The sequence below is a fragment of the Hyla sarda genome, chromosome 1, assembly GCF_029499605.1.
Source record: "Hyla sarda isolate aHylSar1 chromosome 1, aHylSar1.hap1, whole genome shotgun sequence".
NCBI lineage: Eukaryota > Metazoa > Chordata > Amphibia > Anura > Hylidae > Hyla > Hyla sarda.
Window position 1 is genome coordinate 31,856,563 of NC_079189.1, and position 144,179 is coordinate 32,000,741.

General features: G+C 45.8%; 1 long non-coding RNA gene across 1 annotated transcript; it reads right to left on the reverse strand.

The window, feature by feature from the left end:
• Positions 1-60,547: 60,547 nt before the first annotated feature.
• Positions 60,548-61,205, reverse strand: LOC130332951 (uncharacterized). Its single transcript, XR_008875387.1, has 2 exons — positions 61,035-61,205; positions 60,548-60,934 (listed from the first exon to the last, which is right to left on the reverse strand). It is a non-coding gene; the product is annotated as an uncharacterized LOC130332951 (long non-coding RNA).
• Positions 61,206-144,179: the final 82,974 nt, after the last annotated feature.

Genomic DNA, 144,179 nt, shown 5'->3' on the forward strand with positions numbered 1-144,179 from the left:
GTTGGACGTAGCAGAAGGTCAGGGCAGGCAGCAATGGATTGTAGTCAGGGGCAACGGAAAGGGTCTGGATACACAGGCTTGGGATACACAAAACGCTTTCTCAGGGCACTAAGGCAACAAGATCCGGCAGAGACAGGAAGGGGTACTGGGTTTTTATATGAATGGGAGTGATTGACACTGATTGGGCCAGGCACCAATTAGTGGTGCACTGGCCCTTTAAATCTTAGAGAGCCGGCGCGCACGCGCAATAGAGAGCGGGACCGCGTGCGCCGGGACGTGACAGCAGGGGGAACGGGACAGGTGAGTGGATTGTGATTCGACCCGCGGACGGGCGCGTACCGCTACGCGGATCGCATCCCCGCCGGCAGCGACAGTGCAGCGCTCCCGGTCAGCGGGGCGCTGCAGACAGGAGACCGCCGCGAGCGCTCCGGGGAGGAGCAGGGACCCGGAGCGCTCGGCGTAACACGTACATCCTCTTATTCTGCTTCGCTTGACTGCTGACATGTAACTATTGTACAATTTTGTCATTTCCTCATGAGATGTAACTAAGAATTGGTAAAAGTAAAGCAGAGTGTTCTTAGACGGTATCCTGTGTGCATGTATTCTTTCCACACCCGATAAGACGCTCTTCTGGCGCCAGTACAAGCCTTAAGCCAAATTGGACCTGGTACCAGGGGTACTGAGTAGACAGAGAACCAATCAGTAACAATCACATGAAATATCACATGGTATAACTCTTAAAGAGATAACACATATTATACATTGGAACATATTTACAATGGGAAACAAGGGCTGGGGACACAGAAGGAGACTGTCTGACAGGACAGCAGGGTACGGGGTAACATATCCCTTACTGGGCTACCACATCGATTTTTATATAAAAAATACCGGCAAGGTGTCTAAAATACCGGCTGTGCCTGTAAAATACTGGCCAGGTGGCAACACTAAGTGTGTGACATGGTTGTAATAATTATTGGGGAGATTTATCAAAACCTGTAAAGAGGAAAAGTTGACCAGTTGCCCATAGCAACCAATTAGATTGCTTCTTTCATTCTTAACAAGACCTCTGAAAAATAAAAGAAGTGATCTGATTGGTTGCTATGGGCAACTGGACAACTTTTCCTCTTCACAGGTTTTGATGAATCCAGAGCTGTATCTAGCTCCTTTTGTGCCCGAGGCAAGAACAGAAGATTGCACCACCACCTCCATTTGGGCTCAGGCAACCCCTCAGAAATGTTTTTGCGGGCCACCCCTACTGAATTATTTATTGTTATGTTTCTCACAAATGACATATTCACTAATCATTTTTCATATACCACTTTAAAAATGAAGAAAGGAATCTGTTGCTATGGGCAAGTCAGCAACCTTTCCTCTGGACGGGTTTTGATAAATCTCCCCCACTGTTTAGAACAACAGGTGCTACATGGAGATCGCTGGGGTCCCAGCAGCAGGACCTCCACGGTCAGACATTTTATCCCCTGTCCTTTAGATAGGAGATAAGATGTCTAGGGACAAAGTATCAATTTAAGGGCCAGTGCACGTAGCCAAAAGTTGATCCGTTCATCAAAAAAAGGCTTGTGCACGGACCTTGCTGGGTGTCCTATGGTTGCCTTGGCAACTGCACCACCCAACACCAGTTGCCTCTCTCGGCACCGCATTGTGCAGATCGAGCAGCTTTAGACACTTAAAAAAAAGAAAGAAAAACTCATGTCATTTACATTTTGCTAACACAATTTTTCACACACAGAAATAAAATAAATGAGTCGAACAAGTTAAAGAACAGTTTAAAAAAAGGGAAACTTTATTTATTATTTATAAAAGTGTTTGTGTAGGGATTTTTTGTAACCTCCCATCACTCACAAAGAGCGTACAGTAACTAACTCAGGACAGGAAAAACCTCCAGAGGGGAGGAAACCTGTAGGGAATCCATGGCTACTGTATTGCCCTTCCTCTGGGCATACTAAAGGAGGTTACCTCTAGAATTTGGGCCAATGTGTCTGTGTATGTTCGTGATTCGAGGGGCTGTGCCTTCATCCAACTTCTTGCTGTAGGTCCGGAAATCTAGGCCTTCATCCAACGTCTTGCTGTAAGTCCGGAAATCTAGGCCATCATCCAACTTCTTGCTGTAGGTCTGGAAATCTAGGCCATCATCCAACTTCTTGCTTTAAGTCCGGAAATGCTACTCCACATGCTGGAAATAATGCATCTAAGATAGGAAAACAAAAGAGAGATTATTTACATGTTTATTATAGAAATGCACATGGAACTGCACTAAAACCTTTTGGACACAACAATGTGGTACTTACCAGTCACAGTCATGTTTTTGACTTCACATTCCCGCGTCCCTACAGTGTCCAGCACCGGCCCCTCACTGATGGAGAATGAGCAGGAGCAGTGTTATATCTGCTCAGTGCTGCTCTCTGGTGGACAATGGTGATGACATCACATGTGTGACACGCTGTTACCTCCTGGGAGTTCTATTTAAGCAGTGCTGCTCTCTGATTGGCTGAAAATCAAAAAAGCTTTCTAATATGTTCTGTATGACTGTTATCTAAGTTATTTTGGGCAATTTTTTATTAAAATGGCGCTGCTCCCTATGGGAGCATTCTGTATATGTAATATAATTTGGTGGCCCCAACAGCCTGGGCCCATAGGTTTCTTACATAGATCAGTGTGGCTCAGGCAGGCTCAATAAGCAGCGCTGGTCGCCAGGATGTCTGACAAGTGACGTCCCTGACGTTGGGGTCTGCAGCGTAGGATGTCACTCGTCAGACGTCTTGGCAGCCATTGATTTAAAGTGGTCGTGGCTCCTGCTGCCAGTTCAAGATCAGACACCATGGCCTTAGATTGACGTACTGCATCAGTGATCCCCTGTGGCTGTCCATCTGTTGCAAAACTACAACTCACAGCATGCCTTCGGCTGTCAGGGCATGCTGGGAGTTGTAGTTTTGCAACACCTGGACAGACATCTGTCAGAAGGGGGGGGGGGGGCGTGCCAAAGATAAAGCAATGTGGGCTCTGTATAACGCCACACATTAATGGTGTTTAATCCCAGCCTAAGCCTAGGAACAGAAACAATTTTTGTTTGAGTTTTTTTGGGGCAAGAAAAAAAAAAAACACCACAAAATCTGCCCCCCCCCCCCCCCCCTCATTTCTTTTCTTCCAAGATGCCATCTTTGTGGACTTTTTACCAAAAACACTGGGGGAGATTTATCAGAACCTGTGCAGAGGAAAAGTGGTTGCCCATAGCAACCAATCAGATTGCTTCTTTCATTCAAGAAGCGATCTGATTGGTTGCTATGGGCAACTGGTCAATTTTCCTCTGCAGAGGTTTTCATACATCTCCCCCAATGTGTATTATTATTATTATTATTATTATAGGCAGTTTTTTGGGGGCTTTTTTTCTCTCGGCATTCCACAGATTTGATACCCTAAAAACTCCCTAAAAGGAAGAAAACACCATTAGTGTCTGGTGTTTCATGTTACCCTATTGATTCCAACCTAACATGTGCCCACAACGAGCATGGTGTTTTTTTATGAGAAACACGCCAAGTGTAATCCCAGCCTAAATGATTGTTTTCACAACAGCTTGGAACAGGCTGCAGGCTGTGCTATATATTTGCATTGCTGCGGCGTACAGCACGTGCCGCATTTATTTGGCGGCTTTCTGATGACAAATATGGCTTTTTGCGCTGGCGAATGCAGCGGGCACTTACTGGGCGTGGTTTCCTAGGTGCACAGTTTACGCACTGATTTATGACTTACAACTTTTGCGTAACAACCACTCCGGCCGCGACCAGACTGACCGAGCTAATGACCAAGATGCCGCAGTGAATGGCTTTCTTTCTGTGACACCCGTCATGCCCATTGAAAGCAACGGGCGCTTTGTTTGCCTGTGTCCTACAGAAGGTGACGGTCACTGACAGAATGCAATGGGATGCCTGCTAAGGTTTTCACCTTTCTTGCAAAAAAAAAAACAAAAACAAAAACAGCCATGCTAATTTGCATAATTAATTATAAATGCGTGAGATCACAGGAAGTGATAGAAGAGATACAATTCATGTGAAGGGGAATGAAATGGCACAGGGGGGATAAAAGGGGCGATTGAGATGGCACAGGGACCCTGCCTGTTCAGCAGCTCGGGCCGCGGCCACCAGAGCTGGTGCAAGGATTTTTGCCACCCTAGGCAAAACCTCATTTTGCCCCGCCCTTTAGTCTCACCCCTTTGCACCGCTCACCTGTTCAACCCCTTAAGGACGGACCCATTTTTTACCTTAATGACCAGGCTCTTTTTTAAAATTTGACATGTGTCCCTTTAAATGGTAATAACTTTAGAATGCTTTTTCTGAGCGGAATGATTCTGACTTTTTTCGTGACATATTGTACTTTATATAAGTGGTGCATTTTTGTTGACACATGCAGAAATGTTTGTGAAAAACTCCAAAATATTGTGAAAACTGGAAAATTTCTGGCATTTTAAAAAAAATTTTTATGGTGTACACTATGCTGTAAAAGTGATGTTATATCTATTCTGTGGGTCAGTACGATTGTGGCGATACCCAGTTTATATAGCTTTCTATGTTCTTTTTCCTTTTCTGAGCAAAATTATTTTTCTGCCATTCATTTTCCAACAGCTGTAACTTTTTAATTTTTCGTCCGACGCCATTGAGTAAGGGCTTATTGCGGGATGAGCTGTACTTTTCATTGGTATCATTTTTGCGATACGTGCTACCTTTTGATCCTTTTTATTCCACTATTTGTACCAAAATTGGCAAATGTGCTTTTTTGTAGTTTTTTTTACAGGGTTCAGTGTACAGGATAATTCACATTATAGTTTTATAGTATAGTTACGGATGTGACGATATCTATTATGTATATGATTTGTGTTTTTGATATTTTTTGGTGATAATACAGGGCTTTTATTGGGAAAGGGGCATTTTTTTTTTTTACACTTCATACTTTTATTGAAGAACTTTTGATTTTATTTTTTACACATTTTACAGGTTATGCTATGCTGCAATACATTTGTACTGCAGCATAGTATGGCCCGATCAGCTGCACACTGTACAGCCTGTGCGATCCAGTCTGTGGCTGGATCTCACAGGCTTCCATAGCAGGCAGACAGGAGGTCATGATCTGACCTCCTGCTGCCATAGCAACCAACGGCGACCTGCAATCATATTGCGGCGCCGCTGTTGGTGAACAGGGGTTGATCACGGCATCTATGGGGTTAATGCATCGCGGTCCCAGCAGCTGCAGTGGGACTCCGGCCGTGATTGACAGCCAGGTCCCGCCACCGATCTACTGTGCTGCCCGCGGCAGATCGGCAGAGCGGAGATCGCTAGGACGTATTCATACGTCCCAGTGCGCGAACATGTCGGATGCTGGGACGTATGCATATGTCCGGTAGCGGGAAGGGGTTAGTGATTGTTAAGCTATGTTAACACGGCAGGATTTCCATTCAGAATTTCGCAGGAATATTCCGCACGGAAATTCTGCTGCAGCAGAGGAAATATCTGGCACAGAAATTCAAATATTGGGTCTGCAGAAAGAATAGACATGTCTGTTCCTCCTGCGTATTCTGCTCAGAAATACGTTGCCGTCTATGAGACGGCGAATTTCCGAGCGGTCCTAGTGTTGGCATTAGAGATGAGCGAATCGAAGTTGACGAACCCGAATTTGTTATGAATTTCATGAAAAATTCGATTTGCAACAAATGCGAATATCGCCGCGATTCGATTAAACTCCATTTTACAGCGTTCCAGGCTATTGGAGACCCAAGATGGCGGATCCACATGTGAGTACATGGGGCAGGGGATTATGGGAGGGTGGGAAACAGCGGCGGGAATGAAGGTAGGCGGGCTGACCCTGAATCACATGTGAGATGCAGATCAGTGTTCAATGACCCCTGTGATGTCACAGCCCCTATATAATCGGCGGCCATCTTGTCTCTCTTCATTTCATCTATGCACTCAGATGGAGAGGACGGGACTGTGTGTGTGTGAATAGCTCATACCACAGCGTTACACTGCAACTGCTAGTCACATCAGCATTAGGGAAAGGCAGGAGTGCAGATTGCTGTGCTGTTACTCTGAGAAGGATCATTGATTGCTAAACCTCCTATTCACGTTATTGAGCATTGCAGCAGAGAGGGGCAGATAGCTGTCAGCTGCCTCATACAGATCTCCAAGCTGCCTGAACTTTCTGAAGCATCTTATCTCCTCATTTTTCAGCCCAATTGTTTTTCTTTTCTTTGCTCCACAAATCTTCTGCTGCTCAGAATTGTGTGACAGAGTGCAATTTAGGGTTTAATCCCTGGATTTTTTTGTTTTTTTGTGGTGCTGCACTGTTGGGTCCTGCTGCTGTTCAGAAATACGTGATTGTTCAGTGGACTGTAGTGCATTTGTACCATTTTGTACCTGTTAATCTGTCAAGGGGCTACATACTGTGCAAGTCCAAACAATAGTATTCACCGGCTGTTTAAAAAAAAAAAAAAAAAAAAAGATTTTTTCTGCGTATGGTTACGCATATTACTGCCCTCATCATTGCATACCGCATAGGTACATCCAAGTATTGTACCATTTAGTACCTGTTAATCTGTCAAGGTGCTCCATACCCTCAAAGTCCAAACAATAGTATCCACCGGCTGGTGTTTTACAAAAATACAGAGTTTTTTCTGCGTATAGTTGCACATCTTACTGCCCTCATCAGTGCATACCGCATAGGTACATCCAAGTAGTGTACCATTTAGTACCTGTTAATCTGTAAAGGGCCTACATACTGTGAAAGGACAGCCGTAAGTAATCACCTGCTACTGTTCTAGACAAATACTGTTTAAAGTATATATAAGGTGTAGCTACCTATATAAGTAGCAGGTAGCTACACCTCGGCCCTTTCATTTTCTAGCAGTCTCCCAGTCTGACTGGGAGCACATGTTAAGTGTGCTGTTACACCTTGTTCACACTGGTGTGGTGCTGTGTGGCGTCCGTTGCTGCCGCGGTGCCGTGTCTGTGAGGGCTGCGGCCCAGAGACTGGTTTGGGTGGCACTGGGGCCGCTCTGCCAGTGGGTCGTTCCCCCTGTGGGGACTGGTGTCGTGGCGGTGGTGGGCGCCGCCCTGTGCTACACCATTTTATGCTAGGGACGTTAGGGACCCACTCTCAATAGGTGGCCTTGACGTGGCGAGTGGACCTTGTACCTTTTGATCAAAATGTATATACTAACAACCTGTTAGTTTTTGTAATTATGCTGAGAAGAAATTAGATCATAATACAAAATTGTGGATGTGCGGCCATGTCTGTTTTTTCTACCAGGATTCACTGTTTAAAGAGTAGTGTAGCGTATTGTAATACCCTCATAAATGCACTAAGTATGTCAGGCAGAGATGTGCTAGGACGTGCACAGAGGAGTGGCAGAGGCCTAAATACTTCAGGCAGAGTTGGCAGCAGACTTGGGGCGAGTGGCAGCAGGAGTCGCAGCGAGAGGCCTGAGCTCCCGTTATCAGCCAGCGGTCGTGCCACCACCAGCAACCCATCTGCTGTTGATTGGTTAACACGCTCATCCACATCATCACAAGTGACATCTGACACCCCCAGTCAACAGTCGGTGGGTTCCTCAGACACAACCCTCAGTTGGCATGGCCCGGGAGCAGTCCCTGTCCTCCCATTGTCTTTGTCCTATGCTGTTCCCTCTCCTAAAGAAGTATCTTATGCTGTGGGTTCAGCTCCACTATTTACAGAGGACGATCTAATAGAGGACTGTCAGCAGCTACTGGACAGCCAAGAAGGGGAGGAGACATGCGCTGCTTGCTCCGCTAGGCGGCCAAGTAGTGATGCGGAGAGTGACGTGGGAGGCGGTGTTGCAAGTGTTCAGAGTCCTGAAGCAGACACTGTTGGGGAACCTGAGGAGGACATCAGTGACTGGGAGCCGAGTGCAGAAGGGGTTTCATCATCATCAGGAGAAGAGAGTTGCAGGTTGCCCTTGAGGCAGCAAGGCGGTAGCACGGTTGGCAGTCAGCGTGGTGGCAGTAGTGGAAATTCAGGATCCAAACGTGCTCGGGGGAGACCACCTGCTTAGCGGCAGCCTACCTTTTTGGGAGGTAGTGGAACAGGGGTTCCTGGAGACGGCGCCAGTAGCAGTCAATTAGTGCGGACTGCGGGTGGGAAAATCAGCTACTCGGTGGTGTGGAAGTTTTTCATAAGGCATCCGGAGGAGGTTCACGTAGCCACATGCAAGATCTGTCGGCAGAAGGTGAAGTGTTGCCAAGGTCCCAATGTCGGCACCACGGCCCTGCGTCAACACATGCTTCGCCACCATAAAGCGGCCTGGGAGACCCGTGGCTCCAATGTAGTGGTCCAGCCTGCTGCATCACCCAGTGGCCATCTGCTCCCTTCTTCATCCAGCCAAGGCTCCACCACCTCAGCCGAAGGGCGCTGTGTGTCAAACCCTCCTGTCACTCCTGCTTCTCCCGCTTTTAGTCAGACATTCCGCCAACAATCCGTCGGCGAAGCCATGTCCAAGAGACAACAGTATGCGCCCACTTATCCAACGGCGCAGAAGTTGAATGTGCTCCTGTCCAAGTTGCTGGTGTTGCAGTCCCTCCCTTTTCAAGTGGTGGACTCTGCACCTTTCAGAGAATTGATGGCTTGTGCAGAGCCGAGGTGGAGAGTCCCAAGCAGTCATTTCTTTGCGAAGAAGGCAGTACCAGCCCTGCATACGTTTGTACAAGAGAAGGTGGGCAAGTCCTTGAGCCTGTCGGTGTGTTCAAAAGTGCACGGCAGCGCCGACGTGTGGAGCTGTAACTGCGGGCAGGGACAATACTTGTATATTACGGCTCACTGGGTAAATGTGGTTCCTGCACAGACACAACAGCAACTTGGACAGGTCACACCGCTTCCTCCTCCACGCTCTCGCTCCCAGGCAGTTGGTCCTGTTACAGTGTGCAACGCCGCCTCCTCATCCTCCACCATGTCCTCGGTCTCCACTGCACGTCCAAATCTTGGTGGCCCTTCATCGTATCATGTGTGTAGGGCGCGGCGGTGTCATGCTGTTCTTCACATGGTTTGCCTTGGCACACAGGGGAGGAACTGCTAAAGTTCATTCGTAAAGAAATCCGAGTATGGCTTACTCCACGAAATCTGGAAATGGGAACCATGGTGACCCACAACGGGAAGAACATCGTGTCCGCGCTGCGACAAGGAAGTGTGAAACATGCTCCCTGCATGGCACACGTGTTGAATCTGGTTGTCAAGCACTTCCTCAAGTCTTCACCCCAATTGCAAAACATCCTGAAAATGACAAGGAAACTGTGCATGCACTTCAGCCGCTCATACACCACCAAGCACACCTTCCTTGAGCTGCAGCGTCAGAACGGTATCCCACAACATAGTCTTATTTGTGATGTTGCCATACGTTGGAATTCCACCCTCCATATGTTGGACAGACTATACAAACAAAGAAAAGCCATCACCGATTTTTTGATGATCCATGCAGATAGGAGTACTCCCCTGTGTAACTTCAATGTGAACCAGTGGCAGCTCATACGTGACACCTGCCGTTTGCTGAGGCCCTTTGAGGAAGCCACATTATTTGTAAGTCACTTGGATTACGCCATGAATGACGTAATTCCACTCCTACATATCCTACAAAAAATTATTGAAACCATGGCTGGTCACGGCAATGGAGACGTTGCGCCTACATCTCAATGCTACATGAGCCCTGTGGGGGCTGAACTGGAGCAGGAGGATGATGAGGGGCAGAGCGGAGCACAGTTTAGTTTGGATGAGATGGCCGGTGTTTCTAGTCATCAGACAGGAGAGGAGGAGCAGGAGCAGCCAGAGGAGCTGGAGGGTTATGAGGAAGGCGAGACAGAGGACCCAGACACACCGTGGCAGTATACAGTGGAGATGGAGGCAGGTAGTCCCTCCGAGTCACTGGCGCAATTGGCACAATGCATGCTCAGTTGCTTGCGTAGTGACCCCCGGATTGTCAAAATTCGTCAGCGGGATGACTTCTGGATCTCCACCTTATTAGACCCTCGCTACCGTCCCAGAATTAGGGCCTTTTTACACCCACTGAGAGGGAGGACAAACTGACCTACTACAGAGAGATTCTACGTAGTCAGTTGGCCGATGCCTATCGGCCACATGGTCCATCCACTCGCAGGTCTGACTCGGGGGGCTCACCTTCCACTGCCATGGCTGCTGGGGAGGGGTGGCAGGAGCAGTACCAGCTCAATCAGCAGCAGCCTGAGTCTACAGTCGCTGATGAGTAGCTTTCTTCATCCGCATAATGAAGCAACTCATCAGCAGTAGGTATACATGGAGCAGGACCTGAACCAGCAGGTGGTGGCATACCTTGACATGACCATGTCAACAACCATTGAAGATCCGCTGGACTTCTGGGCAGCCAAACTTGATTTATGGCCGCAACTAGCAGAGTTTGCCCTGGAAAAGCTGTCCTGCCCGGCCAGTAGTGTGCCATCAGAGCGGGTGTTTAATGCGGCCGGGGCCATAGTCACCCCAAGGCGAACTCGTCTGTCCACTAAAAATGTGGAGAGATATGCTAACCAAATTTACACCTTTTGCTCATCCAGACTCAGAGACCTCTCTCGGGAAGCACCTTCTCATGTTCTAGATGACATAGTGGGGGAGGAACGGAGGAGAACGACCATCTCTGCACTTTATCTTGCATTTCGCGCTAGGTTTACCAAACTTGACCCTGAGAAACTTTTCAACACATGGGGGAGGTGGCTGAGAGATGCTGACATAACGAGCAAAATTCTAAAAGGTTGGGAAGTGGTGCGTAAACAGGTGGTGAAAGAAAGATGGCGAGAAACATACTTTAAGCTAGCCCATGCTGCTCTATATGGATTTAATATTCCCAGATAGAATAACAAAATGTCCTAAATGCCAAACTCCTCTTACCAATCTATATCATGGGGTATGGTACTGCCCATTTACGATGGATTTCTGGAGGCTGGTAACTGCCATCTCCCTTTAGAACCTCAAACTCTGTTATTCCATCAATTACGCCCACCGGAGGGGGGAGGAGGGGAGGAGAGGATCCCCCAATTCATTCATATTGTTCTACTGGTCGCTTTCAGATGTCTCTTTAATAATTGGTTAGATACAAGTACTCCAGCCTTGCCGGCACTCGCCTCGCAATTAAAAGTTTTTATGGGGATTGACAGATTAGATGCTGTACGGCACAGAGACTCGGGCACCAAGAGATTTTTTAAGAAGTGGCGCACGTTTATAGTAACTCACTTTGACTCGCAGGGAATTGCCGAAATTGTCCGCCCGTTCAGACACACAACATGGTATGATACTGAAGACCTGAAAGGTACCCTGGGAGCCCTGCACTTACCGGACGGATGAGTGACTCTTATTTTGGCTGTTCCGTGGAGGCGGCAGTGACCTGTCATCACTTTTTATAGTATTTTTCTTTGCCAAGACTGTGGGAGGGGGGATGACATGTTTTGGGCTTACCTATCATATCATCACTGGGGAAGCAAACTTGTTGTTAGGATATTGTTGACACCTGTCAGTCTGCAAATCCACTCACTATAGAGAGGTTGTTTGGGGGGAGGGGGGGTGGAGGATAAAGTGTTGCTCTTTCTCTTTCCCTGGTTTATTACATTGCTTTTTACCCTTTGACATGTTTGGGAAGGGTTCAACGAATGTAGCGGCACACCCTGCTGGTTTGTACTGTGTTCCTTTACTTGTCATTTTGTACGCGACGGACGACGATATTACTGTATCACCCTTATCCTACTGTTCTGAATGTTATATTTGATTTAAATGTTCAATAAAAATATATTTGAAAAAAAAATGTGGAGAGACTGACGTTTGTCTAGATGAATCAGGGATGGATCAGCCAAAATTTCCAGCCACCAATGCCAGATGCCTCGGAGTAGATTGACCATGCTGCTACACCAACATTTCCCAATTATGGTTGGTTATGAAACCCTCTTGGGTTATCAATTAGGGTTATGAAACCCTCTTGGGTACTACGAATGCCTGCTCCTGACTCATCCTGTGTCTTTCAGGAACTACTTGCCTCACTGACACTTCTGGCCTTGGGCCTTTCATTTTTGGAAGTTTAGCAGTAGCTAATACATGCTTAATGCAAATTTCAACATTGATCTTTAAATGTAAGGGGTTATGAAACCCTCTTGGGTACTGTGAATGCCTGCTCCTGACTCATCCTGTGTCTTTCAGGAACTACTTGCCTCACTGACACTTCTGGCCTTGGGACTTTATTTTTTGGATGTTTAGCAGTAGCTAATACATGCTTAATGCAAATTTCAACAATGATCTTTAACCTGTTAAGGACCCAGGGCGTAAACTTACGCCCTGGCGGTTTCCGGTCCCTGCCGCGCGCCGGGCGGGGATCGGAAGCGGATGCCTGCTGAAATGCTTCAGCAGGCATCCAGGGCAAATGCAGAGGGGGGCCATGTAGGGAAATCGCCCTTGCGATCTGCGACGATACCGGGCTGATCGGGTCTCTGGGACCCGATCGCCCGGTAATTTTGCATGATCCCGGCTGTCACAGACAGCCAGGACCATGCTGAATTATAGGAGCGAGGTGGCAAGCCTGCCACCTCCTCCTATACCCTGGATCCGTTGGTTAGTTAACCGACCAATCGCCGGGGGGGCGGTTACCTCCTCCCGCCCTGCCCGGCCCCTGAAAGTCCGGAGAGGACGGGAGGAAGACCGGAGGACGCGGCGGGGGACGGGGGAGTGCTGGGGCCCGGCCCCGGTACTTACCTCATCCCTGAAGACCCGGATCCCGGCGATGAAGATGGCGGCTACAGCGACAGGTGAGTGGATCTTCAGCCGTGGTCGGGCCCTTTACAGTCGTAAAGCGACATGCATTGCTGTAATGGGACCCTGTAAACTACAACTCCCAGCATGCCCAGACAGCCCTGGGCATGCTGGGACTTGCAGTTTTGCAACATCTGGAGGTTCACTGTTTTGGGACCACTGTGCCCTTCCAGATGTTGCAAAACTACACATCCTCAGCATGCCCTTACTGTCCAGGCATGCTGGGAGTTGTAGTTCTGTAACATCTGGCCCTTCAGATGTTGCAGAACTACAACTCCCAGCATGCCTGGACAGTTTTGGCATACTGGGAGTTGTAGTTTTGCAACATCTGGAAGGGCACAGATTGGGAACCACTGTATTAGTGGTCTGCAAACTGTAGTCCTCCAGATTTTGCAAAACTACAACTCCAAGCATGCTGGGATTTGTAGTTCGGCAACATCTGGCTCTAAAGATGTTGCCGAACTACTACTTCCAGCATGCCTGAGAATGTTTGGGAGTAGTGGTTTTGCAACAACTGGAGGCACACTGGTTGGGAAACATTGTCTGTTTCCTAACTCAGTGTTTCCCAACCCGTGTGCCTCCAGCTGTTTCAAAACTATAACTACCAGCATGCACTGATAGACTGTACATGCTGGGAGTTGTAGTTTTGCAACAGCTGGAGATCCCCCCCTGTGAATGTACAGGGTACATTCACATGGGCAGGGGCTTACAGTGAGTATCAGGCTGCAAGTTTGCGATGCAGCAAATTTTGCGCGGCAGCTCAAACTCGCAGCAGGAAACTCACTGTAATCTCCTGCCCGTGTGACTGTACCCTAAAAACACTACACTACACTAACACAAAATAAAATAAAAAGTAAAAAAACACTACATATACACATACCCCTACACAGCCCCCCTCCCCTCCCCAATAAAAATGAAAAACGTCTGGTACGCCACTGTTTCCAAAATGGAGCCTCCAGCTGTTGCAAAACAACAACTCCCAGTATTGCCGGACAGCCGTTGACTGTCCAAGCATGCTGGGAGTTTTACAACAGCTGGAGGCACCCTGTTTGGGAATCACTGGCGTAGAATACCCCTATGTGCACCCCTATGCAAATCCCTAATTCAGGCCTCAAATGCACATGGCGCTCTCTCACTTCGGAGCCCTGTCCTATTTCAAGGCAACAGTTTAGGGCCACATATGGGGTATCGCCGTACTCGGGAGAAATTGCCTAACAAATTTCGGGGGGCTTTTTCTCCTTTCACCCCTTATGAATAGGTGAAGTTGGGGGTCTACACCAGCATGTTAGTGTAAAAAAATTATTTTTTTACACTAACATGCTGGTGTTGCCCTATACTTTTCATTTTGACAAGAGGTAAAAGGGAAAAATGCCCCCCAAAATTTGTAATGCAATTTCTCCCGAGTACGGAGATACACCATATGTGGGCGCAAAGTGCTCTGGGGGTGCACAACAAGGCCCAGAAGGGAGAGTGCACCATGTACATTTGAGGTGATTTGCACAGGGGTGGCTGATTGTTACAGCGGTTTTGACAAACGCAAAATAAAAAAAAATGTAATGAGGGGTGCAGTGAGAATTTACCCCCCACTGGTGTCTGACAGAGCTTTGGAACAGTGGGCTGTGCAAATAAAAAAATTTGTACAGCCCACTGTTTCAAAGATCTGACAGACACCAGTGGGTTGTAAATGCTCACTGTACCCCTTGTTACGTTCCTCAAGGGGTCTAGTTTCCAAAATGGTATGCCATGGGGGGTTATTTTGCTGTCCTGGCACCATAGGGGCTTCCTAAATGCGACATGCCCCCGAGAAAAATTTGCTCTCAAAAAGCAAAATATCACTCCTTCTCTTCTGAGCATTGTAGTTCGCCCGTAGTGCACTTCAGGTCAACTTATGGGGTACCTCCATACTCAGAAGAGATGGGGTTACAAATTTTGGGGGTATTTTCTACTATTATCCCTTGCAAAAATGTGAAATTTGGGGAGAAACACACATTTTAGTGAAAAAAATTATATATTTTTTCACATATGCAAAAATAGTGAAACACCTGTGGGGTATTAAGGCTCACTTTATTCCTTGTTACGTTCCTCAAGGGGTCTAGTTTCCAAAATGGTATGCCATGTGGGGTTTTTTGCTGTTCTGGCACCATAGGGGCTTCCTAAATGCAACATGCCCCCCAAAAACCATTTCAGAAAAACGTATTCTCCAAAATCCCCTTGTCGCTCCTTCGCTTCTGAGCCCTCTACTGCGCCCGCCGAACACTTTATATAGACATATGAGGTATGTGCTTACTCGAGAGAAATTGGGCTACAAAAATAACAATCCATTTTCTCCTTTTACCCCTTGTAAAAATTCAAAAATTTGGTCTACAAGAACATGCGAGTGTAAAAAATGAAGATTGTGAATTTTCTCCTTCACTTTGCTGCTATTCCTGTGAAACACCTAAAGGGTTAACAAACTTTTTGAAAGTCATTTTGAATACTTTGAGGGGTGCAGTTTTTATAATGGGATAATTTATGCGATATTTCTAATATGAAGTTATAATGGGGTAATTTATGGAGTATTTCTAATATGAAAGCCCTTCAAATCCACTTCAAAACTGAACTGGTCCCTGAAAAATTTAGATTTTGGAAATTTTGTGAAAAATTGCTTCTGAACTTTGAAGCCCTCTGATGTCTTCAAAAAGTAAAAACATGTCAACTTTATGATGCAAACATAAAGTAGACATATTGTATTTGTGAATCAGTATATAATTTATTTGGAATGTCTGTTTTCCTTATAAGCAGAGAGCTACAAAGTTAGAAAAATGCACAATTTTCAATTTTTTCATAAAATTTTGAAATTTTTCACCAAGAAATGATGCAAGTATCGACAAAAATTTACCACTAACATAAAGTAGAATATGTCACAAAAAAACAAACTCGGTATCAGAATGAAAATTAAAAGCATCCCAGAGTTATTAATGCTTAAAGTGACAGTGGTCAGAATTGCAAAAAATTCTCCCGTCCTTAAGGTTATAATGGGCTCCGTCCCCAAGGAGTTACCGTATTTATCGGGGTATACCACGCACCGGCCTATAACACGCACCCTCATTTTACCAAGGATATTTGGGTAAAAAAAGTTTTTTACCCAAGTATCCATGGTAAAATGAGGGTGCGTGTGTGCGCGTGTAAACCCCGATACACCCCCAGGAAAGGCAGGGGGAGAGAGGCCGTCGCTGCCCGCTTCTCTCCCCCTGCCTTTCCTGGGGTCTAGAGCCCTGCTGCCGGCCCTTCTCTCCCCCTGGCTATCGGCACCGCTGCCCGTTCTGTCCCCCTGACTATCGGTGCCGGCGCCCCATTGCTGGTGCCGATAGCCAGGGGGAGAGAAGGGGCAGCGGCACCCATTGCCGGTGCCGCTGCCCCGTTGCCTCCCCCCATCCCCGGTGGCATAATTATCTGTTGCCGGGGTCGGGTCCGCGCTGCTGCAGGCCTCCGGTGTGCATCCCCTGCATCGTTGTTATGCACGGTGCGGCGCACTGACATCATGCGCCGCACCGTGCAGCGCATAGCAATGACGCAGGGGACGCACGCCGGAGGGCTGAAGCAGCGCGGACCCGAACCAGGCAACAGGTATTTATGCCACCGGGGATGGGGGAGGCAACGGGGCAGCGGCGCCGGCAATGGGTGCCGCTGCCCCTTCTCTTCCCCTGGCTGTCGGCGCCGGCAATGGGGCATCGGCACCGATAGTCAGGGGGACAGAACGGGCAGCAGCGCCGATAGCCAGGTGGAGAGAAGGGCCGGCAGCAGGGCTCTAGACCCCAGGAAAGGCAGGGGGAGAGAAGCGGGAAGCAACGGCCTCTCTCCCCCTGCCTTTCCTGGGGGTGTATCGGCGTATAACACGCACATAGACTTCAGGCAAAAAATTTTAGCCTAAAAAGTGCGTGTTATACGCCGATAAATACGGTAATATAGATTCGTTGAGAAAAATTTTGGATCGAATCAAACTTTTTCGGAAAATTAGGCGAATCGGCCTAATCGAATTTTTGAAAAGTTCGCTCATCTCTAGTTGCCACATTCTGCCAAAGCCCCACTACCTGCAGAATATCCGCATGTATATTTTCTGTGTGGATATTCGGCCGTGTGAACATAGCCTTACAGTCATCACTGAGTAGGTGCACCCTACAGACAGGCTGACTCAGCAAGCTGCAGCTCAGATAGAAGATTGCTGCTGTTGGAGCCTATAGGAGACTATGAGAGAGAGGGACTGTCTGTGCCATTGCCAGGCAAGCCTTTTAAACCCTTAAGGACAATGGATGCAAATGTACATACTGATGCGATTGGACGTAACACACCAGGACTTATATTTACATCCTGTACATGATGCGAGTACCGGACTGATGCTAACATCATGCACAGTAGGTCCTGACTGCTATCAGAGGCCATTGACCCACCAGTAATGTTGGACTGATGTCTGTCATTAACCCCTAAGATCACGGCATCTGTGGCAATATGGGCGTTATATTGGATGTTCAGATCACCAGCGGCACTGCGGTTATCCAGTGATCATCCAAAATGGCGGACTCTGCCGCTCTCCTGGGGTCTTCTGCTCTGGTCCGACATCAAGCAGACCAGAGAAGAAGATGCCTATGCATAGCACTGAACAGTATTAGCAATCAAATTATTGCTATAAATAGTCCCCTATGGGCACAAATAAAGTGTAAAAAAAAAAAAAAAAGTTAACAAAATATGAAAAATCTCCCCCTCCCAATAAAAATGTAATTTGCCCCTTTTCCCCATTTTACCTCCAAAAAGCTTAAAAAAATATATCAACATATTTGGTATCGCCGTGGGCATAAATGTCCAAATTATCAAAATAAAATGTTAATGATTCTGTATGGTGAACAACGTAAACGTAAAAAAAATTAAAAAGTCCAAAATTTTGGTCACATCACATTCCCATAAAAATGTATTTGACTAAAAAGTCACATATACACAAAAGTGGTACTAAAAAAATGACAGGTGCAAGAAATGATCCCTCATATAGCCCCATTGTCACGATTCGGCTTACGGGTAGTGGATCCGCTGTGTCAGCGAGGGATTGGCGTGGACCGTGCTAGTGGACCGGTTCTAAGAGGCTACTGGTTTTCACCAGAGCCCACAGCAAAGCGGGATGGTCTTGCTGCGGCAGTAGCAACCAGGTCGTATCCACTAGCAACGGCTCAACCTTGCTGACTGCTGAGAAGGCGTGGGACAGAAGGACTAGGCAGAGGCAAGGTCAGACGTAGCAGAAGGTCGGGGGCAGGCGGCAAGGTTCGTAGTCAGGATGGATAGCAGAAGTTCAGGTACACAGGCTTTGGACACACTAAACGCTTTCACTGGCACAAGGCAACAAGATCCGGCAAGGGAGTGCAAGGGAGGAGATCAGATATAGCCAGGGAGCAGATGGAAGCCAATTAAGCTAATTGGGCCAGGCACCAATCATTGGTGCACTGGCCCTTTAAGTCTCAGAGAGCTGGCGCGCGCGCCCTAGAGAGCAGAGCCGCGCGCGCCAGCACAAGACAGCAGGGGACCGGGACGGGTAAGTGACCTGGGATGTGATTCGCGAGCGGGCGCGTCCCGCTGTGCGAATCGCATCCCCGACGGCCATGACAGTGCAGCGCTCCCGGTCAGCGGGACTGACCGGGGCGCTGCAGGGAGAAAGACGCCGTGAGCGCTCCGGGGAGGAGCGCTAGGCGTAACAGTACCACCCCCTTAGGTCTCCCCTTTTTTTTGTCCGGTAACTGCCTCCCCTGGGATGAGGACACCGGGAAAGAATGGAGGGTTTCCTCAACGGCAGGCAGTACAGCAGGAGTAGGAATGGGGAGGGAGGGCAGAGGGTGAAGCTTGGCACGGGGCAGGGTGACACAAGGACGGGAGCCATGAGGAGGCACAGAGGCTTGCCTGACGGGACTGGGAGGGGGGGAGAGGCACTTCCTAAGGCAGGCAGAGTCCCAGTTCTTGATCTCCCCGGTGGTCCAATCAAGGGTGGGAGAATGAAGCCGGAGCCATGGCAGACCGAGGAGGACCTCAGAGGTACAGTTGGGGAGAACGAAGAGCTCAATCCTTTCGTGGTGGGGTCCAATACACATCAGGAGGGGTTCTGTGCGGTAACGCACGGTGCAATCCAGTCTGACTCCATTGACCGCGGAAATGTAGAGCGGCTTGACGAGACGGGTCACCGGGATGCTGAATTTATTCACAAACGACTCCAAAATAAAATTACCAGAGGCACCAGAGTCCAAGCAGGCCACGGCTGAGAGGGAGGAGTTGGCTGAAGGAGAAATCCGCACGGGCACCGTGAGACGTGGAGAAGCAGACTTGGAACCAAGAGACGCCACACCCACGTGAGCTGGGTGCGTGCGTGCGTTTCCCAGACGTGGAGGACGGATAGGGCAATCCACCAAGAAATGCTCGGTACTGGCACAGTAAAGACACAGATTTTCTTCCCTACGGCGATTCCTCTCTTCCTGGGTCAGGCGAGACCTATCCACTTGCATGGCCTCCTCGGCGGGAGGCCCAGGCGTAGATTGCAACGGATACTGTGGGAGAGGTGCCCAGAGATCTAAGTCTTTTTCCTGGCGGAGCTCTTGGTGTCGCTGAGAAAAACGCATGTCAATGCGGGTAGCCAAATGGATGAGTTCTTGCAGGTTGGCAGGAATCTCTCGTGCGGCCAGCACATCCTTGATGCGACTGGATAGGCATTTTTTAAAGGTCGCGCAGAGAGCCTCGTTATTCCATGATAACTCGGAAGCAAGAGTACGAAATTGGATGGCGTACTCGCCCACTGAAGAATTACCCTGGACCAGGTTCAACAGGGCAGTCTCGGCAGAAGAAGCTCGGGCTGGCTCCTCGAAGACACTCCGGACTTCAGCGAAAAAGGACTGGACTGAGGCTGTGGCAGGATCATTGCGGTCCCAGAGCGGTGTGGCCCAAGACAAGGCCTTTCCTGAAAGAAGGCTTACTACGAACGCCACCTTAGACCGTTCTGTAGGAAACAAGTCCGACAACATCTCCATATGCAGGGAACACTGAGACAAAAATCCACGGCAGAGTTTAGAGTCCCCATCAAATTTGTCCGGCAGGGACAAGCGGAGGCTAGGAGCGGCCACTCGCTGCGGAGGAGGTGCAGGAGCTGGCGGAGGAGATGGTTGCTGCTGTAGCAGAGGCAGAAGTTGCTGTAACATGGCGGTCAACTGCGACAGCTGCTGTCCTTGCTGGGCAATCTGCTGCGATTGCTGAGCGACCACCGTGGGAAGGTCAGCGAGACTTGGCAGCGGCACCTCAGCGGGATCCATGGCCGGATCTACTGTCACGATTCGGCTTACGGGTAGTGGATCCGCTGTGTCAGCGAGGGATTGGCGTGGACCGTGCTAGTGGACCGGTTCTAAGAGGCTACTGGTTTTCACCAGAGCCCGCCGCAAAGCGGGATGGTCTTGCTGCGGCAGTAGCAACCAGGTCGTATCCACTAGCAACGGCTCAACCTCGCTGACTGCTGAGAAGGCGTGGGACAGAAGGACTAGGCAGAGGCAAGGTCAGACGTAGCAGAAGGTCGGGGGCAGGCGGCAAGGTTCGTAGTCAGGATGGGTAGCAGAAGTTCAGGTACACAGGCTTTGGACACACTAAACGCTTTCACTGGCACAAGGCAACAAGATCCGGCAAGGGAGTGCAAGGGAGGAGATCAGATATAGCCAGGGAGCAGATGGAAGCCAATTAAGCTAATTGGGCCAGGCACCAATCATTGGTGCACTGGCCCTTTAAGTCTCAGAGAGCTGGCGCGCGCGCGCCCTAGAGAGCGGAGCCGCGCGCGCCAGCACAAGACAGCAGGGGACCGGGACGGGTAAGTGACCTGGGATGCGATTCGCGAGCGGGCGCGTCCCGCTGTGCGAATCGCATCCCCGACGGCCATGACAGTGCAGCGCTCCCGGTCAGCGGGACTGACCGGGGCGCTGCAGGGAGAAAGACGCCGTGAGCGCTCCGGGGAGGAGCGGGGACCCGGAGCGCTAGGCGTAACACCCATATACAGAAAAATGGAAAAGTTATAGTTGGTCAAAATAGGGCAATTTTAAACATACTGATTTTGTAACAAAAAAACAGTACAATAGTAGAAATGTATGTAAAGATGGGTATCATTTTAATCGCATTGACCCACTGAATAAAGAAACATTTTTACTGTAAAGTGTACAGTGTGAAAACGAGACTCTCCAAAATTTGAAACACTGCAGTTTCCGTAAAAATTTCCTCACACAAATAATTATTTTTGGAGTTCGCCGTACATTTTATGGTAAAATGAGTGATGTTATTACAAAGTACAATTGGTTGTAGTATTGGTTGCACAAAAAACAATCCCTCATATTGGTCTGTGAATGAAAATATGAAAGATAGGGGATAAGGATAGGGGATAAGATGTCTGATTGCTGGGGTCCCGCCGCTGGGGACCCCCGCAATCTCTCCTGCAGCACCCACTTGTCATCAGCTTGGAGCGAAGATCGCTCCGTATCTGAGGAATCAGAATACAGGGGCCAGAGTAACTTGATGTCATGGCCCCGCCCTCTCAATGCAAGTCTATGGGAGGGGGCGTGGATACCGTCACCCCCCCCCCCCTCCCATAGACTTGCATTGAGAGGGCGGGGCCGTGACATCAAGTTACTCCGGCCCCTGTATTCTGATTCCTCAGATACGGAGCAATCTTCACCCCAAGCTGATGACAAGTGGGGGCTGCAGAAGAAATTGCGGGGGTCCCCAGCGGCGGGACCCCAGTGATCAGACCAGGGGCGGATCCAGAGTCTAGTCTCGAGAGGGGCACTATCAGAGTATCATGCGCTGGTCGACAAACCCCCTCCCTTAGACTTGCTTTAAGGGGCGTGACATCAAAAGGGGCGTGGCTATCACATCACAACCCCCGCAGCCTGTACCCAAGGTTTGGAACAAAATGTTCAGAACACTGGGGCAGTGGAGTACTCCTTTAAGTACGCAGCATAGTGCCCCCACACTAGGTAGGCAGCATTGTTCCCCGTTCCCCCACACTAGGTAGGCAGCATAGTTCCCAGTTCCCCCACACTAGGTAGGCAGCATAGTTGCCCCACACTAGGTAGACAGCATACTTCCCGCACATTAGGTTGGCAGTATAGTTCCCCCACATTAGGTTGGCAGTATAGTTCCCCCACATTAGGTTGTAGTTCCCCTACATTAGGTTGGCAGTATAGTTCACCCACATCATGATCCCCTAACATATAATGCCCCCTGTGACGTGCTCCTCACATATAATGCCCCCTGTCCTGCCCCACAGGGGGCATCATATGTGAGGGGTACATGACAGGAGGATTATATCTGAAGGGCACCTGATGATGATGGGGGAATTATATGTTAGGGGCACAGCACAGAGGGCATTATATGTGAGTGGAACATGACAGGGGACCCCCTGTCATGTGCTCTTCACATATATTGCCCCCCCTGTCATGGACACCTCACATTAGATGTATCTTTTTTTGTGCCCCTTAAGTTTTTTAAATTGTCCCCTGACCCCAATGCTATATAGTTATGCCAAACAGTTAAAAAAATATATATATACACTTACTTATATTATGTTTCCCCACTGAGCAGCTCTCTTCTTCTTACTTGCACAGACTGTGCAGACAGGTGAGCGGTGAGCCGCGGTGATGGGATCTTCAGGCGCCGGCGCGATAATGTGACATCCTCACGCCGGCCTGCCATTGATCGCCGATCACAGCTGTGGTGTCCCCCCCGCATCCTATCCGGTACCTGTGTATATAGGTCCCAATAGCCAGAGTCCCTAGGACGTCGGGTCCTTTTTGTCTGGTCTGCCCCTTGTCACCTCTAATAGTGTCACTAATAGTTTATTCAGGATTTATGTAAATATAATAGTACTAATGTATGTAACTAGTTAATTACCTGTCCGGAGCGTAGCAGGACCTGCGGGTCACGTGATCAGGTAAACTCTATGGTTTTTTGCTTAAGGACCTTTGGAGGTCCCTGTGACGTATTGCAACCACCATGCTTTGTGACGGTGAGTGACAGGTATTTGGACCAATCAAAACAACCCCGCCCCTGCCCATATAAGGGAGCGGCGGCCATGATTCTCGCTCTTGTTCCTGTGCAGCCAAGCAGTAAGCATCTCTCTTGTTCCCGGGCTGTCAAACTAGCAGGATCTGAGCAGCTATCTTCCGCAGTGAGTTAGGCCCGAGTCTTGCGGCAACGGCTAATCAATTCAGAATCGTGAGTGTATCAATCCCTAAGCACTCTGCAAGATCACCGGACCTTATCTATCCCCTAAATCTGGACAGATGTTCGCAAATTACCCTAAATTCAGAGACTTGTATTACTATTCAAGGTCCGCAACAACTGTCAGTCACTGAACTATATAGAGACTGTTTGCATGAGACTGTTATTGTGCATTGGATGTGCCGCAAGCCTTTCAGTAAAGTTTATTCAAGTTCAAGTTCAAGTACCTTGTGGACCTTCAGTCATTTTGTGCATGCACCTATCGTTACTGGAAAGGGCGGCAATAGGCCGGAGAATTACCTCAGCATACTAGCCCTCAGCCTGGCGTCACGAACTATAAGGTTAACCTTAACCTCTCATCTACCTAAACAACACCCCAGCTACCATACACCCCCAAAGGGCTACCATAAAGCCTTTTTGGCGTTGCACGAACAGGATTCGGGTGTGTGCTTATTACAGTTGCCACTAGTGAAAGTGTACTCCCCCCCCCCCCCCTCGGTGCCGCGGCGGCCATTTTGTTGGAGTCTAGTGCCGGAAACCAACAAAGAGAGACAGTTCAGTGCGGGAAAAGGTGCAGAGTGCGACAACGGGCTGGAAGCTGTGAGGAGCCGGAACAATATGGGGCTCTGAGACACCAGATTGCCGAATTGAAGTCCTATATAGAGTCGCTTCAGCTGCCGATCAACGCACTCAAATTTCAATTAAAGGCTGTTGAGTTTCAAGTCACCGCTCTCAAATTTGAAATCTACGCTCTCAAGTTCCAGATTAGAGAACAACTGCGTATCTCCTTGGGACCTAGGAATTCAAGATCTATTTAAAGGGCCAGCATACCAAATACAGAGATATCAGAACCTGCAGCCCCACAATCCCCATCTGAACAGCAAGGGGGCGATGCTCCAGTGGCCCCACCAATGGGGTCTCCACCCCAAGTCACAAGGGTGTTGCCGCCTTCACCAACACTTTCTACCTCACAAAGACGTGCTCTACCTGTGATTCCAGCAAGACCTCCATCACAGGCGGAGCAGGACCCAGCAAGTCCACCTTCAGTCTCTCCCTATGTGTTGGGAGCCCCTGTTGCTGCACCTGTCTTCTTGGGTAATCCTGTGCTTCTCACCTACAATGGTGGCCCTACAATGGTCGGCCGCCTATTTTTCCACACTGGATCTGACGAGCGGCTACTGGCAGATGCCAATGGCAGAAGAGGATAGAGAGAAGACCGCATTTGTGACCCCTATGGGTCTTTTCGAGTTCAAAAGTATGGACTGTGCAATGCACCAGCTACTTTCCAATGCCTAATGGAGCGATGCTTGGGGCATCTTAACTTCCAGAGTGTTCTGTTGTATTTAGATGACATCATCGTCTATTCTCGGACATATCAGGAACACCTGGATCACCTGAAAGAAGTTTTCCAAGTCCTTATCCAACATGGAGTCAAGTTTAAACCTTCCAAATGTGACTTGCTAAAGCCACAAGTACACTATCTGGGACATGTCGTCAGTGCTCAAGAAGTCCAGCCTGATCCAGACAAAGTGAGTGCTGTGAAAGAGTGGCCTACACCCAGGACGGTGCGAGATGTCCGAAGCTTCCTGGGATTTGCTGGCGGGTGACGGACCTTAATCTCCCAAAGTCCCTGAAGATCTGTCCACCTGGAAGACACTTCAGGATGAAAGCCGGGTTATCGGGGACCTCCTAGACTATTGCCTCCACAAGAAAGTGCCCACTCGGGTGCGCAAGGCCCTTGGGGACTTCAAACTGAAGCGGTTTTGGTGGCAGAGGATTCGCCTGTTCCAGCACAAGGGGCTGGTCTACTGAAATTCCCTGGACCCAGTTTCTGGAGACCGCATACACCAGATTGTGGTTCCCAGAGGAGATACAGCCATGGTCCTGAATGCCTATCATGATCAATCCGGACACTTCGGGGTCCATAAGACAGAGATCACCGTCAGAAGGAGATTTTACTGGATTGGGATGCTAGGAGACATGGAGAAATGGTGTGCCGAGTGCTCCGTGTGCAACGTGATAAAGAACCCCCGAAGGGACGCAAGAGCCCCTTTGCATCCCATCGGTACAGAAAGGCCAAATCAAATTGTTGCCTTGGATCATGTGAAGCTGGCCCCCTCTCGATCTGGCTATTGTCATGCTCTACCCATGGTGGATCATTATTCCAAGTAGGTGGTCGTGGTCCCTGTCAAGGATCTTACCGCCAAGACTGCTGCTCAACGCTTCTATCGACATTGGATCCAACCTCTGGGGTGTCCCGAATCGGTCCTCACGGATCGGTGAACCGCCTTTGAAGCCCAGTTGTTCCAGGAACTTTGCCGGTTGCATGATTGAAAGAAGCTCCGGACGACGGCCTACCATCCCCAAGGGAATGGGCTCTGCGAGAGGATCAATCAAGTGTTCATCCAAATGCTTAGAGCTGCCTCTGTTTCAAAGCACGAAGAGTGGCCTCAGCTGTTGCCGGAACTCCTAGAAATTTACAAAAACTGCTGCTCTATGGGGTACACACCTTTTTTCCTGATGATGGGCCGACACGGCCAATTGCCAAAGGATCGAACCTTCGGTCTACAGGCACCTTTCAACAATTCTCCTCAGGTTTCCCAAGGTTGGGTGTCAGAGCATCAAAGAAGAATTGAGGAAGCCAAGGACATTGTTGAAAAGAAAATGGGGGAAGTTCATGAACGCCAGCAGAAAGATTATAATCGACATGCTTCGGCTCAGCCCTTACAGCTTGGAGATAATGTGTGGCTCAGAAAATTTCCTAGAGCCCATAAATTGGACTCCTTGTGGGAAACGGAGCCATACACCATTACTGCAGTCCCTTATCCTGAAACGGACGTGTACGAGATACAGAAAGACAGGTTCGAGCCACAGATGGTCCACAGGAATAGGATAAAAATGTGCCTGAAAAAAGATGTGCTTGGCCCATCTCCTCCTACTTCTTCTGCTCCTCCTGCTACGTCTACTCCACCTCCAACAAGGCCATTGAGAGAATATGTGCCGGGAGAAGGAATTCATCCCACTAGGGACGTTCCTTTGTTCCCATCTCAGCAGCCTGCCATGTATTGGGGTATACCGTTCCCAGCTCCATCCAGCCAGCCGCCACTGGTTGCTCCACCCAAACAGTTGCCGATAGCCATTCCGCCTAATCAGTTGCCAGTAGTTGTTGCTCCCTGTTAACCACCATTGGTTGCTACACCCAGCATCAGTCCTTCTCCAGTGACTGCTTTAGGTATTGATGTCACTACTCCACCTGTCTTCAGAGAACCCCCCAGTCCAACCGAAGATATTGCTTCTGTTTCCAGCCCTCCAGCTGGTACCTTGGGGACTGAAGTTCTTGAAGAATCCCCAAGTGAAGGAACTCCTGATGACTCGGAGGTGGTATTGCGGCGGTCTCAAAGGACTGCACAGGGCAAACTACCCGCAAGGTACCAGGACTCACATTTAGTACCTGCACACATAGTACCTTTGATAATCCACTTCAATGCTCTTCATATCACTTTCCAGTACTCTAGATTACTCACTTAAATGTACTACCTCAAGTTTCTCTAGTACATACACCAAAATAAATATCTCACTTAAGAAAACACCCCCGCAATATAGCATGCATCACTCACCTGTATCTGCTTCCGGCAGCGCTGGAGGTTCTGGCTCCCGAGCACGGGAACGGAAGTTCGTGATGTCATGACTCCGCCCCGTGTGACATCACGTCCCGCCCCCTCAATGCAAGTCTATGGGAGGGGGCGTGACAGCCTAATTTATATAGGTTTTGTTTTATTTTACTACTACAAAAAAATCCTAACTACATGCACCAAAATTATTATGTATTTGTCATTTTCTGATCCCTATAACTTTTTTATTTTTCCACATACAGGGCGGTATGAGGGCTCATTTTTATGCACCATGGTCTGTAGTTTTTATCAGTACCATTTTTGTTTTGATGGGATTTTTTTTTTAAATAGAGGGATTTTAAACGCAATAATTTGGTTAAAAGGTTTGAGTTTTTTTTAAAGCGTTACAATAATTGAAAAGTATGTAATCATGGGTATCATTTTAATCGTATAGACCCACAGGATAAAGAATATATGTCATTTTTACTGTAATTTATACAGCATGAAAATAAAACCTTCCAAAATTAGCAAAATTGCGGTTTTATTTTCAATTCCCCCACACAAATAGTATTGGTAACTGGTTGTGCAAAAAACAAGCCCTCGTACTCGTCTGTGGATGAAAATCTAAAAGAGTTATGATTTTTAGAAGGTGAGGAAGAAAAAACAAAAATGCAAAAATAAAATTGGCTGCATCCTTGTAGTGGGGGGAAGAGTTGCCCCAGAACAGTTTCTGCTGAGCCACAGTGTGGTTGAGGTGCGCTGTGTGTAGACGCCTCAAGTGAAGGCCCAGATCAAATGTATTCAATCCGGTCATTCTGCAAGGATCACCCACATGGAGGAAGTTCATGCCCTGGCGGAGAAAGCTACAAGACCTTGACAGAACCCTAGCTACCAGGATCAATCTACCCATCTTTCAATTCAGTATCAATTTATCGGGTGAAATCACCACAAGTCCCAGCAAGGCAACAGGGCTCCCGAGGGGTTACACTGCATCCTCTCACTCAGTGTAATACCATCTGCACCCTGCTCAGTAAAGACCGTTATCCTTAACCTGATGTCTGTGTGTTCCTTTACTCCCCGTGTCTGGCCCAGGAGAAGCTGTCTCCAACCTCGGACCGTGTATAGGCTAACGGTGCCCTGGCGTCACAAAGTGATCAGGTATTTCCCTAGCACCCCCATGGCTACCACATTATTACCCTGGTCAGCCCTGTCTGTGAGATAGATGTAGGGTCCGCCACCTCACCATAAACTGCACTTCGGCTAAGTGCTCACTATGTGGACAGTTTAGCAATGTAAAGGATGACTGTACAGGACCGGTCATCTGTAACCTGTGCTCAGGACCAGGGCATACATTTAGAGGGTGTCCGCATGCAGAGCATAATAAACGTAATGAGACCCTCACAGAGGCCATGGAGGAAGGACATCACCACATGTATGAATACAGCCCCAAAACTGCCCATCCCCCTGCAGATATCCATCAAAGTACCAGTGACCCTGCTGCAGAGCCAGAGCGAATATCTACTGTACTACAAGTACCAGCGGTCAGTGCAGATCCTAATGTAACATCTCTGGATGCTGTGGGAAAAGAATGACCAGCAGATGCAGAGCCCAAAGTACCACTTATGAATAATGAACTACAAATACCAGCAACCAAGTACAATCAACTGGTGCCAGAAAGTTAAACAGATTTGTAAATTACTTCTATTTAAAAATCTCAATCCTTACAGTACTTATCAGCTGCTGAATACTACAGAGGAAATTATTTTCTTTTAAAATTTGCTTTCTGTCTGACCACAGTGCTCTCTGCTGACACTTCTGTCCATGTCAGGAACTGTCCAGAGGTTTGCTATGGGGATTTGCTCCTACTCACAGAGAGCACTGTAAAGAACTAAACATTTCCTTTGCAGTATGCAACAGATGATAAGTACTAGAAGAATTAAGATTTTTAAATAGTAGTAATTTACAAATCTGTTAAACTTTCTGGAAACAGTAGATTTAAAAATAAAATATGTTATTTATAAATGTGGTAGCCTGGGGTTGTAGGGTATATGGGGTGTAGCTGTGCGGTAACTAAAGGGTGTTTGTTTAACGCTTATAACTCGTGACGCCAGGGTGAGGGCTCCATTGCATATGATTGTCCTATCGCCACCTGTCCCAAGAACGATAGGGAGGTATAATAAATGATTGTCCACAACCGGAGGTTTTCATAAAACTGTCGGAACTTTTACTGCAGCTTTTATGCAACATTAAACAGGAACAGTCTTTGTACAAGATTCTATTAAGATCCTGATAGTTGGTTGGGACCTCGTGAGTTCTGAGCTTAGAAAAAGGAATAAGTGCTGTTCCTCTGGATTTAGGGGATTGAGTTTAGGTCCAGCAGTCACACTAGCTTTAGTGGGGATTGATATTGTAAATCACGATTAGATTCAGGCTGAGGCTGGCAGGCTTCAGGCCTAAGCTTGTCTTTGTAAGTTGCACGGATCACTTCTCTCTCTCCACTAGTCTGGAACCCAAGAGAGCGAGGATTGGCTGGCAGCTCCCTTATATGGGCAGGGGCTGGCCTTGAGCTCATTGGTCCATACCATCTGTCATTCACTTTACAAGCAATTATGGTCTAACCATGTGACCACACACGTGACCTAGGAAGGTCCTTCAAGACACCTTACTAGAATTAACATGAGTCATGTGACCTAAGGTCCTGCGACACTATATAATTAAACATACAATTATTTATACATGTAGACATCATAGAATTGAATAAGGAAGAGGCGACTAGGGGCTATCCTACTAGGAGGAGGCTACTGGAACGAAGTAACTCTGACTTTGGGGACCACCACACAAGGTACGGTATACCATACGGTACCGGGACACCACACATGGCAACCAATCAGATCGCATCTTTCACTTTTCAGAGGCCTTTTTAAAAATGAAAGAAACTATCTGATTGGTTGCTATGGGCAACAAGTCCGCTTTTTCTCTTCACAGGTTTTGATAAATCTCCCCACAGTGTTTTTGTCAAAAAAATACCACAAAGATGGCATCTTGGGAGAATTGAAATGAGGGGGGCAGTTTTTTGTGGTGTTTTTTATAAAATTTTTTTGCCCCCCAAAAAATAAAAAAATGGTGTCTGTTCCTAGGCTTAGGCTGGGATTTAACACAATTTTTGTTTGAAGCTTTTCAAAGCCCACATTGCTTTATCTTTGGGGGTTCCCCCTCCCCTCCCCCTTCTGACAGATGCCTGCAAAACTTCAACTCCCAGCATGCCCTGGGAATTTTAGGACAGCTCAGGGCATGCTGGGAGTTGTATTTTTGCAACAGATGGACAGCCACGGGGATCAGTGGTGCAGTATGTCAATCTAGGGCCATGGTGTCTGATCTTGAACTGGCAGCAGGAGCCACGACCACTTTAAATCAATGGCTGCCGGGACGTCTGACGAGTGACATCCTACGCTGCAGACCGCAACGTCAGAGGCGTCACTTGTCAGACATCCTGGCGACCAACGCTGCTTATTGAGCCTGCCGGAGCCGCACTGATCTATGTAAGAAACCTATGGGCCCAGGCTGTTGGGGCCACCAAATTATATTACATATACAGAATGTCTGGTTAGGAGAAACAAATATAACGCACCCACAGGGAGCAGCGCCATTTTAATAAAAAATTCCCCCAAATCCCTTAGATAACAGTCATACAGAATATATTAGAAAGCTTTTTTGATTTTCAGCCAATCAGAGAGCAGCACTGCTCAAATAGAACTCCCAGGAGGTAACAGCGTGTCACACATGTGATGTCATAACCATTGTCCACCAGAGAGCAGCACTGAGCAGATATAACACTGCTCCTGCTCATTCTCCATCAGTGAGGGGCCGGTGCTGGACACTGTAGGGACGCGGGAATGTGAAGTCAAAAACATGACTGTGACTGGTAAGTATCACATTGTTGTGTCCAAAAGGTTTTAGTGCAGTTCCATGTGCATTTCTATAATAAACATGTAAATAATCTCTCTTTTGTTTTCCTATCTTAGATGCATTATTTCCAGCATGTGGAGTAGCATTTCCGGACTTAAAGCAAGAAGTTGGATGATGGCCTAGATTTCCGGACCTACAGCAAGAAGTTGGATGAAGGCCTAGATTTCCGGACCTACAGCAAGAAGTTGGATGAAGGCACAGCCCCTCGAATCACGAACATACACAGACACATTGGCCCAAATTCTAGAGGTAACCTCCTTTAGTATGCCCAGAGGAAGGGCAATACAGTAGCCATGGATTCCCTACAGGTTTCCTCCCCTCTGGAGGTTTTTCCTGTCCTGAGTTAGTTACTGTCCGCTCTTTGTGAGTGATGGGAGGTTACAAAAATTCCCTACACAAACATTTTAATAAATAATAAAGTTTCCCTTTTTTTAAACTGTTCTTTAACTTGTTCGACTCATTTATTTTATTTCTGTGTGTGAAAAATTGTGTTAGTAATGAGGTTTTTTTTAAGTGTCCAAAGCTGCTGTTCTGTGTGATCTGCACAATGCGGTGCGGAGAGAGGCAACTGATGCTGGTAACCGTAGGACACCCAGCAAGGTCTGTGCACAAGCATTTTATAAAGGATACGGTTGTAAAGGATGAACTTTAGGATACATGCACTGGCCCTTAAATTGGTACTTTGTCCCTAGACATCTTATCCCCTATCTAAAGGACAGAGGATAAAATGTCTGATCGTGGAGGTCCTGCTGCTGGGACCCCAGCGATTTCCATGTAGCACCTGTCGTTCTAAACAGTGGGGGAGAGTTATCAAAACCTGTCCAGAGGAAAAGTTGCTGAGTTGCCCATAGCAACCAATCAGATTCCTTCCTTCATTTTTAAAGAGGCCTGTGAAAAATTAACCCCTTAAGGACCCAGCCATTTTACACCTCAGGACCCAGCCATTTTTTGCAAATCTGACCACTGTCACTTTAAACATTAATAACTCTGGAATGCTTTTAGTTATCATTCTGATTCCGAGATTGTTTTTTCGTGACATATTCTACTTTAACATAGTGGTAAATTTTTGTCGATACTTGCATCCTTTCTTGGTGAAAAATCCCAAAATTTGATGAAAAATTTGAAAATTTAGCATTTTTCTAACTTTGAAGCTCTCTGCTTGTAAGGAAAATGGATATTCCAAATAATTTTTTTTTAATTCACATATAAAATATGTCTATTTTATGTTTGCATCATAAAATTGACGTGTTTTTACTTTTGGAAGACACCAGAGGGCTTCAAAGTTCAGCAGCAATTTTCCAATTTTTCACAAAATTTCCAAACTCACAATTTTTCATGGACCAGTTCAGGTTTGAAGTGGATTTGAAGGGTCTTCATATTAAAAATACCCCACAAATGACCCCATTATAAAAACTGCACCCCCCAAAGTATTCAAAATGACATTCAGTCCGCGTTTTAACCCTTTAGGTGTTTCACAGGAATAACAGCAAAGTGAAGGAGAAAATTCACAATCTTCATTTTTTACACTCTCATGTTCTTGTAGACCCAATTTTTGAATTTTTACAAGGGGTAAAAGGAGAAAATGTATACTTATATTTGTAGCCCAATTTCTCTCGAGTAAGCACATACCTCATATGTCTATGTAAAGTGTTCGGCGGGCGCAGTAGAGGGCTCAGAAGGGAAGGAGCGACAAGGGGATTTTGGAGAGTACGTTTTTTTTAAATGGTTTTTGGGGGGCATGTTGCATTTAGGAAGCCCCTTTGGTGCCAGAACAGCAAAAATCCCCCACATGGCATACCATTTTGGAAACTAGACCCCTTGAGGTACGTAACAAGGAATAAAGTGAGCCTTAATACCCCACAGGAGTTTCACGACTTTTGCATATGTAAAAAAATAAAAATAAAATTTCACTAAAATGTGTGTTTCCCCCCCCAAATTTCACATTTTTGCAAGGGTTAATAGCAGAAAATACCCCCAAACATTGTAACCCCATCTCTTCTGAGTATGAAGGTACCCCATAAGTTGACCTGAGGTGTACTATGGGCGAACTACAATGCTCAGAAGAGAAGGAGTCATATTTGGCTTTTTGAGAGCAAATTTTGCTCGGGGGCATGTTGCATTTAGGAAGCCCCTATGGTGCCAGGACAGCAAAAAAAAAACACATGGCATACCATTTTGGAAACTAGACCCCTTGTGGAACGCAACAAGAAATAAAGTGAGCCTTAATACCCCACAGGGGTTTCACGACTTTTGCATACGTAAAAAAATAAATTAAAAAAATCACTAAAAGGTGTGTTTCCCCCCCCAAATTTCTCATTTTTGCAGGGGTTAATAGCAGAAAATACCCCCCAAAATTTGTAACCACATCTCTTCTGAGTATGGAGGTACCCCATAAGTTGACCTGAAGTGCACTACGGGCGAACTACAATGCTCAGAAGAGAAGGAGTCATATTTGGCTTTTTGAGAGCAAATTTTGCTCGGGGGGCATGTCGCATTTAGGAAGCCCATATGGTGCCAGGACAGCAAAATAACCCCCACATGGCATACCATTTTGGAAACTAGACCCCTTGAGGAACGTAAGAAGGCGTAAAGTGAGCATTTACCCCCCACTGGTGTTTGTCATATCTTTGGAACAGTGGGCTGTTCAACATTTTTAATTTGCACAGCCCACTCTTCCAAAGATCTGTCAGACACCTGTGGGGTGTAAATTCTCACTGCACCCCTCATTACATTCCGTGAGGGGTGTAGTTTTCTAAATGGGGTCACATTTGGGTTTTTTTTTTTTTGCATTTGTCAAAACCGCTGTAACAATCAGCCACCCCTGTGCAAATCACCTCAAATGTACATGGCGCACTCTCCCTTCTGGGCCTTGTTGTGCGCCCCCAGAGCAGTTTGCGCCCACATATGGGGTATCTCCGTACTCGGGAGAAATTGAGTTACAAATTTTGGGCGGCTTTTTTCCCCTTTACCTCTTGTCAAAATGAAAAGTATAGGGCAACACCAGCATGTTAGTGTAAAAAGTTTATTTTTTTTACACTAACATGCTGGTGTAGACCCCAACTTCCCCTTTTCATAAGGGGTGAAAGGAGAAAAAGCCCCCAAAATTTGTTAGGCAATTTCTCCCGAGTACGGCGATACCCCATATGTGGCCCTAAACTGTTGCCTTGAAATACGACAGGGCTCCAAAGTGAGAGCGCCATGTGCATTTGAGGCCTGAATTAGGGATTTGCATAGGGGTGGACATAGGGGTATTCTACGCCAGTGATTCCCAAACAGGGTGCCTCCAGCTGTTGCAAAACTCCCAGCATGCCTGGACAGTCAACGGCTGTCCGGCAATACTGGGAGTTGTTTTGCAACAGCTGGAGGCTCCATTTTGGAAAGAGTGGCGTATCAGGCGTTTTTCATTTTTATTGGGGAGGGAGGGGGGCTGTGTAGGGGTATGTGTATATGTAGTGTTTTTTTACTTTTTATTTTATTTTGTGGTAGTGTAGTGTAGTGTAGTGTTTTTAGGGTACAGTCGCACGGGCGGGGGGTTACAGCGAGTTTGAGCTGCCGCGCAAAATTTGCTGCATTGCAAACTTGCAGCCCGATACTCACTGTAAGCCCCCTGCCCATGTGAATGTATCCTGTACATTCACAGGGGGGGGGGACCTCCAGCTGTTGCAAAACTACTACTCCCAGCATGCCTGAGAATGTTTGGGAGTTGTGGTTTTGCAACAGCTGGAGGCACACGGGTTGGGAAACACTGAGTTAGGAAACAATGTTTCCCAACCAGTGTGCCTCCAGCTGTTGCAAAACCACAACTCCCAAACATTCTCAGGCATGCTGGGAGTAGTAGTTTTTTAGAGCCAGATGTTGCCGAACTACAACTCCCAGCATGCTTGGAGTTGTAGTTTTGCAACATCTGGAGGACTACAGTTTGCAGACCACTAATACAGTGGTTCCCAATCTGTGCCCTTCCAGATGTTGCAAAACTACAACCCCCAGTATGCCAAAACTGTCCAGGCATGCTGGGAGTTGTAGTTCTGCAACATCTGAAGGGCCAGATGTTACAGCACTACAACTCCCAGCATGCCTGGACAGTAAGGGCATGCTGAGGATGTGTAGTTTTGCAACATCTGGAAGGGCACAGTGGTCCAAAAACTGTGGACCTCCAGATGTTGCAAAACTGCAACTCCCAGCATGCCCAGACGCCAAGGGCTGTCTGGGCATGCTGGGAGTTGTAGTTTACAGGGTCCTATTACAGCAATGCATGTCGCTTTACGGCGACGTGCATTGCTGTAAAGTGGCCGACCGCGGCTGAAGATCTACTCACCTGTCACCGCCGCCGCCGTCTTCATCACAGGGATCCGGGTCTTCAGGGGCCGGTCCCCAGCACTCCCCCGTCCCCCCGCCGCGTCCTCCGGTCTTCCTCCCGTCCTCTCCGGACTTTCAGGGGCCGGGCAGGACGGGAGGAAGTAACCGCCCCCCCCCCCCCCCCCCTCCTGCGATTGGTCGGTTAACTAACCGACAGATCGCAGGGAATAGGAGGAGGTGGCTGGCTTGCCACCTCGCTCCTATACGTTAGCATGGTCCTGGCTGTCTGTGACAGCTGGGATCATGCGAAATTACCGGGCGGTCGGGTCCCAGAGACCCGATCAGCCCGGTATCTCCGCAGATCGCAAGGGCGATTTCCCTTGCGATTTGCGGCGATTGCCGACATGGGGGGCCTACATGGCCCCCCTCGGCGTTTGCCCTGGATGCCTGCTGAAGGATTTCAGCAGGCATCCGGTTCCGATCTCTGCCCGGCGAGCGGCAGGGACCGGAAAACGCCAGGACGTACGGGGACATCCTGGGTCCTTAAGGCCCAGGGTGCGGGGACGTCCCAGTACGTCCTGGGTCCTTAAGAGGTTAAAGAAGCAATCTGATTGGTTGCTATGGGCAACTCAGCAACTTTTCCTCTGGACAGGTTTTGATGAATCTCCCCCAGTATGTTTAGATTGGTGAGTTCCCATGGCAGGAGTCTATGGGAGGTGGTGTGATGTCACAAGGGGCGTGGTGTGACATCAGGACCCCACTGAGAGAACCCAGCGTTCTGAACATATTGTTAAGAATGACGGGTGCTGCACGGAGATCGCGGAGGGTCCCAGCGACGGGACCCATGTGATCAGACAGGACTCATGGACATAGGCGTGCGCACGGGGTGTGGCGGTATTGCACAGGCACACCCTAATCACTGCGGCCCACTGCTGCAGGACTATTTTTTTTTTCTTCTCACTACTAAACCCCAGCCCCACCGGACATCCCCGACATCACCAACCGCTACTACACACATCCTTACACTGACTGACCTTACATGCCGTCTGGGGCCGCTTTAAGAGCGCGGGGGCTGATGGGTCAGGCGTCAGTGCGCACGGCTGCACATGACATCTAGGTGACTCATGGTGCGCAGTGCCTGGAGCCCGCACGTGCGCACTGTGTCTGGAGAGCCCGCACAGGAGAGGCCCGCTGCCAGGACAGGAGAAGCCCGGGCCCCCAGCTCTGGAGTCTGGGCTGCTGGAGAGGGCGGCTGCTTTTTTTTCTTACTTCGTCCTGACGAGGAGCGCTGCTTCCTCCCCCGAAGTGCCTCTCTCTGCCTCAGCTGCTGCGAAACTGTGTCTTCAAATCAGGGTGAAGGGTCAGTCACAAATATCGGACATTCCTGTCCTCAGAGCCTCAGCCGGACATGGAAGAGACACTGACCTGGTGAGGCTCCTTTCATGTGTGATCTGTCTGCTAAAATGTGTATCTAATCCCCCAGTGTGTGATCTGTCTAATGAGCTGTGTATCTAAACTCCCCATGTGTGATACTGTTTGCTGAGCAGTGTATTGAATCCCCAATGTGTGATCTGTCTGCTAAAATGTGTATCTAATCCCCCATGTGTGATCTGTCTGATAAAATATGTATCTAATCCCCCAGTGTGTGATGTCTAATGAGCTGTGTATCTAATCCCCCCATGTGTGATCTGTCTGATGAGCTGTGTATCTAATCCTCCCATGTGTGATACTGTTTGTTGAGCCCCTATATCTAATTCCCCCATGTGTGATCTGTCTGATGAGCTGTGTATCTAATCCTCCCATGTGTGATCTGTCTGATGAGCAGTGTATCTAATCCTCCCATGTGTGATACTGTTTGCTGAGACCCTGTATCTAATCCCCCCCCCCCCATGTGTGATACTGTTTGCTGAGACCCTGTATCTAATCCCCCCCCATGTGTGATTTGAGCTGTGTATTTAATCCCTTTATGTTTGATATTGTCTGCTGAGCTGTGTATTTAATCCCCCTATGTCTGATACTGGTTGCTGAGCCCCTGTATCTAATCCTATAATGTGTGATACTGTCTCTATCTAATACTGTTACACTGTCTGCTAAACAGTGTGTCACCCCAGTAGTAAGGATATTACATGCATGAGGAGGTTTGTTACAGTGTGTCACCTCAGTAGTAAGGTGATTACATGAGGAGGAGGAGGCTTGTTACAGTGTGTCACCCCACTAGTAAGGAGATTACATGAGGAGGAGGTTTGTTACAGTGTGTCACCCCAGTATTAAGGTGATTACATGAGGAGGAGGTTTATTACAGTGTGTCACTCCAGTAGTAAGGAAATTACATGAGGAGGGGGTTTGTTACAGTGTGTCACCCCAGTAGTAAGGAGATTACATGAGATGGAGGTTTGTTACAATGTGTCACCCCAGTAGTAAGGAGATTACATAAGGAGGAGGTTTGTTACAGTGTGTCACCCCAGTAGTAAGGAGATTACATGAGGAGGGGGTTTGTTACAGTGTGTCACCCCAGTAGTAAGGAGATTACATGAGGAGGAGGTTTGTTACAGTGTGTCACCCAAGTAGTAAAGAGATTACATGAGATGGAGGTTTGTTACAGTTTATCACCCCAGTAGTAAGGAGATTACTTGAGGAGGAGGTTTGTTACAGTGTGTCACCCCAGTAGTAAGGAGATTACATGAGGAGGAGGTTTGTTACAATGTGTCACCCCAGTAGTAAGGAGATTACATGAGGAGGGGGTTTGTTACAGTGTGTCACCCCAGTAGTAAGGTGATTACATGAGGAGGAGGTTTGTTACAGTGTGTCACCACAGTAGTAAGGAGATTACATGAGGAGGAGGTTTGTTGCAGTGTATCACCCCAGTAGTAAGGAGATTACATGAGGAGGAGGTTTATTACAATGTGTCACCCCAGTAGTAAGGAAATTACATGAGGATGAGGTTTGTTACAGTGTGTCACCCCAGTAGTAAGGAGATTACATGAGGAGGAGGTTTATTACAGTGTGTCACCCCAGTAGTAAGGTGATTACATGAGAAGGAGGTTTATTACAGTGTGTCATCCCAGTAGTAAGGTGATTACATGAGAAGGAGGATTGTTACAGTGTGTCACCCTTACTAGTAAGGAGATTACATGAGGAGGAGGTTTGTTACAGTGTGTCACCCCAGTAGTAGGGAAATTACATGAGGATGAGGCTTGTTACAGTGTGTCACCCCAGTAGTAAGGAGATTACATGAGGAGGGGGTTTGTTACAGTGTGTCACCCCAGTAGTAAGGAAATTACATGAGATGGAGGTTTGTTACAGTGTGTCACCCCTGTAGTATGGAGATTACATGAGGAGGGGGTTTGTTACAGTGTGTCAACCCAGTAGTAAGGAGATTACATGAGGAGGAGGTTGGTTACAGTGTGTCACCCCTGTAGTATGGAGATTACATGAGGAGGGGGTTTGTTACAGTGTGTCACCCCAGTAGTAAGGTTGGGCGTGTCAAAGGGTGGAGCCAATGTGTGGGGTCAAGGGGGCAGCAAAATTAGCTTTCACCTAGGGTGCCAAAAGTCGTTGCACCAGCCCTGATCATGTATGATTGTGACTGTCTATTATATGTAGGCTCACAGCTCAGGACTACATCCCCATCATGTATGATTGTGACTGTCTATTATATGTAGGCTCACAGCTAAGGACTACATCCCCATCATGTGTGATTGTCTATTATATGTAGGCTACATATAATAGACAGTTACAATTATACATGATGGGAATGTAGTCCTGAGCTGTGAGCCTACATATAATAGACAGTCACAATCATACATGGCAAAACCTAATTTTGACAACCCTTTGGCTCCGCCCATTGAACCCCTTGGCAAATATAAGATCAGGGGTAGAATTAGTCCCGTAAACCTCATGGTAAATTCTAGACTTGTCCTCCTCCCTACAATTATAACTATACTGCACCTAATGTGGGGGAACTATATTGCACCTAATGTGGGGGAACTGTACTGCACCTAATGTGGGGAACTATATTGCACCTAATGTGGGGGAACTGTACTACTAACCTAATGTGGGGGAACTATACTGCACCTAATGTGGGGGAACTGTACTGCCTACCTAATGTGGGGGAACTATACTGCCAACCTAATGTGGGGGAACTATACTGCCAACCTAATGTGGGGGAACTGTACTACTAACCTAATGTGGGGGAACTATACTACTAACCTAATGTGAATACAAAAATATAAAATTGTACTATTCTGATCCCTATAGCACTTTTATTTTTCTGTATATGGGGATGTATGAGGGTAATTTTTAGCGCTGTGATTTGTAGTTTTTATCGGTACCTTTTTTTTTTTTGCTTTTTAGATATTTTTTATGGTATTTGAAGTGACCAATGTCAAATGTGCTAATCTGATTAGTGCACTATTACGACTTTTGGGACCCCACTTCTGATTTTGCTCAGGGCCATGCTAAGCCTAAAACCGTCCCTGGATCCAATCCTCCTACACTATGCAAGCAGGAGTGTGTGTGTGTGTGTATATACATATCTATATATATACACACACATACATAAACACACACACATGCGTGCGCGGAGTGAGTTTGTGCTTTAGGGTGCACACCCTAATGCAATAGGCTGCGCACGCCTATGCTCATGGAATGAGTACCCCTTTAACCCCTTAAGGACCAAGGATGTATCAGTACGTCCTGGGTCCTTTCCCTTTCTATAACTCGGGGCCACAGCGTGGCCCTACATCATAGCGGGTCGGGCCCGGCCTCTAACAGCGGACCCCTGACTAATAGTGCGTGGCACTGATTGCTGTGCCGTGCACTATTAACCCTTTAGAAGTGGCGTCCAAAGTTGAACTCTGCGTCTAAAGTGAAAGTAAAACGTTGCTGGGTAGCTCAGGGGGATGTTTGGGACCGCTGCAGTTAAATCGCGGCATCCTGAACAGCTCTGGGACACGAGGAGGGTCCCCTTTCCTGCCTCCTGGTGTCCGATCGCCGAATGACTGCTCAGTGCCTGAGATCCAGGCATGAGCAGTCAAGCGGCAGAATCATTGATCAATGGTTTCCTATGAGAAACCATTGATCAATGTAAAAGATCAGTGTGTGCAGTGTTATAGCCCCCTATGGGAGCTATAACATTGCAAAAAAAAGTGAATAAAGATCATTTAACCCCTTCCCTAATAAAAGTTTGAATCACCCCCCTTTTCCCATAAAAAAAAAAAAGTGTAAATAAAAAGAAAAATAAACATATGTGGTATCGCTCCGTGCGGAAATGTCCAAATTATGAAAATATATCATTAATTAAACTGCACGGTCAATGGCGTACGCGCAAAAAAAGTCCAAAATAGTGTATTTTTGGTCACTTTTTATATAATGAAAAAATGAATAAAATGCGATCAAAGTCCGATCAATACAAAAATCGTACTGCTAAAACCTTCCGATCACGGCGCAAAAAATGAGCCCTCATACTGCCCCATATACGCAAAAAAATTAAAAAGGGGTTAGAAGATGACAATTTTAAATTAAATTTTCCTGCATGTAGTTATGATTTTTTCCGGAAGCACAACAAAATCGATTAAAAGGGTCTCATTTTAATCTTATTGACCTATAGAATAAAGATAAGGTGTCATTTTTACTGAAAAATGTACTGTGTAGAAACGTAAGCCCCCAAAATTTACAAAATTTTATTTTTTCTTCTATTTTGTCGCACAATGATTTTTTTCCCGTTTAGTCGTAGATTTTGGGGTAAAATGACTGATGTCATTACAAATTAGAATTGGTGGCGCAAAAAATAAGCCATCATATGGATTTTTAGGTGCAAATTTGAAAGGGTTATGATTTTTTAAAGGCAAGGAGGAAAAAATTAAAGTGGAAAAACCCCTGGTCCTTAAGGGGTTATTAAGGAATTAGGAAGGGAGTGTAGGCAGGCCTTGATAGAGGATAAGATTTCTAGAGGCAGAATACCCCTTTAAGGATTTAGGAAGGGAGTATAGGCATGCCTTACAAGCAGGTAGAAAAAGAGCAGCTGGGAGAAATGCAGAGCAAAGTTTGGCTAGGACAGATTTTGGGTGTGTTTTGGCTGATTGAAGGAGAACTATGGCAAAAATTTACTTTTCCCCCATCCATGGGATAGGGGATAGGTAGCTGGTCCCAGGGGTCTTACCGAGTACAGCACTTGGGCATCATCGGCACTCCCATAGAAATGAATGGAGCACGTGTCGTCTACCTGGGAGATATGGCAAACCTTCTTGCGAGTATGATAAAGATTGGAGCCTATGCTTCCTAACCGGACAGATTGGTATCCCTAAAGTTTATTTGACTCTGTCAAAGTGCTGCTCTTGCCTAAGAGTATAATCCGGTGTGAGGCATTTTCTGAAATGTAGCTGGAAAATACAAGGTCCCGATGCAAAAAAACTTCCCTGTAACCCGTCACTTTCACCCCCTTCCTCCGTGGCCACCACAGATGCCCCCCAGTCTGCTGTCTCTTACAGATTTTTATGGCCAGAAATGGTTGGGTATTCACTTTGTCAGTAGATTCTCATCCTAAATATGAAGACAATCAGGGAGCTTTATCCCGAGCCGGGCCGTAGCACCCATAAGGCTGGAGGCATTTGAGTGAAGCTGGAAACATTGTGCGTTGTAGGAAGGCTGGTGGCATTGTGTTTGGAGGAGGCTGGAGGCATTTGTGGGGGGAAAGGGGAGAATAATGCTGGAAAAGTGAAGAGCCTAATATGTTTGTGTTGTAGGTTCTACCCTGAAGAGTTTTGGCTGGAAGAGATCATCATGATGTCCTGGGCCAGATGGAGAAGAAAAGAAAAAGAGAATGACTCTGATCAGTGAATGTCATTCGTGAGGAACAGAACAAAAAATTATTCAGTAGGGGTGGGCCGCAAAAAAAAATTCTGAGGGGTGCCCTGAGCCCAAATGGAGGTTGTGGCACAATCTTCTGTTCTTACCTTGGGTGGAAAAGGAGCTAGCTACTAGTGTTGCTCGCAAATATTCACAACTCAAATTTTTATCGCGAATATCGCATATTCGCAAATTCACGAATATTGCAAACATAGCACTATATATTAGTAATTACGAATATTCGTATGTTTTTGCATATGCGAAAATTTATGCGCATACGTTCATATTCGGAAATATTGAGTCCTCCCTTATTTAATGGTATAGGGAACTATGACTGGTGCATTAACTCTTTGATTTTTTTGCCCATTGAAAACAATAGGCCCATTGTGCTCTATGGGGATCTCACGGCATGTTAAACAGTAAGATAAGCAGGACCGTCTAGAGTCCCGGCTGGGACAGAGTGTTACAGTGTTTTGGTTAAACTTTCCTTTCCTGGAAAAGCTGCTGAGATGCCCATAGCAACCAATCAGATTGCTTCTTTCATTTTTCACAAGGCCTCTGCAAAATGAAAGAAGCGATCTGATTGGTTACTATGGGCAACCCAGCAGCTTTTCCTGGAAAAGTTTCTGAGTTGCCCATAGCAACCAGATTGCTGCCTTTATTTTTCACTCTGCCCCACCCTGGGACTCGAACCCGTGGTGGTCTCCCATTCCACTCTGCTGATGAGCCAGTCCTGCTTATCTTACTGCTTTACATGCTGTGAGATCCCCAGAGACCACAATGGGCCTATTGGTTTCAATGGGCAAAAAATCAAAGATTTAATGCACTAGTCACAGTTCCCTATACCATTATAGAAGGGAGGGCTCAATATTCGCGAATATGCGCATATATTTTCGCATATGCGCAAAAAAACGAATATAACGAATATGCAAATTTCGCGAATATATGACGAATATTCGTCCATATATTCGCGAAATATAGCGAATTCGAATATGGCCTATGCCGCTCATCACTACTAGCTACAGCTCTGGATTTATCAAAACCTGTGAAAAGGAAAAGTTCACCAGTTTCCCATAGCAACCAATCAGATCACTTCTTTTATTTTTCAGAGGTCTTGTTAAGAATGAAGGAAGCGATCTAATTGGTTGCTATGGGCAACTGGGCAACTTTCCCCTACACAGGTTTTGATAAATCTCAATAATTAATACAACCATGTCATACACTTAGGGTTGCGGATTTTTTTTTTTTACCATTGACTTCTATTGATTTCTGCTAGCGGATTCCACTTGAAGAATGAACATGCTCATTCTTCAAGCGGAACGGAATTCAACGTCGGAATTCCGCTAGCAGAATTTCCGCAGTGTGAACAGGACAGCGGAAATAACATTGAAGTCAGTGGGCAGAGGAGATGTGAAATAATTTAGTGCGGAGAATTCAAGAGGAATTACTCGAAATCCTTGCACCTGCCCTAGTGGCTGCGACCCGAGCTGCTGAACAGGCAGGGTGCCAGTGCCATTTCAGCCCCCCCCCCCTTAAATCCCCCCTGTGCCATTCCAATCCCCCCCCCCCCTCTGATCCCCCCTGTGCCATCTCAATCAGCCTAGTCCCGGCCGGAGTGGTTGTTGTGCAAAACTGTGCGACTTATACAGAAGTTGCAAGTCACAAATCAGAGCGTAAACTGTGCACCTAGGAAAACCACATCCATTTGCCAGCGCAGAAAGCCGTATATGCCATCGGAAAGTCACCGCATAAATGCGCCAAGTGCTGTACACCACAACTATGCAAATATATAGCACAGTCTGCAGCCTTTTCCAATCATCTGTGAATATATATATTTAGGCTGGGATTACACTTGGCATGTTTATTTAACATAGACTTTCGAAAGCAAAAGGAATCCCTATGGAACTCCCAAGTGATACAATTCTGCGTATCCATTTCTTTCATGTGAAAGAAAAAATACTCTTAGCCACAAGGAACAGACCACTGCTACCAGAAATCTCGCGATGTACCCTGACCTGTCCGCAGTCACAATGGCCAGACGCTGGGAGTTTGCACAGGGAACCAGACTGATCAGAGACCATAACATTAATTATAAATGGGGCTTCCTGACATATAGAGGGAAAAACTATGTCGCGGCTACTCCGCACTCCTTAATGGAACTATGTACACAATGGGGCATTAACTCCAATCAGCAAGAGCAGAAGGAAACAGGGAAACCTCTTCTCAATATATCCAGCCAGAATGGACAATAGTGATTTATAAGAAAAAGAGCGCTAAACAATATATGAGCAGCCTAAAATAGGAAGGGACTATATAGCCATTGTAGACAAGCAATCATGGCATAATGCTTAAGAGTACGTTCCCACACGGCGTATTTTGCTGCATATTTGCTGCGTATTTGGTGCTGCGAATTTTCCTACCCATTGACTTCAACAGAGAAAATAAAATACGCAGCAGCAAATACGCCGTGTGGGAATGTACCCTAAAGGGTTATTCCAGGATTTTTTTTATTTGACTATGCTACAGGGGCTGTAAAGTTAGTGTAGTTCATAATATAATGTAAATCCACATATTAGAGAGATGAGTAGAAAAACGCAGCACTCACCGGGTTAGATGCAGATAAAAAAAGCACTTCGTCAGGTATGGCCTGACGAAGTGCTAGGTGCACGATACGGTCCGTCGCCTATCTCCTTCCCCCCTGCACGCCTGTTTACCTGCTCCCCCGCACAAGCCAGCCGCTGTTTGTCTCTTGAATAAAGAAGTTGATTTTATCTGCATCTAACCCGGTGAGTGGGGCGTTTTTCTACACATCTCTCTCATATGTGTATTTGCTTTGCCTTTGACTAGCGCTATTGCACCCGGGATGCAAATGTGCGGCTTGTTGTGCTGTTTCCTTGTATTTCGTTTCCATCAATGCAACACGTGTTATACACCCTTGAGTGGTGTCGGTAGTAATCGCTATAGACTGCATAATATAATGTATATACCTGTGTGTGACGGTTTTCTCACAATTCATATGTGATTTTCACCCCAATATTTATATTTACCAGCATACAAAATGACTGTTGTCTCTGATTTTTCCCAGGTTGCAATGCGGCCAAGACCTGACTCATTAGTCAGCTGATGACAGGGAGTCTGTCTGCTTCAATGAGTGGAGGGATCGCTTGGTGGAAGAGAGAGATCAAACTGCAACTAATGCAACAGCTGTAGGCACCTTGATTTAAAACCACAGGTCTTTTGAATGGATGCAGCTCCTTTATGTTTCAATGGGTGTGGTGGCTGATGTGTGGGAGGGAGAAAAATGGAATTATGGGATTTGTAAGCAAAAAAGGAAAACTCAAACAGGAAATACCAGTTCACAAAAAGCTAGCCACAGTATTATGGTAATCTCATGACATAGCCATTTAGCCCCAAGACAAGCACAGATCGTTCCTAAGCATGTCCATTACTGTCTGACAGGTACGTACTAAAATCACATCATGTCCTCACTTTTTCTGTGTTTTTTTTCTTATCCTTTTTTCCTTTTTCAGTTCTTTCCTGCTGTAATGTTACTGTTATTTTTTCCTGCTGTAATGTTACTGTTATTTTTTCCTGCTGTAATGTTACTGTTATATTTTTCTCTGCTTTCCTTCTTCAGTTAACTTTTGAAATTATTAAAAAGAGTCACCTAGAAAGCACCTGCGACAGTCAGGCTCCTGAATCAACAACAGGTATGACTAGATATCCTGCTGATGCTGAGGAACTTTGACATTAGGGTGGTATTTCTAAACTGTAGGGGATTGAACTCACCCTACAAAAGAAACAAAGTCTGGCAGGAGGCAGAAATCCTACATGCAGATATATTCTGCCTGCAGGAAACCCACTTAAGGGTACGTTCAGACGAGTGGATCCACAGCGTATTTTACGCTGCAGATCCGCCGCTGAAGGACCCCCACAGGATGCCTTTAGATGTGCCTGCTCGGAGCGGCAATATGTCGCTACGAGCAGGCACACTGCTGCGATGTGCGAGTTGCTGCGCATGCGTGGTGTACTCGCACACATCTCGGCCGCTCCCCCTGCTCCCTGAGCTAGGCCGAGAGCAGCCACGATGTGTGAGTATACTGCGCATGCGCGCTGCGACTGGCACATTGCAGTGTGCTTGCTCTTAGCGGCAGATTGCCGCTCCAAGCAGGCACCTGTAAAGGCACCATACAGCGGTCCTTCAGCTGCGGATCCTCAGCATAATATGTGCTAGGGATCCGCTCGTGTGAACGTACCTTTAGGCCCCAGGACGCTTATAGACTGCATAATAAAATGTTTCCCTACATCTATCAGGCCACAGCACCAGGGAAGAAAGGGGAGTAGCATTGTTAATTAACAAGAAAGGGAATTTAACCAATGCCGTAGCTGAAACAGACGAAGAGGGTAGGTTTATAATATGCTCCAAATACTAAACAAAATAAATTCCTTAAAGCAGTTTTGGCAAGAGCTAAACTTTTTTGAGATAGGGAACAGGGGGGGGGGGGGGGGTCATGTTGTGAGATTTTAATCACCCAATATTGCCATTGGAGGACTCTGCCTCAAATAACTCAATTGCTGAACCAACCTCCATATGCCGTACGATTGCTCAACACTCACTGTACGACGTATGGAGAATACAGCACCCCACAGAACTTGACTTTACTTTCTTTTCTAATCTTCACCAGGTTTATACCTGCATTGATTATTTCCTGATTACTAAACTTCTATTAGATGTGGCAATCTCTTCTGAGATTAAAATTATCTCCTGATCTGACCACGCCCCAATAGTTCTAACTCTAAGGCTGGGTTAACACTGTGGAATTTCTGGGCAAGCTGGCGGCACTAGGACTACGCGGCCTGCATTGCCATCCCCATAGATGAGCAGATCTCCCAAAAGAACCACCCAGAAAGGCATTGCCGTCTATAGGGACAGCAATGCAGTTCGTTCGGTCTTAGTGCCGCCAGCTACATCTCCGGCAGAGATTCTGCACAGAGATTCCGTAGTGGGAACCTAGCCTAACAGACGCTTTGGCAACTCCTGGGCAGAGACTCTGGCGAGCAGATCCGCAATTTACTCCAAAGACGGGACTTGAAGAGTGATTTATCCTCACAAATTTCCTCTTTCTTTGAGATCAATAAAAACTTAGTAACCTTGCCAACTACCCTGCGGTGTGCTTTTAGGGCTGCTATACGGGGGCATATAATAAGCCAGGTAGCTTACTATAATAAAATGAACACAACTAAAAGGATAAAGATTACATCTGAATTAGCTGAGATACATAACTAAACAAAAAGAAGTACTGTATGACTCCCAAACTGCAGCCCATATTGCCTCACTAACAGCAGACTTACACACAATGGACCTGCATAAGTTTGACTTAACACGTAAAAAAAAAGAAATTTGAACATTATTGGTCCGCAAATAAACCTGGTGCATATGTTGCCAACCAAATAAAAAAATAAAAAGGCTTACAGAGGAAAATATTTCGTATTTAGACCAACCCTTTGTACACTTCTCATGATGTTATCTCTCTCCTTAAAGGCCTACATACACAACACATGTCAGCACAACGGCTCTCTGGATATGAGGCAATTCTCCTCAGTAATCCATACTTGAAAATGGTGTATGCCTCCCCTACATCTGGCCCTGCTCCAATACTTAACGCACTAGTTGGCCTGAAAATTCATGATGATGTAATGCCGGACATACATGACTACTTGCAAGTCATCCACACTGACGCCTCACCCAGACCAGACCTCTCTTCAGTGCCCATACCTGATGTTCCAGAAGTCTTTGTAGATGGGTCATGCACCCGCCCCAATGACAATGTTTACCATGCCAATTATGCTATTGTCCAATTATCTGACATTGTCCTCAAGGCCCAGTCCATCCCCTATAAGTCCGCACAAGCTGCAGGACTCATCGCCCTCACTAATAAACCTGTCACCATTTACATGCACTTACCCTACCATCACAATTAGTCATCATTAACTGCAGGACACAAACACGTGGGACTGATCACATTTCAAAGGGCAATGCTCTAGCAGACCACACCGCCAAACTGGCTGCTACACAACAACCTGTCTCACTGATGTTACCAGTTCTTACACTTCCTTCCCTCGAAGACACAAAAACTTCTTCTCTCTCTCCAGTCTTCTGTTCCCAAACAAGAGGAATACGATTGGTGTTATCCGGTATTGCAGAAAAATCCTGTAACAGGATTGATCTACAAAGAGGGGAAACCATACATACCCCAACACAGTGCTCCAGTCTTTATTGCTCATTTCCACGGAGTAGGCCACAACAGCATCTCCACCACACACACCCTCCTCTCCCAACATTTTTACATCATGAATTCAAAACAACTGGTAGACGACTACATCAAACATTGCCTCGTATGTCTCAGGAACAACCCCAGTACACACCACTGTGTACAACACCAACACCTGCAGTACCCCACAACATGTTCTCCAGATGGCCTGAAGTATTCCCTACCAAGAGAGAAGATGCAAAAACCACTACACATATACTCACACAACACATCATGATCACATCATCATCAGGGATAGTAGAAAGAATGAATAGAACAGTCAAGGACAAAATAAGAAAGGCCACAGGGGGCACCTTTGAGAAGTGGAAACAAGTCCTTCCCATCATACTCGCAGAAATTAGAATGACCCCCCATAAGACTTTAAAACTCTCCCCTTTTGAGATTCTCATGGGTAGGCCTTTCCCGACTCCATGGGCCCAACAACCACTCATAACAGAAGAAGGGGACCTCGACCAGATAAGGGAACAATATGTCACAGACCTCATCCAAACCCTTGATAAAGTTGCCTGTAATTCTCCTTCTCTCCCACAGGAACCAACACACCAGTTCCAGGAAGGCAACACTGTCCTGGTTAAGACTCTGTCGAAAGGAAAGAAGCCAGGAGACTTCACCTTTGGACCCCCAACCACAGTTGTAGCCGTGACGAGGACGGTAGTCCTCACGGAAGACAGCCCTTCTTGGATCCACGCCTCTCGGATCAAACTCGTCCAACATCACCCAAAGGAGGTAATAACAGGGGCAGACAGCCCTGACCTTGAAAGCCTACCAAAAGATGTACCCGCTAATGCCCTGGCCTTGTTCTGGCAGATGGTTGAAGAAACTAATTCTCACAATGTTTGCATTAATGACTTTATTGACTTTGATTCACCCCACGGTGACTCTGCATAATAAATTAGAGAGACACCCAAACAATAAGTTCCTGAAACACCACATAATGTCAGCACAAAAACTCCCTGCGAAGGATTGTTGGATATGCATCCATGCCCCTGTGTCTGCCCAAAGCATGCCCTACTTTGCTATCTGTCACGATTCGGCTTACGGGTTGTGGATCCGCTGTGTCGGCGAGGGATTGGCGTGGACCGTGCTAGTGGACCGGTTCTAAGCGGCTACTGGTTTTCACCAGAGCCCGCCGCAAAGCGGGATGGTCTTGCTGCGGCAGTAGCAACCAGGTCGTATCCACTAGCAACGGCTCAACCTCGCTGACTGCTGAGAAGGCGTGGGACAGAAGGACTAGGCAGAGGCAAGGTCAGACGTAGCAGAAGGTCGGGGGCAGGCGGCAAGGTACGTAGTCAGGATGGATAGCAGAAGTTCAGGTACACAGGCTTTGGACACACTAAACGCTTTCACTGGCACAAGGCAACAAGATCCGGCAAGGGAGTGCAAGGGAGGAGATCAGATATAGCCAGGGAGCAGATGGAAGCCAATTAAGCTAATTGGGCCAGGCACCAATCATTGGTGCACTGGCCCTTTAAGTCTCAGAGAGCTGGCGCGCGCGCGCCCTAGAGAGCGGAGCCGCGCGCGCCAGCACAAGACAGCAGGGGACCGGGACGGGTAAGTGACCTGGGATGCGATTCGCGAGCGGGCGCGTCCCGCTGTGCGAATCGCATCCCCGACGGCCATGACAGTACAGCGCTCCCGGTCAGCGGGACTGACCGGGCGCTGCAGGGAGAAAGACGCCGTGAGCGCTCCGGGGAGGAGCGGGGACCCGGAGCGCTAGGCGTAACAGTACCCCCCCCCCCTTAGGTCTCCCCTTTTTTTTGTCCGGTAACTGCCTCCCCTGGGATGAGGACACCGGGAAAGAATGGAGGGTTTCCTCAATGGCAGGCAGTGCAGCAGGAGTTGGAATGGGGAGGGAGGGCAGAGGGTGAAGCCTGGCACGGGGCAGGGTGACACAAGGACGGGAGCCATGAGGAGGCACAGAGGCTTGCCTGACGGGACTGGGAGGGGGGGAGAGGCACTTCCTAAGGCAGGCAGAGTCCCAGTTCCTGATCTCCCCGGTGGTCCAATCAAGGGTGGGAGAATGAAGCCGGAGCCATGGCAGACCGAGGAGGACCTCAGAGGTACAGCCGGGGAGAACGAAGAGCTCAATCCTCTCGAGGTGGGGTCCAATAGACATCAGGAGGGGTTCTGTGCGGTAACGCACGGTGCAGTCCAATCTGGCTCCGTTGACCGCGGAAATGTAGAGCGGCTTGACGAGACGGGTCACCGGGATGCTGAATTTATTCACAAAGGACTCCAATATAAAATTTCCAGAGGCACCAGAGTCCAAGCAGGCCACGGCTGAGAGGGAGGAGTTGGCTGAAGGAGAAATCCGCACGGGCACGATGAGACGTGGAGAAGCAGACTTAGAACCAAGAGACGCCACACCCACGTGAGCTGGGTGCGTGTGTGCGTTTCCCAGACGTGGAGGACGGATAGGGCAATCCACCAAGAAATGCTCAGTACTGGCACAGTACAGACAAAGATTTTCTTCTCTACGGCGATTCCTCTCTTCCTGGGTCAGGCGAGACCGATCCACTTGCATGGCCTCCTCGGCGGGAGGCCCAGGCGTAGACTGCAAAGGATGCTGTGGGAGAGGTGCCCAGAGATCTAAGTCTTTTTCCTGGCGGAGTTCTTGGTGTAGCTCAGAAAAACGTATGTCAATGCGGGTAGCCAAATGGATGAGTTCTTGGAGGTTGGCAGGAATCTCTCGTGCGGCCAGCACATCCTTGATGCGACTGGATAGGCCTTTTTTAAAGGTCGCGCAGAGAGCCTCGTTATTCCATGATAACTCGGAAGCAAGAGTACGAAATTGGATGGCGTACTTGCCCACTGAAGAATTACCCTGGACCAGGTTCAACAGGGCAGTCTCGGCAGAAGAAGCTCGGGCTGGCTCCTCGAAGACACTCCGGACTTCAGCGAAGAAGGACTGGACTGTGGCTGTGGCAGGATCATTGCGGTCCCAGAGCGGTGTGGCCCAAGACAAGGCCTTTCCTGAAAGAAGGCTTACTACGAACGCCACCTTAGACCGTTCTGTAGGAAACAAGTCCGACAACATCTCCATATGCAGGGAACACTGAGACAAAAATCCACGGCAGAGTTTAGAGTCCCCATCAAATTTGTCCGGCAGGGACAAGCGTAGGTTAGGAGCGGCCACTCGCTGCGGAGGAGGTGCAGGAGCAGGCGGAGGAGATGGTTGCTGCTGTAGCAGAGGCAGAAGTTGCTGTAACATGGCGGTCAACTGCGACAGCTGCTGTCCTTGTTGGGCAATCTGCTGCGATTGCTGAGCGACCACCGTGGGAAGATCAGCGAGACTTGGCAGCGGCACCTCAGCGGGATCCATGGCCGGATCTACTGTCACGATTCGGCTTACGGGTTGTGGATCCGCTGTGTCAGCGAGGGATTGGCGTGGACCGTGCTAGTGGACCGGTTCTAAGCGGCTACTGGTTTTCACCAGAGCCCGCCGCAAAGCGGGATGGTCTTGCTGCGGCAGTAGCAACCAGGTCGTATCCACTAGCAACGGCTCAACCTCGCTGACTGCTGAGAAGGCGTGGGACAGAAGGACTAGGCAGAGGCAAGGTCAGACGTAGCAGAAGGTCGGGGGCAGGCGGCAAGGTACGTAGTCAGGATGGATAGCAGAAGTTCAGGTACACAGGCTTTGGACACACTAAACGCTTTCACTGGCACAAGGCAACAAGATCCGGCAAGGGAGTGCAAGGGAGGAGATCAGATATAGCCAGGGAGCAGATGGAAGCCAATTAAGCTAATTGGGCCAGGCACCAATCATTGGTGCACTGGCCCTTTAAGTCTCAGAGAGCTGGCGCGCGCGCGCCCTAGAGAGCGGAGCCGCGCGCGCCAGCACAAGACAGCAGGGTACCGGGACGGGTAAGTGACCTGGGATGCGATTCGCGAGCGGGCGCGTCCCGCTGTGCGAATCGCATCCCCGACGGCCATGACAGTACAGCGCTCCCGGTCAGCGGGACTGACCGGGGCGCTGCAGGGACAAAGACGCCGTGAGCGCTCCGGGGAGGAGCGGGGACCCGGAGCGCTAGGCGTAACACTATCCCTGTGCCCTCATATGAATTATTTCATGGAGACTGTTTTGACATGTTTGCTGACAACGAGACACGATATGCAAAGAACTGGAACACCATAGTGGGAATTCCTATAGTAGGATGGGTGGGGCAGCCATGGTGGCAGGGAAACTTAAGCAGCCCAGGCGTAGGACCACAACAAATGTTGGCTTTCAAGGCGGGTTCCTGGGTAACTCGAGTAGTCACACATATACTAGACCTAGGAGCGATCCCCACAGAAGGAATAAAAGTTAGTTTCAACAAGACAACCGCAAGTACTTATATTTTTAAACCCAGCCAGATAGAAAGGTACTTACATGACCCAAGGTGGCCAAATAACACCCTCTTTCCTCAGGCTACACAAGATGAAGACTGCTGTAATATAACAGGACACCAACCATGCAATGACACATTAGAATACCATCTTACTGATCCAACATGTAATAACCCAGATGTGAGCTATTGCGGTAGATTAGGACAAATACCTTCCTGGTGTTACTTAACAAATGCCTAAAGACTTAATGCATAGTTAATAAACTTATCAATCAACATTCCTCTTTCTGGGAGCTCCCACAAGACATCTATTGGGTATGTGGTAAACAAGTCTGCAAGTGGTTGCCGGTAGGGGTCAAAGGCGCATGCACCCTAGCTAGACTTACCCCCTCGACCTTTGTCATATCCAACAACAACATTGACATGAGAGCAGCTCCTAAACACATGTTATACCGAAGAGCAGCAGATAATAAAGAAAGGGAAAACGGTAGGCCACATGTTGTACAAATGGGAATAACCAACAAGCTTTATAGCACCATTTTTATATACCCAATGGTGATGCAAATGTGGGATAAGTTAGTCGAAGCCACTGACTACCTCGATGACCAAATATATGACATTTTAGAAATTACTAATACCTCTGTGTCCGTGCAAAACCAACTGATGATAGTGACTAACCAACACGCAATAGTCCTGGACTATCTCACAGCAGCCCAAGGAGGGATGTGTCAAATCATAGGTCCTACTTGTTGCCATTACATAGACACTTCAGGAACAATTCAGATGCACCACCAGCTTGAGAACGTACAAAAATTGAGGGACAAATATGCCAAAGACAATGAAATCAACAAGGAAAAGTGGTGGGGGGATACCTTTTCAATATTGAATCCCGCTACCTGGCTTAAGGGCATAGGAGGATGGATAGGGGGCGTTCTGCAGCTCATAATACACATTACTGTTATTGCCCTCATAGTATATGTATCAATAAAACTTATTTTCTTATGTATGAAACTCTGCAAGCCAAGACCTGCTGCAGATACTAAAATCCTCCTCTCCATCTAGTCAGACACCCAAGTCCCCCTACTTCACCGTTACTCAGCAGAGGGCTATACTGCCTACATAAAGACTTTTCAAAAGAAAATGGAAAACAAGAAAAACCAAGTTGTCTAAGTGACAACTGGTTTTAAGAGGGGATTGAAGGATGCAAGGATCCTGATAAATTTGTATTTATATACAGATCTTTTTATTCCTTGTATGACATATCATAAGTTCTCCTTTCTAGTAACCGCAAGGCATAAGTTACTCCAATCCATATAAGGGTACAGACCTTAAGTCACGTACTGTCAGGACTGGTATGCAGCGAGGACACTGGTGGTGGATCCTCTGTGTCAGTGAGGTGATGGCGTGGGCCGTACCAGGGGAACGGAATCTAAGGGGTTACTGGTTTTCACCAGAGCCCGCCGCAAAGGGGGATGGACTTGCAGCGGCAGGTAACCCCAAGGTCGTTCCACCAGATAGCGACTCAACCCCACTGACAGCTGAGACAGGTGCGGTACACAGGGACAAGGCAAGAGCAAGGTCGGACGTAGCAGAAGGTCAGGGCAGGCAGCAATGGATCGTAGTCAGGGGCAACGGCAAGGGTCTGGATACACAGGCTTGGGATACACAAAACCCTTTCTCAGGGCACTAAGGCAACAAGATCCGGCAGGGACAGGAAGGGGAAGTGGGTTTTTATATGAATGGGAGTGATTGACACTGATTGGGCCAGGCACCAATTAGTGGTGCACTGGCCCTTTAAATCTCAGAGAGCCGGCGCACGCGTGCCCTAGAGAGCGGCAACGCGCGCCGGGACGTGACAGGCGGGGAACGGGACAGGTGAGTGGATTGTGATGCGACCCGCTGGCAGTGACAGTGCAGCGCTCCTGGTCAGCGGATCTGACCGGGGCACTGCAGACAGGAGAACGCCGCGAGCGCTCCGGGGAGGAGCAGGGACCCGGAGAACTCGGCGTAACAGTACCCCCCCCTTTGGTCTCCCCCTCTTTTTGGAGCCCAGGAACCTATGGATGAGCTCCTTGTCGAGGATATTGTCCTCGGGCTCCCAAGACCTCTCTTCGGGGCCACAATTCTCCCAGTCAACAAGAAAATGTTTTTTACCTCTGACAAACTTGGAGGTGAGGATTTCTTTTACCGCAAAGACATCAGAGGAGCCAGAGAAAGGAGCAGGAACGGTGACCTTGGGGGAAAAGCGGTTAAGAACGAGAGGTTTGAAAAGGGAAACATGAAAGGAGTTAGGAATACGAAGAGAAGGAGGAAGATGAAGCTTGTAGGAGACAGAGTTGATTTGACTTTTGACTTTAAATGGTCCAAGGTAACGTGGACCCAGCTTGTAGCTAGGAACACGAAACCGGATATATTTGGCAGAGAGCCACACTTTGTCACCAGGAGCGAAGACAGGAGGAGTTCTTCTCTTTTAATTTGCATGTCTCTTCATACGAGACGAGGCCAGTAGGAGCGACTTTTGAGTCTCCTTCCAGATAACGGAGAAGTCCCGGGTTGCTTCATCCACGGCAGGAACTCCAGAAGAAGTGGGAATGGGGAGGGGGGGCAGAGGGTGATGGCCGTACACCACAAAGAATGGGGATTTGGCGGAGGATTCAGAATTTTTGAAATTGTACGAGAATTCAGCCCAGGGCAGAAGGTCGACCCAATCATCTTGGCGGGAGGAGACAAAATGTTGCAAGTAGTTACCAAGAATCTGGTTTACTCTTTCCCCTTGTCCATTGGATTGGGGGTAATAGGAGGACGAGAAATTTTATTTGATCTTTAACTGATTACAGAGAGCTCTCCAAAATTTTGACACAAATTGAACGCCTCTATCCGAGACGATATGCGTGGGAAGCCCGTGAAGACGAAAAATGTGCAGAAAAAATTGCTTCGCCAACTGTGGCGCAGAAGGAAGGCCTGGAAGCAGAATGAAGTGAGCCATTTTGGAAAAACGATTAACGACCACCCAGATGACGGTACTGCCATGGGATACGGGAAGATCAGTAATGAAATCCATGGCAATTTGGGACCGTGGTTGCTCAGGGACGGGCAAAGGAAGGAGGAGTCCAGCAGGCTTCTGGCAAGGGGTTTTATCCCGGGCACAAACAGTACAGGCCCGAACAAAATCAGTAATGTCACCTTCTAGTGTAGGCCACCAATACAGACGGGAGATGAGCTGAATGGACTTTTTAATGCCAGCATGACCAGCCAGGTGAGAAGAATTCCCCCATTTAAGGATCTTGAGGTGAAGGCGTGGAGGAACAAAAGTCTTTCCGGGGGGGGGGGGGGGGTTGCCCCAGTGAGGCTGGAGCAGAGGAAACCAGACACTCAGGCGGTATGATATGCTGCAGAGGGGCTTCAGACTCGGAGGCATCAGAGGAACGAGAAAGGGCGTCAGCTCTGACATTCTTGTCAGCAGGACGGAAGTGTATCTCGAAGTTGAAGCGGGCAAAAAACAACGACCATCTAGCCTGGTGAGGATTCAGACGCTGAGCGGACTGGAGGTAAGACAAATTCTTGTGGTCAGTGTAAATGACAATGGGGTGTTTGGAAACCTCCAATAGATGCCTCCACTCCTCGAGTGCTAACTTGATGGCCAGAAGTTCACGATCTCCAATAGAGTAGTTCTTTTCTGCCGTCTTTGAGAAAAAAACACAAGTAATGTTACGTCCGGTAGCGTTTTTTTGTTGAAGTATGGCTCCGGCTCCGACTGAGAAAGCATCTACTTCCAGGAAGAATGGTTTAAACGGATCAGGTCTGGACAGAACTGGTGCAGAGGCGAAGGCAGCTTCAAGGCGATTGAAGGCCTCATCCGCTTGTGGAGGCCACGACTTAGGATTATCATTCTTCCTGGTCAGAGCCACAATAGGGGCCACAATGGGGGAGAAGTGGGGAATAAACTGTCGGTAATAGTTGGCGAATCCCAGGAAGCGTTGGATAGCACGGAGTCCAGAAGGGCGTGGCCAATCCAAAACCGCCGACAGTTTATCTGGATCCATTTGAAGCCCTTGGCCAGAGACTAGGTAACCTAGGAAAGGAAGACTGTTGCATTCAAAGAGACATTTTTCTAATTTAGCGTACATGGGGTTTTCACAGAGTCTTTGGAGCACTTGACGGACATGACGACGGTGTTCCTCTAAGTTAGAGGAAAATATCAAGATGTCATCCAAGTAAACCACAACACAGGTATACAATAAGTCCCGAAAGATCTCATTAACAAAGTCCTGGAAGACTGCAGGGGCATTGCAGAGCCCAAAGGGCATAACTAGATATTCAAAATGTCCATATCTGGTATTGAAAGTGGTTTTCCACTCATCACCTTTACAGATGCGAATAAGATTATACACGCCCCTTAAGTCCAGTTTGGTGAAGATACTTGCTCCGGGTAGACGGTAAAAGTGTTCCGAGATCAAAGGCAGGGGATAGCGGTTTTTGATGGTAATTTTATTTAAACCGCGGTAGTCAATACATGGACATAAGGATCCATCCTTTTTAGAAACAAAGAAGAACCCCGCTCCAGCAGGGGATGAGGATTTCCGAATAAAACCTTTCTTTAGGTTCTCCTGGATATACTCCGACATAGCTTGAGTCTCTGGGGCTGACAGAGCGTAAATCCTGCCATGGGGCGGAGTGGTACCAGGAAGGAGGTCAATGGGACAATCACAAGGTCTATGAGGAGGTAAGATCTCTGCTTGCTTTTTGCAGAATACATCTGAAAAGTCCTGGTAAGCCTTGGGAAGGCCCGGTAAAGATGAAGTCTCAGGGTTTTGACTAGTGGGAGCAGATCTGAGACATCGCTCGAGACAAGAAGGACCCCAACTTTTGATCTCCCCGGTAGTCCAGTCGAGGGTAGGAGCATGATGCTGGAGCCACGGCAGGCCGAGAAGAACTTCAGAGGTGCAGTTAGGCAGGACGAAAAATTTAATTTTTTCATGGTGATGTCCAATGCTCATGGGCAGGGGTTCAGTGCGGTAGCACACAGTGCAGTCCAATTTCTCTCCGTTTACAGAAGAGATAAAGAGCGGCTTGACGAGACGGGTTACTGGAATACTGAACCTATTAACGAAAGAGGCCAAGATAAAGTTTCCTGCAGAACCTGAGTCCAAGAAGGCCACTGCTGAGAAGGAGGAGTTGGCGGAAGGAGAAATCCGCACAGGTACAGTCAGACGTGGAGAGGCTGAATTCATACCAAGTGTCGTTTCACCCTTGTGAAGTAAGTGCGTGCGTTTCTCCTGACGCAGAGGGCGGATAGGACAGTCTTTTAGGAAATGTTCGGTACTAGCACAGTACAGGCACAAATTCTCATTTCGGCGGCGAGTCCTCTCTTGTAGGGTCAGGCAAGACCGATGCGGGTGGCCAAATGGATTAGTTCAGACAAATTAGCAGGAATTTCTCGTGCGGCCAGGACATCTTTTATGTTACTGGATAAGCCTTTCTTGAAGGTCGCGCAGAAGGCCTCATTATTCCAGGATAGCTCAGAGGCGAGGGTACGGTACTGGATGGCGTATTCACCCACAGAAGAACTCCCTTGGACGAGGTTCAACAAAGCAGTCTCGGCTGAGGAAGCCCGGGCTGGCTCCTCAAAAACACTACGTACTTCTGAGAAGAAGGACTGGATAGTAGCGGTGGCGGGATCATTGCGGTCCCAAAACGGTGTGGCCCATGACAATGCCTTTCCAGCAAGGAGACTGACCACGAATGCCACCTTAGACCGTTCGGTAGGGAATTGGTCCGACATCATCTCCAGGTGTAGGGAACACTGGGACAGGAATCTACGGCACTGTTTAGAGTCCCCATCAAACTTGTCCGGTAGAGACAGGTGGAAGCTAGGAGCAGCCACTCGCTGCAGGAAATGCGGGAGCTGGCGGAGGAGATGATTGCTGTAGTTGCGGCAGAAGCCGTTACAGCATGACGGTCAGTTGAGTCAGCTGCTGTCCTTGCTGCGCGATCTGCTGTGATTGCTGGGCGAACACGGTGGTTAGGTCAGCGACACTAGGCAGCGGGACCTCAGCGGGATCCATGGCCAAATCTACTGTCAGGATCCGGACTGGTATGCAGCAAGGACCCTGGAGGTGGATCCTCTGTGTCAGTGAGGTGATGGCGTGGGCCGTACCAGGGGAACGGAATCTAAAGGGTTACTGGTTTTCACCAGAGCCTGCCGCAAAACGGGATGGACTTGCAGCGGCAGGTAACCCCCAGGTCGTTCCACCCGATAGCGACTTAACCCCACTGACAGCTGAGACAGGTGCGGTACACAGGGACAAGGCAAGAGCAAGGTTGGACGTAGCAGAAGGTCAGGGCAGGCAGCAATGGATTGTAGTCAGGGGCAACGGAAAGCGTCTGGATACACAGGCTTGGGATACACAAAACGCTTTCTCAGGGCACTAAGGCAACAAGATCCGGCAGAGACAGGAAGGGGTAGTGGGTTTTTATATGAATGGGAGTGATTGACACTGATTGGGCCAGGCACCAATTAGAGCGGGACCGCGTGCGCCGGGACGTGACAGCAGGGGGAACGGGACAGGTGAGTGGATTGTGATGCGACCCGCGGACGGGCGCGTACCGCTATGCGGATCGCATCCCCGCCGGCAGTGACAGTGCAGCGCTCCTGGTCAGCGGGGCGCTGCAGACAGGAGACCGCCGCGAGCGCTCCGGGGAGGTGCAGGGACCCGGAGCGCTCGGCGTAACACGTACATCCTGTTATTCTGCTTCGCTTGACTGCTGACATGTAACTATTGTACAATTTTGTCATTTCCTCATGAGATATAACTAAGAATTGGTAAAAGTAAAGCAGAGTGTTCTTAGACGGTATCCTGTGTGCATGTATTCTTTCCACACCCGACAAGACGCTCTCCTGGTGCCAGTACAAGCCTTAAGCCAAATTGGACCTGGTACCAGGGGTACTGAGTAGACAGAGAACCAATCAGTAACAATCACATGAAATATCCCATGGTATAACTCTTAAAGAGATAACACATATTATACATTGGAACATATTTACAATGGGAAAGCAAAGGCTGGGGACACAGAAGGAGACTGTCTGACAGGACAGCAGGGGTACAGGGTAACATATCCCTTACTGGGCCACCACATCGGTTTTTATATAAAAAATACCGGCAAAGTGTCTAAAATATTGGCTGTGCCTGTAAAATACTGGCCAGGTGGCAACACTAAGTGTGTGACATGGTTGTAATAATTATTGGGGAGATTTATCAAAACCTGTAAAGAGGAAAAGTTGACCAGTTGCCCATAGCAACCAATTAGATTGCTTCTTTCATTCTTAACAATACCTCTGAAAAATAAAAGAAGTGATCTGATTGGTTGCTATGGGCAACTGGACAACTTTTCCTCTTCACAGGTTTTGATGAATCCAGAGCTGTATCTAGCTCCTTTTGTGCCCGAGGCAAGAACAGAAGATTGCACCACCACCTCCATTTGGGCTCAGGCAACCCCTCAGAAATGTTTTTGCGGGCCGCCCCTACTGAATTATTTATTGTTATGTTTCTCACAAATGACATATTCACTAATCATTTTTCATAGACCACTTTAAAAATGAAGGAAGGAATCTGTTGCTATGGGCAACTCAGCAATCTTTCCTCTGGACGGGTTTTGATAAATCTCCCCCACTGTTTAGAACAACAGGTGCTGCATGGAGATCGCTGGGGTCCCAGCAGCAGGACCTCCACGATCAGACATTTTATCCCCTGTCCTTTAGATAGGGGATAAGATGTCTAGGGACAAAGTACCAATTTAAGGGCCAGTGCACGTAGCCAAAAGTTGATCCTTTGCAACCGTATGACCCCTAGCAAGTTCACTGCATGAGACCCGTTCATCAAAAAAAGGCTTGTGCACGGACCTTGCTGGGTGTCCTATGGTTGCCTTGGCAACTGCACCACCCAACACCAGTTGCCTCTCTCGGCTCCGCATTGTGCAGATCGAGCAGCTTTAGACACTTAAAAAAAACGAAAAAAAAACTCATGTAATTTACATTTTACTAACACTGTTTTTCACACACAGAAATAAAATAAATGAGTCGAACAAGTTGAAGAACAGTTTAAAAAAAGGGGAACTTTATTTATTATTTATTAAAGTGTTTGTGTAGGGATTTTTGTAACCTCCATCACTCACAAAGAGCGTACAGTAACTAACTCAGGACAGGAAAAACCTCCAGAGGGGAGGAAACCTGTAGGGAATCCATGGCTACTGTATTGCCCTTCCTCTGGGCATACTAAAGGAGGTTACCTCTAGAATTTGGGCCAATGTGTCTGTGTATGTTCGTGATTCGAGGGGCTGTGCCTTCATCCAACTTCTTGCTGTAGGTCCGGAAATCTAGGCCTTCATCCAACGTCTTGCTGTAGGTCCGGAAATCTAGGCCATCATCCAACTTCTTGCTTTAAGTCCGGAAATGCTACTCCACATGCTGGAAATAATGCATCTAAGATAGGAAAACAAAAGAGAGATTATTTACATGTTTATTATAGAAATGCACATGGAACTGCACTAAAACCTTTTGGACACAACAATGTGATACTTACCAGTCACAGTCATGTTTTTGACTTCACATTCCCGCGTCCCTACAGTGTCCAGCACCGGCCCCTCACTGATGGAGAATGAGCAGGAGCAGTGTTATATCTGCTCAGTGCTGCTCTCTGGTGGACAATGGTTATGACATCACATGTGTGACACGCTGTTACCTCCTGGGAGTTCTATTTGAGCAGTGCTGCTCTCTGATTGGCTGAAAATCAAAAAAGCTTTCTAATATATTCTGTATGACTGTTATCTAAGGGATTTGGGGGACTTTTTTTTTTATCAAAATGGCGCTGCTCCCTATGGGTGTGAAATATTTGTTTCTCCTAACCAGACACTCAGTATTTGTAATATCAATTGGTGGCCCCAACAGCCTGGGCCCATAGGTTTGTTACATAGATCAGCGCTGCTCCGGCAGGCTCAATGAGCAATGAGCAGCGCTAGCCACCGGGACGTCTGATGAGTGAACTCCCTGACGTTGCGGTCTGGAGCAAAGGATGTCACTCGTCAGACGTCCCGGCAGCCATTGATTTAAAGTGGTCGTGGCTCCTGCTGCCAGTTCAAGATCAGACACCATGGCCCTAGATTGACATACTGCATCAGTGATCCCCTGTGGCTGTCCACCTGTTGCAAAACTACAACACCCAGCAGGCCCTGAGCTGTCCTAAAACTCCCAGGGCATGCTCTGAATAACGCCACACATTAATTGTGTTTAATCCCAGCCTAAGCCTAGGAACAGACATAATTTTTGTTTGAGTTTTTTTTGGGCAAAAAAAAAAAAAAAAAAAAACACCACAAAAACTGTCCCCCCCCCCCTCATTTCTATTCTTCCAAAATGCCATCTTTGTGGAGTTTTTACCAAAAACACTGGGGGAGATTTATCAAATCCTGTGCAGAGGAAAAGTGGCGTTGCGACCCGGGTGCGGGGGGTGCGGCCCGCACCGGGTGACACTAATCTAATGGGGTGACACCAAGACGCTCCGCAGCACCCCCCCCCCCCAGCTACACCGACGCCCCCCGTCTGTACCCGACCGGCAGCACCCTCCCCCCCCCCCGGCATTCACCTGCGCTGTGCGCCCGTCAGCACCCCCCCCCCCGCCCTTCATCGCCGCTGTGCGCCCGTCCGTCAGCTGCCCCCCCCGGCCTCCATTGCCGCTGTGCGCCCGTCCGTCAGCACTACCGCATGGAACGTCAGTGACGTCACTCGCAGGGCGCCAGGGGAGAAGGAGCGCTGCGCTGGATGGGTGAGTGTGTGTGTGTCTGTCTCTCTGTCTGTTGCTATCTCTGTCTGTGTTTGACTGTGTGTGTGTGGGGAACCTGCAAGGGAACCTGCATTGTGGGGAACCTGCAAGGGAACCTGTGGCCTAATGTGGGGTAACTACTACCAAATGTGCGGAGTCTATGCTACCTAATGTGGGGATTCTATGCTACCTAATGTGGGGAGTCTATGCTACCTAATGTGGGGAAACTGCTACCTAATGTGGGGAATTTGTGCTACCAAATATGTGGAGTCTATGCTACCTAATGTGGGGAATCTGTGCTACCGAATGTGGGGAATCTATGCTACCTAATGTGGGGAAACTGCTACCTAATGTGGGGAATCTGTGCTACCTAATGTGTGGAAATTGCTACCTAATGTGGGGGAACACGTACCAAATGTGGGGAATCTATGCTGCCTAATGTGGGGAAAATATGCTACCTAATGTGGGGGAACTGCTGCCTACCTAAAGTGGGGGAACTGCTGCCTACCTAATGCTCCCCCCCTGGCAGTAGCACCCTCATCATCCACCAGCAAAACCCCTCCCCCCCCCAGCAGTAGCACCTCCATCAGCAGATCCTGATGGTGGATGATGGCGGTGCTCCTGCCAGGAGGATGATCCTGTGGATGGATGATGGGGGTGATACTGCCAGGGGGGATGGCCAGTTGCACCCTCATCATCCTCCAGCAACACCCCCCCAGTAGTAGCACCCCCATCATCCGCTAGCAACACCACCAAAACCCCCCTCCTGTGGTAATAGCATCAGCTAACGGATGTTGAGGGGTGTTACTGCGGTTGTGGTATTATATTCAGAGGGTGCACTGTATGGCAACGTTATATTCAGAGGGCGCTGTGGGTGGTAGTATTATATTCAGAGGGTACAGTGGGTGGTAGTATTATATTCAGGGGTACAGTGTGTTGCGGTATTATGTTCAGGGGTACAGTATGTGGTAGATTTATATTCAGAGGGTACAGTATGTGATGGTATTATATTCAGAATGTACAGTGTGTGGTAGTATTATATTCAGTGGGTATGGTGTATGGAAGGTTTATAATCAAAGAGTGTAGTGTATAGTAGTATTATATTTAGAGGATACAGTGTCTGGCAGGTTTATAATAATACTTGTTTTCATATAGAGGATGAGAATGCGCTGACATAGTGAGGAGACGTCTGGGCGTCACATTCTACAGACAGAAGTTTTAGCTGGACCAGGCGGTATGTACCATCTGAATTAGATAAGGAAAGACTATAGAGAAGATGTCACCTGTAATCACTGATATCATTGTACATTCTCCTCTCTATGTCCTATCAGAGCTGTAGTCACTTGTAAGTTCTACAGTTATGGTGAGTGAAACTACAACTCCCAGCATAACCTCACCACTGCTCAAAGGGGTACTCTACTGGAAAACATTTTTTTTACCAATTGGTGCTACAAAGTTAAACAGATTTGTAAATTACTTCTATTTAAAAATCTTAATCCGTCCAGTACTTATTAGCTGCTGTATAAGTGATTCACAGGAAGTTCTTTTCTTTTTTAATTTCTTTTCTGTCTGACCACAGTGCTCTGTGCTGACACCTTTGTCCATGTCAAGAACTGTCCATAGTAGGAGCAAATCCCCATAGCAAACCTATCCTGCTCTGGACAGTTCCTGAAATGGACAGAGGTGTCAGCAAATAGCACTGTGGTCAGACTGGAAAGAACTACACAACTTCCTGTGGTGCATACAGCAGCTGATAAGTACTGTAAGGATTAAGATTTTAAATAGAAGTAATTAAAAAATCTGTTTAACTTTCTGGCACCAGTTGATATAAAAGTAAATGTTTTCCAGTGGGGTACCCCTTTAAGTTATTCTGGGAGCTGTATATTTACATGGTGAAAACTTCTTTAACACTTTCCTATTCTGTGGCAACTGGTATATCTGATTATTATACTGGAATTTCTCACAATGCGTTATGTCTGTCACAACAGGCTAAAAACTTTCTGGGGGGAGGTATGGGGTGACACCAACCCTAGCAACGCCACTGATCTCCCCCAATGTGTATTATTATTATTATTATTATTATTATTATTATTATTATTATCATTATTAAAGGCAGTTTTTTGGGGGGGCTTTTTTTCTCTCGGCATTCCACAGATTTGATACCCTAAAAACACCCTAAAAGGATGAAAACACCATTAGTGTCTGGTGTTTCATGTTACCCTATTGATTCCAACCTAACATGTGCCCACAACGAGCATGGTGTTTTTTTATGAGAAACACGCCAAGTGTAATCCCAGCCTAAATGATTGTTTTCACAACAGCTTGGAACAGGCTGCAGGCTGTGCTATATATTTGCATTGCTGCGGCGTACAGCACGTGCCGCATTTATTTGGCGGCTTTCTGATGGCAAATATGGCTTTTTGCGCTGGCGAATACAGCGGGCACTTACTGGGCGTGGTTTCCTAGGTGCACAGTTAACGCACTGATTTATGACTTACAACTTTTGCGGAACAACCACTCCGGCCGTGACCAGACTGACCAAGCTAATGACCAAGATGCCGCAGTGAATGGCTTTCTTTCTGTGACACCCGTCATGCCCATTGAAAGCAACGGGCGCTTTGTTTGCCTGTGTCCTACAGAAGGTGTCGGTCACTGACAGAATGCAATGGGATGCCTGCTAAGGTTTTCACCATTCTTGCAAAAAAAACAAAAAACAAAAACAGCCATGCTAATTTGCATAATTAATTATAAATGCGTGACATCACAGGAAGTGATAGAAGAGATACAATTCATGTGAAGGGGAATTAAATGCCACAGGGGGGATAAAAGGGGCGATTGAGATGGCACAGGGACCCTGCCTGTTCAGCAGCTCGGGCCGCGGCCACCAGAGCTGGTGCAAGGATTTTTGCCACCCTAGGTAAAACCTAATTTTGCCCCGCCCTTTAGTCTCACCCCTTTGCACCGCTCACCTGTTCAACCCCTTAAGGACGGACCCATTTTTTACCTTAATGACCAGGCTCTTTTTTAAAAATTTTACATCTGTCCCTTTAAATGGTAATAACTTTATAATGCTTTTTCTGAGCGGAATGATTCTGACTTTTTTCGTGACATATTGTACTTTATATAAGTGGTGCATTTTTGTTGACACATGCAGAAATGTTTGTGAAAAACTCCAAAATATTGTGAAAACTGGAAAATTTCTGGCATTAAAATTTTTTTTTAATGGTATACACTGTGCGGTAAAAGTGATGTTATATCTATTCTGTGGGTCAGTACGATTGTGGCGATACCCAGTTTATATAGCTTTCTATGTTCTTTTTCCTTTTCTGAGCAAAATTCCTTTTCTGCCATTCATTTTCCAACAGCTGTAACTTTTAAATTTTTCGGCCGACGCCATTGAGTAAGGGCTTATTTTTTGCGGGATGAGCTGTACTTTTCATTGGTATCATTTTTGCGATACGTGCTACCTTTTGATCCTTTTTATTCCGCTATTTGTACAAAAATTGGCAAATTTTGTGCTTTTTTTGTAGTTTTTTTATGCTGTTCAGTGTACAGGATAATTCACATTATAGTTTTATAGTATAGTTACGGATGTGACAATACCTATTATGTATATGATTTGTGTTTTTGATCTTTTTTGGTGATAATACAGGGCTTTTATTGGGAAAGGGGTATTTTTTATTTTTTTTTACACTTCATACTTTTATTGAAGAACTTTTTATTTTATTTTTTACACATTTTACAGGTTATACTATGCTGCAATACATTTGTACTGCAGCACAGTATGACCCGATCAGCTGCACACTGTACAGCCTGTGCGACCCAGCCTGTGGCTGGATCTCACAGGCTTATGTAGCAGGCAGACAGGAGGTCATGATCTGACCTCCTGCTGCCATAGCAACCAACGGCGACCCGCAATCATATCGCGGCACCGCCGTTGGTAAACAGGGGTTGATCACGGCATCTATGGGGTTAATGCATCACGGCCCCAGCAGCTGCAGCGGGACTTCGGCCGTGATTGACAGCCAGGTCCCGCCACCGATCTCCTGCGCTGCCCACGGCAGATCGGCAGAGCGGAGATCGCTAGGACGTATTCATACGCCCCAGTGCGCAAACATGTCGGATGCTGGGCCGTATGCATATGTCCGGTAGCGGGAAGGGGTTAATGATTGTGAGGCTATGTTAACACAGCAGGATTTCCGTGCAGAATTGCGCAGGTATTTTCCACACGGAAATTCCGCTGCAGCAGAGGAAATATCTGGCACAGAAATTCAAATTCTTGCGTCTGCAGAAATAATAGACGTCTATTCCACCTGCATATTCTGCTCAGAAATACGTTGCCGTCTATGAGACGGCGAATTTCCAAGCAGTCCTAGTGTTGGTATTAGAGATGAGCGAATCGAAGTTGACGAACCCGAATTTGTTACGAATTTCATGAAAAATTTGATTCGCAACAAATGCGAATATCGCCGCGATTCGATCACGCGAATAGCTTCATTAAACTCCATTTTACAGCGTTCCAGGCTATAGGAGACCCAAGATGGCGGATCCACATGTGAGTACATGGGGCAGGGGATTATGGGAGGGCGGGAAAGAACGGCGGGAATGAAGGTAGGCGGGCTGACCCTGAATCACATGTGAGATGCAGCCTATCAGTGTTCACTGACCCCTGTGATGTCACAGCCCCTATATAATCGGCGGCCATCTTGCCTCTCTTCATTTCATCTATGCACTCAGATGGAGAGGACGGGACTGTGTGTGTGTGAATAGCTCATACCACAGCGTTACACTGCAACTGCTAGTCACATCAGCATTAGGGAAAGGCAGGAGTGCAGAGTGCTGTGCTGTTACTCTGAGAAGGATCATTGATTGCTAAACCTCCTATTCACGTTATTGAGCATTGCAGCAGAGAGGGGCAGATAGCTGTCAGCTGCCTCATACAGATCTCCAAGCTGCCTCAACTTTCTGACGCATCTTATATCCTCATTTTTCAGCCTAATTGAAAGTGAAAGTAAATCGATCTTTACTGTGGCAACCACTAGGGGGGCCAAACTGCAACTCCCAACATGCCCAGAGAGCCAAAGGCTGTCTGGGCATGCTGGGAGTTGTAATTTTGCAACATATGGAGGGTCACAGTTTGGAGACCACTGTTACAGTGGTGCCCAAACAGTAGCCCTCCAGATGTTGCCAAACTACAACTCTCAGCATGCCTCGACTGCCCAGGCATGCTGGGAGTTGTAGTTCTGTAACATCTTTCCCTTCAGATTTAGCAATTTTCATGACATTTTTGAAAATTGCTGCTCTACTTTGAAGCCCTCTAATTTTTTCAAAAAGCAAAAATATGTCCATTTTATGATGCCAACATAAAGTGGACATATTGTGTTTGTGAAGAAAAATAAAATTTATTTGAAATATCCATTTTCCTTACAATTAGAGAGCTTCAAAGTTAGAAAAATGCAAAATTTTCTAAATTTTCATGAAACTTTGGGATTTTTCACCAAAAAAGGATGCAATTAACGCCGAAAATTTACCACCAAAATAAAGTAGAATATGTCACGAAAAAACAATCTCAGAATCAGAATATTCGGTAAAAGCGTTTTCGCGTTATTAATTTGTAAAGTGATGGTGGTCATAATTGCGAAAAAGGGCTCAGTCCTTAAGGTGAAAAAGGGCTGCGTCCTTAAGGGGTTAAAAAATAAATAAATACAGAGTTTTTTCTGAGTATAGTTAAGCATATTACTGCCCTCATCAGTGCATACCGCATAGATACATCCAAGTATTGTACCATTTAGTACCTGTTAATCTGTCAAGATGCTCTATACCCTCAAAGTCCAAACAATAGTATCCACCGGCTGGTGTTTTACAAAAATACAGTTTTTTCTGCGTATAGTTGCGCATCTTACTGCCCTCATCAGTGCATACCGCATACGTACATCCAAGTAGTGTACCCTCTTGTACCTGTTAATCTGTAAAGGGCCTCAATACTGTGAAAGGACAGTCGTAAGTAATCACCTGCTGCTGTTCTAGACGAATACTGTTTAAAGTATATATAAGGTGTAGCTACCTATATAAGTAGCAGGTAGCTACACCTGGTCCCTTTCATTTTCTAGCAGCCTCCCAGTCTGACTGGGAGCACATGTTAAGTGTGCTGTTACACCTTGTTCACACTGGTGTGGTGCTGTGCGGCGTCCGTTGCTGCTGCTGCGCCGTCTCTGCGGGGGGTGCGGCCCGGAGACTGGTTTGGGTGGCACTGGGGCCACTCTGCCAGTGGGTCGTTCCCCCTGTGGGCACTGGTGTCGCAGCGGTGGTGGGCGCCGCCCAGTGCTACACCATTTTATGCTAGGGAAGTTAGGGACCCACTCTCAATAGGTGGCCTTGACGTGGCGAGTGGGCTTTGTACCTTTTGATCAAAATGTATATAATAACAACCTGTTAGTTTTTGTAATTATGCTGAGAAGCAATTAGATCATAATACAAAATTGTGGATTTGCGGCCATGTCTGTTTTTTCTACCAGGATTCACTGTTTAAAGAGCAGTGTAGCGTATTGTAATACCCTCATAAATGCACTAAGTATGTCAGGCAGAGAAGTGCTAGGACGTGCACAGTGGAGTGGCAGAGGCCTAAATACTTCAGGCAGAGTTGGCAGCAGACTTGGGGCGAGTGGCAGCAGGAGTTGCAGCGAGAGGCCTGAGCTCTCGTTATCAGCCAGCGGTCGTGTCTCCACCAGCAACCCATCTGCCGTCGTCGATTGGTTAACACGCTCATCCACATCATCACAAGTGACCTAAAGAAGTATCTTATGCTGTGGGTTCAGCTCCACTATTTACTGAGGATGATCTAATAGAAGACAGTCAGCAGCTACTGGACAGCCAAGAAGGGGAGGCGACATGCTCCGCTTGCTCTGCTAGGCGGCCAAGTAGTGATGCGGAGAGTGACGTGGGAGGCGGTGTTGCAAGTGTTCAGGGTCCTGAAGCAGACACTGTTGGTGAACCTGAGGAGGACATCAGTGACGTGCACAAAACTATTGGTGATGATGTAGCCGATCGCAATTGGGAGCCGGGTGCAGAAGGGGCTTCATCATCATCATCAAGAGTTGCAGGTTGAGCTTGAGGCAGCAAGGCGTTAGCACGGTTGGCAGTCAGCGTGGTGGCAGTAGTGGAAATTCAGGAGCCGAACGTGCCCGGGGAGACCACCTGCTTCGCGGCAGCCTACCCATTCCGGGAGGTAGTAGAACAGGGTAGTGTCCAAGAGACAACAGTATGCGCCCACTCATCCAACGGCACAGAAGTTGAATGTGCTCCTGTCCAAGTTGCTGGTGTTGCAGGCCCTCCCTTTTCAAGTGGTGGACTCTGCACCTTTCAGAGAATTGATGGCTTGTGCCGAGCCGAGGTGGAGAGTCCCAAGCTGTCATTTCTTTGCGAAGAAGGCAGTACCAGCCCTGCATAAGTTTGTACAAGAGAAGGTGGGCCAGTCCTTGAGCCTGTCGATGTGTTCAAAAGTGCACGGCAGCGCCGACGTGTGGAGCTGTAACTACGGGCAGGGACAATACTTGTCTTTTATGGCTCACTGGGTAAATGTGGTTCCTGCACAGCCACAACAGCAACTTGGACAGGTCACACCGCTTCCTCCTCCACGCTCTCGCTCCCAGGCAGTTGGTCCTGTAACAGTTTCGACCCCGCCTCCTCATCCTCCACCGTGTCCTCGGTCTCCACTACACGTCCAAATCTCGGTGGTCCTTCATTGTACCATGTGTGTAGGGCACTGCGTTGTCAAGCTGTTCTTCACATGGTTTGCCTTGGCGAACTGAGTCACACAGGGGAGGAACTGCTAAAGTTCATTCGTAAAGAAATCCGAGTATAGCTTACTCCATGAAATCTGGAAATGGGAACCATGGTGACCGACAACGGGAAGAGCATCGTGTCCGCGCTGCGACAAGAAAGTGTGAAACATGCGCCCTGCATGGCACACGTGTTGAATCTGGTTGTCAAGCACTTCCTCAAGTTTTCACCCCATTTGCAAAACATCCTGAAAATGGCAAGGAAACTGTGCATGCACTTCAGCCACTCGTACACCGCCAAGCACACCTTCCTTGAGCTGCAGCGTCAGAACGGTATCCCACAACATACTCTTATTTGTGAAGTTGCCACACGTTGGAATTCCACCCTCCATATGTTGGACAGACTATACGAACTAAGAAAAGCCATCACCGATTTCTTGATGATCCAAGCAGATAGGAGTACTCCCCTGTGTAACTTCAATGTGAACCAGTGACAGCTCATACGTGACACCTGCCGTTTGCTGAGGCCCTTTGAGGAAGCCACATTATTTGTAAGTCGCTTGGATTACGCCATGAACGACGTAATTCCACTCCTACATTTTCTACAACAAATTATTGAAACCATGGCTGGTCACGGCAATGGAGACGTTGCACCTACATCTCAAGGCTACATGAGCCCTGTGGGGGCTGAACTGGAGGTAGAGCATGAGCACAGTTTAGTTTGGATGAGATGGCCCGTGTTTCTAGTCATCGGACAGGAGAGGAGGAGCAGGAGCAGCCAGAGGAGCTGGAGGGTTATGAGGTAGGCGAGACAGAGGACCCAGACACACCGTGGCAGTATGCAGTGGAGATAGAGGCAGGTAGTACCTCTGAGTCACTGGCGCAAATGGCACGATGCATGCTCAGTTGCTTGCATAGGGATCCCCGAATTGCCAAAATTCGTCAGTGGGATGACTTCTGTATCTCCACCTTATTAGACCCTCGCTACCGTCCCAGAATGGGGGCCTTTTTTACACCCACTGAGAGGGAGAACAAACTGGCCTACTACAGAGAGATTCTATGTAGTCAGTTGGCCGATGCCTATCGGCCACATGGTCCATCCACTCGCAGGTCTGACTCGGGGGGCCCTCTGCTCTCACCTTCCACTGCCATGGCTGCTGGGGAGGGGAGGGGTGGCAGGAGCAGTACAAGCTCAATCAGCAGCAGCCTGAGTCTACAGTCGCTGATGAGTAGCTTTCTTCACCCGCATAATGAAGCAACTGATCAGCAGAAGGTAGACATGGAGCAGGACTTGAACCAGCAGGTGGTGGCATACCTTGACATGACCATGCCAACAACCATTGAAGATCCGCTGGACTTCTGGGCAGCCAAACTTGATTTATGGCCGCGACTAGCAGAGTTTGCCCTGGAAAAGCTGTCCTGCCCGGCCAATAGTGTGCCATCCGAGTGGGTGTTTAGTGCGGCCGGGGCCATAGTCAACTTCTGGGCTTGGGCCTTTAATTTTAGGATTTTTGAAATACATACATACATGCTTAATTTAAATTTCCACTTTCATGGTGCAATGTATGGGGTTATTAAACACTCTTGGGTAGTGTTTTTTTTTCCAAATTTTCTAATAATTATCACTGTAATAAACTTGAATTTTCCAGAATAATAACCATTACACTATTGAATGCCTGTAGCGTGTGATTTTTTAAGTAATATTTTCCCAAAAAATACGGAGAGGGATGGACTCTTTTGGTGGTCCACCGTCCTGCATTATAGAGTCTTCTGGACTCTTGGATATGCGCTTGTTCTTAAACAAAGGTACAAAAACCAAAAATGGCCGGTCAGGCATAGGGAGACGTTGCGCCTATATCTTAAGGCCACATGAGCGCTGTGAGTGCTTTTGAGATTAGGTCCTTTGTACCCACACGGCGGGGTCCGGGACACAAATTTTGATTTAAATTTCAAATAAAAAAATAACACATTTCAATGGTCTCCTCATGCTGCAGCCAACTCCAGGCTGCGTCATTCTGGTTATATATAGAGAGCACTCGCTGTCCTAACTTTTCGTTAAAATTTTTCGTCAAAAATGTTTGTCTTTTTTTTATTAGGGATTGTGAAGCTTTGGGGCATACTCATTCATCAGCCAACTCCAGCTTGTGTCATTCAGGCAATATATGGTTTACTGATGGCGCTGCTGGGCCTGGGAATTTCAAATTTTCTCATAGGTAGTACCCGCCAAAAGTCTTCTTCATAAATTTCTACAATTGTTGTGTTTTTTTGGGGGGATTGTGAAGCCCTAGTGTGTACTCATGCATCAGCCAGCTCCAGGCTGTGTCATTCAGGCAATATATAGGTAGCACCCGCTGTCCTAAATATTCTTAATTTTTTTTTTAAATGGTTGTTTTTTCTTTGGGATTCTGAAGCCCTGGTGTGTACTCAATGCTGCTTCCTGCTATACTCTGTCAGCCCGTTGGTCCTGTGACAGTGTGCTACTCCACCTCCACATCCTCCACTGTGTCTTAAGCCTCCACTGCCTGGAAAAGTCTCAGTGGCCCTTCAGCATACCATGTGTGCAGGTCACGGCGGTGTCACGCTGTTCTTCACATGGTTTGCCTTGGCGAGAAGTCTTGGAAACAATGGCCGGTCAGGGCAATGGAGACGTTGTGCCTACATCTCACGGCCACATGAGCCCTGTGGGGGCTTGTTGGATTTGGTTCTTCGTACCCCCACGATGTGGTCCGGGACATGCAAAGGTTGTTTTAAATTTCAAATAAAAAAATGATGGCGCTGCTGGGCCTGGGTCTGGGAATTTCAAATTTTCTCATAGGTAGCACCCGCTATCAAAAATCTTTTTCAAAAATTTCTAAAATTGTGGTGTTTTTGGGGAGGAATTGTGAAGCCCTGTTGTGTACTTGTGAATCAGCCAACTCCAGGCTGTGTCATTCAGGCAATATATGCTTTACTGATGTTGCTGTGGGGGCTTGTTGGATTTGGTCCTTCGTACCCACACGATGGGGTCCGGGACACTCAAAGTTTGTTTTAACTTTCAAATAAAAAAAAATGATGGCGCTGCTGGGCCTGGGTCTGGGAATTTCAATTTTTTTTCATAGGTAGCAACAGCTATCCAAAATCTTTTTCAAAAATTTCAAAGATTGTATGGTTTTTTTTTTTTGGGGGGGGGGGGGGGGGATTGTGAAGCCCTGGTGTATACTCGTGCATCAGCCAACTCCAGGCTGTGTCATTCAGGCAATATATGGGTTACTGATGCTGCTGTGGGGCCTGGGTCTGGAAATTTCAAATTTTCTTATAGGTAGCACCCGCTATCAAAAATCTTTTTCAAAAATTGTGTGTTTTTTTGGGGGGGGATTGTGAAGCCCTGGTGTATACTCGTGCATCAGCCAACTCCAGGATGTGTCATTCAGGCAATATATGGGTTACTGATGCCGCTGTGGGGCCTGGGTCTGGCAATTTCAAATTTTCTCATAGGTAGCATCTGCTATACAAAATCTTTTTCAAAAATGTATAAAATTGTTGTGTTTTTTGGGGGGGATTGTGATGCCCTGCTGTGTACTCGTGCATCAGCCAACTCTAGGCTGTGTCATTCAGGCAATATATGGTTTACTGGTGCGGCTGTGGGGCCTGGGTCTGTGAATTTCAAATTTTCTCATAGGTAGCAACCGCTATCCAAAATCTTTTTCAAAAATTTCAAAAATTGTATGGTTTTTTGGGGGTGATTGTGAAGCCCTGCTGTATACTCGTGCATCAGCCAACTTCAGGCTGTGTCATTCAGGTGCACCCTACAGACAGGCTGACTCAGCAAGCTGCAGCTCAGATAGAAGATTGCTGCTGTTGGAGCCTATAGGAGACTATGAGAGAGAGGGACTGTCTGTGCCATTGCCAGGCAAGCCTTTTAACCCCTTAAGGGCAATGGATGCAAATGTACATACTGATACGATTGGACGTAACACACCAGGACTTATATTTACATCCTGTACATGATGCGAGTACCGGACTGATGCTAACATCATGCACAGTAGGTCCTGACTGCTATCAGAAGCCATTGACCCGCCAGTAATGTTGGACTGATGTCTGTCATTAACCCCTGAGATCACGGCATCTGTGGCAATATGGGCGTTATATTGGATGTTCAGATCACCAGCGGCACTGCGGTTATCCAGTGATCATCCAAAATGGCGGACTCTGCAGCTCTCCTGGGGTCTTCTGCTCTGGTCTGACATCAAGCAGACCAGAGAAGAAGATGCCTATGCATAGCACTGAACAGTATTAGCAATCAAATGATTGCTATAAATAGTCCCCTATGTGGAAAAAAAAGTGTAAAAAAAAAAAAAGTTAACAAAATATGAAAAATCTCCCCCTCCCAATAAAAATGTAATTTGCCCCTTTTCCCCATCTTACCTCCAAAAAGCTTAAAAATATATATTAACATACTTGATATCACCGTGTGCATAAATGTCCAAACTATCAAAATATAATGTTAATGATTCTGTATGGTGAACAACGTAAAAAAAATAAAAAAGTCCCAAATTTTGGTCACATCACATTCCCATAAAAATTTATGTGACTAAAAAGTCACATATACACAAAAGTGGTACTAAAAAAATTTACAGATGCAAGAAATGATCCCTCATACAGCCCCATATACAGAAAAATGGAAAAGTTATAGTTGGTCAAAATAGGGCAATTTTAAACATACTGATTTTGTAACAAAAAAGCAGTACAATAATAGAAATGTATGTAAAGATGGGTATCATTTTAATCGTATTGACCCACAGAATACAGACATTTTTTACTGTAAAGTGTACAGTTAGAAAACGAGACTCTCCAAAATTTGAAAAACTGCAGTTTCCATAAAAATTTCCTCACACAAATAATAATTTTTGGAGTTCGCCGTACATTTTATGGTAAAATGAGTGATGTCATTATTACAAAGTACAATTGGTTGTAGTATTGGTTGCACAAAAAACAATCCCTCATATTGGTCTGTGAATGAAAATATGAAAGATAGGGGATAAGATGTCTGATTGCTGGGGTCCCGCTGCTGGGGACCCCCGCAATCTCTCGTGCAGCACCCACTAGTCATCAGCTTGGAGCGAAGATCACTCCATGTCTGTTGACTCACAATACAGGGACCGGAGTATCATGACATCACAGCTCCGCCGGGCATGACGTCACACCCTGCTCCCTCAATGGAACCCTATGGGAGGGGGCGTGACGGCAGCCATGCCCCCTCCCATAGACTTGCATTGAGAGGGCGGGGCCGTGACATCAAGTTACTCCGGCCCCTGTATTCAGATTCCTCAGATACGGAGCGATCTTCACTCCAAGCTGATGACAAGTGGGGGCTGCAGAAGAGATTGCGGGGGTCCCCAGCGGTGGGACCCCAGTGATCAGACCAGGGGCGGATCCGGAGTCTAGTCTCGAGAGGGGCACTATCAGAGTATCATGCGCTGGTCGACAAACCCCTCCCATAGACTTGCTTTAAGGGGAGTGGTGTGACATCACAAGGGGCGTGGCTATCACATCACAACCCCCGCAGCCTGCACCCAAGGTTTGGAACAAAATGTTCAGAACACATGGGCAGTGGAGTACGCCTTTAAGTACGCAGCATAGTGCCCCCACACTAGGTAGGCAGCATAGTTCCCAGTTCCCCCACACTATGTAGGCAGCATAGTTGCCCCACACTAGGTAGACAGCATAGTTGTCCCATATTAGGTTGGCAGTATAGTTCCTCCACATTAGGTAGGCAGTATAGTTCCCCCACATTAGGTTGTAGTTCCCCTACATTAGGTTGGCAGTGTAGTTCCCCCACATCATGTTCCCCTAACATATAATGCCCCCTGTGACGTGCCCCTCACATATAATGCCCCCTGTCCTGCCCCACAGGGGGCATCATATGTGCGGGGTACATGACAGGAGGATTATATCTGAAGGACACATGATGATGATGGGGGCATTATATGTGAGGGGCACAGCACAGGGGGCATTATATGTGAGTGGAACATGACAGGGGACCCCCTGTCATGTGCTCTTCACATATATTGCCCCCCTGTCATGGACACCTCACATTAGATGTATCTTTTTTTGTGCCCCTTAAGTTTTTTAAATTGCCCCCTAACCCCAGTGCTATATAGTTATGCCAAACAGTTAAAAAATATATATATATACACTTACTTATATTATGTTCCCCCACTGAGCAGCTCTCTTCTTCTTACTTGCACAGACTGTGCAGACAGGTGAGCGGTGAGCCGCAGTGATGGGATCTTCAGGCGCCGGCGAGATAATGTGACGTCATCACGCCGGCCTGCCATTGATCGCCGATCACATCTGTGGTATCCCTACCGCATCCTATCCGGTACCTGTGTATATAGCTTCCCATAGCCAGAGTCCATAGGACATCGGGTCCTTGTTGTCTGGTCTGCCCCTTGTCACCTCTCATCTAGATAGTCAATAAACTAATAGTTTATTCAGGATTTATGTAAATATAATAGTTCTAATGTATATAACTAGTTAATTACCTGTCCGAAGCGTAGCAGGACCTGCAGGTCACGTGATCAGGTAAACTCTATGGTTTTTTGCTTAAGGACCTTTGGAGGTACCTGTGACGTATTGCACCCACCATGCTTTGTGACGGTGAGTGACAGATATTCGGACCAATCAAAACAACCCCGCCCCTGCCCATATAAGGCAGTGGCGGCCATGATTCTCGCTCTTGTTCCTGTGCAGCCAAGCAGTAAGCATCTCTCTTGTTCCAAGGCTGTCAAACGAGCAGGATCTGTGCAGCTATCTTCCGCAGTGAGTTAGGCCCGAGACTTGCGGCAACGGCTGATCTATTCAGAATCGTGAGTATATCAATCCCTAAGCAAGATCACCGGACCTTATCTATCCCCTAAATCTGGATGGATCTTCGCAAATTACCCTAAATTCAGAGACTTGTATTACTATTCAAGGTCCGCAACAACTGTCAGTCACTGAATTATATAGAGACTGTTTGCATGAGACTGTTATTGTGCATTGGATGTACCGCAAGCCTTTCAGTAAAGTTTATCCAAGTTCAAGTACCTTGTGGACCTTCAGTCATTTTGTGCATGCACCTATCGTTACTGGGAAGGGCGGCAATAGGCCGCAAAGCCTTTTACTGGGAAGGGCGGCAAAGCCTTTTTGGAGTTGCACGAACAGGATACGGGTGTGTGCCTACTACAGTCGCCATAAGTGAAAGTGTACTCCCCCCAGAAAAAGAACTTTATTTATGTACTCCGACTTATACTCCAGAGTAAGGGGTTGCGCACACGGTGCTGTGTGGAGGAAGTGCGCATGTAAAGTAAGGGGGGAGGCAAACAGTACAGCGGAGCTACAAGCTGTGAAAGGAAGAACTGAAGTTAGCGCGGGACCTCCCTGCGCATGTGATCTAGAGACCCCACCCACTGAAGCCCTCGGTGCCGCGGCGGCCATTTTGTTGGAGTCTAGTGCCGGAAACCAACAAAGAGAGACAGTTCAGCGCTGTAAGCTGTGAGGAGCCGGAACAATACGGGACTCTGAGACACCAGATTGCCGAATTGAAGTCCTATATAAAGTCGCTTCAGCTGCCGATCAATGCACTCAAATTTCAATTAAAGTCTGTTGAGTTTCAAATCTATGCTCTCAAGTTCCGCATTAGAGGCGGTACAGAAGTTGGACGGCATCACGCCCGATCAGGGCAATCGAGTACTGACGGACCGTTTTATAGAAGGGGCACTGAACAAATGGGACAAGGCCCAACTTTTGATGCTGGCTGTGCAAAATCCCGACATGGCTTTCCCAGCTTTTAAGAGACTAGCGGTTAAAGTGATAGAATCAAGACATCAGACAGAGGAGGCTAGTGTTCCCGCTACAGAATCTCCGGGGCCCTCGCCCCAGCCACCTGTACCTTCTCAGTCTGCCCTACCAACACCTTCTTCTAGCCCTTGGACAGCTGACCTACAAGACATTAAACAGGACATTGAGCAGTTAGCCAAGGCCTTTAAAGAAATGGCGGTACGATCAAACCCTTCTAGATCTGCAACCCCAACACCTAAGAAGCCTGATACCCGCCCTGCTGGTCCACCTAATACCACTCCTGTGGGACCACCTGGAAGTCAGAGACCTGTCTGTAGTTATTGTAACAAGAATGGACACTGGAAGAGCCAATGTTGGGCATTAAACGGGCGTCCCCTGGGGTCGAGGACCGCACCCCAGAAGTAGCAGCTGAAGGTCCAGAATCAACGACAAGAAAGGACTGTCTATGTATGTAGCTTCTTGTCCTTATGTACAGGTGATAGTTGAAGGTATCCAGTTACAAGCTCTGATAGATACGGGGTCTCACGTGTCCACTATTCCGCAGGGGTTTTTCTATAAGTATTGGGGCCCAGAAAGGTTGTGTGAACCTCAGGAAGCGGAGTTTAGAGTAATTGCGGGGAATGGGAAACCAGTACCCAGGCATGGTTACTGGGAGCCCACGGTGCAGGTGGGAAGGCATGTGTTGGAAAGGCAGGGTGTGATTGTCACTAATGTTAAGGATAAAGGAGCAGCTGATTTCATCTTAGGCATGAATATTATGAGGCACTGTTTTGATGATATTGTCTGTGCACTGCATGCATCTCTCCCTCATTTGTCACCCCCAGGCCGGCGAGCTGCCCAACACAACGTCAAAACCCTCCAAGCAAAACAGAAGTTTGTGAATCATCAAGGAGAGATCTGTCGAGTAAGGATTCAAGATATAGTAGCCGTTAGTCTACAGTCACAGACGGAGACGGTTATTTGGTGTCGTGCCGACCCGCGGTGAAAAATCAAGATTATCAAGCGCTCCTGGAGCCCATCCTACTGGAAGATTGCCCCTTGGTGCGAGCAGCTAGACGCCTGGTAACAGTACGTAATGGTAAGGTTCCAGTGAGACTTATTAACCTCTCTCAAGTTGCGGTCCAACTACCCAAGTATACCCCGGTGGCTACCCTGCACCATTTGGATGTCAGAGATGTGGTCTCGAAGTCACAAGTGGCTCAACGAGGACCTGACCAGAATCCTGTGGAACCTAGGTGGAGCCAACTGCAAATAGGAGGCGAAGATACCCCCAAGAAACAGGTGGAAGCAGTCATTCAGGTAGTTAAGAGATATCAGGAAGCTTTCAGCAAGTTTCCCACAGACTTTGGCAGGACCACCATGATCAAACATAGGATTCTCACTGGGGACAATCCACCCATTAAAGAGAGACATCGCCCTGAGGCTCCTGGGATGTATCAGACCATGAAGAAAATGCTTGTGGAGATGAAAGAGGCCAATGTCATCCAGGAAAGCCAGAGTTCTTGGGCTGCACCTTTGGTCCTGGTGAAGAAAAAATATGGGACTATCCGCTTTTGCGTGGATTACCGGAAGCTGAACAGCATAACTCATAAGGATGCCTATCCTCTCCCTCGCATCGAAGAATCCTTGACTGCGTTGGGGTCGGCCGCCTATTTTTCCACACTGGATCTGACGAGCGGCTACTGGCAGGTGCCAATGGCAGAAGAGGATAGAGAGAAGACCGCATTTGTGACCCCTATGGGTCTCATAGTTCAAAAGTATGGACTGTGCAATGCACCAGCTACTTTCCAATGCCTAATGGAGCGATGCTTGGGGCATCTTAACTTCCAGAGTGTTCTGTTGTATTTAGATGACGTCATCGTCTATTCTCGGACATATCAGGAACACCTGGATCACCTGAAAGAAGTTTTCCAAGTCCTTATCCAACATGGACTCAAGGTTAAACCTTCCAAATGTGACTTGCTAAAGCCACAAGTATACTATCTGGGACATGTCGTCAGTGCTCAAGGAGTCCAGCCTGATCCAGACAAAGTGCTGTGAAAGAGTGGCCTACACCCAGGACGGTGCGAGACGTCCGAAGCTTCCTGGGATTTTCTGGCAGGTGACGGACCTGAATCTCCCAAAGTCCCTGAAGATCTGTCCACCTGGAAGACACTTCAGGATGAAAGCCGGGTTATCGGGGACCTCCTAGACTATTAACTCCACAAGAAAGTGCCCACTCGGGTGCGCAATGCTCACGGGGACTTCGAACTGAAGCGGTTGTGGTGGCAGAGGATTCGCCTGTTCCTGCACAAGGGGCTGGTCTACCGAAATTCCCTGGACCCAGTTTCTGGAGACTGCATACACCAGATTGTGGTTCCCCAAAGAGATGCAGCCATGGTCCTGAATGCCTGTCATGATCAATCCGGACACTTCGGGGTCCATAAGACAGAGATCACCGTCAGAAGGAGATTTTACTGGAATGGGATGCGGGGAGACATCGAGAAATGGTGTGCCGAATGCTCCGTGTGCAACGTGATAAAGAACCCCCGAAGGGACGCAAGAGTCCCTTTGCATCCCATCTGTACAGAAAGGCCAAATCAAATTGTTGCCTTGGATCATGTGAAGCTGGCCCCCACTCGATCTGGCTATTGTCATGCTCTACCCATGGTGGATCATTATTCCAAGTGGGTGGTCGTGGTCCCTGTCAAGGATCTTACCGACCAAGACTGCTGCTCAACGCTTCTATCGACATTGGATCCAACCTCTGGGGTGTCCCGAATCGGTCTTCACGGATCGGGGAACCGCCTTTGAAGCCCAATTGTTCCAGGAACTTTGCCGGTTGCATGATTGCAAGAAGCTCCGGATGACGGCCTACCATCCCCAAGGGAATGGGCTCTGCGAGAGGATTAAACAAGTGTTCATCCAAATGCTTAGAGCTGCCTCTGTTTCAAAGCACGAAGAGTGGCCTCAGCTTTTGCCTGAACTCCTAGAAATTTACAAAAACACTGTCCACTGCTCTACGGGGTACACACCTTTTTTCCTGATGATGGGCCGACACGGCCAATTGCCAAAGGATCGAACCTTCGGGCTACAGGCACCTTTCAACAATTCTCCTCAGGTTTCCCAAGGTTGGGTGTCAGAGCATCAACGAATAATAGAGGAAGCCAAGGACATTATTGAAAAGAAAATGGGTGAAGTTCATGAACGCCAGCAGAAAGATTATAATCGACATGCTTCGGCTCAGCCCTTACAGCTTGGAGATAATGTGTGGCTCAGAAAATTTCTTAGAACCCATAAATTGGACTCTTTGTGGGAAACAGAGCCATACACCATTACTGCAGTCCCTTATCCTGAAACGGACGTGTACAAGATACAGAAAGACGGGTTCGAGCCACAGATGGTCCACAGGAATAGGATAAAAATGTGCCTGAAAAAAGATGTGCTTGGCCCATCTCCTCCTACTCCTTCTGCTCCTCCTGCTACTTCTACTCCACCTCCAACAAGGCCAGTGAGAGAATATGTGTCGGGAGAAGGAATTCATCCCACTATGGACGTTCCTTTGTTCCCATCTCAGCAGCCTACCATGTATTGGGGTATACCGTTCCCAGCTCCATCCAGCCAGCCTCCACTGGTTGCTCCACCCAAACAGTTGCCGGTAGCCTTTCCGCCTAATCAGTTGCCAGTAGTTGTTGCTCCCTGTCAACCACCATTGGTTGCTACACCCAGCATCAGTCCTTCTCCAGTGACTGCTTTAGGTATTGATGTCACTACTCCACCTGTCTTCAGAAAAACCCCAGTCCAACGGAAGATATTGCTTCTGTTTCCAGCCCTCCAGCTGGTCCCTCGGGGACTGAAGTTCTTGAAGAATCCCCAAGTCAAGGAATTCCTGATGACTCGGAGGTGGTGTTGCGGTGGTCTCAAAGGACTACACAGGGCAAACTACCCGCACGGTACCAGGACTCACATTTAGTACCTGCACACATAGTACCTTTGATAACCTACTTCAATGCTCTTCCTATCACTTTCCAGTACTCTAGATTACTCACTTAAATGTACTACCTCAAGTTTCTCTAGTACATACACCAAAATAAATATCTCACTTAAGAAAACACCCCCGCAATATAGCATGCATCACCCACCTGTTTTTGCTTCCAGCAGCGCTGGAGGTTCTGGCTCCCGACCACAGGAACGGAAGTTCGTGATGTCATGACTCTGCCCCGTGTGATGTCACGTCCCGCCCCCTCAATGCAAGTCTATGGGAGGGGGCGTGACAGCCTAATTTATATAGGTTTTGTTTTATTTTACTACTACAAAAAAATCCTAACTACATGCACCAAAATTATTATGTATTTGTAATTTTCTGATCCCTATAACTTTTTTATTTTTCCACATACAGGGCGGTATGAGGGCTCATACCTATGCACCATGGTCTGTAGCTTTTATCAGTACCCTTTTTGTTTTGATGGGATTTTTTTTTTTTTAAATAGAGGGATTTTAAACACTAATTTTGTTCAAATGTTTGAGATTTCTTTAAAGCGTTACAATAATTGAAAAGTATGTAATCATGGGTATCATTTTAATCGTATAGACCCACAGAATAAAGAAAATATGTCATTTTTACTGTAATTTATACAGCATGAAAATAAAACCTTCCAAAATTTGCAAAATTGCGATTTTATTTTCAATTTCCCCCCACAAATAGTATAGGTAACTGGTTGTGCAAAAAACAAGCCCTCGTACTCGTCTGTGGATGAAAATCTAAAAGCGTTAAGATTTTTAGAAGGTGAGGAGGAAAAAACAAAAATGCAAAAATAAAATTGGCTGCATCCTTGTAGTGGGGGGGAAGAGTTGCCCCAGAACACTTTCTGCTGAGCCACAGTGTGGTTGAGGTGCGCTGTGTGTAGAAGCCTCAAGTGAAGGCCCAGATCAGATTTATTCAATCCGGTCATTCTGCAAGGATCACCCACATGGAGGAAGTCCATGCCCTGGCGGAGAAAGCTACAAGACCTTGACAGAACCCTAGCTACCAGGATCAATCTACCCGTCTCTCAATTCAGTATCAATTTATTGGGTGAAATCACCACAAGTCCCAGCAAGGCAACAGGGCTCCCGAGGGGTTACACTGCATCCTCTCACTCAGTGTAATACCATCTGCACCCTGCTCAGTAAAGACCGTTATCCTTAACCTGATGTCTGTGTGTTCCTTTACTCCCCGTGTCTGGCCCAGGAGAAGCTGTCTCCAACCTCGGAGCGTGTATAGGCTAACGGTGCCCTGGCGTCACAAAGTGATCAGGTATTTCCCTAGCACCCCCATGGCTACCACATTATTACCCTGGTCAGCCCTGTCTGTGAGATAGATGTAGGGTCCGCCACCTCACCATAAACTGCACTTCGGCTAAGTGCTCACTATGTGGACAGTTTAGCAATGTAAAGGAGGACTGTACAGGACCAGTCATCTGTAACCTGTGCTCAGGACCAGGGCATACATTTAGAGGGTGTCCGCATGCAGAGCATAATAAACGTAATGAGACCCTCACAGAGGCCATGGAGGAAGGACATCACCACATGTATGAATACAGCCCCAAAACTGCCCGTCCCCCTGCAGATATCCATCAAAGTACCAGTGACCCTGCTGCAGAGCCAGAGCTAATATCTACTGTACTACAAGTACCAGCGGTCAGTGCAGATCCTAATGTAACATCTCTGGATGCTGTGGGAAAAGAATGACCAGCAGATGTAGAGCCCAAAGTACCACTTATGAATAATGAACTACAAATACCAGCAACCAAGTACAATCAACGGGTGCCAGAAAGTTAAACAGATTTGTAAATTACTTCTATTTAAAAATCTCAATCCTTACAGTACTTATCAGCTGCTGTATACTACAGAGGAAATTATTTTCTTTTTAAATTTCCTTTCTGTCTGACCACAGTGCTCTCTGCTGACACTTCTGTCCATGTCAGGAACTGTCCAGAGGTTTGCTATGGGGATTTGCTCCTACTCACAGAGAGCACTGTGGTCAGACTGAAAAGAACTAAACATTTCCTTTGCAGTATGCAACAGATGATAAGTACTAGAAGAATTAAGATTTTTAAATAGTAGTAATTTACAAATCTGTTAAACTTTCTGGAAACAGTTGATTTAAAAATAAAATATGTTATTTATATATGTGGTAGCTTGGGGTTGTAGGGTATATGGGGTGTAGCTGTGCGGTAACTAAAGGGTGCTTGTTTAACCCTTATCACTCATGACGCCAGGGTGAGGGCTCCACTGTATATGCTTGTCCTATCGCCACCTGTCCCAAGAACGATAGGGAGTTATAATAAATGATTGTCCACAACCGGAGGTTTTCATAAAACTGTCGGAACTTTTACTGCAGCTTTTATGCAACATTAAACAGGAACAGTATTTGTACAAGAGTCTATTAAGATCCTGATAGTTGGTTGGGACCTCGTGAGTTCTGAGCTTAGAAAAAGGAATAAGTGCTGTTCCTCTTGATTTAGGGGATTGAGTTTAGGTCCAGCAGTCACACTAGCTTTAGCGGGGATTGATATTGTAAATCACGATTAGATTCAGGCTGAGGCTGGCAGGCTTCAGGCCTAAGCTTGTCTTTGTAAGTTACATTGATCACTTCTCTCTCTCCACTAGTCCGGAACCCAAGAGAGCGAGGATTGGCTGGCAGCTCCCTTATATGGGCAGGGGCTGGCCTTGAGCTCATTGGTCCATACCATCTGTCATTCACTTTACAAGGCATTATGGTCTAATCATGTGACCACACATGAGACCTAGGAAGGTCCTTCAACACACCTTACTAGAATTAACATGAGTCATGTGACCTAAGGTCCTGCGACACTATATAGATAATTAAACATACAATTATTTATACATGTAGACATCATAGAACTGAATAAGGAAGAGGCGACTAGGGGCTATCCTACTAGGAGGAGGCTACTGGAACCAAGTAACTCTGACTTTGGGGACCACCACATAAGGTACGGTACACCATACGGTACCGGGACACCACACATGGCAACCAATCAGATTGCTTCTTTCACTTTTCAGAGGCCTTTTTAAAAATGAAAGAAACTAACTGATTGGTTGCTATGGGCAACAAGTCCACTTTTTCTCTTCACAGGTATTGATAAATCTCCCCACAGTTTTTTTGTCAAAAAAAATACCACAAAGATGGCATCTTGGGAGAATTGAAATGAGGGGGCAGTTTTTTGTGGTGTTTTTTATTAAATTTTTTTGCCCCCCAAAAAATAAAAAAATGGTGTCTGTTCCTAGGCTTAGGCTGGGATTTAACACAATTTTTGCATGAAGCTTTTCAAAGCCCACATTGCTTTATCTTTGGGGGTTCCCCCCTCCCCTCCCCCTTCTGACAGATGCCTGCAAAACTTCAACTCCCAGCATGCCCTGGGAATTTTAGGACAGCTCAGGGCATGCTGGGAGTTGTAGTTTTGCAACAGATGGACAGCCACAGTGGATCACTGATGCAGTATGTCAATCTAGAGCAATGGTGTCTGATCTTGAACTGGCAGCAGGAGCCACGACCACTTTAAATCAATGGCTGCCGGGACGTCTGACAAGTGACATCCTACGCTGCAGACCGCAACGTCAGAGGCGTCACTTGTCAGACATCCTGGCGACCAGCGCTGCTTATTGAGCCTGCCGGAGCTGCACTGATCTATGTAAGAAACCTATGGGCCCAGGCTGTTGGGGCCACCAAATTATATTACATATACAGAATGTCTGGTTAGGAGAAACAAATATTTCACACCCATAGGGAGCAGCGCCATTTTAATAAAAAAAATTCCCCCAAATCCCTTAGATAACAGTCATACAGAATATATTAGAAAGCTTTTTTGATTTTCAGCCAATCAGAGAGCAGCACTGCTCAAATAGAACTCCCAGGAGGTAACAGCGTGTCACACATGTGATGTCATAACCATTGTCCACCAGAGAGCAGCACTGAGCAGATATAACACTGCTCCTGCTCATTCTCCATCAGTGAGGGGCCGATGCTGGACACTGTAGGGACGCGGGAATGTGAAGTCAAAAACATGACTTAGACTGGTAAGTATCACATTGTTGTGTCCAAAAGGATTTAGTGCAGTTCCATGTGCATTTCTATAATAAACATGTAAATAATCTCTCTTTTGTTTTCCTATCTTAGATGCATTATTTCCAGCATGTGGAGTAGCATTTCCGGACTTAAAGCGCGAAGTTGGATGATGGCCTAGATTTCCGGACCTACAGCAAGACGTTGGATGAAGGCCTAGATTTCCGGACCTACAGGAAGAAGTTGGATGAAGGCACAGCCCCTCGAATCACGAACATACACAGACACATTGGCCCAAATTCTAGAGGTAACCTCCTTTAGTATGCCCAGAGGAAGGGCAATACAGTAGCCATGGATTCCCTACAGGTTTCCTCCCCTCTGGAGGTTTTTCCTGTCCTGAGTTAGTTACTGTACGCTCTTTGTGAGTGATGGAGGTTACATAAAATCCCTACACAAACACTTTAATAAATAATAAATAAAGTTTCCCTTTTTTTAAACTGTTCTTTAACTTGTTCGACTCATTTATTTTATTTCTGTGTGTGAAAAATTGTGTTAGCAATGAGGTTTTTTTGAAGTGTCCAAAGCTGCTGTTCTGTGTGATCTGCACAATGCGGTGCGGAGAGAGGCAACTGATGCTGGTAACCGTAGGACACCCAGCAAGGTCTGTGTACAAGCATTTTGTAAAGGATACGGTTGTAAAGGATGAACTTTAGGATACGTGCACTGGCCCTTAAAGTGGTACTTTGTCCCTAGACATCTTATCCTCTAGCTAAAGGACAGGGGATAAAATATCTGATCGTGGAGGTCCTGCTACTGGGACCCCAGCGATCTCCATGCAGCACCTGTCGTTCTAAACAGTGGGGGAGAGTTATCAAAACCCGTCCAGAAGAAAAGTTGCTGAGTTGCCCATAGCAACCAATCAGATTCCTTCCTTCATTTTTAAAGAGGCCTGTGAAAAATAAAGAAGCAATCTGATTGGTTGCTATGGGCAACTCAGCAACTTTTCCTCTGGACAGGTTTTGATGAATCTCCCCCAGTATGTTTAGATCGCTGAGTTCCCATGGCAGGAGTCTATGGGAGGTGATGTGATGTCACAAGGGGGCGTGGTGTGACATCAGGACCCCACTGAGAGAACCCAACGTTCTGAACATATTGATTAGAATGACGGGTGCTGCACGGAGATCGCGGAGGGTCCCAGCGACGGGACCCATGTGATCAGACAGGACCCCTTTAACCCCTTAAGGACCAAGGACGCACCAGTACGTCCTGGGTCCTTTCCCTTTCTATAACTCGGGGCCACAGCAAGGACTACGGAGCTCTGTTATGCTATGTCTGTAGACGGCATCTGAGCAGAGAACTGCAAACAGAGCCCCACGGTCAGAAACATCCATGCATAACATGCTACAAAACTGAAAATTAACGAATACGAAATTGTAATTTTAAATCACACACTGCCACCTAGTGGGCAATTTAAGCACTGTATTATAATTATTATTTGATAAATAAAAAGTTAAGTTTTAGACCAGAGAGGGTCTCTATTCAGGGTTTACCCTGAGGGGAGTTATATCCCCAAGGTTTTTTGTATCTCATTTTAGGAGCTGTCCAGAGCAGCATATGCTTGCTATGGGGATTTTCTCCTACTCTGGACAGTTATTAAAATGGACAGAGATGTCATCGGAGAACACTGTGGTCGTGATGTCAGCAGAGAGCTCTGTGTTCCGAAGAGAAAATAATTTCCTCTGAAGTATTCAGCAGCTAATAAGTACTGGAAGGATTAAGATTTTTTTTAATAGAAGTAATTTACAAACATGTTCAACTTTTTGGCACCAGTTGATTTGAGGAAAAAAAAAAAAGTTTTCCACCGGAGTACCCCTTTAATTAATTAATTATTAACACCTCTTTCCTTAGTCTGTTAGTTTGTATCTGGTATGGCTCAACATGTTTCACCACACAAGTAGGCATCTTCGAGGGTAGTGAATAAAAAAAAAAATAGGTAAAGAGGTTAACTATTAGTATGGCTCAACCCCTTTCAGTTTAATAGAGCTTTACATATGTAACCTGTGGACAGGTGTTATAATATATATATATATATATATATATATATATATATATATATATATTATATCTTGTTCAACCCTATTAAATCCAGCAGACAGTGCTGAGGACATTGTGTAGCTCTGACATGAGTAATCTTGTTTATTGCCTGCAATGTTTGGTCTTTATTAGAGAACATTTATGGGAAGGCCGCATCGCTCCACTATAAATACCACATCTCCAAGCTGAGTGCAGATCTTTCATCCTCGGCTTGTAACATCTGCTCCCTACCGAGACCTGTCACTACACACTAGATCACTGTCCTTGGGTCTGGATTTACAGCTCTCCACAATCCTCGTTTTATGATGTGGGTACGATCCGTCCTTCTTCGTATTCATTGCGAGTGTTATGCGATTGTCTGCGGTCACTTTTATGCTGCCAGAGAAAGAAACAGAGTCATCCATTGCCAACCATTGTTAATTGCTGGATTAGAAAGAAAACACAATGGAACTTGTCTATAGCCGTTAAATAAAGCTTTTGACTCGCATCGCAGGCAGAACAATTTTCGAATGCAATTCTAATCTACCACCTCCAGGTGGCAGGAGTGTCATAATCAAAGAATTGCGACTTCCTCGATAGGACGATTTTTAAATGTATCTTTAATGTATGTTAATAATAGTATTCCTTAATTTATCATAGAAGCAATTCGGCAAATCTCTAAACACTGCTATATAGTTGGACATATACTTTAGTTATTCCTTGTAATAAATAGTGTTGGGCGCGAATATTCACATTTCGAATTTTTATCGCGAATATAACAAATTCATGAATATTACGATTATATTCGCTATGTATTTGAAATTACGAATATTCACTTTTTTCCCGCATATTCCTTCTTTTTCACTTTTGAGCCAATTAGAATGATGCAAATACACTTGTCAGAGGTTATCAACAACATCCCTAGCAACCAATACAATAGTAAAGTTGCCCCCCCCCCCTCACTGTTTTCTTCCTCGAAAATTCGCGAATATAGGACAAATATTCGTGTATATATTCGCGAAATATCATGAATTCAAATATGGCTAATGCCGCTCATCACTAGTAATAAACAGAGGGGGATAAGCAGCTGCCAGAGACCTCGGATACTAAGGGTCATGGATACTTGGCCCAGCAAGGAGCCTATTGAATTAGATGCTAAGCCAGCCCACAGTATTCTAGATAAAAAATATCCCGAAAGTTGCAGCTTTGATGGTCGGCTTTGCAGATAGTGGCATACTATAATGGTGTTGACACGGCCTGGGCATGACACCGCATTGCCAATGGGAATACATGCTTTCTATATATCGGTAGAGTGCCCACCCATACTGGGTAATGCTGGTGTGTGCCAAGAGAGAAGCTGTGCTGTGCTGAGCTAACAGCATAGTGTGGGCAGAATGATTTGCTAACACCAATGTTTATAGCTCATGGGGAGCTAATACACACAATGGCCCTCATTTACTAAGAAAATCGGGTTGTAAGTCTATGTTGCTTTCTTACCCGACTGCTTTTTTCCCCTGGTATTTATTATTATGTCGCATCCTGTTTGTCGCACGTGGGTTTTGTTGGTTTTGGTTTCCAACTCCTCTGAGCTGTCGGGAAAAAATCCACAACAATTCAACAAATTCGGGTTGGAAACCTTAATAAATACGTGGGAAAGCTCAGAAATGTCGGGTAACGCCCCTTGTTCGGGTTTGGGAGAATCCACATCGGGTCCGTCGGGAAAAAATGTCGCATCGTGTCGCAGACTGGCGCACGATGTCTGCGACATGGCGCAGACAAAGATGCGACAAAAAAACCCGACAAAAGAGGTCGGGTTTAGAATAGTAAATGAGGGCCTATGTGTTATATACAGTGCAAACATATCCCCGGCTGTTTCTCCACCGCTCATACAGTTATAATCAGCGCCGCATGTCAGTAGTTTGGGAGATGAAATGTGGCAGCACTTATCAATTGCAATAGGAAGAAACATGTTGGGTTTTCTTGGAAAGAGAAGACGGTTTACCTGCAAATATGACCTACTGTTTAACTGGATGCCTAAAGACCTTAAAGATTAGTTTATAGAGCTGCGTCTAGACCAGGGGCCCCAGCCATAGCTGTAGGGCCCTATATTGCCCCATATATAGTTGTAGGCCCCTATACTGCCCCATATATAGTTGTAAGCCCCTATACTGCCCCATATATAGTTGTAGGCCCCTATACTGCCCATATATAGTTGTAGGCCCCTATACTGTCCCATATATAGTTGTAGGCCCCTATACTGCCCCATATATAGTTGTAGGTCCCTATACTGCCCCATATATAGTTGTAGGCCCCTATACTGCCCCATATATAGTTGTAGGCCCCTATACTGCCCCATATCTAGTTGTAGGTCCCTATGCTGCCCCCATATATAGTTGTAGGCCCCTATACTACCCCCATATATAGTTGTAGGCCCCTATACTACCCCCATATATAGTTGTAGGCCCCTATACTACCCCCCATATATAGTTGTAGGCCCCTATACTGCCCCCATATATAAATATATGCCCCTATACTCCCCCAATATGTAATTATAGGCCCCTATACTGCTCAAATATATAGTTGTAGGCCCCTATACAGCCCCCATGTATAGTTTAAGCCCCTAAACTAACCCCATATATAGTTATAGGCCCGTATACTCCCCCAATATATAGTTGTAGGCCCCCATACTGCATATATATATATATATATATATATATATATATATATATATAGTTGTAGGCCCCTATACTTCTCCAATATATAGTTGTAGGCCCCTATACTGCCCCCATATATAGTTATAGGCCCCTATACTCCCCCATATGTAATTATAGGCCCCTATACTGCTCCCATATGTAATTATAGGCCCCTATACAGCTCTCATATATAGTTGTAGGCCCCTGTACTGCCCCATATATAGTTTAAGCCCCTAAACTGCCCCTGTATATAGTTATATGCCCCTATACTGCTCCCATATATAGTTGTAGGCCCCTATACTGCTCCCATATGTAATTTTAGGCCCCTATACTGCTCCCATATTTAGTTGTAGGCCCCTATACTCCCCCATATGTAATTATAGGCCCCTATACTGCTCCCATATGTAATTATAGGCCCCTATACTGCTCCAATATATAGTCGTAGGCCCCTATACTGCCCCCCCATATATAGTTTAAACCCCTAAACTGCCCCCATATATAGTTATAGGCCCCTATACTCCCCCATATACAATTATAGGCCCCTATACTGCTCCCATATATAGTTGTAGGCCCCTATACTGCCCCCATATATAGTTTAAGCCCCTAAACTGCCCCATATATAGTTATAGAAATACAGTCAGCCTATCTTGGACAGTCCATAAAATATACAGGAGCTTTGAGAACAGCCGCTAACAATTTCTGTTTCCTAGTCATTAGCAGAGTAGCGTCCCTTTAAATCCATGTAAACAGTGAATAATAATCCAGTTAGCTAGGAATGAAATAAAAGCAAACAAATATCAACTAACAAAACACAGAAGAAATAAATAACAGTGAGTGTGTTCTTGATTTGGAGCCTGACCTCGCACTTATACTTCCAGGCCCGGATTCCAGTAACCCCCGTTGCTTTGTTCCTTGTCCTGTGGTTTTGTGGTTTCTGATCTGCAGTCATTACATGATAAGATCACAAAGTAACTTCCATCTCCCCAGAGCTCTATGTCTTGGAAGACGCTGAGCAGACATCGAATATCACCACCCCAGTCTGTTCCAAGCAGAAAGTGCTCTCTACAGCTTGTTTACAGGACTCGCCATGCAACCTCTGACCTCAGGATGGAACTGTGGGTTTCCTATTGATCTCATTGTGGTGACTGCTTTTAAGTCGTCCTCCAGGAGGATTCGTGTGGATCCGTAGAACTTTCCCGTATGGGCCCCAAAGCTAAATCTGTAACGAGTCATTTATGTTGCCATTAATTATCTTTATACAGTGATCCCTTAAGGGGTACTCCGCCCCTAGACTTCTCATCCCCTATTCTTTGGATGTCTGATTGCGGGGGTCCCATCGCTAGGGACCCCCGTGATCTCAGCTGCGGCACCCCCAGACATCCGTGCACAGAGCGAACTTAGCTCCATGCCGGGCGGAGGCTCGTGACGTCGCGGTCAAGCCCTGCTCGTGACGTCACAGCCATTTCCCTCAATGCAAGTCTATGGGAGGGGGCGTGACAGCCGTCACGCCCCCTCCCATAGACTTGCATTGAGGGGGCGCGGCCGTGACATCACGAGCTTGGTGCGGCCATGACGTTATGAGCATCCGGCGCTGAACCCGACCCAACTCTCTAAACGAATGCAGTAGATCGCAGAGGTCCCAGACATCAGACATCTTGTCCCCTTTCCTTTGGATAGGGGATAAGATGTCTAGGGGCGCAGTACCCCTTTAAGTCACAATATTAACTGGTTCCAGGACGAATGTTGTCAGTCGAAAATATTGAGACCATGACTCTATGGAAAACTAGTAAATTGTCCAAAAAATCACCTTAAATAAGAAAAGAAATGGAGATTAACCCCTTTTTGACCCATGATGGATCTGATTCCTCATATCACCATTAATTGTGAATGGAGCAGGCTCAGGTCTTAAGCCCAGCCCATACCCGGCAGCCCCGGGCGGATTTCAGTAGCTGACAGTGGCCTCTAGAGTTCACTTTACCTCCCATTGGTGGTGCAGTGGTACAAATTGCCTCCCTGCCTCACAATCACAGGAAGGCGGATCCAGGGCTGGAGCAAGCATTTTTTACTATATAGGCAAAGGTGCATTTTAGTGATCTACGACCCCCCCCCCCCCCCTCCATTGAACGCGGTGACGCAAGGAGACAAAGTTATAATGTCTCAATACCCAGCAGGGATTTGAACGTTTTGACTCAGCCTCCTCATATCACTGGCCAAAAATTACCCACCCACCCATGACCAGGCCGCAAAGTAAGTTTTCAGCCCACTGGACTGGACGGCCATATAAAGCCTTGTTTCAGGGTTCCACTGCTGTACACATCTGAACACTGAGCCCCTGACATTGTCATGGACACCAATCCCCCTGAATTAACTATGATGCGCATCGGTCCCCGGACATATATTGTACCTATAGGGGATACGTTTTAGACTGGGGCGGGGGGGGGGGGGGGGGGTACCAACCGGGAATGGAGTCGTGTCTTCTTGTGTGGCAGAGGGTCCATTGGGAGCCTTTACTTTTGTACCACTGCCAACTCACTCCCTGTATTAATGGCCTTGGTTCTGATGATATGCCCCACAGATTATAGGGGTTATCCAGCTGTTAAAAATGTATCTCCTATCAACATGAAGGGGGTTTTGGGGGGTGTCCACTTCTATCTCTGTGGTCGCATATTCTTGTTACCTCTTGGCAGGCCAATCCTAAGCCTTCGCTTTCTCGGAGCTGGGGTACATATCTGCATCAGTACCTCCAACCAAAGAATCATCCGGGGTATGGATATGGGGTCCCATTAGCAACCTCTCTCTGTGAATAATAAAACTAACACAAAGCTAACTGGGAACTAAGTTTGTATTGTATAAGAATGAAAAAGTATAGCACAGAATCAGACAAATTCAATGTGTACATAGGTCTCACCCACTGCTTGCACACGCATGGCCCATTCTAACCTTTGCCCTAGCAGCTGTTGGGTTCCTTCAGTTGGTGCACATTGAATAGATGGGGCCCATGCAAAGTCCTTCTCCACAGTGTTTTTTTGGAGTAGGCTGAAACTCTCAAAATGTCTGTATATGGATCTCAAGGTCATTTATGTGAGTTCAGAGTGTCCTGTTGTGGGACAGGAAAGAAGGGTTTCGGGCTAACCCTTACAAACACTGTAAATCATTTTGCCCAGCTTTAAAAGGGTACTCCACTGGAAAACATGTTTTTAAAATAAGCTGGTGCCAGAAAGTTAAACAGATTTGTAAATCACTTCTATATAAAAAAAAATCTTAATCCTTCCAGTACTTAGCTGCTGTATGATCCACAGGAAGTTCTTTTCTTTTAAAATTTCTTTTCTGTCTGACTACAGTGCTCTCTGCTGACACCTCTCTCCATGTCAGGAACTGTCCAGAACAGGAGCAAATCTCCATAGCAAACCACCAGTTCCTGACATGGACAGAGGTGTCAGCAGAGAGCACTGTGCTCAGACAGAAAAGAAATTCAGAAAGAAAATAACTTCCTGTGGAGCATGCAGCAGCTGATAGATACTGGAAGGGTTACAATTTTTAAATAGAAGTAATTTACAAATCTGTTTAACTTTCTGTAACCAGTTGATAAAAAAAAAAAAAAGAGTTTTCCACCGGAGTACCCCTTTAAGTTCTCTTTACTAGTTGCAGAGGCTTTCCTGAACTGGATTTTGTTTAACCTGCTAACAGTTTCCTCAGAGCTGTTCCTCTTATATTCCTTTTAGAGTGCTCAGTGGGGAGACTGAGTGCACATTCTGGAGGTTGCGGGGGGGCCCATCGGTCGAACCCCCAATGATCAGCTTGTTGTCCTCTATCCTGGCCACTGGCCAAAGTTGATCTCCGAATTGTTGCCCCTCCAAATGTTGCAAAACTACAACTCCCAGCATGCCCGGACAGCCGTTGGCTGTCCGGGCATGCTGGAAGTTGAAGTTATGCAACATCTGGTGGGCTGGAGTTTGGAGACCATTGATCTAGGGATCTCTGCAGTTCTGTATAAACCCATTCAGTTTACTTCCAACAAACTCAGCTCAGCTACATCTGCGCTGTCACAAAGCAGAGCCGAAGGCGTACAGATTTGGTAGATTGTACACTCGTTTAGTTTGTTTTTCGGAATAGACGTTCAGTGCTTCATGCGCCTTCATAAAACAGCCTACCAGGAGAACGTGATGGAAAGCAAGTTCTAAGTAAACAGCTCATTAGGGTAAGCAGGCAGCCATATCCAACAATGTAAGAAACTGATTTAAATGAAAATTTAAGAAAAACTCCGGGAAACTTGAGATACTTTTCAGCCGGAGACGTAATTTGATTTTGAAGATTAGATATGTAAGGAGGGGGAAGGCGGCAATTACAGATGGCGAAGGTGTAAGGCTCTAAAACTGGAGGGAAAATCTAAAGTGACACATAAAGTTTATGAAAAAAAACAAAACATGTCTCCTTGTTTTTAAAGGGGAACTCCGCCAAACAGCAAAAAATCAGCAAAAACAGCAAAAAATCATTTTAGGGAGCCCTCTAGCCTCAGAGGTATTATAGGAGATTTGAAGGTATGAGTTATGAGCTGGTTAGAGTTCTTCTTTAGTTCTTGCTTGTTCTTGGTATAGGAGGATATGGGATGGCAGTTCATCGAGAGTTAATGCAAAAATCTTCCAGTAGAAATGAAAAGGCCAGCACTCACCAAGTTCTTCTTTCTTCTTTTTTTGAGATATACTCACATACAAATACAGGGCGGGAGACTGTGCAAAAGTTTGGGGGGGGGGGGGGAGGGGTACCACCAGGCTACAGCACTGTTTCGCTCCTTACAGAGCTTCAACGGGCCCATTGAAGCTCTGCAAGGAGCGAAACAGTGCTGTAGCCTGGTGGTACCCTCCCGCACTTTTGCACTGTCTCCCGCCCTGTACATGGTTATAGCACCACACCGTTCTCTACTAAGTATTAGCTGTGATCCTAGGCTTAATCGTAACCCTCCATCAGCAGTGCCAGGTTAATTCGTCTTACCTGTATCATCGAGAGTTAAAGTCACAACCTTAGTGCACCTAACAGCTAATTTTCATACTGAATAAAGTAATTTTATTTGACTATAATAAACCAAGGGGTTTATTATAGTCAAACCTGCTGGTAGACTCCCTTTAAACTGTACACTACTGCCCTATAATGTCTTTTATGCTGCTGCTGCTTCTAAGGATGTGCAATGAAGACATAAAAGAACGAGATCTTTTGCTGCGTTCAGTGTGATGCAATGGCAGACATCATGGGCTAGGCTCTACCTAATAAATCTGGTAAAACTAAAAATTAGACAGAGCTATCCTGTGTGTATATGAGAAGTTATACGATTTCTGGCCATTACATAACTTACATAACGTTTCCCATGTACATTTTCATTACTGAAAACGTATGGAACGGTATTGAAAATTGTATACATAGACAAATAATTGAAAACCGTATGCACCCGGATGCATCCGGTTGCGTACGGTTTGCTTGCAATACGGTTTTCTCCTGTACTCAAAACCATAGTTGACCACGGCTTTGTCTCCGGTTTGAAAACCGTACGTCAACCACATATACATTTTTTTTTTACATGGACGTTAATGGGAAACGCACATGTATATGGTTCCATAAGGGAAACCGTACACGGTTTTTACTTTGCACATGCGCATTTGCATCCTAAAGTCCCCACCCAAGACCCCTGCCATTAAAAATTGACATTTTCAAAAACATATTTTTTTTTAAAATAAAAATGGATGGAACTGTATGCACGTTTAAAAACAGTATACGGTTTAAAAACGCATAAGGTTTACTTTTTCCCATACTGTTCCATCCGTTTTTTTGCCATACGGTTTTCTTTAGAAAGACTGATTGAAAACAGTATGGCAAAAACGTGATGTGAACCCAGCCTTATATATGACATTTTTCCCCTTAGACACTCCTGTCCTCCTTCTTTTCTGTAGTAAACTCTTAGATTTTAGTGGCATATGAGATTTTCAAAGCTTGGCATTTATTTTTTAGTAACCTAAGCCTGCTATGTACTTCTCCACAACTTTATCCCTGACCTGTTTGGTGAGCTCCTTGGTCTTCATGCAGCTGTTTGTTCAGTAATGCTCTCTAACAAACCCTAAGGTATAGGTGTATTAGTACTGAGATTAAATTGCAGACAGATGAACCCTAAATATACATTTTGTGAATTCTGAAGTCATTTGGTCTCCTCTCTATTTTGTGTTAGTCCATTACATAAAATCGCAAAGCAATACATTTGACAAAGTGTCAATTGTTTCTTTTTTTACTTATGCAAGGCACTGTACAGTCTACACAGGACTTTTTCTGTCTGATTCTCTCTGCACTTCCTCTCTTCCTTACTCCAAAACTTCCTTTCCCAATAGTTTCAAATTTTCTCTGAGTAGCTTTGGAGTTTTTCCAAAAAAACTCAGTGTGTGAAGGTTTCCAAAAAGAAAAAAACACTAGAATTTTTCCTGTTTAACTTTTCATTTTAAAATAATTAAGCGTATTAATCCATTATGCCCTTTTTTGTAACTAAGAACATTTTTATAAATGTGTGTAATGATTCGGGGAGTCTGCCAAACTAATATTTATCTTCACAATTTACACACTTAATGAATTTACGATTCACCACAAAATGCAAGAATGTTGATTTTTAGCAGATGGTTATTTACCAGCCTGGTGTAACAGTGCAGAGCGGCAAAAAAGGAGAAATAGATAGATAAATAGATAAATATGAGACAGAGAGAGATAGATAGATAGATAGATATGAGATAGATAGATAGATAGATAGATAGATATGAGATAGATAGATAGATAGATAGACAGATATGAGATAGATAGATATGAGATAGATAAATAGATAGATATATATGAGATAGATAGTTTGGACACCCCAGGTACAAATTTTAATTAATGTGCATAAAGAAGCCAAGGAAAGATGGAAAAATCTTCAAAAGGCAACAGATTAGATATTCTTATAATATGTCAACAAAAGTTAGATTTTATTTCCATAATTTACACTTTCAAAATAACAGAGAAAAAAAAGGGCGTCTGCAAAAGTTTGGGCACCCTGCAGAATTTATAGTATGCCCTTTGCAAAGCTGAGACCTGCCAGTGTCATGGATTGTTCTCATTCATCATCTGGGAAGACCAGGTGATGTCAGTCTCAAAGGTTTTAAATGCCCAGACTCATCTGACCTTGCCCCAACAATCAGCACCATGGGTTCTTCTAAGCAGTTGTCTAGAAATCTGAAACTGAAAATAGTTGACGCTCACAAAGCTGGAGAAGGCTATAAGAACATAGCAAAACATTTTCAGATGTCCGCTATCCTCTGTCCGGAATGTAATTAAGAAATGTCAGTCATCAGGAACAGTGGAAGTTAAAGCAAGATCTGGAAGACTAAGAAAAATATCAGACAGAACAGCTCGCAGGATTGAAAAAAAATTGAACTTTTTGGCCTGAATGAGCAAAGGTACGTTTGGAGAAGAGGAACAATTTAATGAAAAGAACCTCTGTCCAACTGTTAAGCATGGGGGTGGATCAATCATGCTTTGGGGTTGTATTGCAGCTAGTGGCACAGGGAACATCTCATGAGTAGAAGGAAAAATGGATTAAAAAAATGTCAGCAAATTTTCGATGCTAACTTGATGCCATCTGTGAAAAAGCTGAAGTTAAAGAGAGGATGGCTTCTACAAATGGATAATGATCCTAAACACACCTCGAAATCCATGGGGGATTACATCAATGTCACGATGCCGGCTGGCAGGTAGTGGATCCTCTGTGCCAGAGAGGGATTGGCGTGGACCGTGCTAGTGGACCGGTTCTAAGCCACTACTGGTTTTCACCAGAGCCCGCCGCAAAGCGGGATGGTCTTGCTGCGGCGGTAGTGACCAGGTCGTATCCACTAGCAACGGCTCACCTCTCTGGCTGCTGAAGATAGGCGCGGTACAAGGGAGTAGGCAAAAGCAAGGTCGGACGTAGCAGAAGGTCGGGGCAGGCAGCAAGGATCGTAGTCAGGGGCAACGGCAGAAGGTCTGGAAACACTGGCAAGGAACACACAAGGAACGCTTTCACTGGCACTAAGGCAACAAGATCCGGCCAGGGAGTGAAGGGGAAGTGAGGTGATATAGGGAAGTGCACAGGTGTAAACACTAATTGGAACCACTGCGCCAATCAGCGGCGCAGTGGCCCTTTAAATCGCAGAGACCCGGCGCGCGCGCGCCCTAGGGAGCGGGGCCGCGCGCGCCGGGACAGAACAGACGGAGAGCGAGTCAGGTAGGGGAGCCGGGGTGCGCATCGCGAGCGGGCGCTACCCGCATCGCGAATCGCATCCCGGCTGGCAGCGGAATCGCAGCGCCCCGGGTCAGAGGACGTGACCGGAGCGCTGCCGCGGGGAGAGTGAAGCGAGCGCTACGGGGAGGAGCGGGGACCCGGAGCGCTCGGCGTAACAGTACCCCCCCCTTGGGTCTCCCCCTCTTCTTAGAGCCTGAGAACCTGAGGAGCAGACTTTTGTCTAGGATGTTGTCCTCAGGTTCCCAGGATCTCTCTTCAGGACCACAACCCTCCCAGTCCACTAAAAAAAAATTTTTCCCTCTGACCTTTTTGGCAGCTAAAATTTCTTTGACCGAGAAGATGTCCGAGGAGCCGGAAACAGGAGTGGGAGGAACAGACTTGGGAGAAAAACGGTTGAGGATGAGTGGTTTGAGAAGAGAGACGTGAAAGGCATTAGGGATACGAAGAGAGGGAGGAAGAAGAAGTTTATAAGAGACAGGATTAATTTGACACAAAATTTTGAAAGGACCAAGATAGCGTGGTCCCAACTTGTAGCTAGGGACACGGAAGCGGACATATTTAGCGGAGAGCCATACCTTGTCTCCAGGGGAAAAAACGGGGGGAGCTCTTCTTTTCTTATCCGCGAACTTCTTCATGCGTGATGAAGCCTGTAAGAGAGAATTTTGGGTCTCTCTCCATATGATGGAAAGGTCACGAGAAATTTCATCCACAGCGGGCAGACCAGAGGGCAAGGGAGTAGGGAGGGGGGGAAGAGGGTGACGGCCGTACACCACGAAAAATGGGGATTTGGAGGAAGACTCAGAGACCCTGAAGTTATACGAGAATTCGGCCCATGGGAGGAGATCTGCCCAGTCATCCTGGCGGGAGGAAACAAAATGTCGCAAATAATCACCCAAGATCTGGTTAATCCTTTCTGCTTGTCCATTGGACTGGGGATGATATGCAGAAGAAAAATTTAATTTAATCTTGAGTTGTTTACAGAGAGCCCTCCAGAATTTAGACACGAATTGGACGCCTCTATCCGAGACAATCTGCGTAGGCAATCCGTGAAGACGAAAAATGTGTACAAAAAATTGTTTAGCCAACTGAGGCGCAGAAGGAAGACCAGGAAGAGGGATGAAATGTGCCATTTTGGAGAATCGATCAACGACCACCCAAATAACAGTGTTGCCACGGGAAGGGGGTAAATCAGTAATAAAATCCATACCAATCAGAGACCAAGGCTGTTCGGGGACAGGCAGAGGATGAAGAAAACCAGCGGGCTTCTGGCGAGGAGTCTTATCCCGGGCACAGATAGTGCAGGCTCGCACAAAGTCCACAACATCCGTCTCCAGAGTCGGCCACCAATAGAAGCGGGAGATGAGTTGCACAGATTTCTTGATACCCGCATGACCTGCGAGATGGGAGGAGTGACCCCATTTGAGGATTCCGAGGCGTTGGCGAGGAGAAACAAAGGTCTTTCCTGGAGGAGTCTGCCTGATGGAGGCAGGAGAAGTGGAGATCAGGCAGTCAGGTGGAATGATGTGTTGCGGAGAGAGTTCAACTTCTGAGGCATCCGAGGAACGAGAGAGAGCATCGGCCCTAATGTTCTTATCGGCAGGACGAAAGTGAATCTCAAAATTAAATCGGGCAAAGAACAGAGACCACCGGGCCTGGCGAGGATTCAGCCGTTGGGCAGACTGGAGGTAGGAGAGGTTCTTGTGGTCGGTGTAGATAATAACAGGAGAACTTGATCCCTCCAGCAGATGCCTCCATTCCTCAAGTGCTAATTTAATGGCTAGAAGCTCTCGATCCCCGATGGAGTAGTTCCTCTCCGCTGGAGAGAAGGTCCTAGAGAAAAAACCACAAGTGACAGCATGCCCGGAAGAATTTTTTTGTAGAAGAACAGCTCCAGCTCCCACTGAGGAGGCATCAACCTCCAATAGGAAGGGTTTGGAAGGGTCAGGTCTGGAGAGGACGGGAGCCGAAGAAAAGGCAGACTTGAGTCGTTTAAAGGCGTCTTCTGCTTGAGGAGGCCAGGACTTGGGATCAGCATTTTTTTTGGTTAAAGCCACGATAGGAGCCACAATGGTAGAAAAATGTGGAATAAATTGCCTGTAATAATTGGCGAACCCCAAAAAGCGTTGGATAGCACGGAGTCCGGAGGGGCGTGGCCAATCTAAGACGGCAGAGAGTTTGTCTGGATCCATCTGTAGTCCCTGGCCAGAGACCAAATATCCTAGAAAAGGAAGAGATTGGCATTCAAACAGACATTTCTCAATTTTGGCATAGAGTTGGTTGTCACGAAGTCTCTGAAGAACCATACGGACATGCTGGCGGTGTTCTTCTATATTGGCAGAAAAAATTAGGATATCGTCCAGATATACAACAACACAGGAGTATAACAGATCACGAAAAATTTCATTGACAAAGTCTTGGAAGACGGCAGGGGCGTTGCACAGTCCAAAGGGCATGACCAGATACTCAAAGTGTCCATCTCTGGTGTTAAATGCCGTTTTCCACTCGTCCCCCTCTCTGATGCGGATGAGGTTATAGGCGCCTCTTAAGTCCAATTTAGTGAAGATGTGGGCACCTTGGAGGCGATCAAAGAGTTCAGAGATGAGGGGTAAGGGGTAGCGGTTCTTAACCGTGATTTTATTAAGACCGCGGTAGTCAATGCAAGGACGTAGGGAGCCATCCTTTTTGGACACAAAGAAAAATCCGGCTCCGGCAGGAGAGGAGGATTTACGGATAAAGCCCTTTTTTAGATTCTCCTGGACGTATTCGGACATGGCAAGAGTCTCTGGGGCAGAGAGAGGATAAATTCTGCCCCGGGGTGGAGTAGTGCCCGGGAGGAGGTCGATAGGGCAATCATAAGGCCTGTGAGGAGGTAGAGTCTCAGCTTGTTTTTTGCAGAAAACATCCGCGAAGTCCATATAGGCCTTAGGGAGACCGGTTACTGGAGGAACCACAGAGTTACGGCAAGGGTTACTGGGAACCGGTTTTAGACAGTTCTTGGAACAAGAGGACCCCCAACTCTTGATCTCCCCAGTGGACCAATCCAGGGTAGGGGAATGAAGTTGAAGCCAGGGAAGTCCAAGGAGAATTTCCGAGGTGCAATTGGGGAGGACCAAAAGTTCAATCCTCTCATGATGAGATCCGATGCTCATAAGAAGGGGCTCCGTGCGGAAACGTATGGTACAGTCCAATCTTTCATTATTTACACAATTGATGTAGAGGGGTCTGGCGAGACTGGTCACCGGGATGTTGAACCTGTTGACGAGAGAGGCCAAAATAAAATTTCCTGCAGATCCAGAGTCCAAGAAGGCCACTGTAGAGAAGGAGAAGGCAGAGGCAGACATCCGCACAGGCACAGTAAGACGTGGAGAAGCTGAGTAGACATCAAGGACTGTCTCACCTTTGTGCGGAGTCAGCGTACGTCTTTCCAGGCGGGGAGGACGGATAGGACAATCTCTCAGGAAGTGTTCGGTACTAGCACAGTACAGGCAGAGGTTCTCCATACGGCGTCGTGTCCTCTCTTGAGGTGTCAGGCGAGACCGGTCGACCTGCATAGCCTCCACGGCGGGAGGCACAGGAACAGATTGCAGGGGACCAGAGGAGAGAGGAGCCGAGGAGAAGAAACGCCTCGTGCGAACAGAGTCCATATCTTGGCGGAGTTCCTGACGCCTTTCGGAAAAACGCATGTCAATGCGAGTGGCTAGGTGAATAAGTTCATGTAGATTAGCAGGAATTTCTCGTGCGGCCAGAACATCTTTAATGTTGCTGGATAGGCCTTTTTTGAAGGTCGCGCAGAGGGCCTCATTATTCCAGGACAATTCTGAAGCAAGAGTACGGAATTGTACGGCATACTCGCCAACGGAAGAATTACCCTGGACCAGGTTCAACAGGGCAGTCTCAGCAGAAGAGGCTCGGGCAGGTTCCTCAAAGACACTTCGGATTTCCGAGAAGAAGGAGTGTACAGAGGCAGTGACGGGGTCATTGCGGTCCCAGAGCGGTGTGGCCCATGACAGGGCTTTTCCGGACAGAAGGCTGACTACGAAAGCCACCTTAGACCTTTCAGTGGGAAACAGGTCCGACATCATCTCCAGATGCAGGGAACATTGGGAAAGAAAGCCACGGCAAAACTTAGAGTCCCCATCAAATTTATCCGGCAAGGATAAGCGTATCCCAGGAGCGGCCACTCGCTGCGGAGGAGGTGCAGGAGCTGGCGGAGGAGATGACTGCTGAAGCTGTGGTAGTAACTGTTGTAGCATAACGGTCAGTTGAGACAGCTGTTGGCCTTGTTGCGCTATCTGTTGTGACTGCTGGGCGACCACCGTGGTGAGGTCAGCGACAACTGGCAGAGGAACTTCAGCGGGATCCATGGCCGGATCTACTGTCACGATGCCGGCTGGCAGGTAGTGGATCCTCTGTGCCAGAGAGGGATTGGCGTGGACCGTGCTAGTGGACCGGTTCTAAGCCACTACTGGTTTTCACCAGAGCCCGCCGCAAAGCGGGATGGTCTTGCTGCGGCGGTAGTGACCAGGTCGTATCCACTAGCAACGGCTCACCTCTCTGGCTGCTGAAGATAGGCGCGGTACAAGGGAGTAGGCAAAAGCAAGGTCGGACGTAGCAGAAGGTCGGGGCAGGCAGCAAGGATCGTAGTCAGGGGCAACGGCAGAAGGTCTGGAAACACTGGCAAGGAACACACAAGGAACGCTTTCACTGGCACTAAGGCAACAAGATCCGGCCAGGGAGTGAAGGGGAAGTGAGGTGATATAGGGAAGTGCACAGGTGTAAACACTAATTGGAACCACTGCGCCAATCAGCGGCGCAGTGGCCCTTTAAATCGCAGAGACCCGGCGCGCGCGCGCCCTAGGGAGCGGGGCCGCGCGCGCCGGGACAGAACAGACGGAGAGCGAGTCAGGTAGGGGAGCCGGGGTGCGCATCGCGAGCGGGCGCTACCCGCATCGCGAATCGCATCCCGGCTGGCAGCGGAATCGCAGCGCCCCGGGTCAGAGGACGTGACCGGAGCGCTGCCGCGGGGAGAGTGAAGCGAGCGCTCCGGGGAGGAGCGGGGACCCGGAGCGCTCGGCGTAACAATCAAGAGGCGTAAACTGAAGGTTTGCCATGGCCTTCACAATCTCCTGACCTCAACATAATTGAAAATCTATGGATAGACCTTTAAAGAGCAGTGCGTGAAAGACAGCCCAGAAATTTTTAAGAACTGGAAGACTTTTGTAAGGAAGAATGGGAAAAGATACCTCAAACAAGAATTGAAAGACTCTTGGCTGGCTACAAAAAGCGTTTACAAGCTGTGATACTTGCCAAAGGGGGGGGGGGGAGTACAAGATATTAACTCTGCAGGGTGCCCAAACTTTTGCAGACACCATTTTTTTGTTTTCTGTTATTTTGAAAGTGTAAATGATGGGAATAAAATCTAACTTTTCTTTACATATTATAGGAATGTCTAATCTGTAATTTGATGCCTTTTGGATATTTTTCCATCTTTCCTTGGCTTCTTTATGCACATTAATAAGAATTTTTACCTGGGGTGCCCAAACTTTTGATCCCCACTGTATCAGATTGGACCATCATTTTTATTCTATTTTTTTTACAGGACCGATTCCTCCTGAACACTTTATTATTTAATATTTATTATTGCCAGAAATTTTATCCATTCTAGTGGTGGTATATTTATATTTCCACTTTTATTCATTTCATAAATCATTTTTATTTATTTCCGCTAACACTATTTCTGCATTAATTCTGGTTCATTCACCCACAAGGGCCCTGTGGGTGAACTGTTTATATGTATTATTTTTGACTTATTTAATTAGTTTTTATTTAAATGCTATTAGTGTCCGTATATATTTATAGACCTGGAGCTCCAGATTTCTTTTATTCCTCTTATTACCTCCAGTACACAGTACAATTGGACACGCCCCAAGGGTTTCCATGTTTCCCATGTGGAGCCCCTCCATTGACAAACATTGTGCATTTCTGGAAAAGGTACACGAGGCCGCACCACCAGTGACACATCCACCAGTGACACCGCTGTGTGGTACCACAAGTCCCATCGTACACTTTCCCTAGGTTGCCACAGATAGATCTAGGTCAAGCTCATGTACAGATTACATTTTATAGAATAAAATAAAGGAGTGGGGATTATTATGGACTTAATGTTTTCTTCTGCACCTGGAAGGTTTCATTATGCAGATTCCTGACAAACACAATTTACGGGAAGAGAAGTCGAATTCCCCACAAGCCAGCAGAGGGGTCACCGTCTTTTTTTTAATGTCCCACATGTCAGATTTTGGACAGAGCAGAAGAGTTTTTTTTTTTTTTTTTACCGTATAATTGATTTGGAACAATAGAGGCAGAAATGTCGCCGGTTTATGAGACTCCAGTAAATTCACATTTGTGGCTTTTGAACGCTCTGATGAAATTGATAAAATAGAAAGAATTCGAGGAATCGTCTTGCTGTTTAATGAAAGCGGAGTCAGGCTGGCTGTCCGACGTCCCTTGTGTAACAGATCCGCCCAATCCAAGTGTCTATATGAAAGTGTCTGGTAATCTGATCCAAATGGGTGACATCAAGAGTGCCAGTGTGATTGGTGCCATGTGTACATCTCCGCCACTTGGTATCATTTAGAACACATGAAGGCCGTGATCCTGTGCCCACAAAGGAAAAAAAGAAACATACTAAAAAGTATAACATGGTCTGGAAAACAATATTGCAAAGGCTTTATTGTATTGTGAGGCTGGCACAGATGGTATATCTACAGAAGAACTCAACCTAACCTCTACGCTTGACCATAAGGATGGTATTGGGCAGGTGATGAGCGGTGCCTGGCCAAAAACTTCAATCTTTGTTTCACACAGTCTGATAGTCCTTTAGGTGATTTTTTTTTCCCTTTGCACGCTCCAGGTGGCTTTCATGTGTCTTTCTGGCCATTCTGCCATAAATTCCAGATTGGTGGAGGTTGTAGTGATGGGGACCTTCTAGAAGTTTCTCCCATCTACACACATGAACTTTGGAGATCAGCCGGAGTGACCACTTAGTTTGGTAGGGTGGCAAGCTATGGAAATAGTTCAAGTTATCCCAAACATCTTCCATTTAAGAATTACCAAGTCAGCTGTGCTCTTGGGAACTTTAAGTGTGGCAGAAATTTTGTTGTTCCCTTCTCCAGGTCTGTGCCTCCACACAATATTTTCTCTAAACTCTACAGGCAGTTCTTTCCCACTCAACAACCACTTGGTTGTTGCTCTGATACACATTGTCAGCTGTGAGACCTTATATAGACAGTGTGGTGTCTTTCCAAATCCTGTCCAATCAGCTGAATTTACTACAGGTGACCCTGATCAAGATGGAAAAATATCTCAGAGATGATCAAGAGGAATGGGAGGAGCCAGAGATGAGTTTGTAAAATTTTATAAAATTCCTTTCTTACATTCTCAATAAGCATTAAGGCATTGAGTGCAGAATGATGGGAAAAACATAATCTTTTTTTATTTTAGCACAAGGTGGCTAAATAGCAGCATGTGAAAAAAGTGAAAGGGTCTGAAGACTTTTCTGATGCATTGTATCTCTGTGCATGTATATGTATTGCGGTATTTTGTATACAGGGTCCTTCTCGGGGGATCATGACAGCCACTACTTGAGACAAGTACATGGAAGTAGTCTGCAGAAATGGCCTGTCAAAAAGACATCTAAAGTAAGACTCTTGGAGCATGGGTGTTTGTGATGTCCCAGCACCAAAGGCTTTCCTGTGGTCTTTGGACTTCCTCAGGCAAACCTGTGGCACAGGTGTTGGGCCCATTAAAGGACTGTAACAGTTATTATGTTTTAAGCACTTTACCAACTGTTATATTTGATATTTATGTGTGTTGTACGGGAGAGGAACAGCACAAGCCCATGTGACCCTGCCTGCCAATGGGAACCCCTAAACTGTTAGCTATATAGTGTAGTGGGGGAGGAGTTTCCCCAGTTCAGTGCCAGTAACTTTTGAGAGCTGAGCTCAAGTGTGGTAAAGGAGTGAGTTGTGTGTGGAGATGCACTGAGGAAAGTCCAGAACAAATCTTTTCTCAAGTCTTATCCAGCCATTCTGCAAGTGATCCCCGCACAGAGGAAATTTAAGCCCTGGGGGAGAAAGCCACTGGACCCTAGCCACCTAGAATAATCTTCATCCTCATATCAAGTCAGTATTAATCGATTGGGTGAAAAGCACCATAAATCCCAGCAAGGCAACAAGGCTCCCAAAAGGTTACACTGCATCCTCTTTCCTCTGCACCATACTATTGGCATGTAATACCATCTGCACCCTGATCAGTAAAGACAGTTATCCGTAACCTGATGTCTGTGTGTTCCTTTACTCCCCGTGTCTGGACCAGGAGAAACTGTCTCCAACCTTGACCGTGTATAAGCTAACGGTGCCCTGGCATCACAAAGTGATCAGGTATTCGTAGCACCCCTGTGGCACCACATGTCTGCAGGAGTCGTCTTAACCTGTTGATGATAGATAGCAAGGAGTCGTCAAAAGCTCTTACCCTAGAACTGTAATGGCTCCTCCTGCTCTGTGTTATCTGTAACAGGTAGCAGTAATAGCTTTCTCTCACAGTGTCCTGCTGGGAGCAAAGATGACTGCTTCCAGTTCACTGGGGGAACATTTTAAGTGCTACACCTCCCCTCTGTGCTCAGTGTATAGAAGATAAGATGTCTGCTCCAATTCATCTGTGACAGGTAGGAAAAGGTTTATCTGTCCTATCTATCTATCTATCTATCTATCTATCTACGATAAAAAAAAGAAGGTAGCAGCACACCTTTTGAGCAAATGAAGTTGGGTGCAAATCAGTGTGGAACACCTCAGGGCTCCAATTCAGGATACAAAAAGAAGATCACTGCAGCACTCCAAAACACATCAAAAACACAAGTCTATGTTTCAGCTGCTACAGAGCAGCCATTCTCAAGTGCGTTATCTATCTCATATCTATCCATCTGATATCTATCTATCTATCTATCTATCTATCTATCTCATATCTATCTCATATATCTATCTATCTGTGGTGACCCATGGTGTATGGCGGGACCACGGGGTGTAGCAGTATAAGTGGTGGGGTCAGATGGTATTAACTCCTGGGGCAAGATGTTGTTAACCCCTAGTGTTCGTGACACCAGAGTGGTTTTTGGGTACCAGAACCACACGAACGGTATCTTCACTATTCCAATGGCTAGGTAGTAAAAGGAGAGTCCACAACCACTTATGGTTTAACGGAGGCTTTACTGAGTTAAGACAGATGGAATTATCTTCACAGCTAGGTTTGATTCCCAGAGAGGTGGCCAGGAATCCAGAAGGACCTTACAGCTTACTGGGACCAATTAGACTTGTAATAGACTTTAGATAATTATCTTGAGACTTGACTATAGGCTGGACTTGACTTTTGGTAATGACAGCAGACATAGACTTTGACTTACTTTAATGACTGTAGATTTGTGGCCTTCCAGATGCTAGTCAATGGTACTTAGATCTCTGGTATTTGCTGGTTCTCAGTAAAGACTGATCTGAGAGAAATTGTAATGGCTGCCCCTTTATATATTGGGGGGCTTGACTAAGGCCCATTGGTCAAGCTGTGGGTCATAGGTTAAGCTGGTGCTCTCTGGGTAACATCATGTGACAACATAACCTAACATTTCACAGGTCCTTTAGATGACATTACTGGAGTCCTCCAAAGGTCCTTTGTACTAACTATACATAGGTATACTGACTATACATACAGTGCAACAAATAACACTACAATAACAGTAGGAGAGACACTGCAGGAGAGCCCCCAGGTCACTGAGGGACTCAACCTGACAGGGCCTAAGGGTAGTGCAGGACCATGTCCTGTACTGGGACATTACATGTCTATCTCATATCTATCTTTCTCTCTCATATCTATCTATCTATCTATCTATCTATCTATCTATCTTGTGGTGTTCCGGTACCGTATTGCATCCAGTACCTAGTGTAGAGGTCCCCAAAGTCAGAGTAACTATGTTCAGGTAGGGTTCCTCAGGTGGGACAGCCCCTAGTCGCCTCTCCTTAAGTTTGACTTGTATATTAATAAATGTATATATTAGTAATTTTATCTATATTATATAGGAATGTACAGTACTTATCTTGTTCAGCGTCGCAGGACCTTCGATCATGTGACCATGCTAGTAACCTTTATGGTATGTTGCAGGACCTTAGGAGGTCCTTGGGTCACATGATACCCAGCATTCTCTGTAATGGTGATTGACATCCGTATGGACCAATTAGCGTTAGTCCAGCCCCTGCCCATATAAGGGAGCTGCGTCCAATTATCGCTCTCTTGGGTTGCTGCTCTCGTGGATGCCAGACTAACAGGACGGTGTGCTACGCAACTTTCAAAGACACGCTAGGCCTCAAAACCTACGGCCTCAGCAGAACCAAAAATCGTGAGTCTTATACTAATTCCTGCTAATACTAGTGTCACGATTCGGCTTACAGGTTGTGGATCCACTGTGTCAGCGAGGGATTGGCGTGGACCGTGCTGGTGGACCGGTTCTAAGAGGCTACTGGTGTTCAACAGAGCCCGCCGCAAAGCGGGATGGTCTTGCTGCGGCAGTAGCAACCAGGTCGTATCCACTAGCAACGGCTCAACCTCGCTGACTGCTGAGAAGGCGTGGGACAGAAGGACTAGGCAGAGGCAAGGTCAGACGTAGCAGAAGGTCGGGGCAGGCGGCAAGGTTCGTAGTCAATATGGATAGCAGGAGATCAGGTAACACAGGCTTGGACAACACTAAACGCTTTCACTGGCACAAGGCCCTTTAAGTCTCAGAGAGCTGGCGCGCACGCGCCCTAGAGAGCGGAGCCGCGCGCGCCAGCACATGACAGCTGGGGACCGGGACGGGTAAGTGACTTGGGATGCGATTCGCGAGCGGGCGCGTCCCGCTGTGCGAATCGCATCCCCGCCGGCAATGTCAGTGCAGCGCTCCCGGTCAGCGGGTCTGACCGGGGCGCTGCAGGGAGAGAGACGCCGTGAGCGCTCCGGGGAGGAGCAGGGACCCGGAGCGCTCGGCGTAACAGTCCCCCCCCCCCCTTAGGTCTCCCCCTTTTTTTGTCCAGCAGCTGCTTCACATGGGACGAGGACACCGGGAGTGACTGTAGGGTTTCCTCAAAGGCAGGCAGTACAGCAGGAGTGGGAATGGGGAGGGAGGGCAGAGGGTGAATATTTGCACGGGGCAGGGTGTCACCAGGACGGGGGCCATGAGGAGGCAAGGTACAGTCCTGATAAGCCTTGGGGAGACCAGGTGTAGGAGGAGGCACTGAGGCTTGCCTGACGGGACTGGGAGGGGGGGAGAGGCATTTCTTATGGCAAGCAGAGTCCCAGTTCTTGATCTCCCCGGTGGTCCAGTCAAGGGTGGGAGAATGAAGCTGGAGCCATGGCAGACTGAGGAGGACCTCAGAAGTGCAGTTGGGAAGGATAAAAAATTCAATCAATTCGTGATGGGGTCCAATGCACATTAAGAGGGGTTTTGTGCGGTAACGCACGGTGCAATCCAATCTAACTCTGTTGACCGCGGAAATGTAGAGCGGCTTGACGAGACGGGTCAGCGGGATGCAGAATTTATTCACCAAAGAATCCAAAATAAAATTCCCAGAGGCACCAGAGTCCAAGCAGGCCACGGCTGAGAGGGAGGAGTTGGCAGAAGGAGAAATCCGCACGGGCACCATCAGACGTGGAGAAGCAGACTTTGAACCAAGAGACGCCACACCCACGTGAGCTGGGTGCGTGCGTGCGTTTCCTAGACGTGGAGGACGAATAGGGCAATCCACCAAGAAATGCTCGGTACTGGCACAGTACAGACAAAGATTTTCTTCCCTACGGCGATTCCTCTCTTCCTGGGTCAGGCGAGACCGATCCACTTGCATGGCCTCCTCGGCGGGAGGCCCAGGCGTAGATTGCAAAGGATACTGTGGGAGAGGTGCCCAGAGATCTAAGTCTTTTTCCTGGCGGAGCTCCTGATGTCTCTCAGAAAAACGCATGTCAATGCGGGTGGCCAAATGGATAAGTTCTTGCAGGTTGGCAGGAATCTCTCGTGCGGCCAGCACATCCTTGATGCTACTGGATAGGCCTTTTTTAAAGGTCGCGCAGAGAGCCTCGTTATTCCAAGATAATTCGGAAGCAAGAGTACGAAATTGGATGGCGTACTCGCCTACTGAAGAATTACCCTGGACCAGGTTCAGCAGGGCAGTCTCGGCAGAAGAAGCTCGGGCTGGTTCCTCGAAGACACTACGGACTTCAGCGAAGAAGGACTGGACTGTGGCTATGGCAGGATCATTGCGGTCCCAGAGCGGTGTGGCCCAAGACAAGGCCTTTCCTGAAAGAAGGCTCACTACGAACGCCACCTTAGACCATTCTGTAGGAAACAAGTCCGACAACATCTCCATATGCAGGGAACATTGAGACAAAAATCCGCGGCAGAGTCTAGAGTCCCCATCAAATTTGTCCGGCAGGGACAAGCGGAGGCTAGGAGCGGCCACTCGCTGCGGAGGAGGTGCAGGAGCTGGCGGAGGAGATGGTTGCTGCTGTAGCAGAGGCAGAAGTTGCTGTAACGTGGCGGTCAACTGCGACAGCTGCTGTCCTTGTTGGGCAATTTGCTGCGATTGCTGAGCGACCACCGTGGTAAGGTCAGCGAGACTTGGCAGCGGCACCTCAGCGGGATCCATGGCCGGATCTACTGTCACGATTCGGCTTACAGGTTGTGGATCCACTGTGTCAGCGAGGGATTGGCGTGGACCGTGCTGGTGGACCGGTTCTAAGAGGCTACTGGTGTTCACCAGAGCCCGCCGCAAAGCGGGATGGTCTTGCTGCAGCAGTAACAACCAGGTAGTATCCACTAGCAACGGCTCAACCTCGCTGACTGCTGAGAAGGCGTGGGACAGAAGGACTAGGCAGAGGCAAGGTCAGACGTAGCAGAAGGTCGGGGCAGGCGGCAAGGTTCGTAGTCAATATGGATAGCAGGAGATCAGGTAACACAGGCTTGGACAACACTAAACGCTTTCACTGGCACAAGGCAACAAGATCCGGCAAGGGAGTGCAGGGGAAGTGATGTGATATAGCCAGGGAGCAGATGGAAGCTAATCAAGCTAATTGGGCCAGGCACCAATCATTGGTGCACTGGCCCTTTAAGTCTCAGAGAGCTGGCGCGCGCGCGCCCTAGAGAGCGGAGCCGCGCGCGCCAGCACATGACAGCTGGGGACCGGGACGGGTAAGTGACTTGGGATGCGATTCTCGAGCGGGCGCGTCCCGCTGTGCGAATCGCATCCCCGCCGGCAATGTCAGTGCAGCGCTCCCGGTCAGCGGGTCTGACCGGGGCGCTGCAGGGAGAGAGATGCCGTGAGCGCTCCGGGGAGGAGCAGGGACCCGGAGCGCTCGGCGTAACAGTACCCCCCCCCCTTAGGTCTCCCCCTTTTTTTGTCCGGCAGCTGCTTCACATGGGACGAGGACACCGGGAGTGACTGTAGGGTTTCCTCAAAGGCAAGCAGTACAGCAGGAGTGGGAATGGGGAGGGAGGGCAGAGGGTGAAGCTTTGCACGGGGCAGCGTGTCACCAGGACGGGGGCCATGAGGAGGCAAGGTACAGTCCTGATAAGCCTTGGGGAGACCAGGTGTAGGAGGAGGCACTGAGGCTTGCCTGACGGGACTGGGAGGGGGGGAGAGGCATTTCTTATGGCAAGCAGAGTCCCAGTTCTTGATCTCCCCGGTGGTCCAGTCAAGGGTGGGAGAATGAAGCTGGAGCCATGGCAGACCGAGGAGGACCTCAGAAGTGCAGTTGGGAAGGACAAAAAATTCAATCAATTCGTGATGGGGTCCAATGCACATTAAGAGGGGTTTTGTGCGGTAACGCACGGTGCAATCCAATCTAACTCTGTTGACCGCGGAAATGTAGAGCGGCTTGACGAGACGGGTCAGCGGGATGCAGAATTTATTCACCAAAGAATCCAAAATAAAATTCCCAGAGGCACCAGAGTCCAAGCAGGCCACGGCTGAGAGGGAGGAGTTGGCAGAAGGAGAAATCCGCACGGGCACCGTCAGACGTGGAGAAGCAGACTTTGAACCAAGAGACGCCACACCCACGTGAGCTGGGTGCGTGCGTGCGTTTCCTAGACGTGGAGGACGAATAGGGCAATCCACCAAGAAATGCTCGGTACTGGCACAGTACAGACAAAGATTTTCTTCCCTACGGCGATTCCTCTCTTCCTGGGTCAGGCGAGACCGATCCACTTGCATGGCCTCCTCGGCGGGAGGCGCAGGCGTAGATTGCAAAGGATACTGTGGGAGAGGTGCCCAGAGATCTAAGTCTTTTTCCTGGCGGAGCTCCTGATGTCTCTCAGAAAAACGCATGTCAATGCGGGTGGCCAAATGGATAAGTTCTTGCAGGTTGGCAGGAATCTCTCGTGCGGCCAGCACATCCTTGATGCTACTGGATAGGCCTTTTTTAAAGGTCGCGCAGAGAGCCTCGTTATTCCAAGATAATTCGGAAGCAAGAGTACGAGATTGGATGGCGTACTCGCCTACTGAAGAATTACCCTGGACCAGGTTCAGCAGGGCAGTCTTGGCAGAAGAAGCTCGGGCTGGTTCCTCGAAGACACTACGGACTTCAGCGAAGAAGGACTGGACTGTGGCTGTGGCAGGATCATTGCGGTCCCAGAGCGGTGTGGCCCAAGACAAGGCCTTTCCTGAAAGAAGGCTCACTACGAACGCCACCTTAGACCGTTCTGTAGGAAACAAGTCCGACAACATCTCCATATGCAGGGAACATTGAGACAAAAATCCGCGGCAGAGTCTAGAGTCCCCATCAAATTTGTCCGGCAGGGACAAGCGGAGGCTAGGAGCGGCCACTCGCTGCGGAGGAGGTGCAGGAGCTGGCGGAGGAGATGGTTGCTGCTGTAGCAGAGGCAGAAGTTGCTGTAACGTGGCGGTCAACTGCGACAGCTGCTGTCCTTGTTGGGCAATTTGCTGCGATTGCTGAGCGACCACCGTGGTAAGGTCAGCGAGACTTGGCAGCGGCACCTCAGCGGGATCCATGGCCGGATCTACTGTCACGATTCGGCTTACAGGTTGTGGATCCACTGTGTCAGCGAGGGATTGGCGTGGACCGTGCTGGTGGACCGGTTCTAAGAGGCTACTGGTGTTCACCAGAGCCCGCCGCAAAGCGGGATGGTCTTGCTGCGGCAGTAGCAACCAGGTCGTATCCACTAGCAACGGCTCAACCTCGCTGACTGCTGAGAAGGCGTGGGACAGAAGGACTAGGCAGAGGCAAGGTCAGACGTAGCAGAAGGTCGGGGCAGGCGGCAAGGTTCGTAGTCAATATGGATAGCAGGAGATCAGGTAACACAGGCTTGGACAACACTAAACGCTTTCACTGGCACAAGGCAACAAGATCCGGCAAGGGAGTGCAGGGGAAGTGATGTGATATAGCCAGGGAGCAGGTGGAAGCTAATCAAGCTAATTGGGCCAGGCACCAATCATTGGTGCACTGGCCCTTTAAGTCTCAGAGAGCTGGCGCGCGCGCGCCCTAGAGAGCGGATCCGCGCGCGCCAGCACATGACAGCTGGGGACCGGGACGGGTAAGTGACTTGGGATGCGATTCGCGAGCGGGCGCGTCCCGCTGTGCGAATCGCATCCCCGCCGGCAATGTCAGTGCAGCGCTCCCGGTCAGCGGGTCTGACCGGGGCGCTGCAGGGAGAGAGACGCCGTGAGCGCTCCGGGGAGGAGCAGGGACCCGGAGCGCTCGGCGTAACAACTAGCCTGACTACTGGACCGCAACTAATTCTCCAGATCCAGTGGAGCAGCACAATAGTCTAGAGACTCTTAAAGCTAAAGTCCCAACCATTGTCAATCTCCAAAAGGAAGCTGTATTGATGAGAGACTGTTATGTTGTTGAAGTATACAGAAAATCTTCAGTAAAATTAACGCTGTTTACAGAAGCTTTCCGGTTGTGGACAATCCATTATCACTCTCTACTTAAACTCAGTATCATCTACCTCCCTATCGTTCCTGGGAAGGGCGGCGGTAGGAAAAGCTTTATTGAGGAGCTCTCACCCTGGCGTCACGAATAGCAAGGGATAACAAACACCCTTTATTACCTGCACAGCTACACTCCCCATACCCTACACCCTGCCAGCTACCACATATCTATCTATCTTTCTATCTATAAATAAAAAAAAAATGAAACACATCCGCCAGTTCACATTAGATAGTATTGAGGTGCATGCAGTCATAGGAGGCTTGGTTAAGGACTCCAACTTCAGTAAAAGGAGAAAAGACTGCAGCACACAAAAAAATCTTCAGTGCAAAAAAATGGTGTTTATTCCATTCTCAGCAAGAAATACAAAAAGAGTACAAGTTTTCGGTAGTCTCACACCACCTGAAGATGGTGGTGTGAGACTACCAAAACGTTGCACTCTTTTTGTATTTCTTTCTGAGGATGGAATAAACACCAGTTTTTTGCACTGAAGATTTTTTGTGTGCTGCAGTCTTTTCTCCTTTTATCTATCTATCTATCTATCTATCTATCTATCTATCTATCTATCTATCTATCTATCTATCTATCTATCCCATATCTATCTATCTCTATCTATCTATCTCTATCTCTCTCATATCTATCTCACTCATATCTATCTATATATCCATATACTGTATCTATCTATCTCATATCTATCTATCTTATTTCTATCTATCTCATATCTATCTCATATCTATCTATCTATCTATCTATCTATCTCTATCTCTCTCATATCTATCTCACTCATATCTATCTATATATCTATATACTGTATCTATCTATCTCATATCTATCTATCTCATTTCTATCTATCTATCTATCTCATATCTATCTATCTATCTATCTCATATCTATCTATCTATCTATCTATCTATCCATCTCATATCTATCTCTATCTATCTCTATCTCTTTCATATCTATCTCGCTCATATCTATCTATATATCTATATACTGTATCTATCTATCTCATTTCTATCTATCTCATATCTATCTATCTTTGTATCTCATATCTATCTCATATCTATCTATCTATCTATCTTTCTAGACAAAGAATAGATAGATAGATAGATAGATAGATAGAGATATCTATCTATCTATCTCATCTGCCTATTGATTTATACAATGTCTATGGAAGGTCCTGCTGACACACTGCTCCATGTATAAGAAGAGACAATGACCCATTCTGGAGATTGTGGGAATCAAGTATACAGACATGGAAAACAGCTATCTGAAAGCCAAATTAGACTTCAAGGCAATTGTAGATCAATGTGTAAACTTAAATTGCTTAAAATTTAACATTTAATAGTTATGTTTAAAATAAGGTGCCAACAAAATACAGGGTACCCCAATCTGTACCATGATAGATGCAGTATGAACTACTACCACCAAAATTGTATATCACAACAAATCACAATTAACGATCAGTGTCTCCACGTATCAGGTGGATCGAACTGACATGGGCTCACAAAACAATTCCTGTTTGCCAACGCAGCTAGGAGAAGGACGCCAACCCTACCTCTCTGAGTCTGTGAGTAGCCGGTAACACGGCCTGTTAGGCAGCCTATAGACGAGCACTCTCATCGGTGACTTCACTCATACTCCTTAGCAGGGGAGTGAGCCAACGGTCCATCACTGTCTTGAATACCCCCGCGTCCATACCATCCTTCCCTGCATGTACCCCGACTGTAATATGCTGCAATAAAGAAGCTGCTGGCTGAAAAGGCTTGGTGAGTGCTCCACAGTTCTTTTATGGTTCACTGAGCCTATATGCTTCCATTCCAGATCAAAAACCAAATTTACATGGAAGTGCTAATTCAATAGTTAAATCATAGATGGAGGAAGTAGCTAATTTCTCCTCCAACTTGGAACTTACAAAAAATCAACATCACTGAAAGCAAAAGACAGAAAAACATAAAGAAAGGTAAGATATATTTTGGTTCTATTGGATAGTTTTATAAATAATCTTCATATACCCAAATGTATGGCTGTATATTTAAGGATTCAATATAGCAGAGCAATAGGAAGTATGATTTTTATCGACTGCATCTACTCAAGCACTTATAGTCCGGTCTGTCCATTACGGATCCTGAGCCCCATTTGCATGAAATAATATTAGGAAGCTTTATGTCTCATTGATCGCCATCTTCTTTTTCATTCTGTGTAATATTGATTATATTGCAGGGATTATTATAAAGCTTCCTATCATTGTCCTCCCATCTTTCTAGCACTGGGTCTATCAGCTTCACCGCAGTCTATGTAATGACTTGTTTGTTCATTCATCCAATTTCCTGGTACATGGAATGCAGGGTCTCGGACCGCCCCCACATCATCCGTATTAGAAAACCATTTTACTTTAAAGGGGTACTCCGGTGCTTAGACATCTTATCCCCTATCCAAAAGATAGGGGATAAGATGCCTGATCGCGGGAGTCCCGCAGCTGGGGACGCCCATGATCATGCACGCGGCACCCCGTTTTTAATCAGTCCCCGGAGCGTGTTCGCTCCGGGTCTGATTACGGTCGACCGCAGGGCCGGCAGCGTGTGACGTCACGCCTGCGCCCCCGTGTGACGTCACGCTCCGCCCCTCAATGCAAGTCTACGGGAGGGCTCCTTTTTTGCGCCGTCATCTTTCCTTTTTATTGATACCACATTTGCATATATAAAACTTTTAGATCACTTTTTATCAATAATTTTTTTAATAAAATGTGACAAAAAAGCAGCATTTTTGGATTTTTTTTTTTTTTTTTTACGCTTACGCCGTTCACCATACGGGATCATTAACATTATATTTTGATAGTTCAGACATTTACACACGTGGCGATACCAAATATGTTTATAAAAAAGTTTTACGCTTTTTGGGGGTAAAATGGGAAAAAAGGCCACTTTTTGTTTTTATTGGGGGAGGGGATTTTTCACTTATTTTTTACTTATTATTTTTACATTTTTCAACTTTTTTTTACACTATTTATGTCCCTATAGGGGACTATCAATATCAATCAGTTGATTGCTAATACTGTTCAATGCTATGCATAGGGCATAGCACTGATCAGTAATATCGGCTATCTTCTGCTCTGGTCTACTCAATCTCAAACTAGAGCAGAAGACCCGAGGAGACAGCCGGAGGCAGGTGAGGGGACCTTCGGCTGCCATTACAGATGATTGGATCCCCGCGGCAGCGCCGCGGACGGCGATTCGATCATCTATTTTAACATTCGCATTGCCGCAGATGCCGTGATCTGTATTGATCATGGCATCTTAGGGGTTAATGGCAGATATCCGCACAATTACGGATGTTGGCCATTACCGGCGGGTCCCCAGCTGCTATCAGCGATCTGCAGTGTATGATGTGAACACAGCTCCGATGCACGCGGTCATACACAGGACGTTAAAATACGTTCTTATGCGCTAGGGAACTTCGTCACCAGGACGTACATTTATGTCCGTGGTCGTTAAGGGGATAATGACATGTAGATATCCCTACAGATATCCCTACAGCAGTAAAATATAAAAAACTCCACCAAACATCTCCTGTAGCTGCACAACAATCCAGAGGAATTTTGACTTGCCTGAATAGAGCAAAATACAGAGATATTCTTAATGAAAACCTCAGAGCGCTCTGGACCTCAGACCGGGCTGAAGCTTCACCTTCCAACAAGACAATGACCCTAAGCACACAACCAAGAAAATACAGGAGCGGCTTAGGGACAACTCTGTGAATGTCCTTGAGTGGCCCAGACAGAGCCCTGGCTTGAACCCAATAGAACATTTGTGGGAAAATCCTGAAAATGGCTTCACCGACCGTCCTCATCCAACCTGACAGAGTTCGAGATCATCTACAGAGAAGAATGGCAGAAAATTCCCAAAATCCAGGTGTGTAAACCTTGTGGCCTCATCCCCAAGAAGACCGGAGGATGAAATCACCGCCAAAGGGGCTTCCACTAAGTCCTGAGAAAAGGGTCTGAATACTTATGTCACCCCAATAACATCCTTTTCTAACATTCTGTTATCACTTTGTCATTATGGGATTTTGTGAACAGAATGATGGGGGGGGGGGGGGGGCTTGATTTCTTTTTATTTTAGGCCAAAAAGCAACAAAACAAAGTGTGAAAAAGTAAAAGCGCCCTGAAAAGACTTTCTGAATACCCTGGATGACGTAGCAAAACTGTGAAATACAATGAAATCCCATTTTTAGCGATTATTGATGCATTCTGTACTTTGATCCTGGTTGATACGTTTGGTTCCACAACAAAGGCGCGTCCATCTAATGCAAGCCTTTTGATATTTTGTTATTCATTTCCACTCGTGCCTTGAATCTGAGCCATACCAGTGTTAACTAAACAATGGCTCCCCTCCTCTTGACACTCTGCTCCGGTCCCAGCACAGACCATTCGCTTCTGTGAGATTTCTGCACCTGGGTTTTCCAATAATAGACTATAAAATAAATATTGAAATGCGCCCTTATCATTTCCAATGAAATCCTAGTTTTATTTCAAAAGGCTTAGGACTGAGATAGAGGTTTATGGGATTGTGCAGTAAACGGCAGCGGTAGGAAGAAAATTACATTCAGTGATCGGTTTGATATAATGTGATGTGCTAAGAGCAAGGTCCTGAGCAAAAAAACGTAAACTTCCGGCATACAATGCTTAAAGGGGTATTCCGCTGCTCAGCGTTTGGAATAAAATGTTCCAAATGTTTGGAGTCGGAGCCAGGAGCATGTGACGTTGTAGCCCAGCTCCCTCAGGATGTCACGCCCCGCACCCTCAATGCAAGTTTATTGGAGGGGGCGTGACAGCTGTCACGCCCCCTCCAATAGACTTGCATTGAGGGGGCGGGGCATGACAACATGAGGGGGCGTGGCTATGACGTCACAAGCTCCCGATGCCGGCTCTAAGCATTCGGAACATTTTGTTCCAAACGCTGAGCAGCAGAGTACCCCTTTAATGTCAGTGTCTGCGGGTAAATAATACCACATTGCAATGCCTATAGAATACCTCCATACAGTATATACATAACATCTTCCCACATAATACTGATAGTGCTACAAATAGTGCTAAACTAATACTACCACAAAGAGACAAGACATATGAATGGTAACCAAAGAGCAGAGAGCAACTTCCATAGACATTTGGGGTGATTTCCAAGGTCAATGCCATTCAATGTCAGATCGTATCAGACCAGCTGTTGCTGTTTAAAACAGAGTAAACTTAAAGGGGAACTCAAGCTAAATGAAATTACCTTTACATAGCTGCACATGTTAAAGATATATAACTTTGCAATGTGAAGTGTAATCTTTGCTGAGCATATACCTTGCTTCTCTCAGCTTTTCCTTCAGGCAGGAAGCCCAGCAGATCTTATTACACATGCTAACTAGCATCTACATGTAGACTACACATCACATTCTCAAATCAGAGAGCTGAGCTTCAGTGTGCCGTGTTTGATTATCCCTGATTGACTGAGGTACACACACCTCCCTCATCTATATTCACTGCTCACTCTCTAAAAACAGCCCATCTCTGAAAATCACACAGGAAACAAGCGGAGTGGCTGATGGTTTGTAAAGTTTTTTCCTTTTTTGGGGGGCTGTTTATAGGGGCTATAGGAAATGCCTTGAAGAGTCATGGTGAGCATATATATATATAAATGACTTGAAAATGGCGATGTGAGATCGCTGAAACGTTGTCTCTCTTACATGGAATAAGAACACTTGATTTCACTAAAGTTGGTGTGCTGCCTACTATCAATTTTATATATATATATATATATATATATATATATATATATATATATATTAATATCTTAAGTTTTTATTTTTACCACTTTTGGCTGGATATCTCCTTCAAAGAGCATCTGTCACCTAAACTGATAATGTAAACTAACCCCATAAGCACATACTCCTCACTGAGCTCATTCTTTACATACCTTTATTTTGTTTATCTGGGGGCGAAACAAGCTAAAACACCACTTTATGTGTCCTGAAGGAGGGGGCCAGCAGGTCCAGAGCCATCACTCCTTTGTCCCCCAACATCACCGGCTTTTAATTGACACACGGGGATACTCGGCTGGAAGCAGCCCTGTATGTGCAGTCTGCGCATGTACCAAAAACTACTGTGCTAAAATCTGTCCCTCCCTTCCTGGATGAATGTTCTCCATATGAGATAGATATGTGATAGATTGATAGATAGATATGAGATAGATAGATATGAGATAGATAGATATGAGATAGATAGATAGATAGGAGATAGGGTGCATTCACACCACGTTTTGTACATACGGGTGCCGGATCCATCGGGGGGAGGGGCAAACCGGGCGCTCCCACAGCCAGGCCGGATCAGCCCGTGACTCCATTTACTTTAACGATCCGACCGGAGTCAAACAGTGACTCCGGTCGGCTCAGTTTTGACCCGTATGCTGTTTCCTGACCGGACCTAAAACTGTAGTATACTACGGTTTTAGGTCCGGTCCAAAACCGCATACAGGTCAAAACTGAGCCGACCGGAGTCACCGTTTGACTCCGGTCGGATCATTAAAGTAATGGAGTCACGGGCTGATCCAGCCGGGCTACAGGAGCGCCTGGTTTGCCCCTCTCCCCGATGGATCCGGCACCCGTATGTACAAAACGTGGTGTGAATGCACCCATAGATAGATAGATATGTGATAGATAGATAGATAGAGAGATGGATAGATAAAGTGGGTGGTGGAGATGCCTTAGGAAAGCAATACGGCACTGTAAAGGCACCTGCCCCTTGTGCGTTCAGTATAAACCAGTCCTGTAGATAACACCATTGATCGTCCTGGCAGGAGTTTAATATTGGGTGCACAGTATATACTTATGGAGAGATGAAGACAAGGCTAAGCTGAGTTGGAGGAACACATCAGGTCCATAAATGGAGTTTTCGAATGAAACCTCAGAGCTCAGACTTGGGTGGGAGAAGAGCAGAAAACAAATGTCTAGAAGAAAAAAATATGTGAGGACTTTTCAATGTTTACACAGAACATATTGGTATAAAGAGTCATAGCACCATGTTAATTGAATCTCTAACATTGTCTCGTCATCCAAGATGTGTTGTTCTTCACTTCAGTGCCAGGCTCAAAGTCTCTGCTCAAAGTGTTTTTTTTATGGGGACTCCCTCCTTTACTGAATGATTGTTCTCCATATGGTAGATAGATAGAGCCATATCTACTCTGCCTGATACTAGCTACATACATGCTACTAACCATGACATTCATTATCTCAGCCACAATGCTAGTTTCTTGATATGGCACTGGCATATTACATTTGGTACCATACAAGGAATATTACACTATTTTTTTTGTCATATATACTGAGTGTCTAAATGACTTGTACTAGTTACGGTTGTAACTATAGGGATTCTTTTTTGGCCATAGCCACTGGAGAGCCAGAGCCTAGGGCAGCACTAAGTGGGGGCAGCACTTGTAGTTATATTGTTTTTCATTATACAGTTGAATCTATAATTTCAGGACCTGAATTGTCATGATATATATTATTTTACCCCTGGGAGCTTTTTATAGATTTGTAGGAGACAATAGAACCTGTTGACAAGAGGAACCATGGCAGAATCCACGAGTCAATCTCCAGAAACCTGTGGCATAGATATTGTCAACAGGGGATATTTATGTCTCCCTCTATGAGGTCCTTATTCCCTATCCTGTATATCTTCATAGAATATCAAGTACAACTACCTGAAAGTATACATCGAACCTACATCATCTGTAATGTGTTTTTAAGATGTATTTATTTATTATATTTTACCAATTTACCCTGTAGGAACAACTTCTTTATCTGTATCCCAATGACAATGTCATCATAAGCTGCCAGCCATGTGCAGGAAAATCATGACTGGAGGGATTTTAGATACGTACCCCGGATGAGGCCAATTAACCAATATAACTACCCAAAACACCTCCTACTATCCCCCTCCCCAACCACCTCTTCTCCCCATAAAAAACAAGTAAGACATGGTTGGAGAAATGGGCTTTTAGCCCGTCTATTCAACACCATTATAAATATTATAAATAACAATATTAACAATATCAACAGAATATACATAACCTGTCCGAAATGACAGAAAGGGTCCCTGGAGGTCTCAACTGTATTCTGAAATTTCACCTAAAACCAAAGGCACTAAATGTTTTCTTACCTTTGGCCGCAACTCCCTGACGCAAGGGCACCCACATCGCTCAGTGCCTGTTTCCATCAAAAACTCCTGGGCCCCTAAACACCACCAGGTGACCCATTCCAGCTGTAAGATAACATCTGGCAAACTCTCCTCCATTTCCATTCTCTTATTAATATTTTTAACCATTAAAACCTCTAAAGACCCTTAAATCTGCCCCCAAACTAACCGATCCCCAACACAAAAGGGAGGGTGGGATTTCTCCTAGCTTTACCACCGCTGCATGACTCCTCTCCCTCCACCCCTTAAATACCCCTGATACTCCTTCCCCGACCACTGAGGCCCCCAATTGAAATACCTGTCCAAACAAAACATACTTTTTAACCCCAAAGTCCCAGGGACAACTTTCAACACCTGTCAAGCCGCTACACCACTAGGGCGTTACCCTCCACTATGTACGCTCCCAGGAAGAAAAGGAGTAACATATGCCTCACTGTCCCTTCTACTAACCTTTCTATCATATACCTCACTGTCCCTACCTCTACCTCTCCTATCACATGCCTCACTGTAACTACTACTACTAATACACCTACCTTATGGGAGCATTATTTATTACCATTTGGGACACTATAGTTGGGGTGTTTGTATAGACATGCTGAGGGTGCTAAAAAACTAAGGGGCCTTAAATGTTTCAGTGTGGTAATTCTGCAGAAAGGAGTCATGACTGGAAGAAGGTGTCATGGCGGTCTGAGCCAAATGGAAAAGAAAAGGAAAGAACAATTCTGCCCAGTGAAGACATCTACGCCTTTCCCACCATTATACTAAGCATCTTTCCAGTGTGCATGGAAAAATGTGTGTTTTCTAAAACACTTGTTCTTGAAAATCGCTCATCATTATCATTGATCAAAAACGCAACACATATGTTTTCTCTAGGCACAAAATTTGTTCTTCTATGTTACAATGTTGCTTTACTATAAAACACGATAAAAGCCCTAAGGGGTAGAGGCACTAATAGGCCATAATGACATCAGTAGGGAGGTAGGATCACCGAGGCTTGTGTTGGCTCTTTCCTCCATCTGGGTGAATAAACTTAGTCCCTTATTTCAGATATTAAAAATTAATGTATATCCATCCTGCAGGAAGTTAAATATTGACTGTTCTTTACATGAAAGGCTATAATCTCCGCTGCCTTACACACCCCGAGGCGCTCGCTTATTGGAAAGCATTAGTGATAATATATAGAAAATGAAATCCTCGCTCGACTCATCGTAGTAACCTTCTCTTTTTACACCAGGTGCTGAGAATCTTACATGTATGGTAATGTTATTGGTTTAACCCCTCAAAGATCGCCAAGGCTTTATTCAATGGTAAGGACGAGGCCAAACACTTCTCTGCTCTCATTTTCCGGCCAATTCTATCTCAAGTGCCAATGCTGTCTTCAACTAACATCGTTTTCGAAAAGAATATGCTTGGTAGGCAGTGAAAAGCATAGCAACCAGACTGTCTGATCTAGCTCGAAGCAGAACTGTCACTGGTCATAGTCAGACTCAGCCATGGCACTTCCTGCTGTGACTGTTAGGAAATGTTCACATGGCGGAAGTTCCAGGCGGAGCAATGTGTATATATGTTATACATTTTGATTAAACTTGGTATACATCTTTTTTTATATGTCAAATATAAAAAAATATAGAAAAGTTTAGGGATGTCCTAATAACAATAGACTCTGCAGCTTGAGAGTAAAACAGAGGAGCCTGTTAGTTAAATCATGCGTTACTACAATGGTACCAGATGTCCTTTGCAAATCTATTGGACCAGTACATCTCCTGATCGCATGACTCTCAGGCTGCAGAGATTGCTGGGACTTTTAATGATCCAGCTGCTGAACTGGTAAAGTAGGATTTAACTGTCCAGCAGGCAGGTGCAGAGAATAGCTAGTATGAAGGCAGGGAGATGTTACAGGGCAGGCTTGGAAGGGAAGATTTATTGTGGGCTGAGAGAAGAGTGAGGTGGAAGAAAAGGCATCATTGCTGGGCACAAAGAGTGGGCATGGCAGTGAGCTGCAGTGAGGAGTGCAAAGAGGATAAGCAGCCTATCACTGCTGGGGCTTCTTGAGACAGGGAAAGCTGGGTGGCATGCAGTATGCTTGCAACTTGGCTTTCCCAATCTCCTAAAGAGCTCCAATACGGATGATTTACCAGACAGATATTCTCTTCAAGAGACTGGAAAAGCTGGGTGTCAGGCAGTACTCAGCTTTCCCAGTCTCCTGAAGAGATTGTCTGGTTAATCACCCATATTGCAGACATGAAGAGAAGTAGCAGATGTCACTAAGCTACTGTGATTCCTTAACCCCTTAGGGACCCTTTTTTGCAATTCTGACCACTGTCACTTTATGCATTAATAACTCTGGGATGCTTTTACCTTTTATTCTGATTCCAAGATAGTTTTTTCGTGACATATTCTACTTTAACATAGTCGTAAATTTTTGTTGTTACTTGCACCCTTTCTTGGTGATAAATCCCAAAATTTCATGAAAATTTTGTACATTTTGCATTTTTCTAACTTTGAAACTTTCTGCTCTTAAGGAAAATGGACATTCCAAATAAATTATACATTGATTCACAAATACAATATGTCTACTTTATGTTGGCATCATAAAGTTGACATGTTTTTACTTTTTGAAGAGATTAGAGGGCTTCTAAGTAAAGCAGCAAGTTTCAAAATTTTCACGAAAAATTCAAAATCTGAATTTTTCAGGGACCAGGGACCAGTGGAGAGAGAATTTGTTTGGAATGGAAGTGGGGGCCATGTGCGTTTACAAAGCCCCCGTGGTGCCAGAACAATAAACAAACCCCCCCATATGTGACCCCATTTTGGAAACTACACCCCTCACAGAATTTAATAAGGTGTGCAGTGAACATTTACACCCCACTGGTGTTTGACAGATCTTTGGAACAGTAGGCTGTGCAAATGAAAAATAACAATTTTTATTTTCACGGACCACTGTTCCAAAAATTTGTCAGACACCTGTGGGGCGTAAATGCTCACTGTACCCCTTATTACATTACGTGAGGGGTGTAGTTTCCAAAATAGGGTCACATGTGGGGGGGGGTCCACTGTTCTGGCACTATGTGGGCTTTGTAAACACACATTGGCCTTCAATTCCGGACAAATTTTCTCTCCAAAAGCCCAATGGCTCTCCTTCTCTTCTGAGCATTGTAGTGCGCCCGCAGAGCAGTTTACATCCACATATGGGGAAGAAATGGGGTTACACATTTTGGGGGCTTTTTTCCTATTTTCCCTTGTGAAAATGAAAATTTAGGGTAACACCAGCATTTTAGTGAAAAAATATTTTTTTTCACTTTCCCATCCAACTTTAACGAAAATTTGTTAAACACCTTTAGGGTGTTAAGGCTCACTATACCCCTTGTTACGTTACGTGAGGGGTGTAGTTTCCAAAATTGGGTCACATGTGGGTGTTTATTTTTTTGTGTTTAGTTCAGAACCACTGTAAAATCAGCCACCCCCTGTTCAAATCACCAGTTTAGGCCTCAAATGTGCATGGCGCTGTCAATCCTGAGCCCTGTCGTGCACCCGTAGAGCATTGTACGCCCACATAATGCGTATTTTTAGGAGAAATTGCATTACAAATTTTGGAGGTCTTTTTTTCCTTTTACCTCTTGTGAAAATGAAAAGAATGGGGCAACACCAGCATGTTAGTGTAAAAAAATTAATTTTTTACAATAACATGCTGGTGTAGACCCCAACTTTACCTTTTCATAAGGGGTAAAAGGAGAAAAAGCCCACCAAAATTTGTTAGGCAATTTCTCCCGAGTACGGAAATACCCCATATGTGGCACTAAACTGTTGCCTTGAAATATGACAGTGAAGTGAGAGAGCGCCATGTGCATTTGAGGCCTAAATTAGGGATTTGCATAAGGACAGACCTGGATGCAAGAATTACACTTGCCTCCGATATCAAAACTACCCCACGGCAGTGCCTCCAGCTGTTGCAAAACTCCCTGCATGCCTGGACAGTCAATGGCTGTCCGACAATATTGTGATTTGTTGTTTTGCAACAGCTAGAGGCTCCGCTTTGGAAACAGTGCCGTACGAGATGTTTTTCATTTTTATTGGGGGGGGGGGGGGAGGTAACTGTGTAGGGGTATGTGCATATGCAGTGTTTTACTCTTTATTTTGTGTAGTGTAGTGTTTTAAGAGTACTTTCACACGGGCAGGGTTTTGCAGCGAGTTTCCTGCTGTGAGTTTAAGCTGCAGCAGAAATGTTGCTGTATCTCAAATTTGTTGCAAGAAACTCACTGTAAACCCCTGCCCGTGTGAATGTACTATGGCCCCGTGGTCGTGAGGCTTCAGACTCAGAGCCTCCAGTGCTGCGTAGTGTTGAGCGGCATAGGCCATATTCGAATTCGCGAATATTCGCGAATATATGGACGAACATTCGTCATATTCGCGAATATTCGCATATTCGTAATATTCTCATTTTATTTTCGCATATGCGAATATTCGCGTGTGCGAAAATTAACATATGCGAAAATTAGCATATACAAAATTTGCACAAGAGAAATTTCGCATACCAGCCTAGAGTAGCACCTGAAGAGGCCTTATAAATCCTCCCAGTGCAGAAGGCTGGAAGCATTAAAGGGGTATCCTGGCCCTAAGACATCTTATCCCCTATCCAAAGGAGGGGTCTTGCAGCTGGGGATGCCGGCAATCTCTCATGCAGCACCCCCTGTGTGAGCGGTACGCAGTACTAGTGTTGCTCGCGAATATTCGCAATTCGAATTTTATTCGCGAATATCGCATATTCGCGAATATTCGCGAATATAACGCTATATATTCGTAATTACGAATATTCGTTTTTTTTGTTTTTTTTTCACAGTACACATCACAGTGATCATCCCTCTCTGCTTCCAGCTTATATGGTGTAAGAAGGCTCTAATACTACTGTGTGAGACTGGTGTGCGAATTTTCGCATAAAGTACTCTTAAAACACTACACTACACAAAATAAAGAGTAGCACCTGAAGAGGCCTTATAAATCCTCCCAGTGCAGAAGGCTGGAAGCATTAAAGGGGTATCCTGGCCCTAAGACATCTTATCCCCTATCCAAAGGAGGGGTCTTGCAGCTGGGGATGCCGGCAATCTCTCATGCAGCACCCCCTGTGTGAGCGGTACGCAGTACTAGTGTTGCATATGCGAAAATTCGCACACCAGTCTCACACAGTAGTATTAGAGCCTTCTTACACCATATAAGCTGGAAGCAGAGAGGGATGATCACTGTGATGTGTACTGTGAAAAAAAAACAAAAAAAACGAATATTCGTAATTACGAATATATAGCGTTATATTCGCGAATATTCGCGAATATGCGATATTCGCGAATAAAATTCGAATTGCGAATATTCGCGAGCAACACTAGTACTGCGTACCGCTCACACAGGGGGTGCTGCATGAGAGATTGCCGGCATCCCCAGCTGCAAGACCCCTCCTTTGGATAGGGGATAAGATGTCTTAGGGCCAGGATACCCCTTTAATGCTTCCAGCCTTCTGCACTGGGAGGATTTATAAGGCCTCTTCAGGTGCTACTCTAGGCTGGTAATTACACCTGTTACTTTGACCCTGTTTGCAGTATGTTCACTGTCTGCCTGAGCACATGTCCTGAGTTTTAAAGATGGTTATCTGTCCTGTTTAATATAGATTTTAGCTTCCCTTGTTTTAGTACCTGGTGGGTTTTAGTATTCTTGTATTGTTTGTTCTGCTTTGTATTGCCTTGTCTGTGTTCACACTGTGTGTTTTGTCAGTTCTGTTTTAACCTTGTTTGATCCTGGATCTCCTGGGATAGAATCCTATTCTGACCTGTTTAGTGTTCTGACATTCAGTTAACCTGTTCATCCCCATCATCTCCTGGTCTTGTCTTGTTTATATTATCATATCTGCCATTAATCTTTATCCTGGTTCTTGAACTGTGTGTTAGTATTCTATAGTCTGCCTGGTGTATCTGTTTGTAGCTTTTTTGTTTCCCAACATGTTCAGTTTGTTTTGTCTTGTTTGACTTTTACGCCCATGCACTTTAGCACAGTATAGGGTCCATCCTCTTAGTTGTTGATCCGTTGTTTAAGAGGGTTGGGCAATAGAAAGGGACAGTGTTTGTGACAGTCACTATCTCCCTGCTTCCGGTTCCCCCTTTCATGACAGCTCCAAACAGTTCCTGTAATGGACAGAGGTGTCAGTAGAGAGCATTGTGGTCAGACAGAAAAGAACAACTCAACTTCCTCTGGAGAATAAAACAGCTGATAAATACAGGAAGGATTAAGATTTTTTTTTTTTATAGAAGTAATTTACAAATCTGCTTAACTTTCTAGACCCCTTTAATTGCCAAGAGGGCATTTCCCCTCATGGCAAGAGCCCAAGAAAGTCCAGCCTTTCTCCTTTTTATCTAGTGGCTGTCAGTCAAAAGGGTAAACAGACACAAGAGATGATTTAATTATTATTCAGTATTATTGAATAACAATTTTAATAGTACTCTTTCATTATTTTTGAATATTTTACTTAATTTTAAATATATTTTAATCATTTTATAATTATTTATATTTGTATTATTGATGTATTTTTATGGTGATATTTTATTATTCTATAATTAGGTTGATTTTTATTATTTATTATGAATTATATATTTTTTAACTATTTTATAATAAAATTTTTGTTAATGTTATTTTTAGTATGTATATTTTAATTGATATTATATATTTTTTAAGTTAGGTTTACTATGTCATCATTATTTATATGTTTAGTCCCATTTATCAAGATATATATTTTTTGTATATCTTTATTAGCATTTAGCAGTATTTTTTATTTGTATTACTATTTCACTTGCCTTATTTTTAGAGTTATATTTTTATTATAGGATGCTTTTTTATTCTGTCTTATTTATATTTGTATTATATTCTATTATTTTTTTATATATGTATTTATGTATAGTTTATTATTACTTTTCTTAAATTGTATTGTTTACAAATATTATTACTACATATTTAATTATTTTTATATATATTGACTTTTTTTCCCACCTTACATTTGACATGTTTCTTTAAGGAAACATTCCCTTACAATGCATTTGCAGTGGTTTTTATTAACAAAGTGTGTCTTTTACTTTTTTACTTTCAGAAATGACAGTAGTAAAAACTAAAGAACCGAGGAATAAAGGCTGCGACAAAGATTTGAAGTTGTAAATGTATTCAATCATAGGGTGATAACAATCGCTGTGATTTCTCATGTCCGCGACGCTCCATTGAACAATGTGGGTAATGATTCCTTTATAGTGGGTTATAGTTTAGGAAAATTCTGAAAATATGGTGGTTGAATGGAGGTTAATTTCTAGCGCAAGGACCGGAGTCTGACCCCGAGACATGAAATGAACATTGTAAACCTTCTGATGGGATATGGATGAGAACTTTGACTTAATAAAGACCTTTACTAAATTAACCCTTATCACCTCACCAAGCCCTGTAAAGTAGATCTGGCACCCAAGAAGGGTCCAAACCTTGGACCCCTTCTTCTCTGAACCCTTACCAGTACCACATTACACAAATGATGTATAAACTAATATACACCAATTCAGCAAGTACATTTCATCAGTGACTCTGGTATAGGAGAAGTAGGTCTCCATTAAGTTTGTCTCACACAGCAGCAGGCAGCCCTCACATTAGAACAAAGTTCTGTATCCAGCTCATCTCTACTACATGGACTTGCTTGGATCTGGCACCCAGCCAGATACGAAGGATTCAGAAGAAAAGGCAGTGATCCAGCAATGTCAAAAGATATACAGCTTTATTCAGAATCCACGATAAAAGCAGGTACAGCAACTGTTTGCAAGTTTCCAGACGTGTTTCGGGCACATTCGCACACCTTCAGTGATGCCCAATCTCAGGCAAGCATTCTGTTATATAGTATACACAGTGGGAGGAGAAAATTCCACAACCAGTCAGCTGAAAGTTACAAGCAGAACACCTGGGACAGGTAAAATATGCGGAAAAAAAGAAATGGAGGGATCTAATCACTCCTAAGCCTAAAATCTTTAAAAAAAAAAACTTTCACACATAAACCCGTAGTGGCCATCACATACTCACCTCAGTTCAATCAGGTTAAACAGATCATTCACAGACATCTTCATCTCTTACGGCAAGACCACGCTCTTTCCCAATTACTTGTAGATGGCTACCATATTGTCCCCAAAAAGGCAAAAACATTCGGGGATCTTGTGTCACTCAGTATTACAGGGAATGCTCTGCGTAACAGGACAGCTGCTTCTCTGCATTTCAGAAGTGTGCACAATGGTAATCCTTCCTTTTTATGTATTTATGGTATTGAGCAGTTAACTATGGGACCACGCAAATGATTTTTGCGCAGAAAATTGCTAGAACGCGAAGCATACTGGCAGTTCACACTAGGTACATGTTCACCACAAGGTTTGACCCTTAGGCGTGAACTGCTTTTCCATTACTAGGAAGAGTTATTCTTCCTGTTCAGACATTGTGGTTTTTTGCATTCCATAATGCATTTTGCATTTGCAGGTTGCAAATTTGACACATTTTTTTCTTAGTAGCTTGGCTGCTATGTATCTATACATATTTGTACCATTGCAATGCAATACCATACTTGTATCACCGGTGTTTGTTTTATCACCATGTTTTAGCATTTGTATACGAAACCATTGTTGAGGTATTCTATCTGTCCCAGGTTTTCCGCTTGTAATTTGAAGCTGATTGGTTGGCGGAATTTTCTCCTCCCACTGTGCTGACTATATAACGGAATGCTTGCCTGAGATTTGGCATCACTGACGAAGGGTGCGCATACGCCCAAAACGCGTCCGATGACTTGCTAACAGTTGCTGTACCTGCTTTTATCATGAATTCTGAATGAAGCTGGATATCTTTTGACATTGCTGGATCACTGTATCTTCTTCTGAGCTCCCAAATTAGCCAGGTAGCTCCCCCAGTAGGCATGTAGTCCCTCAGTGGGCAAGTAATTCCCCCATTAGGTAGATAGCCCCACAGTAAGCAGGTAATTCCCCCAAATTAGCCAGGTAGCTCCCCCAGTAGTCAATAACCCCCATCCACAGTAGCCAGTTATCACCCCAGTAGCCAGAAAACCCCAATAGGCAGAAACTCCCCTAAATAGACAGTAATTACCTCCCTAATAGACAGAAATCTCCCACAATAAGCAGTAATTTCCCCCCAAGTTGGCAGTAATCCCCTCCAGTAAGCAGTAATTTCTTCCCCTAGTAGACAGTAATCCCCTCCACAAGTAGGTGGTAATTACCCCCCATTAGGTAGTAATCCTCCCCTAGTAGGCAGTTACCCCACCCCCTTCCCCTATAAGTACGACTCTGTTTTGGCCCCCTGCCCTTTTATTGAGGCTCATGCCCTATAGTGCAACACATGGCTGGTGTTCTTCTCTTGACTTTCTGCTCAGTTTATGCTTATACACTGCAGATAGTGTGGATAAGCAGAGCTGCAGAGCAAAGTATGGAAGAATTTAGGATAGAACAGTCTACAACTACCTTAGACTTCACTAGGCAATGCAGCTGAGCCCGAGCCACATACAGTATCATAGTTGTGTCAAAACGGAGCAATAATGAACAGACCTATAATCCTTCCCTACGCTTGTTCCTCCATTACCTAAATCGATGACAATGGTACATTAACCCTTCAGTAGAGCAGCAGATGTTTATTCAGCGTCGGCACAGATACAGGCTTGTCTGTTAGAGAACAGCGGGAAATGTTTATTACGTAAATAAATAATGTCGCTCAGTTTGTCCAGTGGCGTACGTGACGGGCCGGAGACACTGTTAGTCTGTAATTTGATCAAAGCTAAAACATCTTCACATATAACTGTGCAGAATCATCATCCCTTAGAAGACATCCAGAGAAATTGATTTATTTAGTGCTCCCTGATGAGAATGACAAAGAGGACCATCAAAACACGCAGAAGGCACCAGATACTGATACACATAATTAACTCCATATTTGTTTCCAATGGATGGCAGATGATGTCAGTGCTAATATATCTAAGGAAGAGGAGCGAGATAACAGGATGGGATGGGAAAATATTCAGTACAAGAATAAAGCCAATTCGCAGTATCCCATATGATCAAGCAGTAGACTGTGTTATGGGACCAACAGGTCTCTAGATGGAAGAAATGGACTTTACCTATAGAAAATGTCTTTCCTGGCTTTTAAATATGGCTCCCAGTACTTAGTTACCCCCAGGACTTACAGTAGAACCAATGACAAGCAGACAGTTGCAAGAAATACAAGGTATGTATCACTACTGGCAGATAGCAAGAACTAGAATAGCAACTCAATGGCACTTTCTCATAGATGTGTCTTTTTGATCACTCATACTAATCACTGATTTTTTTCTGGGATGTCATGTGACCAAAAATCAGCATTTGGGATTTTTTTGCGTTGACGCCATTAAAAGGCAATATTCCACCCATAGACATTCAAAGGACAGATATCTCCGTGCAGCACCCGGCATTTTGTGCCGGGTGCTGCTCTACTCTCAGAAGCACTGGGTTTCCGGGACTGGAAACGTAACGTCACGCCATGCCCCCTCCATTCATGTTGTCACACCACGTCCTCTCCCATAGACATGAATGTAGGGGGTGTGACATGATGTCATGAGGGGGGCATGGCGTGACGTCACATCTCCAGTCCCAGTCATCTGATCCCCTATCCTCTGTAAGTTGCTTGGAAGAACCAGGCAGGGTCCTGGGAGTCCTCCACCCCTAGACATCTTATCCCCTATCCAAAGAATAGGGGATACAATGTCTGATCAAGGGGGTTCTGCCACTGTGACCCCCCCCCCCCGCCATCTCTGCTGCGGCACCCCAGTCATCCGGGTTATGGAGTGAACTTCGCTCTATGCCTGATGACTAGCGATGCGGCATCAGAGGCTTTTGATGTCACGGACTCCCTCTCAATGCAAGTCTATGGGAGATGGCACGACGACTGCCACGCCCCCTCCCGTAGACTTGCATTGAGGAGGCGTGGCTGTGACTTCACGAGCCTCCTGCGCTGCAGCTGGTGTTTTAAACAAACACCGGGTGCTGCAGGGAGATCACAGGGGTCCCAGTGGTGGGACTCCCACGATCGGACATCTTATCCTCTATCCTTTGGATAGGGGATAAGATGTCTAGGGGCGGAGTACCCCTTTAAGTAGGCCTTGGCAACTAACTTTTATTACACATGGTGACCAGACTGCCCCACTCATTCTCCTCTTGCTCTAATACTACTTCATACTAAATTAACTTAAAAGTTAACAAGGAAACACAAATCAGCAAGAAAAGATTAACTGTGCATCAGGTCAGATAACTATACACAACTATGTCATATGTGACCTGTACAGACTGACCTTTCTCATGGCCAAATCCAATAACAAGTGTCCTGGTACACGGCAGACGCCTTTGTTCCCCTGAAGGCATCTGAGGTATAGAATTTTTGTCCAGGAACTAAGCCGTTCTATAAGAAAATGTTTCTTTTTGTACATTCGGTTATTCATTATAAAACAACAAGCCTTGAACTGAACATTCAGATCAGCACGTTATATAACTGGGGAACTTTTGTCTAAACAGAATAACCATTTTGGTTTAGAGAATTGTCAGAAGATTTCGTGGAGCTGTATAAATACTTATATCCCGTCTGTAATGATTCACAGTCGCATTGTTAAGCGCCTTTGTAGCGGCAATTAAAGATGATAAATGTGGGAAGACTTTCTGTTCAAATAAAATGTGCAAAAAAGGATTTCTGAGGGCCGTGTAATTACACCCGCGATTATTAATCTAGGTAACGCACTGTACTAATAGAAAATCGTGGAGATGAAATGCAAAATAACCAAAAAAAAAAAAAAAAATATATATATATATATATATATATATATATATATATATCACACAATCAAACAAAGTTCTTCAGCCATAAGGGAACTTTAATGGGGTAAATGAAACCTAAAAAAACATTCCTCAAAATGTTTTTTAAAGTTCCTGGAAATGAGAAACGATTAAACCTAATCTTGACCATTCAGCGATGGCGACCAAAGGGCATCAATTGAAGGTCTTGGGCCTCCAATTACTGAGCCAGGTACCATTTACGCTATGTACACATGGCAGAATGTCTACCCGGAAAATATCTGGTCTAGACATTCCAAAGACAGCAGGTGCCGGCAGAACATGAGGCCGATATGACTGCTCAGAAATGCGCCTTCTCCATAAACGGCAATGCGTTTGCAAAAAAAAGTAACAAAATCTATAAGAATATATAAATAAAATACATAATTATGAGAAAACCAACTCACACAGATGGAAGTCATTTTTCCGCAGGACCTCACTGATATGTTCCCCTTTCTCATCTAATAAAGTTCCTTAGGTCATCACAGTCTGTGACTTTTGAAGAATGACAGATTTTCCAAATGTTATTATTAGACTAAAACCAGAAAAATAGATATAAAGAAATGTTTGATAATATAGAGAAATATTTAAATATAGTCTTAGATAGTTACATCAAGTTCAACCAGGGGATGAGAGAGAACATGAATGAGGGAGAGGGGTAACTTTAGAACTTTGTTTCCCCCTGTTGATTCAGAGACAAATAATAACAGGGCCGTTTCAAGCAACTACCTGGGATGCCAACCTGCTGCCAAATGTTTTTTTGTTTTTATTCTTATTTTTAGGTGGGGGGGGGGTTATGATGGGCACCAGGGGCACCCTTGCCTGTTACAGATTCAGCTCAGAACACAGTGCTGTCTTCTGCTCAAGTGCACCTTTCCACTGGGTCTCCTGCCATAGCGTTTCATTTCATTTAAATGTTTGCGCTGACGCTGATGCTCCCTGAGCCAGCAGGAAACCTTGAATATCTTTGGAACTTGTTTGGGGCTGCTTATCCACCATCCTGACTATCTTGCATTGACACCTTTCATAAATGTTTCTCTTCTGTCCACGCCCAGTGAGATTAGCTACAGTGCCATGGGTTGCAAACTTCTTGATAATGTTGCACACTGTGGACAAAGGCACATCTAGGTCTCTGGAGATGGACTTGTAACCTTGATATTGTTGCTATTTTTCCACAATTTTGGTTCTCAAGTCCTCAGAAAGTTCTCTTCTCCTCTTTCTGTTGTCCATGCTTAGTGTGGAACTTCTCTCCTTTTTATCTGCTTTCAGGTGTGATTTTTATATTGCCCACACCTGTTTCTTGCCCCAGGTGAGTTTAAAGGAGCATCACATGCTTGAAACAATCTTATTTTTCCACAATTTTTAAAGGGTGCCAATCATTTTGTCCAGCCCATTTTTGGAGTTTGGTGACATTATGTCCAATTTGATTTTTTTTCCTCCCTTTCTTGATTTAGTCCCAATACACACAAAGGGAATAAACATATGTATAGCAAAACATGTGTTACTGCAATCCTTTTCTGTGAGAAATACTTCATTTTCCGTAAAAATTTCAGGGGTGCCAACATTTACGGCCATGACTGTATGTGGGAAAGTACCTACAGGGGTGACCAGACTAATAGAAACTCTACAGGGAGGCCCAAACAGATGGTTGAAAATCATTCAGGGAGGCCCAGGCAAGTGGGGGAAAACTACCTATGGGGAAGGGGGAAGGACATTAGGCTAATGGGAAAAACTACCTACAGGGGGCCAACAGGCTAATGGGGGAAATTATCTACAGAGGTATTAGGCTAATGGGGAAGTCTAATTGGGAGGAAGTCTTACATAATGGAGGAAATTACCTACCGGCTGTATATACCTACTGGAGGGATCTAGCCCCCCTTACCTACCCCTTTACTGTGCAACTACCTACAGGGGGCACTTTACGTATGTGGGAAAGTACCTTCAGGAGGGGGCCTGACTAATGTGTGAAACTACCTATAGGGGGCCAGACTAATTGGAGAAACTTTTTACAGGGAGGCCCAGACTTTTGTTGAAACTCCCTACAAGGAGGCCCAGACTAATGAGGGACACTACAGTGAGTGCAACTATAGGAAAGGAGGAGGGGCATTAGGCTAATGGGAAAAACTACCTACAAGGGGTTAATAGGCTAATTGGTAAAATTACCTACTGGAGCCACCAGGCTAAAGGTGAAAATTACCTACAGGGGGACCTGGCTAAAGGGGAAGACTAACTACTGGGAGGAAGATAATGGAGGGAATTACCTGCATCTGTCTACCTACTGGAGAGGCCCAGCCCACCTTACCTACCCACTTTACTGTGCAAGTAACCAAGGGGGGCATTATTACCATTTGGGGCACTATGGTTGGGGAAGTTGAGGAGGGTGTCGGAAAAATGTGATGCCTACGGTGTTTATCGAACAGGTTTTGCAGAGATTAGTTATGGCTGAAATAAATCGTCCTAGCAGTTTGGGCCAAATGTAGAAGAAAAAAAAAAGTCATAGGGGGAAATTTATCAAAATCTTTGTAAAGGTAAAGTTGCTGAGTTGCCCATAGCAACCAATCAGATGAAAGAAGCATGATCATTAGTTTAGCATGTTGTATGATGTATATGATCGTACTGTGGTACTACGAACGCTAATTGTATACATTGATCGTGGGCTGCTCCCTGCGGCACAGTACTTTATATGTATGTTGATGACAACTAATTGCTAAAGTTATTTCTAATAAAAAAAAAAAACTTAATTTTTTTGTATTTTAAGTTGAATCAGAAACCCCTTTAAAATGTGTTGAGGCAATGAAAAAATATTGTGAAGGTGGACATAGCCTTGTAGGTTAACTCAGTAATATATTGTTGTTGTTTTTTTGTTTTTTTGTGCAAAATTGGTATTATATTTGAAAGTTTCTAATTTTCAGGGGACACCAGAGTTACCAACTTGATTTTTTTTCTAAACAAATTAGGGTGACTCCAGGTGTTGCAAAACTACAACTCCCAGCATGCCCGGACAGCAGTTGTCTGTCTGGGCATGCTGGGAGTTGTAGTTTTGAAACAGCTGGGGACACCCTGATTGGAAAAATTTGTTTATCCTACAGACGTAATAAACTGTATATACATGGTAGTGGATACGATTGTTTCTGAGCCTGAGCTGGACTTTTCGGAGCTGCCGTCCACTAGAGGTCACTCCGACATAATAAAAATTGCACTTACACTTTTATTTTGCCTATGCGCTGTTATTTTTTCATTTTAGAACAGCTAAAGTGAAACTTATCCAAAAGCCCACCTCTTTGAGAAGACCACACGCTACCTAGATCAGATTTTTTTGTGACAGATGTCCAATTGCTCACTTATTCTGCATCCTTTAAGAAGACCATTCCCTTAGAAGACTACTTTTTTGTGCAATTTCGGGTGATCTTCTCAAAGTGTGTGCCGATCTTGAGTAGGGATGAGTGATGCAGTTGCCCATAGCTACTTTCACTTTCACTTTTCACAGTGAAGCGATGTGATTGGTTGCTATGGGCAACTTCACCACTTTTTCTCTGCGCAGGTTTTGATAAATCTCTCCCGAATGAGAGGCAGCTGCATCGGAATCTCTCCGGATGGAAATTTCGTAGTGTGCGTGGACCCCAAGGCTGCACGTTATGGGAGGAAAAACAATACACTGAATACAAAGTATAAGGAAAGTCACAGACCGTGAGTTATATTGTGAATCTAAAAAATCTAGAAAAAGCAGCAGCACCTTTTTTGCAATAAAATTATTTATTCGTACAAAATTAAATAATGATGTTTCCGTCCACAAACTTGGGCCTTAGACTATATCTATCTATCTGAAAAGCAAAAATTGGTCAGCACATCCTAATATACAACTATTACATAATATAAGTATACAGGTGCACAGTTTGGGGCTTTGACTAGGGTCCAATTGCATAAGCCTCAGCCATTTGTCCAATGTGTATTTCCTGGTTCATACAATGTTATAGCTATGACTATATCACGTCACTTTTTCTATCCAGAACCTTTATGGCCTCCAATCTAGTTGTCTGATGCCTTTCCTTATACAATTGGATCTGTCTGTGTTTTCCCATCACACATTTTATCTTTAAATGGGTACTCCGGTGAAAACCTTTTTTTTCTTTTAAATCAACTTGTGGCAGAAAGTTAAACATATTTGTAAATTACTTCTATTAAAAAATCTTAATCCTTCCTGTTCTTATTAGCTTCTGAATACTACAGAGGATATTCTTTTCTTTTTGGAATGCTCTCTGATGACATCACTAGCACAGTTCTCTCTGCTGACGTTATTATTATAATAATGCTTTATTTATTGTTGTCCTTAGTGGGATTTAAACCCAAGTCCCCAGCACTGCAAGGCAGCAGTGCAAACCACTGAGCCACCATGTTGCCCTTAGCACCTGCTATGCACAGTTGCTAAAATGGACAGAGATGTCAGCAGAGAGCACTGTGTTCGTGATGTCATCAGTGTTCCAAAAAGAAAGGAATTTCCTCTGTAGCATTCAGCAGCTAATATGTACTGGAATTTTTAATAGAAGTAATGTACAAATATGTTTAACTTTCTGCCACCAGTTGATTTAAAAGAAAAAAGGTTTTCACCGGTGTACCCCTTTAAGAACGCCATAGTTTATCCACAGGGCAGAATGTACAGTTGATACGTGGTGTTTCTGGTGTTTCTTACTTGTGTGCGGTACAGCAGGTCCAGGAGATTAACCTTCACCATCCAATAATAAGAATTGTCTTGTATCTGAGCCAGGTCTGTGACTTTATATTGTGTCTAGATTTGTCACAATAGATTCTAGGCTTGTGCAAACTTGTAGGCTCTGATGGGGTCCCATGAAAGTAAATCGACACGTTTCGGTTCTTCCGTGTAAATGTCAATTGGGAAACGTGATCCATCTGGTGACGCGGGTGACTCTCCTCCCTCCATTGTTCTGCAAGAGAATGAACACAGAGATGGATTCAGCAATGATCTATTACACATAGTACAAATTAAATGGTGGCCGGCTGGACAAGGCTTTAACCACAATGTGGACTGTTTTACATAATGTAATTCATTGCCACTTAATGACATATTAGAGGAAACAAGTATCACATAACCTTGAGGGGAAGGCTTTACTGGGTGAAAAATGCAGAACTAATGTAGGGCTGGATATCTGTCACGGGGAAGGAAATGGTAGAAGACTCATTTATGGGATATTTATATTTATTTATTTATATTTATATTAATTGCCATTGCAAAAAGTAATAAATTATACTAACCATGAGTAAGAGACAACGGGCCCGAAACACACTATTTTTTCTCCTATGGACGCACAAACCATATGTTTTTAAGAGATTTATTAATAATATTTATCTGTTTTAAAAATTCTATTATCTTCCGGATATCTTCTATTATCTTTTGATGCTGAAGCACCTTTGGATTTTTAAAGGGGTTAGGGGACAGGACTTATGTACTGTGGTTTCCCTTTAAATTATATTAAAAAATTACAAAGCAGAGAAGTATGAACCTAAAAACCGAATTACAGAATTTAATAAAAGTTTAGTTAATAAATTGGGAGTTTTATCATGGGGTCCTATTGTTTCTGTGAATAAACCCTGTAAAGCAAGTGACTGACTCATGAACAAAATGTGCAGATTAGCCATTCAGGAGTCTGTAAAACTGGAGATCAATTGCTGTAATATATTGTGGTGACTGTGAACGATAAGAACTATATTAATTAAAGGAAATTAAATGATACAATCTACAATCTAATAGGATAAATTAGTCTTTCTCCAAGGTTGTAAAGGGTCGAAAAAAAATGTCAGAATTTATCACACACAGGTCTAGAACATGCTGATTTTCTTTTGTATACGGTAGAATGACTACAGAAGAGAATAGTCATATCAATATCCCTGTCCTGGCTATATCTTATCATAAATTTACTTCTTAGTCTTAGGAAAAGGCACCAGGTTCATGACGTTCTTTCTAAAGAAAAGAACAGTCACAATCAAATTGTCTATTAAAAACAATAGGGCTAAATGTATATAAAGTAAAGTCATGTGTGAAATGTTTTAATATCACTATAATGTGACCCCTTATTACTAGAATATAACTACCATAATACTGCCTCCTATGTACAAGAATATAACTACTATAATACTGCCCCCTATGTATAGGAAAATAACTGCTAAAATACTGCTCCTATGTAGAAGAATATAACTACTATAATACTGCTCCTATGTAGAAGAATATAACCATTATAATACTGTCCCCTATGTACAAGAATATAACTACTATAATACTGCTCCCTATATACAAGAATATAACTACTATAATACTGCTCCTATATACAAGAATATAACTACTATAATACTGCTCCTATATACAAGAATATAGCTACTATAATACTGCCACCTATATATAAGAATATAACTACTATAATACTGCTCCTATATACAAGAATATAACTGCTATAATACTGCTACTATATACAAGAATGTAACTACTATAACACTGCCTCCTATGTACAAGAATATAACTACTATAATACTGCTCCAATATACAAGAATATATCTACTATAATACTGCTCCTATATACAAGAATATAACTACTATAATACTGCTCCTATATACAAGAATATATCTACTATAATACTGCTTCTATATACAAGAATATAACTACTATAATACTACTCCTATGTACAAGAATATACCTACTATAATACTGCTCCTATGTACAAGAATATAACTACTATAATATTGCCTCCTATGTACAAGAATATAACTACTATAATACTGCTCCCTATATACAAGAATATAACTACTATAATACTGCTCCTATATACAAGAATATAACTACTATAATACTGCTCCTATATACAAGAATATAGCTACTATAATACTGCCACCTATATATAAGAATATAACTACTATAATACTGCTCCTATATACAAGAATATAACTGCTATAATACTGCTACTATATGCAAGAATATAACTACTATAACACTGCCTCCTATGTACAAGAATATAACTACTATAATACTGCTCCTATATACAAGAATATATCTACTATAATACTGCTCCTATATACAAGAATATAACTACTATAATACTGCTCCTATGTACAATAATATAACTACTATAATACTGCTCCTATGTACAAGAATATAGCTACTATAACACTGCCTCCTTTGTACAAGAATATAACTACTATAATACTGCTTCCTATGTACAAGAATATAACTACTAAAATATTGCCCCTATGTACAAGAATATAACTGCTATAAAGTAGTGGAAATAGGGCAGCACTAGAAGTTCTTGCTGTGCACGTGGATTGTAGATATTCAGAAGAAAGAAACTATCACGGCACTGGCTTCTTTGATGCTTTTTCAATGCATAATACGCATACACAAACGCGAGACGCGTTTCGTCTTCCGCCTTTATCAATTGCATATACAACACTGAATGATACTTGTTTGTATAGCCTCACTTCCTTCACTCAGAATCACAGCAGTTGTAAACAATGATTGGCATATATGCGAACCAATCATATTCAAGAAAAACACAAACAGAAAAACATAAACAAAACACATGGATGACCCGATAGACTTCCGCAAGTCCGGCACTACATTATCATACTATGTATCTGCAAAGAAGAAGACACAGGCTGTTATTCACAATTCTGAGGGAACCATAAGACTTCAAAAGGTAAGAACGCGGTTCTATAGTGTTCAGCTTATGTATCCAAGTGGCCTCTTTCTCCCGTAGCAGCCTTTTTGATGTCCCCACCCCTTCGTGGTAGAAACACTCCTTCCACTACTCGAAATTTTAATTGTGAGATGGTGTGACCCCTACTTTTTTTTATTGAACATTTCGTTTTTTTACAAATGTGACCCCTACTTTTGAAATGTGCTGGTATAGGGAATAAAAGATTTTCGCATTGTATGCGAGTGTATGACGATTGATGCGGTCTCCTCAACGTTGGGCTGTTTCTCCAACTTATAGGAGACCGCAAGGGCATTTTATTACGTAGATCCCATTCTTGCTTTTGCAGGTAAATAATCCATTAATGGGAATTTTCTTACCCGTGTGTGGATGGGAGATAAAATCTCCTTTTATTATGTTATTTCACTGTCCACATTGTAGGCATGGGAAAGTCCCATTTTTCTTGGATTTTAGGAAATGTTGCTTATGAACCGTTTTATTTGTACCCACGTCCGCCGTTGCTAATCAGTGTTTTAGGTTCGGTGGTCTTTTATTGTATATCGGGGGGAGGGGGGGGGGTAATTTGAACTCTTCTATGGCGGGATAAGATTTTTAGAGAATCGGCCAGTGTTCTCTCACCACTTTATCTATTTTGTATTGCTGCGGATGAAATGTACGTACAAAGGGGATTCTTTTGTCACCTTGGGTATCCCTATTTTGGTTAATGTCACACATAACTTCCAGTAATACCCTGTCCAGGTAGCCTCTCTCTCTGAATTTAGAATGTAACTCTTTTATTCTTTGGGGGCGGATATTGTCATCTTTCACAATACGTTCAACTCTTTTATACTGTGAATGGGGAATCGATTTCTTAACTGACGTTGGATGAGCACTAGAGTATATCAATAGATTATTTCTGTCTGTCTCCTTGCGATACAAGTCAATGTGAAGACCTCCTGCTCCATTTTTTAACACCACGGTGTCAAGGAAACTAACCCTGTTTTGACTTTCTAACACGGTGAATTTCAGCTCTGGTCTCCCTTGATGGACTCGAAAAAGTCGATCAAGGTAGAATGTGGCCCCTCCCATATGCAGAAAATATCGTCTATGAATCTTCGCCATGCTTTCGCATGTGTGCGAAAAAATGTATTAGTAAACACATGATGGTCCTCAAAATATGCCATATAGGCATTTGCGTATGGAGAGGCACATTCGCCCCCATCGCCGATCCCCGTTTTTGTAGGTAAAATTGATCTTCGTACAGAAAATAGTTGTCATATAATACCACATGTAAGAGTTGCAACAGGAAAGATTTTTGACTCTCAGGGTATGTGCTAGAATCTAAAAGCCACTGTACTGCTTCTATTCCTTTTGGGT